The sequence below is a fragment of the Protopterus annectens genome, chromosome 5.part0, assembly GCF_019279795.1.
Source record: "Protopterus annectens isolate FY-2018-M chromosome 5.part0, PAN1.0, whole genome shotgun sequence".
Lineage (NCBI taxonomy): Eukaryota > Metazoa > Chordata > Ceratodontiformes > Protopteridae > Protopterus > Protopterus annectens.
Window position 1 is genome coordinate 239,547,866 of NC_056735.1, and position 144,179 is coordinate 239,692,044.

The window sequence follows — 144,179 nt, forward strand, 5'->3', positions numbered from 1 at the left end:
CAAATCTAGCTGTTTCATCCCAATGTAATACCATACTCTAGTCAATACCCATGATTGTATTTATTAATTACTGCTCATGAAAGAATTTATGGTGCCCATCCACTCATACAGGTTCCTTTTAAATAGTGTCATAGAGGTGTTCTGTTTCACATGAATTGGCAGCCTATTCCAAAGACATGACAGTCACTGGTAGAGAATTCTATCCCTCCAGCATGTCTTATTTAAGTTGCAGACCATATTTATATGTCTGGAATGGGTAGCTCTAGTCCTGTTTGATTTACAGGTGTGCAGCAAATTCATTAGGTTTGGGTCGGAGATTGCTCTGTAAGCCAAGCATAAGTCTCTTCTAAGAAGTCAATCCAGTACTGAGTATATTGACAGGGGCTTTACTCGGTCTGTGTAAGGCATGTGCTGGACTCCCTTGATCTTCTTAGTTAGAAACCTCTGGTGTCTCTCCAATTGCTGCAGGTGCTTTGTACAGTACATGCCGAAAGGGGCGTTATACTCAATTATGGGCCTGATTAGTGACAAGTATAGAGGAGTTATAATCTCCTTTGCTCTGGAGGCTTGTGTCTTTCCGCTTTTCCCGATTAGGGGTCGCCACAGCAGAACTCCGGTCTGCTAATGATTGGCAGTAGATTTTTACGTGCCGAGTTGCCGGCCCTGATGCACAAACTTCAACGAAGGTACGCCCATTCATGCATGTCTCTACACAGATGACGCTCTAGCTGAGAATCGGACAGGACAACGTCATACTGTGAGGCGACAACGCTACCACAGCACCACCATCACATTATGCCTTTGCTATTCAAGTGTGCTATGTAGAAAGCCTTCATTACTACAGTAGACATATGGTTGTCAACGTTAAGGTCGCAGTCTACTTGTGATCCCAGATCTCTTACCACTTTGTGGTACATAGGATGTTGTTGTTAATTTGATAGTGAGAAAGGACATTGTTTTTGCCAAAGCAAATGATGTTGCATTTGTTTACATTCAGCTTGAGACTGTGACTAAGACACTAATTGTTGATCTGCGTAAGACCATACTGACATAATTCGGGGATTCAATAATTGCATCCAGATTGCAGCCATCCGCAAACTTGGTCAGCCACAGCCCCTTAGTTTTGGCCTGAACTTCTGAGGAGTTTATACTAAAGAGTAGAGGGCCCAGCACTGACCCTTGTGGCACCCTGCTGGCAACAGGTCTGCTGGCTGATGTGGAGTCACCCACTTTGATACGTTGTGACCAATATATGAGCCAGTTGGCAACCCATCTTACAACAAAGGGGGAGGTACAAATGTTTGTTTCTGTTCCTTTTCTTATGCGGTGTAAAGGTTATATCAAATACCCAAATAAGCAACTACCATTATGTGTTTTAGATCTATAAAGACTTTTAGCTGCCATTCAGGACTCACATGTATAAGCATTACTAACCACATACATAAGCATAATTTAGCAAAGTAAACTAGCACTTACAAATGGATATGTAATTGCAGCGAATGCACTTTTTACTGATCTTGTGTTCCTGTGAGTATACAGATTTTCCTGAGTATGTGTGCTGAAAAACCCATCATGATAGGCACTACATGCAATTCCATATACTAACCAGAAAATATTTAATGTGTCACAATATGCCATAGATAGTTGGCCAGTACGCTAAACATGCATGCAGTAGTATAGTGAAGGAAAGAAGATAAACTGTTACCACCATTGTCAGCACTTTATTTTAGTGATATAATGAATAAATATTTCAATATTATTTATTGAGCTTAGCTTACTCACTTGGATGGGAGCAAAGTGCTTTGAGGGTACAGGTGAGAATCTACAGGTAACTGATGGGGCTAAGAAGAATATTTTCACATTTTCACTAGGTGAACATAATTCAGTTTTTATCCCCTTCCCTACATGTACAGGACTCATTCCCAATGACTCCACAACCAGTATTAAGTCAGCCCATTAGTTCCAATGGAGAGAGAGGGAACTAAGTATCTTCTGCCGAGGTGATAGACAGCAGCCTATTTGTTCCTGCCCATGAAGACCTTTTGACCCATCTGTTCTCCCAGAATTGCGAGTCAGGAATTAGTGACTAAGTCCTGGGAAGCAGCCTACACTTCCTTCTCTAATACTGCTTACAGACTCATCATTGTTGCCTGGCTAAGGAGAAGAGGAGTACATGTTAGTACACACATACCCTTTCCCCCTAATTTAGAAGGGAGGTCCTTTTGTGACATACTATGAGCCAAGACAGCCTCTGCAGGCACGCAATATACTCAGCCATCCATAGGATCAGTAGTGTAGTTAAGGTGGGACAAAGAGGGCAACTACCCAGTATCCAAAGTGTTAGAATGAGCGATCAGCCAACCATGATTGCTCTTTAGTACATACTTAGCATTTATTAATAAATGTTAGAATTGTATTTTGCATTTGCAGCAAAAACTGAAGTGCTATAATGCTGTTGGATTGCATATATTGTAGAAAGTGAAACACTGTAGCAGCTGCTACAGTTTAAAATATGTAAGGAGTTTATTTATTTATTTATTTATCTATTTATTTATCTGTTTAAGTTGAATTGAGAAAAGTTTTTCTTTTTTTTTTCTTTTACTTTCCAACTCCAAGAAGAGATTTTTTTTTTGGTGGACGGGCAGTAGATTGAAGGATGGCATGGGGTACAAAAACAGCTTAGCAGCCTGTCTCTCCCACTGATAACCCTCAACTTTTTCTTCATATGTGGGGATGGGTTTAGCATAATAGTAAATGTATTTACTTCATAGACAAAATATACAGTTTTTGATTCTGACTTCAGGTTATTGGCCAGGCTTAAAATAGCCCTTCAGGGAGCTAGCTTAGTATTCATCTATAAACCTATATGTCCATGCTGCTAAGGAAACACAGATCACACTAGATTTAGCAGAATTTTCATCCATCTACACCTTGGGGGATGGCATCAATGTGACTCATCGGTATACTCCCTTTAAACATACATTTTTACATGCTCTAGGCACCACTGAATTGCTGCTGTATTAAAACAACTGCAGTTAACATACCACTACAGATTTCATTTGTATTTCTTCATTCATATGTGTCTCTTTAGGCTCATTTTCTAGGTGTGAAGGAAAGATTAGCTATTTGTCATTACAGTTGAAAATAACAGTCAGAATGCATGACAATAGCAATTACTTTGACCCATCCAAATCTAGGTGAATCAGTTTTTCATATCTACCAAACAGACTCTGACTAGTCATAAAAATGTATGAAGCAGTAATGTTTTGTTTCCCACTAAGAATCCTGATTTCATATACTCCAGATGCTATTCATAATATTTGATACATGAAGTAATTCCAGTAAACTCCTAAACCAAGTCTTGCAAGTTCCTTTCAACCCTTCTAAAGTTAAATGCTCTTAGCACCATTCCATAAGTAGTCTTATAGTCTGTAATGCAGCTTTCACTAACAACAAGGGTCTCATGATATGGACTGTCAGGTTTCTCTTGGTATTGAAAGGACTCATTGAGCCATAGGTAAGCCTGTTCCATCTTTTTCTTCTTCTCCTCCAAGGTCCATTGTGATAAAATTCTTATCATATACTAACAAAGAACTAATAATTAAGTCTGCCTGGAGGAAAGTTCCTCTGAAGTATAACCAGAATCTAGTCAGACTTGACAATGACTACCTGACTAAAGTTATGGACTCTAGGAAAAGTTGTTGGCCCTTGGTTAAATCTTTAGAGCAACACAACATTAAAGTCCAAATATTCTATCTAGCCCGAATTAAAATGAATTATAAAATGAAACAAAAATCTTTAACAACATAGAGGAAGCATATTCTTTCATCATATATAACAATATTATTCCCATTCCAGAAGTTATGGAGTGGTCTTCTTCTTCTTCACTGAAAACTGCTTCACAAAAAAAATTCCTGGACTGATTTAGAGAAAAAGAAACAGAAGACAAAGTTTTCTTCTATCAATTCTATTAAATCTGTTAACACTTCCACCTCAAAGTGGCTTATTTATTTAAATAATGTTTGATTTATTGCTTTAATATTTCACACCTGGGGTCATAATTCCTTTCACTAAAAATAATGGGCAGGATTCACGATGGCTTGCATGGAGTCAAAGAGTAGTGTAAGACTCCATGCAGCCATCGCGATCCAGGAACAGCCTGAATGTGCGTGTAAGAGAGCACCTAAAATGGCTCTTACACGGACAGGGCGTGGATATGCTAATTACCTCACTTGCAGCCAAAAGGCATGCAAATGAGGTAATTTTGTGATCCAGGAAGCAGAAACCTGCCCGTGTAAGAGCCTTGTTTTCTGCAGAAATGTACTCAGTTGATAACTGAGTACCATTCTGCAAATAACACAATGGAGCCTTGTCAGCTCCAAATAAAGGTTGCAAATGTCCCAGGCAGCATGCCAATGGCCAAATATGTGGCCACTGGCAATGTACTCCGATGCAAACATAAAATAAAAATGTTTTTTTTTCGGCGATGTTTAAACATAGTGCAGCGCCGCGCAAACGGGCTGCGCTATAAAAAAACAGAAAAATAAAAAAATTAAACCCACAAATGTGGGTTTATGCAAAGCATGAATTTACAATGGAAGGGAATAGCAGGCTAAAACAACATGGCCACCGAGTAGGGGTTGCTAAGGGGGGAAGCGGAGTGTAAGACATGTAACTAAGTATTAGTAGGCAATCCTATGTAAATGAGTGGTAGAATAGTGAATCGTACTGTTACATTGGAAATGAGCACATTCCATGCAGTGTAGGAGTAGGATAAGGGGGAGTAACAGAGTAGGAGATAGGTGACATCACAGGGGGGAATGTATGAAAGGAATGCAGCTCATTGTAGCACAGTGGCATGTGAAAGCTGTCAGTCAGACATCATGGAAAGAGGAGTGTCAACAAGTAGGCATGGGAAAGCCAAGAAATGGAAGGTATACACTATGGATAACACCAATGTTTCTTGCAGGGCGTGCATGCACTCATGTGCGCACTGGTAAGCACAAGTAAGCTAGACTGCGTGCATGTAAGTGTGAGTGGCAGAATATACATGTAGGAGCCTGTTTAAACACCTGTCAGCTTGTTTGCGCTGGTGTGTGCATGTTTTAACCTGAATAAGCAGATTCTAGTCTAAGCATGTGTGCACGCATGTTAGCCACTGTGAGCATGTTTTCGCTGGTATGTGCGTCGCTCCCCCCTGAGGAAACAGAAGGGAAAAAGGAAGCATGGGAAATAGTAGGAAGCTAGCAGAGATTACTGGCAGAGCTAGCAGGTGACAACAATCAGAAGAAGGCAATTACACAGGCAGAACAGTAGCCCAGCCCAGCACTTAAAACTCTGAAAACAACAGTGCAGAATGTTTCTCTCAAGAGACACTGCAACAGAGGAATAAGCTATTAGAAGTGAAAACTGAAAAAGCTTCACTCAGACCAAAAATGCTAGGGGCTGCCATAGCTGTTATAAGGAGACATATGCAACTTGCTGAGGGTGGTGACTATGCAAATGCTGCCGGACAACCCACAGTGAGGAGACGGAGAAGAGTGTACAGGCCCAGGGTCACCTACCAGGGGTTACATGAGCTGGAGATAGTGGAGAACTATAGAGTGGACAGAGACCTCCTGCAGCAAATTGTTGAGCTGTGCAGGCCACGCCTCACACACAGAACCAACAGAGGGGAACCCATCCCAGTGGAAACCAAGGTATGTGTTGGCCTAAGAATACTAGCAACAGGTACCTTCCAGAGACCAACTGGTGATATGATGGGGATAACACAGGCATCAGCATCCAGGGTACTGCACCAGTTCCTGGATGCCATGTCAGCACATGTCGGTGAGCATGTATATTTCCCCAATTCCCGTGAGGTATTAGCCAGCAATATGCGTCTCTTCCAGCAAATAGCAGAATACCATGAGGTAGTGGGTGCAATAGACTGCACGCATATATGCATCAAAGCACCAGCTGGTGAGTGGGGTAGGGCCTACATTAACCGCAAGGGCTTCCCCTCCATCAACTGCCAGGTCATGTGTAATGCCCAGGGCATAATAATGAATGTGTGTGCTGGCTGCCCTGGAAGCTACCATGATTCCCATATCTGGCATCTGACGCAGCTGTACCAGACATTTGCCAATGGGGACATCCCACATGGTCACTTAGTGGGGGATGCTGGCTATGCACTGGAGCCATGGCTGATGACACCCATCAGAAATGCACACACACCTGAACAAGAACGCCATAATGAGGCACACGCACAAACACGAAATGTAATCGAGCGTGTGTTTGGGCTGTTCAAGTCATGGTTCCAGTGCCTGGACACATCTGGTGGAGCCTTGCAGTACTCACCAACTACATGTACCCGAATTGTCAAGGTATGTGCTATGCTACATAATATGATTCTGTGAAAACAGCTGCAGCAGGACCAGCATAGGGCTGGGCCAAACGGCCCCCCACCATTGCCAAGCCAATCACAGGCAGAGCATGACTCGGAGGAGGAACAACCTGAGCCTGCCCCAGTAGGCAGAAGGAGGCGTGCCCATTATGCCTTGGCCTTGGCAAAGTGGCAACGCATAGCACATACACTGGCTCAGTAGGAACCCTGGAAATGATACCTCTCTCTGACTCACACATATAGTAAAAGGGATGCCTAAGTTGACACAACCTGCTATCAAACATGTACAGGGAGTGTAGTATGTGCATCCAATGTAGACAGCCCTGCAGCACCACCTGAGGCATGATTGCCATGTGTTAAGCAATGTAACACCATGTAGTATATGCAAACTTGATGACCCTGACTAACATCCTACCCTCACCAAGCATGATGCCACAATATGAAGATGAGATGATCAATTACAATAATTAGCTTAAGTATTGCTGTTAGTCAAAGGGGATCCAATGCGTGCCAGCCTGGGATGATATGCTGAGCAAGACATGATGCTCCACCTGCTAGGGATGGCATGCACCTATCAGTCCTGGCCTTTTGGATACTAGCAAACGCTGTTGTCACCCCCACCGTGCCTTGAATAGGTAAGGCTCAAAACACAAACCCACCTCCATAGGTATCACAAGGGATAAGAACCTAGATGTAATGCTACCCAATGCCAGAAGTCTAAACTGCAAGATGCATGCAGTCTAAACTCCCCTGAGCATGGAGACTGTTGATATCTGTCCTGTAACAGAAAACTGGGTTAAGGCTCACAAGAGCACCCTAACACTACCAGGTTACACCTCATACCATGCTTTACAGCCCCAAAATATGGAACAAACTACAAAAGGAGGGTGACTAGCAATAATTGTCAAGGATAACCACACCCCCATGTTGGTACCACAACAAGAAGCAGCATGGACTATCCATGGTCAAGTAACAGTGGCTAAAACTGCCTCCCAGTTTGTAGCCTGCTACAGACTACCCTCCTAATGCCAGGAACTGCACTTGGCCTATGTTGGAACACATGGAAATATCAAGCTCTCCAAACAACATTATATTGGGTGACTGAAAACACTCAAACATAGACTGGGAGCATTATTCCAGCTCCAACACCCTAGGCCAAAGGTTCCTAGAATCCATAAACCAAAATGCTCAGGAACAATGTACCACTCCCACAAGAGGGGTAAGCATACTGGATGTGATAATCAGCAACATGGGTACTCTATGGCCAGATAAGAAGTGTATCCCTCACTGGTAAGATCAAACCAGAGTAATCACACTGGATATTCACATCCTGACCACAGTCCCTGGCCAGAAAACCACAGTGAAAAACATGTGTAAAGGAAATGTTGCACTCCTCCAAACTGATGTGGAATCCAATAAAGGCCCTGTGCCTGTGGAAAATATGGGCCACACCTTAGAACCCTTTATAAATGCATTCTATGAACACTGTCAGGAATGCATGGATTATGCAATCCCAAATAAAACCAAGGCCCAATACCATACACGCAGGCATCTAGCATGGTGGACCCCAGCCATTATCAAACCATGCAGGAGAATGAGGAAGCTACTACATGATAGAGCAAACCCAAAAAGAGAAGTAATCTCTGATCAGTATTATGGCAATAAAATATGGCCACTCATAAAATCCATTAAGGCCAGCTACAACAAGTTGTATCTGTGAATCCTGGGCAATGTTACACCTGCCCCATGTACACAGACAACCCCCTCCTCCCCCCAAGAAATACAAATATATGTGAGAGATGCAATCATTTATCCAAACTGGAGGGTGAGCTCTCTCAACTCAGCACTGTCAAAACTAGTCAGGAGGAAAAGGTAACCACACACACCACAAACCCAGTCTCACATAGACCTATCACAACTGCAAACCAAAGACATAAACACACAAAATCATTCCCAGAGGCTCTAATTAAAAACCACCAAATCAACAGAGGCCTCCAAAGCAGACACCCAAGCAACCACTACCTCCAAACATAGCACATGCAACACATAGTACACAAAGTCGGTGTGCCAAACAGTCACAGCCCATAAGGACAAACAACATGCCTGATACACTTGTAATAGGTGACTCCATAGTCAGACACACTGATGTCCCGCTCACCAGACTGAACAAGGAAAAGGGTACAGTAAGCTGCCTGTAGGCTGCTACAATCCACCACATAACACAAGCATGCCGGTCACTCCAAAGCAAGTACAAATATGACTCAGTCATTGTCCATGCTGGTGTGAATGACCTGAGACGTACCTCCCTGGACTACATGAAAAGAGACATAGAGGAGCTCTCCGATTATGTAGGCCAGGCCGGTATGACTCTGACCCTGAGCAGCATCCTACTCTCACCAAGAATGATGCCACAGTACAAACACAGAATGATCAGCTTTAACAATTGGCTCAATTACTGGTGTCCTTCCAAGGGGATCCAATGTCTGTCTGCTTGGGATGTCATGCTTGACAAGCCACACTGCTTTGCCAGGGATGGCTTGCACCTGTCAACCCTGGGCGTCTGGATATTGGCTAAGGCTCTTGCCACCTCCATAGTGCCTTTTGTAGGCAAGGCTGAAAAGACAAACCCACCTCCCTAGAAAACATAAGTGAAAAAAACATAAGGGTAATGCTGCTCAATGCCAGATGTCTAAACCTCAAGATGCATGCTCTCGAGGCCCTCCCCAGCAGGGAGAACATCAATGTCTGTGCAGTGACGGAAACCTGCATCAAGGCTCCTGAGAGCACCCCAGCACTACCAGATTATACCTCATATCATGCTTTTTGGCCCCAAAACCTGGACCAAACCACAAAAGGAGGGGGAGTATCCATATTCAGCAAAGATACCCACACGTCCAGGTTACTGACAATGCACGAAGCATCAGAGACCATCCATGTGCAACTAACCGTAGGAAAAACTGCTGTACAGTTTGTAGCATGCTGCAGACCACCCTCTCAAACCCAGGAATCACACTCAGCCTTCCTGAAGACACTGGAGAGTATGAATGTCTCTCCAAATACCAAACAAGGTACTCACAAATTACTACATAGGTAATCCATTATGTATGGAAGAAGTAATCAGGGACCTAGGGACACAAGTGGACAATAACCTCTCATGTGACACTCACATTGCCAACGTGGCTAGGAAGACCTTCTATATTGGCAACCATATCATGAAAGGATTCACATCTACATCAAGAGAGGTCATGGTGCCCCTATACTCTTCTCTTATTAGGCCCATAATTGAGTACAATGCCCCATTTGGGATGCACCTTACCCGACACCTGCAGCAGTTAGAAAGACCTCAAAAGTACCTCACCAAGAGGATAAAGGGTCTCAAACATTTGTCATATGCTGCCTGGCTGACAACACCCCAGCTGTATGCAGTCACATACTGCATACTCAGAGGCGATGTATGCTCGATGTACAAGGCCATGTCCAATACAGAATTAATGGATATGCTCCACCTCAGAAAATCCAAATCCATCAGAGCCGCAAGAGCAAGAGATGTCAACCTCAACACATAAATAAATAGGATGTGCTGGAGGGACAGATTCATAACCCAGAGGCTCCCTACACTCTGGAACAGAATCCCACTCCATGTTAGGCAGAGCCCCTCACTGACTGACTCTCTTCAACAGGAATCTTGCCAAGTGGATGGGAGATCGTAGATTTACACTGGGGGTCTTCACTGTGTCACATCTAGACAGAGGCACAGTAAAGTAAACCCTAAATGGGCATAATATTCACATAGCAAGGGGTGGCGAAAGCCACACACACTCTGGCTAGGCTTATAAATGCCCTAGGGCAGATAGCCTAGTATGAACCTATGAACCTATGAAGATACAAATTGTACAGGACACTAAGGATAATCACAAGGCTTTCTTAACTGATGGTAGGAACCTTGCTGGGAATTCACAGATATGCTCTGAATTACCAAATATTACAAACAATACACCAAACCCACACACATTGCCAACATCCAACCTGACAGGTTCAGTGCAAACTCCCCCTCCCAAAAAATGCTAAATATCTATCCCAGCAGAGTGCTTCCCCCCTGACATTGCAGATGCTGAGGTAACAGCCAGCATCTTCAAAGCAAAACACACAGCATCAATGGTACGAGATGGTGTCCTGGGCTATGTCCAACATGAACTCCAAGAAGAATGGAACGCCAAATAACACTACTGCTCAATTTCAGCCTTACCACAGGATATGTACCCAAAGAGCAGTGTACAGCAACAGTGGTCCCTCTCCTCAAAGGTGGTGCCTGAATGTTTACTGCAAACTATCACCCCAGAATCCTGACAAGCTTGGTCTGCAAAGTTATGGAAAGGATCATTATGGACCTCAGAAATAAAGATATTGGGGACTTACAGACACTGGACCCTACCCAGCATGGCTTTCTTAAGGGCAGATCCTGCCCCTTAAACATATTTGACTCATTTGAAACAGTCATCAAGGCCATTGATGAGGGGAATGTGGTCCACACAGCCTATCTGGACCTTGCAAAAGCCTTCCATACAATACCCCACGTGTTCATTATAGTTAAGCTCACCAGCTTAAATATAAACCCCTATGTCAGTAGATGGGTTGCAAACCAGCCCAAGGACAGACTTGACATGGTCAGAAATGCTGCAGCCATGTCAGACTACAAACCAGCTACAACTGGCATCCCACAAGGCTCGGTCCTGGGACCTCCCTTGTTTGGTATATATTTCCCATAGGTACAGGCCAACATGGAAGGACTGTGTCTGAACAAGTTTGCAGAGGACTACAAACTGGGCACCATATCTGACCCTCCAGCTGACACAAGCATCCTACAAAAGGGACACATAGAAACAGACAACTGGTGCCAGAGCCATGTCATCAAGCTAATTGCAGAAAAGTGTATAGTCATCCCCTGTGGATAAACAGTAAGTGCCCACCAATTACCACATAGGTGTTAACCCATTAAGTACTTTAGAAGTAATAAGAGACCTGGGGACACACTTTGATAGATATCTTGCATTTGACAACCATCTGGCTGTAGTGGTTACAGAAACATATCATATACCCACCTAATCATGAAGGTAGTCAGATCTAGATCAGGGGAGGTCATCATGCCTCTTCAGTCATCCTTCATCAGCCTCACAATTGAGTACAATGGCCCCTGTGGGATGTACCTCAGCAGACACCTCCAGCAACTGGAAAGACCCCAAAAGTACCTCACCAGGAGGATCAAAGAGTTCGGACAGATGCCATGTGTTGCCTGATGCAGCTCCACACAGTGCCATACTGCCTGCCCAGAGGCAATCTGTGCCTGATGTATAAAGCCATGTCCAAGCTGGAATCAATGAACATGCTGCACCTTGTACAATTTGAATGCCAGTGAGCTATGCACATGAGAGACCTGAACCCCAGCACTGACATACATAGGACATGCTGTAGTGATTGATCCATAACCCAGAAGCTCCCTCCACTCTTGAGTAAACTCCCAGTACAGGTTAGCCAGAGAGTCCCTCATTGACTCTCCTCAAGAGGAATCTTGATGAGTGGATGGGAGATGGTAGGTTTACCCTGGGTATCACTGTAATGTCACGGGTAGACAGAGGCACAGTATACTAACCTTGAAATATGTCATGGCAAAATCCAGTTACAATGTGTGTTGAAGGACAAACACACTCTCTAACTAGCAGTAGAAATGGCCTAGGGCACATCGCTAGTGTTTGTCAATATCCACACAAGTTACGGAATACACTACCAATGTTGGACAAGCCTGGTTTAAGTAGTCCATATCTGAACAAAATGCAACATGGTCATATGTGCACAACTGGCCCTTAACCAGTCTGGTGTGCTCACTATGAATATTTAAAGCAGTGATAGGACTGAAACCCAGGATACTGTCCATCACAGTGAAAGTACTGAACCAGTACACTATACGATATTACAGTGTTTGGTGTCCGTATTTTCATTCATTTTCAATTAGGTTGTGTCTTATTTTTTGTACTTTAATACTAGGGGAGATTTTAATTGTATATTGGATACCTCTGACACTACTAACGAAAGAACATTAAGACTTTCCCCAACTGCAAAAATCTTTACAAAATGGACTGATTCTTTTAACATATATGATACTTTCAACATAAAAGACACAAAATCTTTACTATTTTTCATCAAGATTATAAATATGGCATTCACACTAGAATACATAAAGTTTTGGTTTCTTAAGATCAGAGTTCTAGAATCTCGTGTTTTATTATTACTCCATGTCCTATATCTGACCATGATGCCTTTATCACTAAAGTCTGAGCTGATTTTAAAAGTTTATCCCTTCTAGGTAGAATTTTAGCTTACTTAACTAAAATTAAATATTTTAAACCATGGTTGATTTTTTTAATTAAAATGTTTTCTTGACATAAACTCACTTATGATTTAGTACTCCTTAAAAGCTTATATTTATGGTAAAATTTTAACGTGGTATAAAAATAAAATTAAAGAGTGGGAATTGAAGCTACAAAATATTCAATCTCATTTACTAATAGCCAAATCAAAAATTTCCAAAGATAATATCCAATGCAAGGGACATAGAAGAATTAAACAAGTAATATTGTGACAAATTTGGCAATGGAAAGATTGAAAATGAATTCTTATTCTTTATCACATACACATATGCATAATTTAGCTATGAGAGTTAAATTACATTGCAAGTCTACTACTATAGTTAAATAAGAGATGAGACTTCTAAAGAAAACCTTTCTGATATTGGTGTCATCCTTGATGCTTTTAGATATGCTTTTAGATATCACTATACCCTTCTTAATAAACTAGTAACTTCGGATGGTAACTCTTCAAGTCTATATCTAAAATCTCTCCATATTAAGAACACTCTAGAAGAATTAAAAACTAAATTGCAATCACATATCTCCTACCAAAAAATTACAAACAAAATTAAGAAATCAAAATCCATCAAAGATTCAGGAATGGATGGTATAATAAAAGAGATCTATAAACTTTTTCCTCCTTCTATCATATCACTTTTTCATAAAACATTAAATGAAATTCAATCACAAGCAATAATTCCTCCTTCTTGAAAATACTCATTAATTACTCCTATTCTAAAAGAGAATACAATCAGTCAACTTTGTACTACTTACAGATTTATATCTCTTCTAAACAATGGCTATGAGATTTTTATGTCTGTTATTACTAATAGAATTAAAGAACCTTTAGTTAACATAATTAACTATGATCAAACAGGTTTCATACATATAAAATACTCAAGGTAACATTAGACATATATAAATCCTTAATGACTTCTGAAATAAAGAAAATAAAGAAGCTCTAATAATCAGTTTAGATACTGAAAAGGCTTTTGATTCTTTAAATTTGGATTATTTATTTAAAGTTTTAAATTTATTTGATTTTCCATCCTTATTTATCTATATTTTAATGAAAATTTATATCAACAACTTAGCTTAGGTTAAGTTAGGTCCTTTTACTTCAGAATGTATTCCTCTAATTGGAGGTACTAAACAAGGTTGCCCTTTATCCTCAATCCTTTTTCCTCTTGCTATTGAAATCTTTGCAATTGCAATCCAAAATAATTTTAAAATATTATTGGACTCAATGTGTATAATCCATACTCTTACAAAATTATATTATTTGCAGATGACATTTTACTAACACTGCCTATTTCAAGAGTAACCCTCTCAGATTGGAATCTTCAATATACATATTTTAATCTATATCCAGTCTTCACTTTAAAACAGATAAATTCAAGAGCAACAGGACCCGGAGCCAAAAGTAAAATAAAATAAAATATTTAATTTCAATGCAAAACGAATACACAACACGTAAAACCAAGCGCTTTCGCCCGGCCACTGCCAGGCTTTTTCAAGGAATGAATACTTGTAGAAACCATCCCTTTACCCTTAAATAACAAATTCCCAGGTCACATGAGCACAAATTAATTGTCACCAATCAACTTAAAATCCCCATTAAAATTCATTCAAAAATGTGCATGTTTTTCTCAGTAATAGAAAGCGCTTGGTTTTACGTGTTGTGTATTCATTTTGCATTGAAATTAAATATTTTATTTTATTTTACTTTTGGCTCCGGGTCCTGTTGCTCTTGGATTTATCTGTTTTATCAGTCTTCACTTTAATCAACCAAAATCTAAATTCATAATATTAAATAAAATGAATAAGGTTCAAATTTGTAAAAATCATATAATAGGGGAACAAACTACTTCTCTTGATTACCTTGGCATAGTTTTATATAGTTCTATAGAAGAAACAACAACAGCTATCTATAATAATATTTTAAAGATAATAAAAAAACTCTCACTGATAAATGGAATAAACTTTTTATTTCTTTGAAGATAGGCTTTAGTTAATAAAATTGATTTATCTACCAAAAAGAAAAAAGAAAAATGCACACACACACACACACACACATATATATATATATATATATATATATATATATATATATAGTTCAAACTTTATCTATCTTTCTCTTTCTCAAAGAATCTTATTAAGGATATAAATAAGCTCCTTTTAAAATTTCTCTGGACTATAAATAAAAATAGAATAGCTCTTCCTCATCATATCAGACCATGGGATCTTTGCCAGATAATGACATCTATATTAAAGCTTCAATTTTAAAAATTATTTTGAATTGGGTAAATTCATATCATATTTCTAACTGGACATCTTTACATTTGATGATTTTAAAGAATGATAATAATCTTCCTGAAAACTTTCTCTTAAATAATCATGCGGATAGTCTCTGGCATCTTCTTTGTTATAATACACAATAAAATATTCCTAGACCTACAAACTCCAGCTTTTTGAATTCTATACATAATAACTCTAATGGTGATATTAAAATTGGGTTTGAAACTTTAATTGCTTCCAGTATTACCAAAAAAATTTTTGACAAAATTCATAGCAATATTTTTATTTCTTTGGAATGTAAAAAACTTATTTGTTGAAATCAATATTTAAAGGAACTTTTATTTAAGGAAATACATCAATATATAAAGGAAATTTGATTTAAATTCTCATGATTTGTTACTATTGCAAAGTGTGATAAGTTACTCTCAGTATCTTTCTATAATCCTTAGTGGCTCATTTTTTAAAGGAATTCCCAAACTGTACATTTATCTATATGAAATCACCTATAACAAATTAAATTTGGAAAACCTAATTTCAGAATTATATAAAATCTTTATAAAATATATGGTAAAATTGCAAGATAGATATTTAAACTGCATTACTATGCGTCATATATTTCCAATCTAACTCATAGGTGCAAATGTCTAATTTTATCTTCTGTCAAACTTACATCTTGGACACATTATTGGTGTATATTTATGGGTCTGTATTAGAACATCGAAGTTTCAGAACTTTGAATGTTCTAATATCGACCCCTATTCAGCAAAAGCTGAAAATAGTGAAGCTGCAGAACACCAAATTTCTTCCTAGGGAAGGAATTTGGTTGGCCGTTCCTGTGACTTCACTATTTTCAGCATTGCAGTGAAATGTTATGGGCCGGGCTCAGGTAAGTGTGTGATTGTGTAGACGTGAGGGTTAGGGCAAGTTAGGTGAGTTAGGGTTAGGGCGGGGGTCAGGTAAGTATGCGATTGTGTGGACATGAGGGTGAGGGTGGGGTAGGTGAGTTAGAGTTTGGGTTAGGGTGTGGGTGAGGTGAGTGTGCGATAGTGACGGACCTTAGGCTTAAGGTTTGGGTTAAGGTAAGTGGATAGCTAGTGGTGTATGTACAGTTTAGTGTAGGGTTAGTTGTAGGATTTTGGGTATATGTGTGTGGATTGCTGTTTGTTTGATGCACTTGTGTTGTGTGTATGTGTGTCAGAACAGCAAATTCTTTCCCTGGGAAAAAAATTGCTGTTCTGCATGTTTGATACTGTCAGCATTCACTGAATAGGGGTCGATATTAGAACATTTGACATTTTAAAAAGTCGATGTTCTAATATAGACCCATATATTTACATGGACATTTTTGCACACAGCTTTCCTTAGCCCATCTAAGCTAGATAAAATTGATAAAAACAAAAATATTTGTTGTTGGATATGTTTGCATGAATGTAAAGCTGTTTGTATTCATATTCTTTGCACATGTCCCCGTTAAATCAATTCTGGTGTGATTTAGATGATTTTTAAAAGCTTTGTTTACAGATTCAATTTTATTATCAATACTTTTGATTTTATTTAATGTTTTGAAAATTGAAAATGAAACCCTGAAAACCTTTTGCAACTTTGGGCAAGCAAGCAAAAGCAAGCAAAAGCATTACAAGGAGGGTTCTACTCACTTACTTTTTACTTTTTGAGCTTTGGAAGGAAGCAGCTTAGGAAAATAAAAGAAAAAGAGTAAATCTAGTATCCTAGTATATATAAGTATAAGCCAGAAAAAAAAAAAAATCAGATATTGACACATTTCAGATAATGTCTGACTCCTCTTCTTGAAAAAAAAATGAGAAGTTGTTTATTTTTTTCTTTTTTTCTTTTCTAGAATTATTGACTATATTTATTTTTTTTTTTTGTTTTGTATGTATATAGTATATTTATATTTTATATATTTTAATTTTATTCTCATTATTTATTATTTAATATTATGTATTATTCACTTAAAGAAAAGAACAAACAAGAAAAAAAAAAAAAAATAAAAAAAAGTAAAAAATAATAAAAAGTAATAAAAAATTAAACTCAAAACAATTTAACAGACAACCCATTCTCTAAATGCAATAATGCCCCAAAGATTGGTCATTATTAGGAAATTACTGCTCTTCCAGGGGTGATAAGACTATCTGCCTGTGGTATTGGCCCTTATAACACCCTTGGCCAAGAGTTAATTCCCTGATAGTACCCACATTTTGTGCATTAATGCTTGTATATAGTGGGCATGTGTTGCTTGAGGTAACATAGTGAGAGGTTTGTATTTATTTATTTATTTATTTATTTTATTTCTCTCTATATATATGTATTTATTTCCTGGGATGTATTTTTCAAGAAAGAAAACTGTTTTATTTATTTATTCATTTATTGTTTATTTTCTGACATTTGATTACTGAGAGAGTCCAACAGGGAAGGTGTCCATATTCGGTGGATGCCCAGGAAGAAAAATTTCAAAGTATTACAAAAACATTTTAAGAACAATAATTTTAGAGTCTTCAAAAATAACATAAAAACATCTATAGTTTAAATAATTATAACAATTTAGACATAATGTGAAAACATTGGTATGGAACAGACACATTGTATATGGCAACGATTTAATATGCAAAGAAATATTAGTCAGTTTTGAGTAATTACTGATGAGTTAGTATAATATAAACAGGAAATGGATTATGAAGTGGGAGGAAAAAAAACAGAATTATGACATATTTAGATACAGAATCAAAGGAGGGAAATTGATTGAAGAAAGAAAGTGAGTGAAGAAGGGGCTAAAGAATATACGGTATGAATAGATACTCATTCATATTTAGAAATACAGTTTATTCTGGTGTTGAGCGAGAACAAAGCCATATATTGGCTAGGAAGTCTTTCAGAATGGTTTTAAAGGACTGGAGGGACAGCATTAATCTGATGGATACAGACAAGGAGTTCCAGGTCTTAGCACTATGGTATGACTACAGAACATGCCCAGCAGATATGATAGGCTTGTGAACAGAGAGATGCCTTTGGTCATTGAATCATAATGGCTGATGTAGCACATAGTTGTGTAAAATGGTATTTAGTGTTGAACAAACAGATGGATGCTTGATAATTTTATAGGTGGTAAGAAGCTGTATATTATATATATGGTAGTTGATGAAGTAGTTCTAACCAATTTAGAATTTTTTTTAGTGCTATGCAGTGGTGGGTTCTGAAAGGAGTATTTGCTGGAAATGTAGCCACTTTATTATAACATTGTTCAAGTTTTGTTTTTTGTGATACCTAAAAGTTATCAAGGATGAAAATGCCACAAAATAATGAAGGAGAAGATAAGTAATTAGAAGTTTACTTTTAGCTGATTTAATGAAAATGTTTTTAGCTTTGTAAAGAATTCATAGTGTTTGGTGTGTTTTTTTATGCAAGTTATTATATGCAGGTCAAATTTATGATTATCATCCATTATAATCCCTAATAATCTGCAATCAATGTTTGTTTTATTAGGAGAGGGGATTTTAAATTATGTTTTTCATGGGAGAGGGATTTTCAGAAAAAAAGTAACCCCAAAAACTGCACCAAAGGAAAATCCCCAGAGTCTCTGAAAGAGAACACCGAGAAAAAAAGTAATAGTGTCACAAAAACCACTTATTAAAAATCCATTAAGCTCTTTCATCTAAATCAATATAAGGACTTCTTCAGAACTGAATAGCATAAAATACAGACTGCTTATATATACGTAACAATTTAATCAAACAATTACATTTAAAATGCTGTTTAAAAAATACAATATGCTTGATAGCCAAGACAAATTCTTAAAAACCTAGAACAGTAAATAGTTAAAAAAGATATGTAAAAAAACCTTTTATAACATCAACCATATAAAGCATGCATGTTCCCAACTAATAACTATGCATTTTAGTCCATAATTAGCAATGTGCATGATTTTAAATGGGTCTCTTTACCATTACTTTTGCTAAAGTTGCCTGCATAGGCTGATTGTCTCCTGCTACTGTGATTGTTTATCTCTGCCCCCTTTGCTCCCCTCACTCCCCCTTAGTCACTGCAGATCATTACCTTTATTCCCTCTTAATACTTCTCACAATTTAGTACATATTATCTACCTCCTAAAGACATATACATTAAAAACCCTCTTCCAATTTTTGTCCTCTGTCAATTCCTGCTGCAGCCCATTCCACAGATTTAAAACTTTCTTTACAGACATTCCCAACCCACCTTTTTTCAGACACTCTCCTGCTTAAGATCAGCTTTACCCACCCATTCACACATGCACACATATATGTAAATTGTAATCTGTATAGACATCTATATATAAATATATGCATATATCAACACACACACACACACACACACACACACACACACACACACACACACACACACACACACACACACACACACACATACATACTAATGCCGCAAAAGCACTTTTTTAGATACTCTTGTAACTACTTATAACTACTACTTTGGACTACTATCCTTCTCATCAATACACATGTTTTTGTCTCCTCCCTCATCTATATGCTTCTTCACCTCCTGCTACCAATAAACTCATACCATACAGCTTTCTGTACATAACCAAACCACTCTCTACTACCCCAACTATCTTCCTACTACCCTGCCAAAATATCCCCACCCTTTACCACAATTTCTCATAACATTCCTTTCATTAATATATCACATGATCATCATATTAGCAAACCTATACCTTCCTTTACCCGCCATCTAAACTCACACCATCTCAAGTCACAATGACAGTAAGTCAATTGCTACTTTGTTCACTCAGACTAGCTCAATTCACTAACTGCCATAATATTCCCATGTGATATCCCAACTCCATCACAAACACACATGCATCACAAAACCCTCTTTTTCTTGTTGTCTCTCTCCCCCTCTTTGTACCAGTATGCATGCTCATACCTGTTCTCTTATAGATATATTAAAGTTAAGAACAGCACTTTTTCATCAGTACTGAAAGTCAAATGCACATTCAGATATCTCCGTTCCTCTACTCACCCCACCTCCATCCTGAAACTTAGTGGAGATATTCACTCTAACCCCAGACGCACACATCAACTACCCACCATGGCCAACCCATTACTTTCCAAAGCTTCAAACAAAATTTTCCTATCATGTAATGAATTTAACCTCATTCTTCTCAATATTAACCTCAGAAGTATTTGCAACAAAATTAATGATATCCATGCATGTCTAGATTTTTACTCCCCAGACATTCTAACTGCCATTGAAACCCAGCTAAAACAAGAAATAGCTGATAACAAAATTATACCCTCAGGTTTTAACATACTGTGAATGGACAGAAAACTTAAAAGAACAGGCAGTATTGTTATTATTTATAAAAACAGTTTAGAAATAAGTCCAATCCATCTAAACATCCCAAAATGTTATAATGTTGAACTTCTGATTGCATACCTCAAAATCAACAAAAATAAATATATATGTGTCTCAGCAGTATACATCCCACCAGGCAACAACATTATCACAGCTGAAAATATCCTACACTGGATATCTCACAACATCCCTTGGAAACCTTCATTTTAGGTGACCTAAATATAGACTGGCAATCCATAAACAGCAGCAGCTCCATGGACTCTATTCACCTATTTGGTTTCACCCAGCTCATAAGCTCCATCACCAGAATTAGGAAAAGCACTATCAGGCAGTTCATGCTGACTAGATATTGTCAAATACACCCCATAATAGAAAACCTCTGGTTGCTTACCAGATATTATAAATGACCACCTCCCAACCAAAGTAATCAGAAAACAACATGGTTTACCCAAACAAATAATCTATAAACAAGGATATAATTTAAATACATTTGAGAAAGGTATATTTATTACAGCCCTGTCCCCAGATGAAGCAGTTACTCACTTCAGTTACACATTCCTAAAATACTAAATGATTTAGCACCATTTAGGACAAGACGGGTAGAAATTAACACAGCTGACAAAAGATACCAAATAGCATGCTGCAAAAAGACGAAGCATGGAAAGGACGGGATAAGAATAAAACACAGCATGCCTACCAAAACTGTAGATATCTCAGATACCATACCAAGATCCTTGTAAATCAGACAAAAAAATCATACCACAGTAATCTCCAGCAAAAGCACCAAAACAGCCATAAGATTTTGGTCTTCTGTAATTAAATTATTACACCCTGGCCATACCATTATGCCCTTTCTTTCTACTTCAAACATCAAAGAGTCCATTGACCCTCAGTTTGACACTCATTATATCCAGTCAGTTCTATCAGTAATCCTTGATGACCTCACATCACCCCTCCAACTTCTACCTATTCTCAAAAGCAATACACTGTCCTTTAGATTTAAATCCATCCCATCATCAACCATAAAAAACTACTAGCCCAGATAAAAGCAACAACCTCATCTGCCAAAAAAACCTTTCCACTATGTTCCTCAAAATATGTGCAGAAGCAGTAGCCTTCCCTGTGTCCATTCTGATCAACTGATCAATATCTGAAAACTATGTCCCTTCTATCTGGGAAAAAAAAACATTATTACACCCCTTCACAATTGAGGTACTTCAACAAAGGTAACAGACTATAGACCTATTGCTATCCTATCATTCCTCTCTAAAATCATACAGTACGCCTTCTATTCAACTCTTATCTGCTCTACCCCATCCAAAACAAAATTAGAAGAAATCATTCAAAAATCTTTCACTGTCATTGAAATATGGCTAAAGAATTCTAACTTGCTGCATAATGCCAAAAAATAAACCAAACTTATGTTATTTACTCCAAAACACACCTTAAACAGAAACACACATTTCATATTACTTCAAGTAATAACACAAAAATAGAAACTATAAGCTAAACTAAATTACTGTGATTCACAATAGATGACAACCTCAATTTTGATTACCACATACTTCATTCAATCAATAAAACTCACCAAAAACTTGGATGCCTTTATAGGGCTAAGCACTACCTGACAGATCAAACAAGGATTACCTTAACAGCAACATATCTCCTTCCTTCTCTATTATATGCTTTCTCTGTTCTTACAAACATCAAAACTAAATATAAAAATAAACTTGCCTCCTGCTTCTACAAAATAGCTAAATTTACAACCAACCAACCTTATAAAAGGCACCACAGCTTTGCAATAAAACAATTAAACTGGCTTGAATCCCTCAAACAGTTGACATACTCACACCTAATCATTGCCCACAACCTATTGCAAGATATATTACAAAATATTCTGCTGTACTATAATCCAGTAGAGACCTTCACTCTAGCAATAAACTCTTACTGATACATAGATCATTAAGACATTCATCACTACTGGAGACTCTGTTTATACCCATTATGTGGCAAAACTCTGGAAAGGAATCCACACACAGTCAGAGCAGACAGAAAACTTAAATCGTTTCAAAACTTTGCATAAACAGCACCTATGCCAAAGATGGCTCTGTTCTTCCTGCTCATGTGGCTAGCTTTACTCAGATTTCTTCTCGCCAGCTCTTACAGCCACTCTGCTTCCCAGTCTTTTGTACCTTATCACTCCTCCTCATACAGCACTAATTTCCTAAACATTTGCACTTCCTCCTTCTCTCACACCCCAACACTAACTACAGTTCCTCCTCTGTCCATTTATCTTCCTGTTCATTTCCATAGTTTCTTATTTCATATCTCATGTTTAATCAATTTTTAAGCTACATTACTACCTGTCTGTCTGTAAATTATTACTAACCTCAAAACACCCCGGTTTGATCTTTTCCCTGCAGCCATCATGCTATAAATATATTAACTGTTGTTGTAGTTTTATTTTTCTATTCAATAATAATCCCAATTTATGTTAATTTCTCTCTTCTTTCTGTGTTAAAATGCTATGTTCATATAAGAAATATTTAAAAATAATGTAAATAAGCTCATATACAGATGCTTTTACCCTGTAATTATAAATGTGCATCATGTGTAACTTAAATGTAGAACTTTTCTCCCTGGGCCTGTGCTGAAAATGGACTTTAACCAATCTGACGTTTTCTAGTTAACAAAGACAAAACAAAAAAAAAAAAAGTGTTTTTATTTGTCTATTGTGTGACACTTTACTATTGTTCCTGGACTGAGTTGGGAAAGGTTTGTGTGGATTGATGCTCTACTCTAGTTAACAAAGCCAAATAAGTAAATAAATAAATGATGTGTTGCATTATGGCATAGGTGCAGTTATGCAATTGTTTATAACTTTACAAGGCTTACTACCAAGTTTATTCAAGGAACAACTAATTTTGTTTATATAACACACTCCTGGCATCAACAAGTTTTCAGTGCCTAGAGTGGATAACATATTCACTCCAAGGGTCAAAATATAATACATTGAATCATATAAGTAAGGCACATGTTAAATGTATTTTTAAGTAAATGTTTCTTGCTGGATTATGCAAACTGTGAAATATATTGCAAGGAACTGATATGTGTAACTGTTCACAATACAGCTTTGCAGGTTAAGGTAATTCCTGGGATTTAGAAAGAGCTACTGCAAGCAGCAAATCCTAACATGAGTGTAACACGAGTGTCTAACTACTTGTATGCAGCCTTACTGATTCAGAGCCAGGCCCAAAATGTTATTTCTATATGTTTGGTAGTAACATTAAGGTGGGTCATGTCTATGGTAACACTAAATGCTAATGACATATTCTGAAGGAGTGTGTAATGCTAATTAGCCATGAGCTCTCCCCAGAAATGCCTGTTGGAAGGAAGTTGCACAGCCAAGTGCTTCAGAAAATCACTCTGCTGCATAAATTAGCACAGCTGGCCATGTTGATTAATACAGCCAGCATGCTGAATTATAATCACTGGGGGAGACCATGTCATAGATAAGGTTACATAACCTGAACTAGAGATAAAGTGTTGAACATATCTGACTGTGTGTATGAGTGTGGCAGTGTGTGTGCGTGTGTGTGTGTGTGTGTGTGTGTGTGTGTGTGTGTGTGTGTGTGTGTGTGTGTGTGTGTGTGTGTGTGTGTGTGTGAGTGAATGCCTGTAGGGGTATTGTCTGCCTGGATGGTCGCAGTTGGGGGTGGGGGTGGGTGATGGCATCAATAATATAAGAATGTGTGTGTGTGTGTGTGTGTGTGTGTGTGTGTGTGTGTGTGTGTGTGTGTGTGTGTGTGTGTGTGTGTGTCTGTAAGTGTGTGTGTGTGTATGTGTCCATGACTGCTCTTTAGGGAGGCGGTTCATGTTGTTTGCATGTCTGTGTGTGCATGGCTCTGAATGTGCATATGTGTGTAGGAGAGTGAATGAGAGAGATACCTGTGCAATCCAACACACTGACTTCCAGTGATAATGGCACTTTATCTATCTTTTGTTGACTTGGTTAATCCCACTAGGTTAGGGGCTCTTTACATGGTAGACTAAAGGTGGTATTTATATTAAAATGGAAATTTGGCCAGGGCATCAGGTGGCTTCCTTTCCTATTTTCATTAGCTGCTCTGGGATCCTTTACATCTACCTGAGCTATCACTACCTCAAGTAGATGAGGCCTTGGTTTAAAATCTCACCTGATGAGTGACACACTGTGGACTTCAGCACCCTTATGCTTCATAGCAGTGTCAGCAATACAGTCACTTAGAGTAGCAATAGAACTGCAACCTTTTGGTTTTCCAGCACCAAGGGTAAGTGTGTTACTTGTTTTTTTTCACTGGCACTAGTTACCACCAAAATTTGCTGTAAAGCATTGGTAATAATTGCATAAGATTCAGAGACATGCACATTATCTGATATTGGGGTCTTCCTCATTGTGGCTAAAGCGGTTCATGAATTGCATTTTACATAATTGTGTAAACTGCAACTTTTGGCTGCTGCAGTTTAAGCTTGCATAAAGAGTTATTTATGAATCCAAGGAATGACTTGAAATATCCTATCCACCTTAGGTTTAACTACAATGAAATATACATGCAGAGTATATCCTTCTAAGAAACAAATGCAACAAACCAGTACTGTACAGTCATACTGGAAAAAGGCACAGGTTTTAGCCAGTGAAAACTAACAATTACAGACATTTATAAAGTAAATTAGGAGTTTTTCTCCCCCAGGACTTACTTTCCACAATTAGTCAGTAGTCTTAATCTTACTAGCCCTCTATAATTTCATAGGTGAATAATATGCTAATTACCCTCACAGACCATTTTAAGCCTACCCATTATCTGAAAGACAGAATTAAATCCTGAACTTTATATTTATGAGATGAAGACCTTAGCCATTATGCTATCAACCTGTTTATGGGGAAGGGTGTCCCTATCAGTCCTCAATAGCCCAGGACAGAACTGCACTAGCAAACAAAAACAAAATGTAGAAGAGGAGATTTGCTAAGGAAACAGCAGTTGTAGTATAATATACAAAAGAAAAACACAGAGGTAACATTACCTTTTACCTGCTACTGTTCCTTATTAAATCTTCTGTTTCTGCCAAAAGCCCACACAGTTTGCTTTCCACTTAGATCTGTTGTAAGGCATAACATCTAAAATACACCATCATAAAGTACTTTGGCATGCCTAAGCCGTCTCTGATACATATTTTCAGTGTATTATGGGGATATATTTACATGCCATAACTTGCAACTTAGACCTGTCTGCTTAGTAATTCATATGTAACAGACAGAACAGTACCTGTTGCCAGTTTCCTCACATTCCTGAGTCTGATTTTATACTCCATTAATTTTATTTTGTATTTCTTTACCATACTTTAGAGACAACTCCATAAATACTTATGTATACTTCTTATTTGTTACAACTGGGGGTTTGCAGTTCAAAGTGAGAATTTAGCATTCATAACTAGTGTGCATCCTCAATAAAATTTTCCAAAATATTTTTCTCTGGGAAATTGACACATTAATTGCAATCTGTCTGTTGTCTGTCTGTCTGCCAATGTGCATTGCCCATGGTGTAACAAGTAGCACACTTGACTTTAGTGCTGGAAGGCCAGAAGGCTGATTTTCCTGTTCACACTGTAGTTGACTGGAATACTGACACTACAGTGCAGCATTGTGTGTGTGTGTGGGGGGGGGGGGGTGGCCTTCTCATGAGACATTAAGCTGAAGTCCCATCTGCCTGAGTTGGTGGTAGTTCAGGTGGATGCAAAATATTCCATGACACCCACTGAAAAGAGTAGGGGACATGCCCTGACCAAATTTCCCTTTGCAATAGCAATACCACCTTGAGTCTTCCCCCTGGTAAGAGGCCAGCAGTCTAGTGGGACTAACCTGTTCAGCAAATGAAAATAACAATCTACCTATTTTGTTAATCATTTACACCAAGCTTGCAAGAAACTACTTACTTAGTGACTAATATTTCTGCCTTTTAGCTTTATCATCTGAACATCATCACAAGCCAAGAGTCACTAGCCTTATCAAGTTTTCATTTTCTCTCTATGATTGCAAAGTCTACCCCCAGGATTTACTAATCTTCTGTGTAAGACTAGATTAGTCTTACACGGAAGCACCAGTCTAAGAGTATGACGGCAGCGTGCCATGCATATTAATGAGGGCGTGCTGTCTCAACTCTAAAGCTTACATGGAGTGTGGACGAGTGTAGGGGGAGTGACGGATGGCAGAGCAGTTCAAAAATCCACATCCCTGCAATGAAGAAATGCCACAATGTCAAGTTACATGAGCGAGTCCGCTCACATGTGCACAGTGTAACACTACACTCCCCCATATGTTAAACAACTGACAAAATTAAAAATAGAAAGATTTTAAATTTTTTTTTTATTTCATCCGATATAGCTGCCCGTATTTGTGCGTGTTTGCACGGGTTTGCCCATTGCTTAGCTACAGTTAGCAGTTTAGACACCAGAAGAGGATAATAAGAAAAATATAAGCAAATTAAGTACAATAGCGATAGCGTAGTGGTTAGAGACTTCGCACAAAGAGGAGGTATTCTCGCTTCGAGTCCCACTACTGCTAATTCCATTTTCTGTTGGAAATCTGTATACAAAAATATTTCCTGATATTTTTTATGTATAAGTTTTGTAAAAAGCATTGAAAAGTTAAATGTAGTAGTGAACGAATTATATATATATATATATATATATATATATATATATATATATATATATATATATATATATATAAAGGTGAAATGGTTATGCATTCTGAGGCATGAGTACCCTATTTTAAGCAATATAAAGTACTGCTAAGCACATTTTACCAGTATTGAGCATATTTAAATCCAATTGCTCGTAGCTGCACACCGCATTATCCAGTGCAATGTCTGTGCACGTTGCTGCACACTGTGCTAACAAGCACAATCACAACATATTTGCGCATAGCTGTGCACCGTGCTAACCAGCACAATGTCGAGCAATGTCGAGCAACTTCGAGCAACATTGAGCAAGGTTGGGCAAAGTCGGGCAGTTGAGCAAAGTCGGTTAAACATGGCCACACCTCCTTTACTGTACCTTAACCAGTCAGGTCTGCCCAGTAGGAAAATAAAAAGCAGTGACAGGGCTCGAACTCAGGATACTGAGTACTATAGTGACAGTAACCAATAAGCCATGACAGCATTTCATAAACATGCACTTTCAACAGACACATATCTATCAAAGGAATTTTAAACATTGCCAACATCAGCTAAGCAGGTGTGCCTACAGCTGAGTTATTTCAAAACTGGCCAATCACAAATAAATGTGGGAAATGAGGCATATTTAAGCTCCACAGGTGGGAATACTTGCTATAACTGGTTGTAGCTTCCTTCTGCAGTCAGCATGGCTGGTGTTGGAGAAGGCACTCGATTTAGAGCGCAACACTGGGGCATTGAGGAGTCCAAAGTAATGGTTTGGCTCCTTGTCCACAATCATGAGGAAAGACTCCTGCGAGGCCAGTACCAGGGTACCCAATATAAAACAGAGGCCTGGAACAGTCTTGCTTGTGATCTCACCAGTGCCACTGGTGTTCCTTGGACTGGTGAGCAGGTCAGGCACCATTATTCTGACCTGAAGCAACATAGGGAGGATCAACTGGACCAGTGGATCCAGGAATTCTGTGCGGTGCCTAATGCCCCAGTACTGAGTAAGTAGCCATTGTATTAAGTAGTTAAGAATTGTTATGCTTGTCTGTACTATGGATAGGTATGTCTCAATATCACTGCATTTACTTCACAGCCACAGGTGTCCTGGCTATGAATCAGCAAGCCCATGAAGATAGGCTGCAAAGGCTGCATCATCAGGCAGGTTAGTAATTATTCTGCATGTACTGTTATATAAAATAAATGAGAGAGCCTTCAAAAAGTGTTTTAACCCAATAAATAAAGGTGTAATAATCCTTTAATAAATGTATAATTCCTGGAGTGCGTCTGTGTCATTTTCTTTGATATGTTGTTGCAGTCTACAAATAGTAGTGTTGTATTAAGCAGTGTCAACCCACACTTGGGTAGGCCCATATAACGTGGATGAAGGGAGTGCCAGTAGCTTTTATGCATATTTACAGCCCTCAACTGTTGGTTCATGCCCAGCATGTACAGGTTAATCTGGCACATGAGTAGCTTGGTATAGTGTTCCCCAGAAATGTCAGTGTGCTGCCAGAAATGTAGGGAGCTGTTAACATATAACTGATACTTTCACCTGAACATATCTAGATAATAATTATATGAAAGTAGAGCTGTCATTGTACCATCTTAGCAGTAGTGTGTGTGAACTACTCTCAAAATATGTAGCAGTAACATCTGCATCTTGGACAGTTTGTATGTAAGATACAGCTTGTGTATATAATGATCTAGCAAAATCCAATAACACAATATAAGGACATTGGGTAGTGTAATAATACATGTAAGGGACATATAACTGCAGATAATAGAAACTTAGTGAAAACTAAAAGGATATATAAGTTGTTAATTGAGCTATCTTTTTCCACCCTACTTTATGTGCATATAAAATGCAATTCCACACCTCAAGCGGTATGTCTAATCTCAAAACATTTGTTGGGACATGTGTCCTATTGGTTTAGAACTATTTGCATTTATTTCTATGCATGTGCCCTGTTAAAATACCACAATATTGGTAGCCTGCTGCCATCAATTCAACCTGCATGCTGTTGTAATGTCCACTATTGTTCTATATATGCATGTGTTATTTTTGCTTTTCAACTGTTGAAAATCTGGTGTGTTGGGTTAATGGGAATACTTCTGCATGCTGTTATAACTAATTGGCAATGCTGTTGACTGTTACTAACCCATATCTTTATTAAACTCTCCAAAACATAGTTCATATGTGAAGGCCGGTCCCAGCGGACCCACCTGTCCTACCTCAGCTGGCCATGGCACCTGGCACCAGCAGATCCGGTGCCCAGCCTGGGACCTCCTCCTCCATTGGCCCTGTGCCATTTTCAGGTGGAAGCACTGCAGGGGATGGGGCTCGGCCCCCCATGCAAGCGTGGGTGGAGGAAGGCCACCTATCACCCTTCGAACGGTCCGGGCTGTGCTGCATAGAGAGATTGAATGTTCTGTTGCAGAACCTCTACGCCAGCTTGAGGCTCGAGTGGTGCAATTCCCTGGTCAGCTTGCCCCTCCTACACAGCTCCAGCACAGCCACCCTCTGGGCCGTGAAGATATAGTGGTGAATGTCCATGGGTGGGGACCTCAGGCCCACTGTTTCTATCTGGGGGCTCATGGGCTTGCGATTTCCAAACATCCTTCCCCGGCAAAGGTGTTCACCCACCACATGTGTCATATACAGCTCCTGTATGCGTCTTGTTTGTCTTGTCTGTTTACCTCCCCAACCTCCCTCCCCAAATATACCTACTTCCCCTACCCTACATTGCACTCACACCTGAAAAAAAAGGGCAATCTGCTCCCAAAAAAAAAATTATGCCTCATACATAGCTGCCCATTTTGCACACATGTCCATTGAACACATGAAATATTATTTAATTGGCATTACAACATACTTTGTTGTCCTCACCCCTCTCTCAGGGGTTGAAGGTTTCATATCTACCTTCAAATTTATTGCATATGCACAGTTGTTGCTGTTGAAGAAATGGGCAGCTATGGACCTTCCCTACACCCATCCTTCATATCCCGAGCTATTTTCCATGCTGTCTTTCCCTCTTTGTGCCCCTTTTTCACCACTTTCCTATCTCACAATTTTTCTTTTCTTTCAAAGAAATGAGTGCGGGTGTTAAGTGGTGTAAGCACTATTAAGCAGTAGGTAGCGGCTTTGTGCGGGTTTGTGCTTGTTTGCGCTTGGCTAAGCAATGTGCAGCAATGCGCAAACCCGCTTACAATTGCTTAAAGGTGCCTTAGTCACTCTGTATGTGAGGGCCCTTGTTCTGCTCAGGAGCAAAATAAAACACCTCTGTCAGTCTCGAACCCCGGACCTTGTACACACTACACAACATGAAGTACCACTAAGCCATGGTAGATATACATCAAGTTGGTGTTTAAATAAATATATCATGCATCAGAATGACTGAATGTAAAGGAAAAATAGGAATACCATACCACACAACTTCTTCTGTGGATGTTGACCAACAGTTGTTGTGGGATTACATTACATGACTGTGATAAGAGAAGCAGCCATTCTAGCAGGAAATAATGTTACACCATCACTTTACAACCCCACACAGTATCACAGCAGGACAAACACTGGCATATCTGTTTAGGGCAGAGGCCATTCCTCCCAACTGTCCCTAATTTTCAGGGATGTCCCTGATTTTTAAACACATTTTAGCTCTGTCCCTCTAAATCCCTCTGAAAACTACTGACTTTGGCCAGAAAGGTAGTGAATTACACTTAATGAATAATGACAATAATTAAGAGTTTGACACTTATTTTACTTCAGAAAAGGTGTATTAATTCATATGTTTTGATTCTCTCAATGTCTCATCTTAATGGCACTAATATTTTAAAGGTGTCTCTGACTGTCCCTGACTTTTTTTTCTTTTCCCTGAGTTTGTTCAAATATGTACCTGAGTGGTTGAGAGGTCTGGCAGAGGCAGAAACACAGAGGCATATCAGCCTTTCTGCTGTTACACACGGTGCAAATAGCTTTGGAAGGAGTTTCGGAAGCATACCCTTATGTAGGAATACAACACTGAAATACAAATTGATGTAGCCATGTACTGGTAGCAACCAACTGTAAGAATGCCATTGCTCTATTGCTGAAAAGACCTGTGTGATGCATAGACAAAAAATAACATGCTATTCTCTGGCTGTCATGTGGATAGGTCCACAGTTGGGAGTTACGCAGACAGACTACTTGCCTTGATAAACTAACATGTACACAGCAACCCTGAAAGTCCAGGAAGATAAAATCCACACAATAGTACTTACGCTCTCTGTACTTCTGCAACCCTACCCAAATGTAGACTATACGCGTGTGTGCAGGGTCTACCAAGGATGTAGGTAAGCATACTCACAGTACTGAAATGTGTCCAGTTATTCTGAGCAGCTTGTGCTAATGTCAACACTAAAAAAGCACAAACTGTTTAGAACTGAGTAAATGAATATTCATGGTATAGCAGTTTACAAACAATTATTGTGCCAAAGGAATACATCTCAATAACTAGCTTTGTATGGCAGTTAATTGTAACAGTTGAAAAGAAAGTACATCTTTCCATGTATCTTGGGTAGCATTTTGAGGGGTGAGTACATTTCTACACTGACAAGTGGGTACTGGAAGCAGCATAATTAGGTCTGAGTACAAAATATAAATCTCTGGCTACAACCCTGGCTTCAGATATAAGAACTATACCAACCTTCTGCCTTAAACAATGATGTTCACAGCAAACAAGGATTATCTCCATCTTGGAAAGCTGAAAGGGCCACGCCTACATGAATTAGCAATTTATAGTACTGGGTTGCTATGACAGTGATTACTGCAATTACTACACAGCAGGCTGCATGCAATTAGCAAATGGTGGCCAGTAATTGGTGCAGAGGCCATCACATGCTCATGTGCAAATTCCTACTAAAGCAGGCTGCAATTTCTGCCAACAAACTCAATCACTCTATTGCAGAGACTGACAGAGAGAAAGAGAGACAGAGAAAAGAAAAAAAGAAAAAGAAATATTACCAAATCATACAAAGGTAATGTATCTGACACATATATTTACTGGCATGTAGTAGATGTTATTGAAGAATAGTCTACATAATGTGAACCATTCATATGTGGCAGCCGTTTTTCTTTATGCACAGATGTTCTGCTTAACTACTGCTATGGACAATACTGTGTGTACCTGTGGGCAGTGGGACATACCTGTGAAATATGTAGCTCAGCATTAAATGTCAAAGATCTGATCCATGCTATCTGTCTTCTGTACAGTAGTGTGGCCAATGGCTGTTGGGGGGATTAGCACTGACATTATATAAACATGGGTGTGACAGAACAACACATGCATGATAGTCATATTAAAGTATAGCTTAGCATTGGCAACTGCTGTAGCAGTCTAGTATGCTTATCTAGCATCTGTTGCCATATACACCCCCCTAATGTTAGTGTGTGTTCATATGTGACACCTGTTTGTGTTGCAGCAAGGCTCAACAGTTCAGCTGTGAGGTCCAGGGACTTATAACAGTGTGGACCTTGTGTGTGTATGCCACACACATATGGAGAAATATATATTTGTCATATATATTCACATCTGTATATGTGCATAGAGCAGGGGACATATTGCAACTGTTTGTGAAGGGGAGATATATATGTTGGTGAAGGTTAGTATGCACATATTTGTATGTAGGTTTTAGTGTGTGACAAACAAGACAGCATACAGTGCTGGTATATGACATATGGTGGTTAACACTGTGGGTGGTTTGTTCAGCTTGCAATGTTGAAGCCAGTAAGGCCTGCTAAAGCTACCTGGGCTGTGAACACCTTCAAGGCATTTATCCCAAGACTGTGTGATTTTATTACTTTACTGTACACCTTACATCCTTTGTATAATTGATATTCTCACTATGAAAGGTGAAATGTATATGTGCCTACATATATATGTATATGTAGACCAATGGATGTATATATATATATATATATATATATATATATATATATATATATATATATATATATATATATATATATATATATATATATATATATATATATATATAGTTATACTTGTACACACCTACATCTACTTGTTGCAATAGATTCTCTGTACTGTTGACTGACTGTGATGGTCAGTATGTTTGTGAATATGTCAAAGATATGTATCTGTGGGATAGCTTAGTGGGAAACTGTTTATGCCATGCTATTATGGGTCCTTGCTTTGATCTTAGCAAAAGCTGTATATTTTGTTACTAGACAGAACAAGTGCTATTGCATACAGTGTGATTAAGTCCCTTGGTTTAAACTAGGGTGTCACTGGTGGCTAAAGCACTACATCTATGATTATTGATTGGTACAGATGTTGAATGCAAATCCTGTGTGTACTGTAGTACTACTTGAAGCTCTGGGCCTGTACAGCAAAGTATGGTGTATGTCCACATTGCTTGCATCCACTGTTTTGTGTGGTCCCTGCATTCATCACAGATTGCATTTCTCAAGATTAAGGTTGTGTAAGTACTGACACACAGTATAGTACACACTGAAAGCTTATCTGGGTTGTCATACTGTTGTGTCCTGTAATTATGTCTGATGTGTGTGTGGGTATGTCTGTAACATGTCCTTTGACATATGTGTAGTAAAACATATAACTGCATATCTAGCAAGATTCATAGTGTACTACAGCAGTATGCGACCTATATTCCCAATTGTGCAAATACTTTGGCCATGGGTTTGCCATTAACAAGTTGTATGGTATAATAGTAATGCATTTATTGGACCTTACACTGATTGTGATGGATGATATATTTCTTTACACATCAGCTTGATGTATATCTGCTATGGCTAGGTGGTGCATCATGTTGCATACAATGTGCCAGGTACTCTTGTATAGTCTTATATAGTGATTTTATATTTGTTGCTGTGCAGAACATGGTTCATTAGATAGAGAGTGAGCAAGGCATTTTCAAGCAGTTGTGGGGTGAGCAGTGATAAGTGGCAGTTACAGTGTTTCACTCTCGGTTAGCTTATAGGTTGCTATATATGGCAGTTCAGTGATATCTGTGCTGTATAATGTTAAATGTGCCATATGACTTGCTCAGACATATTTTTGTATTTATGTCTTCCAGGGATCATGGCCCATCACAGGTACCCCAGTTACAGTAGTGCTGAAGATGATATCATTACTAGCAGTATGATTCAGCACTACCGTCTCATGTTCTCACAAACAATCCAGGACCAGCAGGAGCATACTGCAATGTGGCAATATGTTGTCCGCAGGGTAAATGAGGTAGGTCTGCATAACCGGACATATGAGCAGGTATGCCACCACTGCAGTGATCTTCTCAGACATGTCCGTCAGCGTGGTTCTGATGTGCATAGACAACAGCTTGCAGCAGGAGGTGGTGTTAATATCCATCCCCCCTCACCAGAGTGGAGGAGCTGCTCCTGAGCCTGGTGGCACCTGCTCAACAGCAACAGCAGCAGACATACACCATGATGGTGGTTGGAGCCACCCAGAAAGCACACATGGAGCATGCAGGTAACATGGCATATCTGTAGACTACTGTTATCTGTATTGGTCGATCATGCATATGTGAGATGTGGAGTGTGGCACTCAAAGATGTGGAGCCCGTTGTTGTGCAATACTGATCATTTGGAACATAATGTGTAGCCCTGTGAATGTAAACTGTTGTTGTACTGTAAGATTGCAAACACACAGTAGCAATGCCACAGTTGTGGCCACTGACAAACTGTCTCATCTCTATGTAGGTCCTTCTGGGGTGACATCAAGGCAGTGGACAGATTCTGGTGAGTGTGTTCTGCATTTATTATTGTAAATAAAAAGTACATGTCATAGTTAAGGTGTAGGCCATGTACACATGCACCACAACTATCCATAATGCATGCTGTGCATGTTTGGTGTAAGAGCACGCACATCTCACTAATGTGATTAGCTGCCTCAAACACATGCAATACCCAGACCATCTCAAACAAATGGAGCTAGACTGCAGTGACCATTGGCTAGGCATAGTTGATACTCATCATGCACATAACATGCACATCTATGTCATACACAGAGCATTTTAACATGCTACACATAAAGGATTCCCAAACCCTCTGTAAAGACACACTCCAGTACCCAAAATCTCATTCACACATTACACATAATATACATGAGGGGTAGAGGCCTATCATGGGGCATTTAAACACTCTGCAACACACTACACATTCATGTCAGGGAATGCTCCTTATTGACCTCCTTACAAACTCACGTAACAACTGGTTGTGAAATGGTGAATGTAGCCAAGGTAGTACAGTTCCAGCACAGCATGATTAGTGCTGGTTTGGGAAATATTTGTAGCCTTGAATGACCACATGATGCTTCATGATGATGGCCTATGGTACTATACCCCATCCAGTTATTGTAACCACAGTACTACACATAGCTTTCATTGCTATACACCTTAATGTTATGTGTGTGCACACACATGCACCTCTAAACAATATGCATACCAATCAACATTTGCACAACTGACACATATATGTCTTGTGATGCTATTGAGTGGCTAGGTCATATGACACACATTGGGTATGTGTAGTGTTTAAATATGCAGTTGTGTTTTAGCATGCCATGTCATTGATGAGACTAGCATGTCCGCAATATGATCTACACTCACCATAAGTACCGTACATTGGGTATGTGGCCGAATGGTATTCCATCAATTATCCATGCACCACTGATTATGTTGTGTAAATACTCATCATGCATGTGCTAAAAATGTGTCCACAATTATTTGCTAAAGACACAGAGGCTGCAATCAGCATTGGATACCTATCTGACACACAGATACACATCCAACAATGGTATGTACACCTGTGAGTTATGGTGCACAGTACATTACAGGGTTATGAATACCTGCACAGCAATGTTGTGTCCATGTATGCATTGTGCTCCAGGGGGAGACCCATCACCTAATAACAAAACACATGCATCAAAGCCATGTGTACTGTTAGTAACAAGGACTGTCTACACTTGCACTGCATGCTGTTGAGCAACACATGTCCTGCATGCTGACATGTGTGATATGACTGTTTTGCTTGTGATACTGTACCCCACCATCACCTGCTATTGTGTATGTTATGAGATTGCTGGTGTTGTGTGTGTCTGCTTTAGGGAGGAGTGCATTTGTGTGTGTGTGCATGTGCACATGTGTGCAGGTGCGCATGTGTGCATGTGTGCATGTGTGCATGCTTGCATGTGCGCATGTGTGCATGTGGTCTGAAGTCATGTTCAGGTCTTAAAGTGTGTTTCCTGTTTTCCTCTCACAGGTGCCAAGGTGGGGCTGGTACAATACAGTAGGGAACCTGATGTCACTGAGACAGACAGTGATGATGAGGATAGGTGTTTTGAGACACAGGCTGGTCTGTCAGGGTCTGTTGTTGGGCCACCATTTGACAGTACACAAGTCTCCACCCCATCCATGCACACAGTCATACTGCCTGTACATCCATCATCACCATTGCCCTTAGCTGAGGGACAGTGTATGGTTGGCACTGGCCAGGACAGTGTGGTATCTATGGCACATGTATCAGGACACAGCAGCCATAGCCCGATGTCTGGAATGGTACCACATAGGCAGATGCCCAGGGGTTCTCAAAGCACTGCTGGTCATCATGCCCCTGGCTGATGTTCCACACCTTTTTCTACCACACGCATGTTCTAGGCTGTCATGGAGGCACAGGCATGAATTGAGTGGTACACCAGACAGGGACTAAGGGCACAGAGGGCTCATAACACCTCTGTAAATGATAGTATCCGTGACCTAGCAGGTGTCATACGTAACTACACTGAGGTCATTGATAGACGTTGGGGTGAGACATTGGATGTCCTCCACAATGTCATGTCCATGTATCAGGACAGTGCAGGATGGTTGAGACATTGACATGGATGTATGCCAGCAACATCAGCAGCTGGAGGTCGCCGTGCACGCCCCGCAAGTCAAAGCTGCTCCCATAGTGCCAGTACCAGCCCCAGCAATGTTGGGGGGGGGGCTGTCCATAGACCGTCCTAGCAGATCACATGCACATGGCTTTGGCCAGTCCCAGCAGGGACCTGGATCCAGTGTACATATGTCAACCTCTTCGGATAGTACCCAATCTGGATTAGTACCTGATACTGTCTGTAGCACCCCTGCCAGGCACAGGATCCGTATCTGTGGCCAGAGTTGGTGATCTGTAAAGCCTGCCAGGTACAGTCTGTAGCTGTCTCACAAATCCCTGTATATGGCAGCCACATGGTGGAATTGTGTGCATGCAGACACACACACATAAACCAGAAACCTAGGGCAAACACATACCCGCACACATTACATCAACATTGGCCCATAACAGTACTCATGGCCCTCACACACACACACACACACACATGTCGATTGTATGGCTCAGTGTAGGCTTCTAGAAAACCAACAACACACCCTGTGCATATGATGAAACCTGTGTCACCTCCTGTCATCTGTAACATTGATGCAGGAACAGGCTAACATGGTGCTGATGCACAGGGTGACTTTAATAAAGTATAGCAAGGGATGAACATGTAGCATGTTGTCAGCAGTAAAGTGTAATGATATCCTTGAGGGTGTAGCTAAGCAGGCATGATGCATTAAAGCTGTAATTAGCAATGTTGTATTTTTTCACCAGTGTTTATTCCAATCGTGTTTTGTTTGCCCATGTGCCACTTGGCTGATGTATGTAGTTGTGTCAGCATGTGTTATACAGTGGACAGTAAGTGTGGGGTGTGTGCAACACAGGTTTGCAGGTGTCCATTTGTGACCATGGTGGAAGTGCACTGTCTGCATGTACATGCATATTGGACACATGGGCAGGGTGACATGCCCTGTATTGGCCAGTGTTAACACTCCATATTTTCTACTGGTGGCCAGTATGCATTGTACTACACACATTTTGGAACTTGAGTACGCATGTGTGTGTTTGACATGGGTTGACACTGTGCTGTGGATGATGCTGTTGTTGCTATCTGTCATTGGTTTGCATTACTAAGGTTAACACTGTCCCAGCTGCATAATCCTTTAGTAATGTACACTGTTTACTTGCAGGGTTGCATGGACCGTGCTATCACAAACACAAGAAATTCTCACTTATACAGTAAAAGTGCATTATTCTCATGGACCCCTGCCATAAACTAAATATATAATAGAAGGTGTGAAGTTGTACCAAAAAAGAGTTACATACAAAGAAGGGACAACCTCTCTGGTCAGTATCATTGGGAAAATACAATCCCTCAATAACTAATAAAAATGTCCACTTCTGGAGCCAATATACTCCCTCAATAAACATACAAGGCAAGCTTCAAATTACAAAATGGCAAGGATTCCAAAGACAACACTAAAACTTTCTTTAGTGTTGTTTATAATCTACTGGGGAAATCTCAGATCAGGTAACATTTAATGTAAATGGTCACAAAGTACACTTATCTGACTGACATTACCAATTCCTTGTCAGACAGTTTGAATGCGGATTTCACCACTCTGTCGTTACACAAGGGCCACATTTTCAGACTTGAAGAATGTAAAACCTGAAGATTCACAGACACTCTAGTTAAAACATCTCTTTACCAAAGTCCAAACCACAGTGGCAATGGTACAGGACAGTGTCCCTGGCTATGTCATACACAAGCTGACATATGAAGTCACCACTCACCTAAGCACTCTGTCCAGATGCAGCCTCTATACAGGTTACATACTTGTGGAATGATGCACGGTAATGGTGTTCACAGTCCACAAGGGTTGAGCTACAACATCTTCTTCTTCTCCTTTCGGATGCTCCCATTAGGGGTCGCCACAGTAGATCATCTGTTTCCATTTCTTCCTGCCCTCTGCATCTTGCGCTGTCACACCATCCACCTGCATATCCTCTCTCACCACAGCCATAAACCTCATCTTAGGCATTCCTCTTTTCATCCTTAGCATCTATTTCACAATATACTCTGCATCCCTCCTCAGCACATGTACAAACCAACTTAATCCTGGCTATCTGGCTTGGTCTACTAACCTTCAAACCTGGCCTGACCCTCTAATATACTTATTCTTAAACATGTCCACCCTCATCACACCCAGTGCAAATGTTAACATAAATTGATTAAGGGTAGAACTACAACAGTTCCTGGAAACTCTCACCCTATAAGCCAGACAAATGTTATCTGGAAGGCTATGGAGCACAGCATTATGGAACTCATTAACAGAGACATTATGAACCTGCAAACACTGCACCATATCCACTTAGGTTCTCTAAAGGCCAGATCATGGCTCCTACACCTAGTAGACTTCAAGCCAGTTAACAAGGCTATAGGTGAGGGAGGAGAGGTCAACACAGCCAAGCTATAGCTCACCAGCAATTCATACCCATCCCACATTCTGGTATTATACATAACCTCGGCAGACTGACCATAAATGATTGTTAGATGATGGCTTGACAACTGACGCACAGATATAGGACACACAGTAACATTTGCAGCCTCCATGTACTATTCTATGCCAGTAACAAGTGGTATTCACCTGCACTCAGTCCTGGGACCACTCCTGTTTGGCATATAGCTTTCTTAGGTACAAGCAAACACAGTAGGGATATGTCTGCCCACATTTGATGAAAATGCATACTGTGGGTTATACTTTATTCTCCAGATGACACACACATCCTCCAAAAGGGTATCATAAATACAGATACCTGGTGTCAAACTCATGCTGTAAAGCTATAAGCCAAAGAAAGCAGTTATCCACTTTTAGAAAACAAAATATCCCCAGAGTACCACATAGGTAGTAGCCCCCAAAATGTGGAACAGGTACTAATGTATACATAGACCCATGTGTTTAGTCATCTCTCCTTTGATAATCACATTACCAAATGGTTTTGGAAATCCCTCTGTGGAGCACATAAGCAATAAAGGGTTTGCATGCAGATCCACAGAGGTTGTTGCACACCTATAATGATTAGTCATCTTTGCCAGACTTTGCTTGCTTTGGACCAGGTTTAAAATATACCTCAAGAATAAACCCTCACTCACACTCTTCAACAGAAACCGTGATGAGTGGATGTGAAACAGAAGATGTAGCCCAGGGAACACTGCAGTGGCTAAGCTTGTAACAAGCATACAGAAGTGACCTAAGGTCTGGAATGCACCAGCACGCTCTGGCAAAGATAACAGATGTGTTCATGGAGAAAGCAGAGTACCCACCTATGAAATAATTGAGGTCACATGTATGTATATGGATTTGCCCCACAGCTACCTTACATGTGTAATGCACATACAGTTGTCATTGTGATATGTCATACACTAGAAAAATCAAAACCCACTCCACATTAACCAACAGTGTCACACACCTGGAATACACACACAGTCAGCAAGTGCAAGGTTCAAACTCCTTCCTAACTATGTTATGATAATGCAGCAGTATGCATTTATACAACATGCTATACACGACTGGGATTTTATCTTCCACGGGTATATTTGTAGGATGGTGACATCATCAGACTTGACAAAACTGAGTATACCACTTTTAAGGGGTGTGAGTTGTTGTGTCTTTCGGCTTTTCCCGGTTATAGTCTCCAAAAAGGCTGCTCCTCCTCAGGCAGGCACACACATTCAGTTGGCAAATGCAGGATTCAAACCCCTACTTAACTACATTATAATATAACAACAGGATGTATCTACGTGACACGCTATACACATTACTAGGATTTCTCCTTTCCACAGGTATATTTGTAGGATGGTGACATCATCAGACTTGATAAAGATGAGTATACCACTTTTAAGGGAGGTGAGTAGTCTCCAAAAATGTTGCTTTTACCTAGGAAGACACACACCCTCACAGCTGGCAAATACAGGATTCAAATCCCTACCTAGCTATATTATGATACTACAGCAGTGTGCATTTACATGACGCACTATGCACATGATTGGGATTGCTCTTTTCCACAGGTATATTTGTAGGATGGTGACATCATCAGACTTGACAAAGATGAGTATACCACTTTTAAGGGGTGTGAGTAGTCTCCAAAAAGGTTGCTCTCTCCCCAGGGATAGACAGACACACACACACATACACGCACGCACACACACACACACACACACACACACACACACACACACACACACACACACACACACACACACACACACACACACACACACACACACACACATAGTTGGCAAGTGTGGTGTTCTTAATCCAAACTAAGTATGTCTTTACACTTCAGCAAGCAATATGGAGTTACAGGGTGCAATACAGACATTACTTGCTTACAGTTTGCCCAAAGGTTTTTTTCACATTTGCTAACCTCAGCAGGCTTATCATACTAGGTGTATTGTGAGTGTATTGTATGCATAGGCCATGACCATATCATATATGGGTTGATGCACCACATGCTGGCACACACAGGTCAAACCGGTGGCTAAGCTCTGTCAACCCAATAATGGACAATACAGTCAGGAGGAGTAGGGTCATACAACCACAACACCAACTGTTTCACATAGACGTACAATATAAGCAGCAGAAAAACACACACATAAATACACATTACCATACGCAGAGAATACAAATATTAATCTGAAAAAGAGAGAGTGTCCTCCTCAGCAGACAAGCAAGCAACATGCACATGCCAGAAAACACATAATACACCAAAGCAGTGTGCCTCACAACAGGCCCTAAGGCAAAACAACATACCCAACACACTAGTAATAGGTGACTTCATAGTCAGGCAAACAGATGTTCAATCACTTGGCAGGACAAGGGGAAGGTTACTGTCAGTTGTTTGTCAGGTGCTATGATCCGCCACATAACACAAGCACTTCCATCACTCCAGAACAGGTACATATATGATGTTTTCTTTGTACATGTTAGTGTGAATGATCTGAGACATACCTCCCAGGACAACATGACAAGAGATATATATTAGCTCTATGATCATGTAGCCCAGCCAGTTGGCCACCCATCTCATGACATAGGGGTTAATGTTCAAGCTGGTAAGCTTGTCTATGATACCAGAGTGGGGAATGGTGTTGAAGGCCTTAGTGAGGTCCAGGTAGGCTGTGTGAACTACCTTTCCTTCATATATGACCTTGGTAACTGTTTCAATGAAGTCAACTAGGTTTAGGAGGCAGGATCTGCCTTTAACAAAGCCGAATTGGGTAGGGTCCAGTGTCTGGATGTTCCCAATGTCTCTGTTTATGAGTTCTATGATAATTCGCTCCATAGCTAAGCAGACCAGGCTGGTCAGGATTATAGGGTGATAGTTCCCAGGTTCTGTTGTGGCACCATCTTTGTGGAGTGGGATGACTGTTGCTGTACACCATTCTTTGGGTACATAACCTGTGGAAAGGCTGAGTCTGAACAGTGAATTTAGGTGAGGGTTTAGTTCCTTTTGGAGCTCGTGTAAGATGCAGCCTGGGACACCATCCAGTCCCATTGATGCTGTGTTCTTAGCTTTGGAGAGGGCTGTTTTTACCTGCATGTACGTGATGTCTGGGGCTCTGCATTCTTCTGGAATGGACATGGGCCCTTTTGGGGGTGAGGAGGGGTGAAGTTTGCACTGAACTTGTCCGCCAGGATGTTGGCAATGTTAGTTGGTTCAGTGTATTTTTTGCCATTTTGCAGTAGCTCAGAGCATATCTGAGAGTTGCCACCTAAATGTTTTATATAGCTAAAGAAGGCTTTTTGGTTATCTTTAGATTCCTTGGCAATTTTCTTTAGAAACTGGCCTTGGATGATTTTAAGAGCAATCGTAGTTTCTTGTTAATAATGATCAGTGATGCCTTTCCTTTTTGGAATTTTGCTCTAGCATGTAGTAGTTTCCTCCTTCTGTTGTATAGCTTATTTATGGCCAAGGACCACCAGACTGGTTTCCTCTTTTTGGAGGAGTGAGTCTTGGTTTTACTTGGGATGGCTCGACCCATGCATCCCTGTAGATGCTCATAGAATGCACTTGTAAAGGATTCTGTGGATTTGATAGCATTATCCTGTAGCAAGGGGGCTTTGAAACTTTCCACTTCGGTCTTGAGAAGTGTGAAGTTTGCTTTTGAAAAGTTTTTCACAGTGGTTTCCTTGACTGGCTGTGGGTTTGGGATGTGGATGTCCAGTGTGATTACTTTAGGATTTGATCTTACCAGCGAGGGGTTTACCCCTGGTGTGGAACATTGATCCCCCATGTTGGTGATGATCAGGTCCAGTATGTTGTCACCTCTAGTGGGTGTGGTGACCAGCTGTTCCAGGGCATTTGAGTTTATAAACTCTAGGAAGCATTGGACAAAGGAGTTTGTACTTGAGTAATTCTCCCAGTCAGTTTGGGTAGTTGAAATCTCCTAATATCATGGTGTTTGGTAGGACCTTTATATTTTCCAGTGTTCTCAGGAATGCTGACTGAGGGTCCTGAGACAAGGTAGGCGAGCTGTAGCAGGCTATGATCTGATAAGCAGCTTTGCCCACTGTTAGTTGCACTTGGATGGTCTCCGAGGCCTCGTGCTGTGCCACTAACCTGGAGGTGTGGGTATCACTTATGAAAATGGATGCACCCCCTCCTTTTGTATTTCGGTCTGAGTTTTGGGGTTGAAGCTTGGAGGGATTGGGATTTCTTTAAGTGGAGCATGTCCAACAGCTCTGTGTTTGACATAGCTTTGTATGTTAGGCAGAGATTACCTCTGAGTAGGCGATATGCGACAGAGTAAAGTTGGAGTGTTTTGAAACGGTCTGTGTAGGGCATGTATTTGAGGCCACTAATCTGCTTTGTGAGGTATTTCTGCGGGCTTTCCAGTTGTTGTAGATGTCTTGTGAGGGACATACCCAAAGGGGCATTGTACTCTATAATGGAGCTAATGAGTGATGAGTAGAGGGGAACAATGACCTCTTTTTTTTCTGCATGAGAAACCTTTTGTGATGAATTGTGCCACATAGAAGGATTTCCTGACTACTGTGGGGATGTGATTATCAAAGGAGAGACTACTGTCCACCTGTGTCCCAAGGTCTCTTATCACACTTTCAGTGTTAAGTATACTACCGCCTATGTTGTAGTTCATGGGTACAGAGTTTTTATCAAAGGGGATGATAATGCACTTTTTGGTATTGAGCTTGAGGCCTGTCTCAGTGAGGCCCTTTTGTATGATGTCCACATTGTTAGTAGTTTCGATTATGGCTCCTAGTTTGCAGTCATCTGGGAACTTCATTAGCCAAAGACCTTCTGTGTTAGCCTGTACTTCAGGGAAGTAGATACCAAACAGGACAGGACACAGGACTGAACCCTGTGGTACTCCACTTGTCACTGGTCTGAAGTCAGATTTGGAGTCTGCTACTTTCAAAATTTGGGGTCTGTCAGTGAGCCACTTGACAACCCATCTTGTGACATAGGGATTTATACCTAGTTTAGTGAGTTTATCTATAATTACAGAGTGGGGGATGGTGTCGAAAGCCTTGGCAAGATCTAGATAGGCTGTGTGAACCACCTTACCCTTGTCTACGGCTTTGGTGACTGCTTCAAAGAAGTCTATCAGGTTTAGGAGACATGATCTGCCTTTTACAAACCTGAACTGGTTGTGGTCCAGAGTTTGGAGATTACCAATGTCTTTGTTTTATAAGTTCCATGATGATACGTTCCATGGCCGTGATGGCTCACCCCTTGTGTAGTGGGATAGCCATCACTGTGTGCCATTCAGCAGGCATAAAGCCTGAGGTGAGGCTATGATTGAACATGGTACTTAGGTGTGGTGCCAGTTCGTTCTGTAGTTCATGTAGAATGCATCCTGGGATGTTATCTGGTCCCATGGATGCTGTATTCCTGGCTTTGGAGAGTGTTTTTTACCTGTGCAGCCATGATGACAGCGACTTTGCATTCTTCCAGTATAGAGATGGGCTCTTTTATGGCTGAGAGGGGGGAAAAGTTAGCACTGCTCCTATCTGCCAGGATGTTGGCAATATCAGTTGGGTCTGTATATTAGTGTCATTGTGCTGTAACTCAGAGCAGATCTGAGTGTTGACATTGAGATTCTTGACATAGCTATAGAATGCCTTGTGGTTGTCTTTAGAATCAGTGGCGATTTTATTTTCGTAACTAGCTTTGGAAGATTTTATCAGGGATCGCAGCTTCTTACTGAGGCTGACCAGGGAGCTCCTCCACTCATGGGATTTTACCCTCTTTCACAACAGTTTCTTCCTTCTGCTGTGCAGTTTGTTTATGGCAGGGGAACACCAGATTGGCTTCCTTTTCTTGGAGGATAGCATCTTGGTTCTGTTTGGGATAGCACGATCCATGCACTCATGTAAGTGCTTATAAAGTGCAATTGTGTAGGATTCAGTAGTCGTAACTGTATTGTCCATCTGCATGGGTGTCCTGAAGTTTACCACTTCAGTCTTAAGAAGCATGAAGTTGGCTTTGGAGAAATGTTTAACATGGTTTCCTTAATGAGGGGTGGAGGCAGTAGTGGATATGTAGGGTAATTAGCTTATGGTCAGATCGGACCAATGAGGCGTTGACTTCAGATGTGGAACACCGGTCACTCAGGACAAACCAAACCCCATAACCAACACAAATAACCACAAAGTGAGCTAAATGCTACTCATTGCCAGAAGTCTCAGCCTCCAAATGCACACAATCGAAGTACTTCTCAGTATGGAGAATATTGATATCTGTGCAGTAACAGAAACCTAGTTCAAGGCTCCAGAGAGCACACCAGCACTACCAGGATACTACTCATTCCATACTTTCCAGCATCAGAACCTGGATCATAGCACATAGGGTGGGGATGTTTCCATATTCATCAAGGATACCTACACCTCTCTCTACATACTCTCTACAGGATATGTACCCATAGAATGTTGAACAGCAATGTTCTTCCCACTCCACAGGGATGGGGCCAGAAAAGACCCTTGGCATTCATGCTCTATTAGCCTGATGAGTCTGATCTGCAAGGCAATGGAGCCAATCATAATGGAAGTCAACAATAAAGACATTGGGAACCTTCACACAGTTGAGCACACCCAGTTTGGCTTTGTCAAATGCAGATCACGCCTTCTGAACTGGGTGGTTTTCTTTGAGACAGTTACCCAGGCTACAGATTATTGAAATGAGCTCCACACAGCCTACATATACCTCGATAAGGCCTTTGACACCATTCCCCAGTCAGGTATCATAGATGAACTCACCAACCTGGGCATGAATCCATACATCACAAGATGGATTGCAAACTGGCTCACAGATAGATCCCACAAATTAAGAGTTGCTGGCTACATGTCAGACTCTACACCAGTAACAACTGGTGTCCCCCAGGGTTCAGTCGTGTGGTCCCTCCTGTTTGGTATAGACTTCTCAAAAGTACATGCCAACACAGTAGGGTTGTGGTTGACTAAGTTTGCTGGGAACTGTAAAGCGTTTGCCATAACAGATTCCCCAGATGACCCAAATATTCTCCAGAAGGGACTCTATGAGACAGATGTGTGGAGTCAGAATCATGGCCTCAAGCTCAGTATGGAAGAATGCATAGTAATCCCCTTTGGTGAAAACAAAGTACCCACAAACTACCACATAGGTGTTACCCCCTAAAAACTGACAAGGTAATAAGGAATCTGGGGACACAAGTAGATAGTCATCTTTCCTTTGACAACCATGTTGCCAAAATGATTAGGAAATCCTATGTGGCCAATCTAATCAAAAAAGGGTTTGCATCAGGATCAAAACAGATAGTGGTGGCCCTCTACTCTTAAGTCATCAGACCCATCATTGAGTACAATGCACCATTTTGGATGTACTCAACTAAGCATATCCAGCAGCTGTAGAGACCACAGAGGTACCTCACCAAGAGGATTACTGGCATCAAACAGTTGTGGTATGCAACACAACTGATAAAGCTAAATCTGTTCTCCGTTGTGTACTGCCTACTCAGAGGCACACACCGCCTAACATACAGAGCCATGTGCAACACATAACTGTTGAACATGCTCCATCTACGGATAACAAAATTGAGTCACACTACACACTCCAGAGATATGAACCTCATCACAACAATGAATACAACATGCTGGTGGGATAGAGTACCATCCCAGCCACTTGCCTTACTGTGGAACAGAGTCCCAATGTACATCAGACAGAGCCCCTCACTGACACTCTTCAATAGGAACCTTGATGAGTGGATGGAAAACTGACAATTCACACCAAGCATCATATCAGCAGCCCCACTAGAAAGGGGCTTAGGGTACTAACTATTATAAATAGAGCTTAGGAGACTACCCAATGGGGTGGTGAAAGCTGCACAACTTGCCTAAGCTAATATATGCCTTCGTGAAGATAGTCTACTACATACCTATGAACCTATGTGACAGGCACATGTCTACAGATAGTAGATGTGTACTTCATTGTACAGTCATGTTGTACAGCAGGCACATGGACCACATACACTGTAATGCTTACAGATACTGGTGACTGTTATGTACAGTGGGTGAGATGTGCACCTCATGTCTTTTGTGCCATTGGGATGTGTGCTGGGTGGGACAGTCCTGGATGGCTCCCTGTCATGGTCACCCCCTTACACACATCTCTGCCCATCTTTCTTTGGGTTATTATACTGTGTTCCCCCTACATATATATAGGTACATAGGTAGGTATTAGACTATCTGCCTGAAGGCATATATTAGTATGGCCAGAGTGTGCAGCTATCACCACACATGGGGTTAGTTCCCTAGGCCTCTGTGTAGTAGAGCTGATGAAGTGATCCATGGTGTGACAATTCAGTTTCACATACACTCATCAAGGCTCCTCTGGAAGAGTGTCAGTGAGGGACTCAGCTTAATGTAGGTTGGGAGCCTATTCCAAAGCAAGGGAAGTCTGTGAGTTAGTAATGTATCCCTCCAACATGTTCTATTTATTGTTGTAATAATGATATCCCTAGAACATGTGACACAGTGAGCTTGGGTTTACTTCAGATAGCGCATGTACATCAGTTCTGCATTGGATATGGATCTGTCTGTTGGGCAGAGATCGCCTGAGTAGACAGTATGAAACAGAGTACAGACTGAGTTAACTTCAGTCTTGTTGCATGGGGCAACTGTTTGAGGCCAGTAATCCTCTTGTTGAGGTACTTCTGTGGTCTTTCCAGCTGCTGAAGGTGCCTAGTCAGATTCATCGCGTATCTTGATGATACTGATCCGAGATTTATTGATGCCGTGATACTCTCTGATGGGTCTGATGACTGATGAGTAGAGGGAACCTCCTTTGACCTACATGCAAAGACCTTGGCAATTTGTGGGAACACATAGCATGATTTTCTAACCACTTTGTGACTGTGTTTCTGGAAGTAGAGATGACTATCCACATGTCCATAGATCCCTTATTATTACCTCCATATTTAGGGTGTTGGCACCTATGTAGTATTTGTATGGCTGCAGCTCGAGGCCATAATAGACTGAGATCCTTTTTAAGGATGTCTCTGTTGTCCCAAACATCGATTATGACAACCTTTTTGCAGTCATCCACAGACTTTGCTAACCCTAGTCCTCGTGTGTTTGACTGTATTTCTGAAAAGTATACACCAGACAGGAGGGGTCCCAGGACTGAGCCATGGGGACAGCAGCTGTTACCAGCTTACAGTCCAACAGGGAGACTGCAATTCTTACCTTGTAGGATCTATCTGTGCCCCAGTTGGCAATCCATCGGATGACATACATATTTATGCACAGGTTGTTGATTTTGTGGATCCGACATGTGTGTGGGATGTTGGAAAAGGGCTTTCCAAGGTCTATGTAGGTCGTGTGTAGCTCATTTCATTGATGTATGTCCTGGGTGACTGCCTTGAAAACTGTCTAGCAGGTTTGGAATCATAATCTGCCCCTGACCAAACCAAAATGGGTAGGGTTGGGTGTTTGTAGGCTCCCAATAGCTCTGTTTATGAGTTCCATAATGATGGACTCCATGGCCTTGCAGATCAGGCTTATTAGGCTTATAAGACAATAGTTCCCATGGTCTGTTGTGCACCAACACTTGTGGAGTGTGCCAAATGTTGCTGTAACCCATTCAACAGTTTCATATCCTGTACAGAGGGTGAGTCTCAACAGGCTGTTCAGGTGCAGGGTCTGTTTGTTTTGGAGTTCACATATGTCACAGCCAGGGAAACCATGTCATCCCATAGACGCCATTTTTTTAGGTTTGGATAGAGCTGTTTAACCATTGTATATGTGATTTCTGGGTTTTCACAATCTCCAGGTATGGTAATGGGCCCTTTTGTCAGTGACAGAGTGGTAAATATGTATGAACCTGTCTGACAAGATGTTGGCAATGCCAGTCATGTACATGTATTCATTTACACTTTGCACTGACTCAGAACATATATGAGTTTACATTGATATTTATGACACAGCGAAAGAAAGCTTCATGGTTCTCTATGGACTCTTTGGCAATATTTTTGCCAGAACATGGCTTGGATGATGTTAGGAGTGCTCATTGTTTCTTGATTATACTGATCGGAGATTTATTGATCTTCTTTGGATTTTCACTTTCTTTGAACAACTTAAGTACTTGTAGTACATAGTTTGATTATGACAGGGTTCCAATATGTTATATGGGTCTGTTTTCATATCGCTGTGTGTGCAAGTCAGGATTGGTGAATAGTGACAAGTGTCTGGAGTAAGAACTGCAGATATGTGTGGCCCACTGCTGTACTCAGACATGGCCTAAGTGTGTGAGCATGCCCAATATGATCTTTCAGTATGTTGTTGACTGACATTTGCTTTGTTTGTTTAAGTTTGTAAGCATGTCCAGTATGAACTTTACAGTATGTTGCTGACTGAAATTTGCTAAATTTGTTTAAGTGTGTGAGCATGCCCACTATGGGCATATATACTATATGTGTGTGAAAAATCAAGTTGGTTTTTACTTCAGGGCTCACCTTTGTGCTGTACATTGACAGGAAGCACACTGTGCCTGCAGGGCTTCCATGAGTCAATTTGCATAGACTTATCAACATTTCTACATACAAGGGGGGCAGCTATTATTTGTACATTTCTACCCAGGGGGGGCACACCTGATTGTTACTGTGGGTGTATATAGGATGAGGGGTACACCTGACACTTATACACATTTGCTAGGCCTGCACTGCTATGTCAGGTACTCCATTTCAGTCTGTACTGTTGCCTATCGTACTAGCTTGAGGCATAACACTGTACTACAGACCTTAGCTTCCAATTACACTCATATTAGTTTGTGACTTCATAGCCTACCCAACCCACATCACACTGCCTGGCCTGCTGTTATCTGTCTGCATAGGCCTGGGGGGGAGGTTACTCATATGCCTCTTCAGAGGGCATGATACAACATTTGTTTGTGTTTGCGTTTATCTACAATTGTCCTGCTGGCTGTGACTGTTAGGTATGTGACTCCTCCCCAACTGATATGTGTGAGTGACTTAAATTGTGTCTGTGCCAGTGAAATGCTGTCATGGCTTAGTGGTTCAGTACCGGGACTATAGTGCACAGTATCCTGAGTTCGAGCCCTGTCACTGCTTTTTATTTTCCTGCTGGGCAGACCTGACTGGTTGAGGAACAGTAAAGCAGGTGTGAGCATGTTTACCCAACTTTGCTCGACTTTGCTCAACATTGCCCAACTTTGCCCGACGTTGCCAAACATTGCTCAACATTGGCCGACGTTGCCCGACGTTGCGCTGGTTAGCGTGGTGCGCAGCTACGAGCAATTGGATTTTAGTATGCTCAGTACTGGTAAAATGTGCTCAGCAGTGCTTTATATTGCTTAAAATAGGGCACTCATGCCTCAGGTGGTGCTGCAGGGCTGCCTATGTTGGATGCACATAGTACACTCCCTATACATGTTTGAAAACATGTAGTGTCAAGTTAGGTATCCCTTTTACTGTATGTGCGAGTCAGAGAGAGGTGTCAATTCCAGGGTTCCTACTGAGTCAGTGTATGTGCTATGCATTGTCTCTTTGCCAAGGCAAGGGCATACTGGGCATGCCTCCTTCTGCCTACTGAGGCAGGCTCAGGTTGTTCCTCCTGTGAGTCACAATGTGTCTGTGCAGGCCTTGGCAATGGTGGGGGGCTGTTTGGCCCTGCCCATGCTGTTTCTGCTGCAGCTGTTTTCACAGAATCATATTGTGTAGCATGGCACATACCATAACAATTTGGGTACATATAGTTGGTGAGTACTGCAAGGCTCCACCAGATGTGTCCAGGCACCAGAACCGTGACTTGAGCATTCCAAACACACACACAGTTATGTTTCTTGTTTGAGCATGTGCCTCATTATGGAGTTCTTGTTCAGGTGTGTGTGCATTTCTGATGGGTGTCATCAGCCACGGCTCCAGTACATATCCAGCATCCCCCACTAGGTGACCATCAGGGATGTCCTCACTGGCAAATCTCTGGTACAGCTGCATTAGATGCCAGATGTGGGAATCGTGATAGCTTGCACACACATTCAATATTATGCCCTGGGCAACGCACATGACCTGGCAGTTGATGGAGGGGACGCCTTTGCAGTTGATGTAGACCCTACCCCGCTCACCAGGTGGTGCTTTGATGCGTATGTGTGTGCAGTCTATTGCTGGCCAATGCCTCACGGGAATTGAGGAAATATACGTAGTCACTGACATGTGCTGACATGGCATCCAGGAACTGGTAGAGTACCCTAGATGCTGATGCCTGTGAAATCCCCATCATATCACCAGTTGGTCTCTGGAAGGTACCTGTAGCTAGTATTCCTATGCCAACACATACCTTGATATCCACTGGGATGGGATGCTCTCTGTTGGTTCTGTGTGTGAGGCATGGCTGGCACAGCTCAACAATTTGCTGCAGGAGGTTTCTGTCCAGCCTATAGTGCTCCACTATCTCCAGCTCATGTAGTCCCTGGTAGGTTACCCTAGGTCTGTACACTCTTCTCCATCTCATCACTGTGGGTTGCTCAGCAGCATTCACAACATCACCACCCTCCGCACCTTGTACATGTTGGTTTATGATAGCAAGAGCAGCCCCTAACATTTTGTCTGACTTACGCTTTTTAAACTTTCCCTCTTTGTATACTGCAGTATTGCAGAGTTCTTGGGAAAAAAACAGGGGGGGGATGCTGTTTGCAGAGTTTAAAGTGCTGGGATGGGCTGGGCTAGTGCCTGTGTAGTTGGCTGATTCTGATTGATTTCACCTGGCAGCTCTGCTAGTTCTCCTTGGTTAACTTCCTACTACTGCTTTTCCTTCCTTTTCCCTTTCTGTTTCTGCCCGGGGCAGCACCGCGCAAACATGCACACACATGTGCACACGCTTGCACATGAGCACACACGCTGTGTAAATGTTTGCAAGAAATTTTCCAAACTTTTAACAGTGTGCACCTTTGTTTTCAGGTTTTCAAATAGGACAACTGTAGACACGCCTCTTGCAATCCTGAGCAAGTCAGGGCAAACACAAGCCACTGTGCTCAAATTAGCTTACAGCCTTTCTGACATACTCCCTCATGATGTCACCTATATTCTACTCTACTACTCATCTACTACTCACCTCCTCCTACACTTAAACTCTTGGGACATGGCTCACATGCTGGGCAAAATTGGGATTCACTATCCTTATCTTCATCTGCATAGGATTGCCTACTAATGCATGGTTACATCTCTCACACTGAACTTCCCCCCTTAGTAACCCCTACTCAGTGGCCATGTTGTCTTCAGCCTGCCATTCACCTGCATGGCAGGATAAGCTTTTTAGTGAAAATGCCTATTTTTTGTTATTTTTAAATCATTTTCTTGTTTTTTAAAGCACCGCACACTTGCGCAGTGCTGAGCTATGCTTAAACATCGGAGATCTTGGAAAAAAAAAGTTTGATTTTAATAATTTTAAACATTTATAAATGCCAATGGCCTTATATTTGGCCATTGGCATGCTTCCTCAACTCTATGCATCCTTTATATGGAGCTGTCATAGCTCCGTTTAGCTATTTGCAGAACGGTACTCCGTTACCAACGGAGTACATTTCTGCAGATAACACTAATCTTCCACAGACAGATTAGTGTTTCCTGGGTTGTATATTTACCTCATTTGCATAAGTTTCAGCAGCAAATGAGGTAATTTGCATACCATGTCAATGTCCGTGCAAGAGTACCTTTAGCAGCTCTCATGCATGCCCCTGCCGGTTGTACCTGGATCGCACGGCAGACATATTGCCGCTGTGAGCTCCTACACTCTTCTTGCACGCTGTGAAAGCTTTCGTAAATCCAGCCCTACATGTTCTCATTATGTCTGTGTTGTTTTCTTGTAGGCATTCTGGTTTTATTTTATGTCTAGAAAATACTAGTTAATGGTTACAATTTACTGCCATAACAAAATTTTCATTTATTTTTGCCCCAGTGGCCAAAGTTGTGGGTCAGAAGACTCCAAACAAACCAGTTCACATACATGGTTAACTACATTAATTATAAGTGAATTACCAAAACACTCTATCAATGAAAATTGAAAGTGTCTGTGTACCTGAGCTACGTACAATATATATAAAGTAGGACATTAGTTTATATGTGGCTGGTTATGTGATGTGACACAAAGGGATAAAACTATTATTGTCCACTAGGTCACTTGGGTTCAGTTACAAATTCCAAGTGCAGAACTTCTCAGTGGCTTCCATTCTCACCCCTAGCAGTCTCAGGTTTAGACGATTAGCTGAGCCTTCTGGTTTGTGGAAGAAAAGAAAGTTCCGGTAAGTAGACTGATGGCCAGAGCATTACTAGATAAAAAATAAATAAATAAATAAAGTAAGGAAAAATATTAGTTTAGTTGTAGATTGTGAGTTGGATTTAAAAACCCAGCACAGTAGTTCATGAGGCCTAGCCTTCATGCAGACCATTACTGAATTAGAGCATGGTATTCAGAAAAAAAGGTTCAACATCAAACTTTGATAACTACTCTGATATGTACATGAGTGAGACTAAATTAGCAGATATAACAATAAGTCAATAAAACACGTGGTTACATACCCTATACAGCTTGCAGTTAAGGACAATCAGTGTGTGGTTTATCACTTGTTTGCTGAGGCTATATAAGCAAATTACACAGAAAACAACAGCACTGAAATAGTAACAGTATGCTAAACTGATGCATCTAAGGTCTTGTTTTCTCATTCTGTACCAGCAGAAAGTTTGTAACAAAAGTTATTAACTGGAGACGGAAAGGCCTCATTTCTGGTACATCAGGGACATTGAGATTGGATAGTTTAAAGTCACTGACAGTAATAGTGAAGGTATGTAACTGGAACTCATTTGGTTTATCTTATGAGATTATTTCCTTTCTATGGAAACTTCAGACTGTTTCCAATGAATTCACTGCTGCTATATTTAACAGAAGAGTCCTGTAGAGTTATAAATCAGCAAGTCAGTTAACGAAAGAATGAAGAGAACCCTGCCAACCAGTGACTAACATACAGGTAATGCAGATCACTGGCTGTTTTTCTTTAGTTTGTGGCACTGCAGAATAGCTGCAGAAACAACAACAGGGAAAGGAAATGAGTAACCTGTTCCTCATTTCCACTATAGTCATACCCTCTCAGATGTACATTGTATAAAATATAATTCTAAAACAACTAGTCCCCTGACCTCAACATCTGAGATGTTTTAATAGGCAGAGCATGAAATCTTCTAAGTTGTACCATAAGTGGTTAAACAGTCCAGGAGAGACTGACAGTGCCTTTACTGGTATCTGACTTTCTTTACTGACTACATGGTATACTGCTGTTTGAATTATTGTTTTCTCTTCAACTCTATAGCTGGTCAACATCTGCTTAGCCAACAGAATCTGATCAACTAAATAGATGGCTGACAGGTGTACAAGATCACACAATATTAGCTAGGGGAATAGGCCCCTTCCAGGATATTGAACGATCTCAGAGTTAGTATATATAATAATTTTGATTTAATCTTATGTTTTAATTCTTCATGTGTTGGCGTTAACAATGTTAATGTTGTAAATGTTGACATTTGGGTCATTCGATGAAAACCAGTAGAGCCATATGTACATATACATACACACGTGCATACTTAAAATGATGAGCCATTCTGTAAACCTGCTGTATTACAAGAACATATACAGACTATTTAACTCATTATTTCCTTTGATAACAGAGCTGCTTCAGGTAATCATGACACACCTACAGAGACTTCACTGAGCTGCTTTCTGGTAGTATTAAAGTAGGCTGCTATATTATCTTACATCAGTAAGCTGTAACAGACTTCTAAAGCATACGAAATACTCTTGAAAATTGTTAGGAAGTATGGCAAGTAGGATATAATATGGCTCCCACAGATAATATACTTACTCATTTTACATGCTCTTACATATCTGAAGTCAAAAAAAGGTGGTTCAAGATTCTGATCGACTTCTTTGAGTCAGTCACCAAAGCTGTAGATGAGAGTAAGGTGGTTCACACAGTCTATCTTGACCTCCTCAAGGCTTTCGACACCATCCGCTATTCTGGAATTATAGCTAAACTCATTAAACTAGGTATAGATCCCTACATCACAAGATGGGTTGCCAACTGACTCACTGACAGAACCCACACTGTAAAAGTTGCAGACTCCAAATGTGACTTCAAACCAGTGACAAGTGGAGTACCACAAGGTTCAGTCCTGGGACCTCTCCTGTTTGGTATCTACTTCTCTGAAGTACAGGCTAACACATAAGGCCTTTGGCTAACGAAGTTCGCAGATGACTGCAAACTAGGAACCATAGTCAAGTCCCCAAATGATGTGGACATCCTACAGAAGGGCCTCACTGAGACAGATGCCTGGTGTCAGAGCCATAGCCTCAAGCTCAGTGCCAAAAAGTGCATTATCATCCCCCTTGGTAAAAGCTCTGTACCCATGAACTACCACATAGGCAGCAGTCTACTTAACATCGGATGTGTGATAAGAGACCTTGGGACCCAGGTGGAAAGTAGTCTCTCCTTTGATAATGACATCGCCACAGTAGTCATGAAATCCTTCTACGTAGCACACCTCGTCACAAAAGGGTTCTCGTCCAGGAAAAAAGAGGTCATTGTTCCCCTCTACTCGACACTCATTATACCCATTATAGAGTACAACGCCCCTTTTGGAATGTACCTCACAAGACATCTGCAGCAGCTGGAAAGGCCACAGAAGTACCTCACAAAGAGGATTACTGGCCTCAAACAGATGCCCTACACTGACCATCTCAAAAAACTCCAGATTTACTCCATAGCATATTGCCTACACCGAGGTGATCTCTGCCTAGCATATAAAGCTATGTCAAACCCAGAGCTATTGGACATGCTACATCTAAAGAAATCCCAATTCCTCTAAGCTACACGCTCTTGGGACCTAAACCTTGTCACCACAGTAAACAGGACATGCTGGAGGGATAGATTCCTGTCCCAGAGACTTCCTGTACTCTCAAACAAGCTACCCATCCTTGTCAAGCAAAGTACCTCATTAGCACTCTTCAAGAAAAATCTTGATGAGTGGATGGGAGATAGGAAATACACCCCGGGGATCACTTCTGTGGCTCTGCTTGACAGGGGCATAGGAAAATATCTTTCTTGGGTGGCGTAAGCCAGGGAACCTTGTTGGCTAGGCTTACTTAGGCCCTTGGGCTGATAGCCTAGTACCTACCTATGAACCTATGAAGAAGGCCACAGTTTAAGAGGAATCTATGTTCTGCAAGTCAAATGCTTTAGAATTTAATTTACTTGTATCATATTGAGAGAACTTGGCATCCAGTCTTGATGGGAACCATGAAGCACAGTTCACAGAGAATGAACCCAGGGGTGATTAGTGTCAGGGGTTTTATGTTCATAAAGCTGTTTATGAAGCTTTGAAGTCTAATCTAGTGTCTACAAATCTGGCAAAATTGCTGCTGCTACAAATCTGGCAAAATTGCTGCTGTAGGCACAGTATACCTTCTATTTTACAAGCTTTTTTTTTTAAGATTCCATTTCAACTTTATCACATAGTGGTACTTACCTGAATGATAGCACAAGTGATTTTTAAAAAAGAATTGAAAATATAGCCAGAGTAATATGTTTCTCCATGAGTAACAGCTCCCCTAAATACACATATCCATGCACTGGGATGCGTCCCCTCACCCATACTACTTGAATAATCAATTCTGAGGCTGCTGTACTTTAGGGCAAGGAGAGACAAACCCTGGTACTGATCTGTTTGTGGAAGCAATTTTTCAGCTATGTGTCTGAAAACCATATTGTAAACAAATGCCATTCATCTCCATGTTAGAATATCTGATCATCTTATTTCCATAGCCTGATAGGAATCCTTGTGACACTGCAAAATGCGGACATTTGCCCACAGTACCCTGTGTGCGAGTGAGTGGTATGAGTGAACTACCATGGCAGGGCTAGCCACCTGGCAGCATAAATCTTGGCTCATGATGATTGTCACTGCTGAACTGACACCCCGACCCCATGTGCAAAATGGGAAAAGGGGTTGTGGATGGATGGATGGATGGATGGATAGATTCACTATTAATTTAGTCTATGCTCTTCCCCACCTCATATCATCACCTCCAACATGTTTTATGTGACAATTATAGGACCCATCATTCATCAGTACAAAACAGGACACAACTTATGTTTTTATTTTACTAATGATAAAGCATTTACCTGTGGGAATTGTTCAACAATGTCCTTGCAATACAAAATTTAAGTATTCTATAAGCATTTATTATTTCTTAATTCTAGAATTCAACTGGGAAAATTCAGTACTATGACATTTGAAAATAATGTTAACAAATAATATTTAAATACAATGGATCATCATTATCAAACTAGCACAAATCATAAATATCTCAATTGTTTACTGATAACGACATTTACTTTGCAAAAAGATATAGTAACTCCTAAAATCTGTCGGAGAAAGCTTATTGCAAATGTTATATTTTTTAAATAATTTTGCTTATAGCCTTTGGAGCTTGTGATGATGCTGAATTTGATATAGTGCACTTTCCGTGTTATCCTGCTCTTAAGATTTATTGAAATGTTACATTTCTCCTGGGAGAATGGCTGTAGCTACAAGAGTCTTTCTCACCCAACTTGAATATGGGCTTTTCATTACAGCAGCATCCAGAAAGAAAAAGAAAAGTCTTGTCTGCGAATAGCTTTTACTAATTTAGTTATTTTTGTTTGATAACTTTGATAACAGAGAAGGAGGAACGTCCCTTTCAGACACATTTTGGGGTCACACTACACAAAATTACATACGAGTCACATAGCTCATTTCATAGCATAAAATTATAAACAAGTCACATTTTTGTTTCATGGCAAAGACTTTACAATATTACATACAAGTCAAACTGTTTAGTTCTTAACAAACCTCACACAAAAGTTATTTACACTTTCCCTAGTTCATTGTTAAATAGTCCACACACGGTTCTACAGCAGTATATTCATTCTTGAGAAATTTCTAGATTAATGCAAAATATAACCTGGCATAATTCAAGATATAACTCGTTACAGTGAGTTACTATATTATGTGATGGACCATGACTGTGTACTATGTATTCAGACAAAAGTGTAGGGCTTGTAGTTACAGCTAGAGGAACAGACAGCTTAGGATTTAAGGAGATGTATTAATTGCAGGAGATTGCGTATGATGCAAATTAACTGACAGGTGAACTAGTGAAAACGGAACCTAAATGTGGCACGAAGGGCAGTTGTGTATGCATGAGATAGAGCTTTAGAAATTTGAGCCAGCTAGGAAATGGCAGTTATTTAATTGGTATGGGGCAATGCAGTAATCAACCTAGCCTTTGTCAATAAAGCCTGTTCATCTGCATGTTACCTGGTCTATTGTTATCCTCTCCATTTGGTCTATGAGCTTTCTTTGAAATATTTTTAGATCAGTTAAGTTGTCTAATTTCTAGTGAGATCCTATTACAGTTTGCTGGAACAATTTTGCTGAAACTTCTTTCCCCACTTTTAACAGTTAATGAATGTCTGAGTCATGCAAAAGCATTATTATCCTGGTTTCTGAGTGCATAGTAAGAGTGTTCGATTAGCAGTTTAGAACTAAGGACAAGGCAGGAGTGCTCATGGTGGATTTTTAAGGTAAAAATGGAGAGGATAACAATAGATCTGGCTAGAAAATGTGGGTAATTATCTTTATGAAGAGAGACATAGTTGCATTCATAGCAAGAGACTAGGCTGAACAGACTGCATTAACAGTTGCCTGAATTATGCAAGCGTTGTAAGCTGAGTACATTGTAAGTATGACTTCAAAAGCCATTTGCAGATTTGTCATCATTGCTCCACAAAGAAAGCATTACTGCTCTACCTCCTAAAAAGCAAACTCTCTACCACTCGAGCAGAGATATACTATATCAGTGGTACTTCTTACCTGCAAATGAATAAGCATAGATGTCTTATCCTTCTTTGCTAGTAGGCTAAAACAAGAAGTACCCTTCCTTTAACTTTAGATCTCACTCTGCCTCTGTTCTCTCTTAATAGACATCTTAATGTAGCTCCTCTCCACAGACAACAGTTTTTTTTTCTTTTCTGCCCCACATGTGAATCAGTCCCAGCAAATTTCAAATTAATCTCCTCCCTCACCAAATTTAGAAGTTAACTAAAAGACTACTTGTTTAAATAAGACATGTGAATATGTTAGCAATAGCATTTTCTATGATAAAGTACCACTTAACTTCTCTGTTAACAGCAAATCAGCTAAGTACATCCACCCCTTGTTTGCTCCATGTGACTTATGTTTACCTAAAATGTTGTTAATGCACTCTGTAATTCCGCATCATGTCTTTTCCCCCTTTCTGCTCTATCTACAAGTTATATGTTTGTTTATCTACTTTGCAGACATAAGTTGTGTATTTATGCAGCATGTTAAGTGAAGGGGTAGCATTGTCAGTCCTGCTTTTTGTTTTCATTGTGTAGCATATTTTGGAATAGCTGTAGCTGTTAGTCTTGCCTTTCACTCATTTGCATTCCACAGGCTAAACTTGGAAATGGTCCATGTAAGTCAGAGTTCTACTTCAGTTCACAAAAAAAAAAAAAAGAAAGAAAACAAACTAACAAAAATTACAAGAAGCAAAATAACTAACGTACTAACTAGCTAAATAAATAAAATAAACAAATACATAAAAAATATAAAAATCTGTAAAATTCATCATAATCTAAAATGTCATTTTTAATGATTAAATATATTTCAGATTCCATAACTATCAGCTTTCTCCATTTGTTATATTATAATTTATTACAAAATTATAACTTAACTAGATAAAAGCTTAATTTGTTAATGAGAGCTATATTTTCATGAAAACATTTAAGAGTATTACATGTTATTTAATTTCACTGCCTTATAATGGGTGCTTAGCAGATAATTTTGTGAACACTGAGTTCATTTCCATTTTTACAAATAAATAAGTATGTTTATAGGTAAGGCTAGCTGTTCTTGTGGGTCCTTCTGAATTTAGCCAATTTCCCTCAAGGGTGAGAAACGAGCACTGTACATTGTGTCTTTGAGGTAAATCCCTTAACCATTATGCCAACCCCCTGCCTTCTCTCTTCCCTTGTAAGTAAATAACTAACTAAATAAATAAATGCCACCTCTAGAAGTGTTTCTATTAATTAGTGGGCAGGTCAGAGACAAGGAGTCAGAATAGATGATGTTCAAGACTTCAGTAGACAGGGTGAGCATAGGGATCTGTGGTTGGGTAGTGGCTGATACTTGTCCTAGCAGTAGCATTAGGATAAACTAGTGCATCAAGATGTGAAGGAAGTTATTGAGTTAAATAAGGAGGCCTTCCCTGCACTGATACCAGAGAGATTTCCAGAAGTGATTAGTAGATAGTCATAGTCCAAGAGTACAATTAGATGCAGAATTATGTAACCTAAGGTCTAGATGTGGTAAAAGTTTGGTTACAGCATGAGCAAGGACTTTTAAAGTAGCTGCAAAGAGGTTGAAGTAAACAATCCAGGGATATTGTTGGAATTGTTATAATAAACGGTGGAGAAATGCTGACCTCAAATGTGTCATTTTCCAGAGGGTGAAGGCTACTTTGATGAACTCCTGAACCTGCTAGTCATGTCCTCCACTGAGAAGGCAGTGCTGATGAGATTGGGTATATTTCTTTAGATGATGTTGCTCCAGCTCTTAAATGGTTCTAAGCTTAGAACACTGCAAAAGTAGATGAGATCCAGCTGAAAATGTTGAAGGTGCTGTATATTTTTGGGTGCGTCAAAGTTAACATGTTTTTTTCAGTGTTTCATGGGAAATGCACACAGGACCTCTGCATTGTCAAACTTGGGTAATGAAACCCATTTTTCAAAAAAAAAAGGACAGTATGGAGCATCCATTTACAAGTGATAGACTTCTTGCTTTGCCTCTGAAAGTTTATACCATGACGATGGAAAGGAAACTTCCTTTTAAAAGTGAATCTCCAATTTAGGAGGAGCAATGCAGGTTTTTCTTGGACACAGAACAGCATGTCACTTCTTTATCCCTGAAAGAGTAATGTAGGGACCATGGCAATTCACCAATATGGCTTGTACCTGCATGTTGGACTGGTAGAAGACATGTGATCAACTACCCAGGAAAGTCTTTTGGGAAATTTTGCAACAGTGTAAAGCTTCCTGCCTGCTATTGAGTGCCAATTAGCCTCTTTATTTCTTGGATAAGGGTGGTGTCAGCATTCTTGATATTAAGTCAAATGCAAATACGCTTGACACAGGACTTCATTAAGGTATGTCTTGTCACCTACCCTGTTCATACTTGTAATTGTCTGGCTATCTAGGCACTTGCAAGATTTGGACAGTAACAAGGTTGTAGATATGATGGCTGCATCTTTGTTGTTTGGAGACAATCTTGTCCTCTTTGCCTCAAGTGAGACTGATCTCAGGCACTTAATGGAGTGGCTTATGAATGAGCTAGATTAAGTAAGATAAAAACAGCACCTTCAAATTAGATGTTATGGTTCTCTTCTGAATGCATGCAATAGATTTCTTTCTGGGGATTTGAAAAGAACAGCTATTTTACGTATAGAATGGGCAGAAGCATGGGTATTGTAGGTGGCATACTAAGTGATGCTGGCAAATTGGGAAATGAGTCAAAGAACAGGCCAATTAGTTTGCTGATTGTCCTAAGCAACCATTGTCTTCTATGCTCATACATTTAGGGTAGTGAGTATAAGTCTGACATTGTAGATATAAGCATTGAAAATCAGGGTCTTTCATAAAAACTGTTGAGCTCACAACCTATCAAAAATGGAGGGTATTGACAGTTTGGGGGGAGGGGGTTAAAGTAGAGCTACTGCTCTTCTGGGATAAAGGTAGTCAGAAGAGATATTGTGGGTACCTAATGATAACATAGTCATCTCCCATGGGAGATATTTCAGATGTGACCCATGGAGAGAAGCTCCAGAGGAGATCTGTGATATTACGGGAAGTTTATACCTGTCAAGTTTGACTGGTAATGCTTGAGGATTCTATAGGATAAGCTGAAGATTGTTAATAAGATATGGAAATCTGGTGTTTACTCTCCTTTGCTTGCAATCACTATGGCATTTACCAAGACACATCATTTACAAAATAGTTGGGTGTCTAACATACAAATTATATTAAACTTTCAGCTCATCTGGATGATTTAAGATACATTTTGAGGTTTCCATAGATTATATAGTGTTTAAAATTAATTTATATATGTTGCATTTGCAAGTTTTAGTAAAAGTAAATAAAGTAAAATAAAAGTGAAAAGGCATCCTGTTAATAATACCAAAATACATCAGCAAATGAAGAATGATTTTAATGTAAAAGTCAAGCATGAAAACCAAATGAATTTGCAAATTGCGTGGTTAGTCTTGTTTTGTATGCGGCATACCCATTAGGCTTCACTATATGAGAGTACCACAACTCAAAAAGTATAACACCAATGTTAAACAACTTTAGAGGAAAAATAACTATTTGTTCTCATTAGGAATCATGGAATTGTTTTACTCAGAACTTTTACAAAACCCTGAATTATAATATTTCCCTAATATGTGGGATTGGACAGCATTATATATGAGGGTATTGGGTTGTTTTCCCTATGCAATGTATTAGTATTTAGTAGTAAAAGTTTTGTTCAGTTGCAGACTTTCTATGTATTACAATACCTATTCGATCTTTTATAAGATTCATCTAATTGTTTCCTGTATTAAGATGGCAGAGTTAGTTGATGCTGGGCTTTTGCGGTGAAGGATAGCATATCAACTATGAATTTAATGAAATTCATTGAAGTAGCAAACTCATTTATTAGATGTCAATGAAATTCTAACAAAGTTCATGCAGACATCTCATTAAAGGTGGTACAATGTACAATGACTACCTACTTTTAGTGTATCAAAAACGGTGTGATTCTGAATATTCCTGTATATTGGACTGAGAATGCTATCACCGGTGTTTTAATCATACTGATTTCCAGACCTGCTTGCTACTTCAGTGTTGGGCTGACATAAATGATTACTTTTGGGGTTACTTCAGTATCTGGACTTATAATGACTCTGTATCTGTCTGATGATGAATCTGCGGGTATACCACAAGGGTCTGTTCTTGGCTCTCTATGATCATCCTTCGTGTCAATTATCTCCCCATACAACTCCCAAATCCCCAACTAATTATGTATGCAAATGACATTCTTCTCCTTCTGTTTAGCACAAGCCACTCTGATCTGCAAACAAAGTTACACAGTCATGCTTCAGGACTACCAATAACAATTCTAATTAATCCTAAGAAAACAAATGTTATAGTCTTCTCCACAGCAAAAGAAAAAAAATACCCACAATTCCCTTATTTCTTCAACAGACTTTAAGGGGTACATGATACCTAATGTCACTTGAACAGAGATACCTAGGTCTTACACTTGACTTAGTTCTCTCTTTTACCAATTACACAGACATTGTATCACAGAAAGTCCTAGCTTAAATAAATCTCTGTTACAACATCACTCAACTCCTCTCTCCTACTGTTCTCATAAGCATCACCAAACATATTTTAATACCTAAATTACAATATGGCCTACCTTTTCTAGTTGTACATTGAGCCAACAGTACTCATAGAACATAGACTGCTGAGAATAAAATCTGCAGATTCATTCTCTTAGCAGACCATTTTTGTACACAATTGTGTTTTGCTCAAAAATTCAAACTGAACATCAGTCTCTGATAGGGCTACATTTTTCTAAGTACTCTAATTTACAAGGTTACTAAGAAGACTTAAGACTTCACAAAACTATAAAAAACGAGTATTGACTGCTATACACTTGAGAATTTTATTAAATGCACAAAGTTCCAATTGACACACAAGCTAAAAGTAATCCCCTGCACTGTAGGTACTCTTTAAAATGTGTCTAAAATCCAGTTCTGGGTTCTGAATTAATCAAAGTGGCTAAAAATATCCATACACTGTTTTCTTTAGTACAAACCTTACCAGCACTGAAAGGTTATTGCTGGCAGAAAAGGTGATAAACATAGTCCAAGTTTCTAAACCCAATGTGGATAAATGAATTCCGACACCACAAACTGTCAAGATGATCCTGAAAAGACGCAAAAAAGCGTTGCCAGTGTTCAAAAAAAAATAAATAAAACACAACTACTGCCCTCCCCCAAGAGCAAAATTATCATTATAAGGCAACCCTTATCAACTCAGAAGTATACAGGGGGACCATTTCTCCCTTTTATTCCCTCTATCTAAAAATAGTTTTAAGTCTGACAGCCTTCTCTAAATTGGGACCTACAATCTGGGACCATCTTCCTGCTAATATCAAAAAGCAAAACACAAAACAAACAAGAAAAGATAAACAAACAAACAAAAATACATTAAAGGCATTAAAGATGCACTCAAAAAACACCTCTAGGCACAATTTTTTTTTGCAACTACTACACTAATCATGGATAGGTCATCTTACTAATCATTATAATAGATGCTGGGCAATATTTAAGAAGTTTTTCCTTATCATAATGTCATATTTTCTATATGTGTATTTAGCATTGCACTGTATTTAATATAGATATTTAGATAGCTAGCTAGATAGATAGATAGATAGATAGATAGATAGATAGATTGATAGATAGATAGATAGATAGATAGATAGATAGATAGATAGATAGATAGATAGATAGACAGATAGATAGATAGATACAAATATATGCATTGCTTGTACTTTTATTTTTGTATTTTTCTGTCTTATTCTGTATTGAGTGATGCGGTGGTGGTGCTGCGGTAGCGTCGCCCCACAGTAAGACGTTGTCCTGTTCGATTCTCAGCTAGAGTGTCTTTTGTGTGGAGACATGCACGAATGGGAGTACCTTCGTTGAAGGTTGTGCGTCAGGGCCGGCAACTCAGCACATAAAAATCTACTGCCAATCATTAGTGGACCGGAGTTCCGCTATGGCGACCCCTAACCGGGAAAAGCCGAAAGACACAACAACATTCTGTATTGACTGTACCTCTCTATAATAAATAATGACAGCTACTCAGACTGTAGCAGATTTATGTTGTAAACTTTGTTATCGATGATCTTTCTGTTCATTGAGCTTGAGTTGTGGCCAAAGAATCAGTAGTTCAGCCAACCTACCTGTGTAACATTCATATAGGTAAGTAAGTAACATTCATATAGGTAAGTAAGTAAATAAATGAATTAAATACATCTGAACTCAATCAATTCCTTCGAGCTGTGATGAGTTTTGGCTTCTCTCTGCTTACTTTATCTATAACCCACAGATTATGCCATACCATTTACTTGGTGTCTCAACTTAGTGTTTTATCCTCAGACATGGTGGTGGAACTTATATCCTGGTATGACTACAACATCATAAACCCATTTATAGTCTCCTGATCATGAACTGGTGTATGCAGAGTTTTAAGTGCTGTAACTATCGAATAAATTGCTCCTATCTTCCACCGTCTCCTTTCTGTGCTCTGTTCCTCTGTTCCTGATAAGTTGCTTACTGTGGACCTAGTGACTTGCTTGCAGCCAAAAACACAGCTGTAAGGTCATCTCTAAATATCCTTGTCCCAGGTAATGTATGCACTGCCACCTTATTCTACATGAACTTTGGTTTGCTGCAAAGTCCTGTAGTAAGAAAGAAATGGAACAGAGATATATGTAAATGGAGGTAGTCTACTGCATTGATGACAAACTTAGGTTTGAAGATGAATGTGTTTTATTTATTTGTTTATCTGAATTTGTTAACCAGGGTGAACACCTCTTATAAAAAGGCAGCACTCCTATCTGCAGAGATCTTGTCTACATCAAACTGACTGGCTGCACTCTTTTCTTTAGTGGATAAGTTGAGTAACCTTAATTAATTTGGCACCAGTAGGACGTGTTCTTTGGAAGAATGTGGACAAAGTGTTTGATTCTTTGCAGCCATACTATCATGACTTAAAGCAGTATCATTCTGTAAGTTCTTAGGACATTTTTAGCATTTGGACGGAGATTTAACCTTGGGTTTGGTGTCAATTTCAAATACTAGGTTACACTGACCTTCTCTACATTATTTCAAGCATGCAACTTTTCACATACAGCTTCAACCCATGTCCAACAAGATTAGCTGTTGTCTGCTTGGATGTGCAGGGACCTACAAGCCAAGAAATCAACCTATCATCCTTGAACAGTGGTGTCTTTCCATCTCATCTAAAGGAATCATTGGTGGCTCCTATTCCTGCTAATCTGCCATTAATAAAGGTGATTTAGATAGTTGCAACCAATCTTTTACATTTTCCTTCATTAGTAAAATTATCAAGAGAACCGTTACTTATAATTAGAGTCAGTCTTACTGGAATACCAATTTTATATGCCATTTTACTCATTTCTACATAAGACATAGTAATTAGACTAATCTTATTAGTGTTTTGAATGACCTACTCATGGCTAGAGATCAATGTTGATATTCAATCCTGGTCATTCTTGATCTCTCTTCACCATTATGCTATGTGACCACAAATCTTATTACATCTTCTGTTAACATATTGTAAGGCTTCAGGTAGTGTCCTAGATTGATTTGCTATCTATCTGGCTGGGCATACCCAGAAGATCATTTCTGGTATTCATTCTTCATCCATTTGCTTCATCATTTCCATGGTCCCACAAAGTGCGATATTAGGGCCATCATTTTTCCCCAGTCATTCTTCCATTCAGTCTGCTTATTTAACACAAATATCTACATCACCACTGCTATACCAGTCATACACACATTTACCTCCATTTTCCTTAGCATACTTTGTCTCAGATAGATTCTGGGACCAGATGTTTTCTGCTCTGCAGTCATCCCCTTTCCACTTGCAGAACATGGCACACATAAATTATTTATATTCACTTCAGCAACGTAAAGTGATGGTGCACACTTTGGTCTCTTCTCAACTTGAATATTGTTACTCCCTTTAACTAGGACTTTCTGATATAAAACATGATCAGTACACCGTCAACATACCACAGCAGTTCTGTGCAGTCTGCACTGGATTCCCATAAAATCTCAAAGAAGCTTTAAATTCTTGTGCTGAATTATTTAGCCCTATATCACATGGGTACACCCTACCTGAAAAATCACTCATTCCTACACAATCCTTCAGGATTTTTGTTTTCCGCTCTGGTGAGGTTGCTTGAGATTACTGCAGTGAACTTGAAATATTCTAATGTATACATTTTCAGCCGGCAAAGGACATACATCTGAAGTTTCTCCCTGGATGGCGTCAGAGCCTCCCTTGGTATACAATTTTTAAAAGTCCTTGAAGAGATATTTCTATAATCTTGCATTGACAAGATAACATAATATATTTTATCTTGTTTATGTTACTTACAGTTTATACTCCTGGACTGTTGCTAGTCATTTTATTTTCAACTCGTACCTGTCACTATAATTTATAATTGCATTTTTATCATATCACCACTTAGTTTTATTTGCACTCTAATACATTTGAATTTGATATTAAATTTTGTTTAAAACTTCACAATGCAATGCTGTATATTTCTATTTAATTATATAGTGTCTGCCTCTGCATGAGGCTATTTTCAACAGATAAGTATGAAAAAAAGAGAGAGAGAGAGAGAAAGAGATCTGCAGATAGATAGATAGATAGATAGATAGATAGATAGATAGATGGATGGATAGATGGATAGATAGATAGATAGATAGATAGATAGATAGATAGATAGATAGATAGATAGATAGATAGATAGATGGATAGATGGATAGATAGATAGATAGATAGATAGATAGATAGATAGATAGATAGATAGATAGATAGATAGATAGATAGATAGATAGATATAAAGAGGTAGATGCCCACACTCTGTCTTATTATCAAGCAATGGACCCAGATTCCAAAACACGACATTCAGCTCCATTACTGAATTTTCAGTATACTTTGTATTTATTGATATAGAAGTTATTTTAATAAATTTCATAATAATGGGCTATTCACTCATCTTGAGATACTATTTTGAGCAGAATTACTAGCCAAAGTATGCAAAAATGTGATTACTTCCAAACCATTTCATCTAGTAGAGGCACATGGTAAGGCTTTGCCAGGATGCACTCAAATAGCCTTACTATGGGGTAAGGTTATTCTTTTTCGCATGACACATAACTCAACCATTGACTGGGTAAATTACTGGTGCTTAAACTTACTTGCCCAAAGGTTCCTTGACTTCATTAACTACAATGCCCTGGACAAGCTAGTTGACATCCCCACAAAGGGTGCCAACATTCTGGATCTGGAGCTTACCAATATGGGGGACCACTGCAGCACCCCTACTGTGAGGTCTTCCCTGGTGAGATCTGACCACATATCAGTCTCATTTGAAGTAGCTATCACACCTGACCCCCACCCCACCCCCAACAGCAACTAAATTAAAAAACTTCTCCAAAGCAGATTATAACCTGTTACAGAATGGTATAAATAGCTTCACTGCACCTCTCCCCTCAGATGGAATTGGCAACTATGACAAGTTCTACACCAATGCTTTATACAAACACTTGTATAAGTGCATTGAATCGGCCATACCTGATAGGACCAAAACAAGCGCCTCAAGGAAGAGCATGCCTGCCTGGTGGACAACTGCCATTAACAGGCTTTACAGTAAGAGGAAGAAATTGCTGTCTAAGAGTAAGGGTAAGCAAGACCTACACTGGAAACATTCCTTCCTCAGCTTAAACAAGAAGATAAGACTTCTGGTGAAGTTCTCTAAAGCAATCTATGAATCCAAATAGCTTCATCAACTAAGGACAACCATAAGACATTCTTTAGTTACATCTGTAACCTAAAAGCAAAGGCCCAGATTTGTGCCAAACTAGTAATTAATGATACCATATATACTGTGCCTGTGGACATAGCTAACCTGTTGACCAACAGGTTCTTTGAAAACTTCACTCCCCTCCATATCTCTCAACCTGTTAATGCAAGAAATCTGGACAAATCATAAAATAATCAGGGTACAAATGCCCCAAAATGCAAAAATATTTTAAATATTGCTGTTATAAACTTAGAAAGCTGCTAGAATAACAGGATTTGTATTAACATGCATTTTCTGAAGGATATGAAGTCTGAATCTCAAATATATGTCATTATTTGGTCATTTTAGTAACATCAATCCTCTGTGATCTGCCAGAAAACCACTTATTTCCTGAGGAACAGACCAAATATTTGAGGCAAAACTCTGGACATTCTGTGAAAATCTGTATATTTGAGAGGTATGCTCACCTTCCCCTGCCACATGTACCCCATGGACAATCATAAGGCCTTTTTTCAGCTATGTTAGGAACCTGGGTGGAAACTCCCAGATATGCTCAGAATTAGTCCAAAATGATATAAAAATCACTGAACCCACAAACATTGCCAACATACTGGCAGACAGGTTCAGTGCAAACTTCACCCTAAAGGAGAGATAACTATCCCAGTGTAGCCTCCCAGACATCTCAAATAGGTGAAAGCTGCTCTCTAAAGCTAAAAACACAGCATCAATGGGACCGGATGGTGTCCCCGGCTGTGTGCTACATGAGCTAAATGAGGAATTAAACCCGGACATAAGGCAGCTGTTTAATCTCAGCCTTACCACAGGATCTGTGGTCCCACTCCAAAAAGGTGCCTCTCACGGACCCTTGTAATTACACCCATAAGCTTAACAAGTCTAGTCTGCAAAGCTATGGAGAGGATCATAATGGAGCTCATAAACAAAGATATAGGGGACTTGCAGACATTGGACCCGACCCAGTTAAGGGCAGATCATGCCTTTGAACTTCTTCTTCAAACAGTCACCAAGGCCATTGATGAGGAAAGGCAGTCCATACAGCCTACCTTGACCAGCTTAAATGTAAACCCATATGTCACAGGATGGGTTGCAAACTGGCTTAAGGACAGAACCCACTGGGTTAGAGTTGCATGTCAGACTCCAAGCCGGTCACAAGTGGTGTCATCTACTTCTCAGAAGTATAGGCCAACATGTGATGACTTTGGCTGACAAAGTTTGCAGACAACTGCAAACGCCATAGTGGAAAGTGCATCGGACATGGATATCCTTCAGAAGGGACTCCAGATAGCTGGTGCCAGAGCCATGGCCTGAAGTTAAACGCCAAAAGTGTATAGTCATACCCTTTGGGAAAAACAAGGTAACCCCAAGCTACCATATAGGTGGCAATCCACTAAGCACAGAAGAGGTTATCAGGGACCTGGGGACACAGGTTGACAGTGGCCTTTCTTTTGACACTCACGTTGCTAAAGTGGTTAGAAAGACCTTCTACATTGCCCACCTGATCATGAAGGGATTCACATCCAGATCTAGTGAGGTCATTGTTCCCCTGTACTCTTCACTTATCAGACCAATGATCGAGTACAATGCCCCATTCGGGATGTATCTCACCCGACATCTGCAGCAATTGGAGAGACCCCAAAAGTTCCTCACCAAAAGGATAAAGGGACTCCAAAATCTGTCATATGCTGCCAGATTGAAGAAACTCCAGCTCTATTCAGTCGCATACCGTCTGCTCAGAGGTGACATGTGCCTGACATACAAGGCCATGTCCAACCCGAATTAATGGACATGCTCCACCTCAAAAAATCCAAATCCACCAAAACCACTAGAGCAAGCGACTTAAACCTTAGCACGGATATAAATAGGACATGCTGGAGGGATAGATTTATCATTCAGAGACTCCCTATGCTGTGGAATAAAATCCCAGTCCATGTGAGGCAGAGCACCTCGCTGGCTCTGTTCAAGAGAAATCTTGACCTGTGGATGGGAGATCAATCATCTCTGTGTCACTGCTGGACAGAGGCACAACAAACTAATGGGCACAGTATTTTTCATATAACAAAATTTGGGCTAGGCTTATAAATGCCTTAGGGCCGATAGCCTAGTATAATCCTATGAACCTATGAACCTATGACATCCCTACCACTTGTCCCTTACCTTGTATATCTAAAGAGCAGGTCATAAACTCTCTCTCTAAGGCCAAAAACACAGCATTTATTGGACCTGATAACATCCAAGGCTGTGGCCTACATGGGCTCCAACAAGAATTAGCAACACCATTGGGTACTCTTTTCGATCATAGTCTAAGCACCAGCTTCAACCCAGCTGAATGGAAAATGGCCACCATTATTCCCTTGCACAAAGGTGGTGCTTCCATTGACCCTGGAAAGTGTAGACCTATTAGCCTGACTAGCCTTATTTGGAAGACCATGGAGCAAATCATCATGGACCTTATCAACAAAGATACAGGTAATCTCCAAACACTTGACCCTACCCAGTTTGGATTTGTCAAAGGCAGATCATGCCTGTTAAACCTGGTAGACTTCTTAGAGACAGTCACCAAGGCCCTGGATGAGGGGAAATCTGTACATACAGCCTACCTAGTTTAGTCATGGCTTTTGACATTATCCCCCTCTCAAACATTATTGACAAACTCACCCAGCTAGGTATCAAGCCTTATATCATTAGATGGGTCTCTAACTGGGTCACTGATAGAACACATATAGTCAAAATAGGGGACTCCACCTCCAACAGCAGACCTGTAACCAGTGGTGTTCCACAGGGATCTGTTCTGGGACCTTTACTGTTTGGAATCTATTTCTCCAAAGTACAAGCAAAAACTAAAGGTCTCTGGCTGACAAAGTTTGCTGATTATTGCAAACTGGGAGCAGTCATAACATTTCCAAATGATGTCAACATCCTACAAGAGGGTCTTACACAAACAAATGATTGGTGCCAAAGTCACAGCCTTAAACTCAATGCAAAAAATGTATTATCACCCCTTTCAGTTAGAGCTTTGTTCTTGCTAACTGCCACATCAATAGCAACACCCTAAGTACACACTCGGTGGTAAGATACCTGGGCACACATGTTGACAGCAACCTTACCTTTGACCACCATGTCTCCACAATGGTAAGAAGGGCATTCTATATGGCTCCTCTCATAAGTAAGAGCATTGCCTCTAGAAAAAAAGAAATTATAACCTCCTGATACACTTTCCTCATCAGGCCAATAAATGGGTACAACACCCCTTTTGGCATGTACCTTTCCAAGCACCTGCAGCAACTGGAGAAACCACAAAGGTTCCCCACAAAGAAAAATCAATGTCTTCAGCATCTGTGTGGATCATCTGAAATCACTGTCACTTTATTCTGTTTAATACAAGCTACTCAGAGGCAATCTGTTGGAACAGACTCCGACTTCATGTCAAACAGTGCACCTAATTGGCCCTCTTCAAACGCAATCTGGACGATTGGATGGGTAACAGTAAATTCACCCCAGAGGTTCCACGTGTACCTCTTGGACATGGGCATTAGGTGCTGATCATGGAAATAGGGGTAGAACTTGGCTAAGCTTGTAAGGCCCTAGGGCCATTAGGCTAGTAACTTCCTATTATCCTATGAAAGAACAATCACTTGCAATACATTGTCCCTTTACATAATCATACTGAGTCCATGCTCACAAAATAATGAAGAAAGTGGATAGCTTGCTGTTACTGTGTTACACCACTCTTGCAGAAACACAGGACAGGTATAACAATGGAAACATGAGTTTTTGACAAATCATGTTGATCAATTTACAGTGTGTTCCCAAAAATGCACTTTAGCAGAAGCAAGATGATCCATGGCATTTCATGCATGTGTTCTTTTACCATCACTTTTTATTTTAGAATCAGGAATATTAGCATCCAATCATAGACAGTTTCTTAATCATGATGTTGCATTACACTAAGTATTTACATCAAAGTGAATAGAAAACAAATAATCAGAATTTTAAATTCTACCAATTGTGTTGTATATAGTTTGCAGTCTATTAAAATTACACCGGACCTCAGCCTTAATCTATCCAGAGCAGTTTCATTTCTCATGATTGACTTAGGAGTTACTTTGTAAATGATCTTACTGTAATACTGACTAAGAAACCCCACTTAAGTGCCATAGTATATTTTTAAGTGTGTAATGTGTATCATGCACTGAGTTAACTTAATATGGCAACTCCCTACATATTATTACAAAAGCAGATGCAGCAATGGAAGAAATCCAATTTGACTTTCAGGTTACATTTGAAGTTAATAATCTAAAGGGTTTCTCTAATGCTATATTACATTTGTTACATCCCTTTAAGCTAGGACTAAAACCTTTGCTTAACAAACTCTAAAAAGATGATCCAATGAGTCCTATCTGAATGAAGACAACCATGGATTAGTAATAATAAATTCTACCTGTATCAAAGCATTTTAAGCTGTTTGATTCTCCTAAATATCAAAATTATCATCTGTGTGGATTTTTGCACAGATGAGGTGATATTACAGAGCCCAAAGTAAAGTTAGCCTGATTAGCAATGTCTGTGTGCTTCAGATGAATTTAATGTATTTAACCGGGCTTTGAAGTAGCAGCACAGGATATCTGTATCATGGTTTGAAAGTGTTAAGAAGAGATAATAAGAATGGAAGCCAAACTGAACCTCACTGTATAATGGAGGCCAGATTGAACCTCACTGGATTTAGCAATTTCTTGCATTTGTAACTTTTGCGTCATCCTCATTGTGTTAACTGTTTTTTTGTTATCTTGAAAACTTGTGTTGCTTTAATGACTTTTGCATTTCTCTCATTGACTTTACTTTTTATTTTTTGTTTACATAAGTTAAACGAAATATTTTTTTTTTCTTTGAGATTTTCTCCATGGGTCTCCACTGAAAAGGGTCTATCTTATTATGTCCCATTGGACTGTCCTGGTAAATAAATGCTAATAAATATGAAGTAAATGAATTATTTTGAGGAAAGTTGCCTTATTTTCAACTGAAATGCTAAAAGTTAGAGATAAAGGAGGTCTTACTGCCATTGTCATGGAACTTCAGGTCCATCAGATACATAGAGAGATGAAAACATTTTTATATAAGCACAAATTTTAGTAGCTTTTGTCCCCTGCGCCATGTCTTTGGCATGAGATACCCATGATCAGATAATGACAACAGGACTTAGAGTGCAGTTCATGAAGTGAAAATTTATTGGTAAAAGTCCAAACAGAATGGAGGGAGAAATTAGACTGTCCCTAGAGTTTGGAAAAGCAATTAAGTGTTATGCCTGACTTGATCTCCAGAGCTGCATTTACACGTTTAGTGGGTTCATTGTCTTGTAGCATTCATCAGCATGGGATGATCTGGCATTTTATTTACAAGCTGCATTCATACAGCATTAAATTATGACTTTTGCGGAAGGCTGGTGAGTTAAAGAGGCTATTTTTCATGCATACAATAGCAAAACCCAAGGAGAAATTTGGCAAAGTCATATTTACAGACAAATGTTCAATTGATTAATCTGGCACTTACTCCAGAGATGTCTATTACTGAAGCTGAACTGGAGATTTGGCAAGGTATGAAGAGCCACTGCAGTTTTCCTAGCCTGAACCGGGTGGAGGGGTCTGCTGAGGAAAGGATAGAGTCATGTCAGGTGAAATCACTACCCTAGCCAGTGCCAGCTGAGGCTGGAGCAGAGGAACAATGCCTATAGCAGCCAAAATCATCAAAGTAATGCTATTTTAAATTTAGGAATTTACTGAGATGGCATATGGAGTAGTAATTCTACTATGTAGACCACCCTCACCAGGCCATATTCTGAATGGCCATGACAGAGATCAGGTAAAATCACTAACAATTTCAAAATGAGAAACACTTATAGAAATTGGTCCACTTAGAAGACTTCAAGTCCTTGTATCAAGCTCTTACAATCACAGAACGTAAAAGGGCTGCTAATCCTTTAACCCATCACGTGAAACAAATATTTTATTACATTCTGCATATCTGGAAAACAAATAGCACCATAATTTCCTGTTTCAAAGACTTAAACCTTGCCTGTGATATAAATAGGACCTGCTAGAAAGATAGGTATGTATCCCAGAGACTACCCAATTCAAGTGTAACTTGAGCAATTGGATGGGGAACAGGAAATTTACACCTGGTTTGTCACCTATGACTCTAATGGACACAGGCAACCTGTAAATGGTTCATCTCCCAGACCCCTGCTCATAAATGTTTCACCTCAAAGCCTCTGTTTATACTTATCAAGGGTACCAGAACTTGTCAGAGATTTGGGATGCATGACTAGGCTTAAAAAGGTCCATGTTGTCATTAGCCTAGTAAACATCTTTGAACCTATGAACCTATCTTGTTCATTTCTGATAGTTAAAATAAAAATAAATGTTCAAATATGAGCTTGCTTCTAAGGGAAACAACTGCTTAATTAATTATTTCATTCATCGTTTACAGCTAGAAAAGTTCTCTTTCAGATATTCCCTGGTATTAAGAAGGGCTTAGCACAAGGTTTCTGCAACATGCTAAGACATTTGAATTCATGGTCTGCTGGATCAATGAGGTGTTCCTCGCATGGAGGTCTCAGAATGGAGAACAGTCTTATAGGTAAAGCTGCATGCTAAGGTTTTAGTCTAGGGGAGTGATTAGTGCTAATTAGCCATATGCTCTCCCCCAGAAAAATCCATGGCTCCTGATTTGATTAGGGAAGTAAATTTTGGCCTAAGAGGAGAAATTGACTGTTGTAAAAACATGGTGGTCATCCATTAACTCCTATGGAAGTAATTGTGGTTCTGGTTCGTTCAGCAAAGACATATGTTATGTTAGTAGGTGTATGTGTGTATTTATATGTCCTTGTCTGTAAGGACATGAATTAGGTTGCACGTGTGTGTGTGTGTGTGTGTGTGTGTGTGTGTGTGTGTGTGTGTGTGTGTGAGTGAGTGTCAGGTATGTTTTTTCTAATGAGGTGCATGGCCCGTTAGGGAGAATAATAGCATGTCCAGGTCTGATAATTCAGAGACATGGTAATGAGCCCATAATGAGGTCTTACTGAGTGTTACTATAACACCAACAAAGACACTTCCAGGGAAAACCAACTCAAGAAATTCACACGAACCAGAATGTATTCCCCAGAACAAAAGCCACGATCCACGATATAAAAAACTGATTTACTGTAGTAGAATACAAATACTGTTGAGCGCTTTCATCTAACAAACATAGATTTCATCAGAACAAATAACAGCTCAATAACCAAACTTTAAATAGTTAAAAAAACGCCCAAAAATACCACCTGATCAATTAATGTTCAATTAAAATTTAAAAATATATGTACTTTTACAACTTCGTATTCCTAAATAAAATATAAATAGTAAAAAACACTCTGTTGTAATAGTATTTGTAATGTAAAAATGCACCATATAACTTGTTTGACTTATAAATATATACATTCACATGCCTTATTTTATAATATAATTAATATAATGACCTGTTGTCCTTTTAACATTGTAATTGCACATAAAAGTTAACTTGATATACCAAGTAATGCATATTATAATACCTAGTGTCCCTGTAAATGTAAATTTAATATATACAATGAATACATACATAAATTACAATGATGTTCAAAAAAAAACTTTCATATGGCAACTATGTTAAACCATTATGAGGGGTTTGGTGGGGATGTGTTCATTAATACCCGGGTAGCTGGCAGCATTGAGTCTAATCTGCCACTTAATCTCTCTTTCCCCAAGTATAGTTTTATATTACCTCCCCTAGGATTACTTTTGACCACTTCCAATATGGCAAATTTGAATATTTCACAGCTTTGGCTGTCTTCTATATGCCTTGACAATGCATTATTCTTATCTTTTTTCTTAATACAATATAAGTGGTCATAAATCCTATTTCGGAGCCTTCTGTCCGTTTTTCCTACGTAAAAACTGGGACAAGAGGTGCACTTCCCCAGGTATACCACATGCTGCGATTGACAATTTCCTCTTCTAAAAATTATGGAACTTTTTAGGCTATTGTCCAGAATGATCTTTTCTTCTAACAAAATATTCGAACATTGGTTACAATGTCCACATTGTCTTGTCCCTATTTGCCTCTTCTTCCCATAATTATTACAATTGTTAGTTCTTATTGCTATCATTCCTTTAAGATTCATCCCTGTTTTGTAAACAAAAGTTGGTCTATCCCCTATCTTTTCACATATCCCCTCATCGCTCATAAGAATGTTCCAATTAGTGTCCATAATATTTCTAACCTCCCCAACATGTTGTCCATACTCAAGTATGTATGCCTTTTGATACTTCTTATTCGCAGATGCTAAGTCTCTATCACAACGTGAAGTATATTCATTCCTAAGCAAAGGTGGGTATTTATTCCCCCATTCCTTTATTACGTACTCAGTGACATCTCTGACTAAATATTCCGGGTATCCCCTCTGACTAAACAAATTCCCTATAAATTTGATTTCCTCCACCATGTCGTCCCTTCTAGACGTCATTCTAGCTGCCCTTATACACTGACCTTTTAAGATACTTTTTTTCTGTGCATAAGGATGATTACTAGAAAATTCCAAATAGGCATTACAAAAGGTTTCTTTCCTATGTATTTTTGATTGAAAAGTACTTCCATCACTAAAAATAAAGGTGTCAAGGTAATTGATTCCTGTCCTGCTACTGTTGTACGTGAACTCCAAATATGGTGTACTTCCATTGATATATTGTATAAATCTATCCAAGGCTACTTCATCTCCCTTCCATAACACAAACAGATCGTCCAAAAATCTCACATAGCAACCTATATACTCCATCCAAGAAGAGTGTAGTATGTATTGTTCCTCCCAGTCCAACAATACCAAATTGGCATATATGGGGGTACATGCCGCCCCCATAGCCACACCAGAAATCTGTTTGTAATACTCTCCTTCGAAGAAGATATAGTTGTTATCTAAAACAATATTGATAAATTCAGATAGAAGTTCCACCTGTTCTTTGTCCAATTGGCTGTACTTATTCAAACTATTTATAAATCTAGTCACCCCATCAATACGAGGTATACACGTAAATAGCTCTTTTACGTCAATAGTGACAAATGTCAAATTCTCCTCCCATAATTCTTTCTTCAACATGCCAAGAAATTCCCAGGAGTCTTTAACTAAATGTGGTACCCTAGAGTATATATGTTTTGACCAATTATCTATTACCTTACCAAAGGGAAATGTTTTACTTCGACTTCCTGAAATAATAGGTCTGAAGGGAGGATTGTTAACATTCTTATGTACTTTAGGTATCCCAACAATGGTGGCCAAGGTGGGATATTCAACTTTCAAAAATCTATATAAATCAATATTGAGTCGCTCATCCAATAAGAACTCCTCTAAATATAAATCAATCCTTCTGTGCGCTATATTGATTTGATTAATGGAGGATACCTCATATTGTTCAGACATGTGAAGTATTTCAAATATTTTCTGTGTATATACATCCGTGTCATACAACACCACCCCACCCCCTTTATCGGGTGTCATAATTCTAATGTTGTATGTTTCACAAATGGTCCTGAGTACCCTATCATCTGCAAAGCTCCAATTACTATAACATCTGTTTTTCTGTACCTTACCAGATAGTTCATATATTTTCTTACTAACTACTTTTTCAAACGTATTTAAAGTGCTGTGCATAGGTGGAGTAAATGTACTTTTCTTCCTTAATTCCTTATTGTTTATGTCACCCTGACCAATTCCCTGGAAAAATACCCCCAAATTGAACTTCCTCATGTACAATTTCAGCTCAACCAATGTATCCACCACATCAACTTTTCTCTTTGGAATGTATTTCATACCCTTAGAAAACAGGGAAAAATATTCCTTTTCAATGGGATATTGTGTATAATTGTATATTTTGTAGTCCCCTAAACTGTGCATGACTCCCTCAGTAACAATAGACACGCAATTGGCCTCTACTTGTCTCGCTGCTCCCAATAGGAGTGATGTCTCACTCTCTCCCCTTGTCTCCATTCCTGATTCTATTTAGCAATTTCTTGCATTTGTAACTTTTGCGTCATCCTCATTGTGTTAACAGTTTTTTTGCTGTCTTAAAAACTTGTGTTGCTTTAATGACTTTTGCATTTCTCTCATTGACTTTACTTTTTATTTTTTGTTTACATAAGTTAAACAAAATATTTTTTTTTCTTTGAGATTTTCTCCATGGGTATCCACTAAAAAGGGTCTATCTTATTATGTCCCATTGGACTGTCCTGGTAAATAAATGCTAATAAATATGAAGTAAATGAATTATTTTGAGGAAAGTTGCCTTATTTTCAACTGAAATGCTAAAAGTTAGAGATAAAGGAGGTCTTACTGCCATTGTCATGGAACTTCAAGGCCATCAGATATATAGAGAGATGAAAACATTTTTATATAAGCACAAATTTTAGTAACTCTTGTCCCCTGCGCCATGTCTTTGGCATGAGATACCCATGATCAAATAATGACAACAGGACTTAGTGTGCAGTTCATGAAGTGAAAATTTATTGGTAAAAGTCCAAACAGAATGGAGGGAGAAATTAGACTGTCCCTAGAGTTTGGAAAAGCAATTAAGTGTTATGCCTGACGATCTCCAGAGCTGCATTTACACGTTTAGTGGGTTCATTGTCTTGTAGCATTCATCAGCATGGGATGATCTGGCATTTTATTTACAAGCTGCATTCATACAGCATTAAATTATGACTTTTGCGGAAGGCTGGTGAGTTAAAGAGGCTATTTTTCATGCATACAATAGCAAAACCCAAGGAGAAATTTGGCAAAGTCATATTTACAGACAAATGTTCAATTGATTAATCTGGCACTTACTCCAGAGATGTCTATTACCGAAGCTGAACTGGAGATTTGGCAAGGTATGAAGAGCCACTGCAGTTTTCCTAGCCTGAACCGGGTGGAGGGGTCTGCTGAGGAAAGGATAGAGTCATGTCAGTTGAAATCACTACCCTAGCCAATGCCAGCTGAGGCTGGAGCAGAGGAACAATGCCTATAGCAGCCAAAATCATCAAAATAATGCTATTTTAAATTTAGGAATTTACTGAGATGGCATATGGAGTAGTAATTCTACTATGTAGACCACCCTCACCAGGCCATATTCTGAATGGTCATGACAGAGATCAGGTAAAATCACTAACAATTTCAAAATGAGAAACACTTATAGAAATTGGTCCACTTAGAAGACTTCAAGTCCTTGTATCAAGCTCTTACAATCACAGAACGTAAAAGGGCTGCTAATCCTTTAACCCATCACGTGAAACAAATATTTTATTACATTCTGCATATCTGGAAAACAAATAGCACCAGAATTTCCTGTTTCAAATACTTAAACCTTGCCTGTGATATAAATAGGACCTGCTAGCAAGATAGGTATGTATCCCAGAGACTACCCAATTCAAGTGTAACTTGAGCAATTGGATGGGGAACAGGAAATTTACACCTGGTTTGTCATCTATGACTCTAATGGACACAGGCAACCTGTAAATGGTTCATCTCCCAGACCCCTGCTCATAAATGTTTCACCTCAAAGCCTCGCTTTACACTTATCAAGGGTACCAGAACTTGTCAGAGATTTGGGATGCATGACTAGGCTTAAAAAGGTCCATGTTGTCATTAGCCTAGTAAACATCTTTGAACCTATGAACCTATCTTGTTCATTTCTGATAGTTAAAATAAAAATAAATGTTCAAATATGAGCTTGCTTCTAAGGGAAACAACTGCTTAATTAATTATTTCATTCATCGTTTACAGCTAGAAAAGTTCTCTTTCAGATATTCCCTGGTAATAAGAAGGGCTTAGCACAAGGTTTCTGCAACATGCTAAGACATTTGAATTCAGGGTCTGCTGTACCAATGAGGTGTTCCTCTCATGGAGGTCTCAGAATGGAGAACAGTCTTATAGGTAAAGCTGCATGCTAAGGTTTTAGTCTAGAGGAGTGATTAGTGCTAATTAGCCATATGCTCTCCCCCAGAAAAATCCATGGCTCCTGACTTGATTAGGGAAGTAAAATTTTGCCCTAAGAGGAGAAATTGACTGTTGTAAAAACATGGTGGTCATTCATTAACTCCTATGGAAGTAATTGTGGTTCTGGTTCGTTCAGCAAAGACATATGTTATGTTAGTAGATGTATGTGTGTATTTATATGTCCTTGTCTGTAAGGACATGAATTAGATTGCACGTGTGTGTGTGTGTGTGTGTGTGTGTGTGTGTGTGTGTGTGTGTGTGTGTGTGTGTGTGTGTGTGTGTGTGTGTGTGTGTGTGTGTGTGTGTGTTTGAGTGTCAGGTATGTTTTTTCTAATGAGGTGCATGGCCCATTATGGAGAATAATAGCATGTCCAGGTCTGATAATTCAGAGACATGGTAATGAGCCCATAATGAGGTCTTACTGAGTGTTACTATACTTGTCTCTAAATCAAAATTTCTTACCATTGCTCTAAATGACCAACCTGTTGATCAAGTGCATTTACTAGGAAGAAAGATTAGAAAGTGACATTCCATTGGAAAAACGGAATGCAGACTCCGAGATATAGTCTACAAACATCAGTATGCAATATCTAAAGGAAAGACTGATAACACACTAACAAAGCACATACAGTTGTACAAGGACCATAAATATAGATTTATGGCTATAGACCAGGTAGCTTTAGATATTAGAGGAGGACCTTTACCCCATACGTTTAGAAGAATTAGAATTGTTGTGGCAAATTAAATTGAATGCTTATAACTATCCTGGTATAAATGAGGCTTGTTCTATCAGCTGTATTTTGAATTTGAAAAGTTTACAAAGATGAAAATGTATTTTATTATATATATGTAATTTGGAGTGTTTTATTTATGAGTGCTATAATTTCCAAGTAATGAGCACTTTTTTTACCCAGTTGCAGAATGTAACTTTATAAGTTGGTATAGATTCATCTGGTATTTAAAATGGCAACATTTTTAGTTAAATAGTTTATATTAGATTTATTTTTAGAATTTATGTAAGTTAATATTGTCTAGTTGTCCACTACTTCTCACTGATTTTGGAGTAATGAGCAGTAGTTTTAATTGGAGAGTGTTTCTTTAAGGAACATATGTTGCAAAGGTTTGTTGTAATAGGTAAAAAGTATCACCTGTCCTTATTTAAATGCATTTTTCAATGTGTATTTGTAATCTGAAGAAGTTTGCTTTGAAAGTAAATGAAAAGTGCTTCATTGTACAGCATTTATTAAAACAGAATTCAGACTTTTTTCTGTTTGCCATTCCTGTGTTGCATTTTCCAGTTTGTCATGGGCCAGTGTATTTTGTACATTGTAGTTAAGGACACAGACTAACCTTTGGGCAAGTGAGTTTCAGCATGACTAAGCAACACAAATGGTGGTCACTTAATACCACCCTACAACATGGTGTACTGATATATCTTGGTAGACACATGTGCATACAAATACACACGATGGGTGTCTGGATTTATGGAGCTGCTCCTTTAGCCAGCTATTGCTTGATTGTGTGCTCTTCCAATACTGAATGGCACCTGTAGTGTCTCTGGGAAATCACAGTGTTTCACAACATCTGGATGTGTACCTATCCTTAATGAGTATGCATACACCACTTGCATTACCTTGAACACTGTCATTTTGAAGTGTGAAGATGTGGATGGATGTGTAATCTAGTATGGCTGTGATACTGTCCACAGCCTTGAACCAGATATCCTTGACTGCACACATGTCCAGGGTGGGCACACATTTCACAGAGTGGAGTTCAGTGTTGCCTTACCCACCATGTAGCAGCATAACCATGATGTTGTATAAAGATGGTGTTCTCATTGCCAACTTTTCCCTGAAAAGTGCATCTAAGATGCATTGTGGGGGTGTCAGTAGCCTTGGTCAGTACTCCATATCTCAAGGGTAAGAGATGAAGACCATCACCAGTGAAGCATTGATGTGTGTTGAGCAAGCCATCCCAGGCAGACATGAAGTAGATCCCCTGAAAATGACACCACATGCTAAGGCAATTATTGACTTCCATCAGTTTCCATGTGTATAGAGCCATCATCCTAGGTGAGAGTCAACTGCAGCCAAAAGCTATGCATATACCCATGAGAGACACAGACTGGATAAGCACATTCATGTGTCTGAATACAGGTCGGTAACGTATGTCCCTAGTCATACACACTTGCAGGAGCTATGATGTCACCATTATGTGAACTCATATTCCTTGATTTGTGGCAGTGTGTGATAAGGCCTATTGTGTCAACCCACAGGCAGCTATCTGTGATCTTTCCCATATATAGCCACTTGGCACAGACATCAATGTGTTGCACGATGTAATCATCTCTGACTAAAAGGTATGATTTTGTGTTTTGCCTCAGGTGTTAGACCAATGAGAGAGTGGTGCATGCAGTATTATGTGTACTGTGTACTCCAGAGACAGGATTTTTTGAGGTGTCTGTTTGGCAATATGTCTGGTAAGGAGCTGCACACATGCGGGTGTGTGTGATGTGAGTGTAGGTGTGAAGGATGTGAGTTGTGCATGTTGGCATAATGCCCATTGCCATATGTAATGATTGCTGTTGGAGACACCATGGCAGCAAGGTTTGAAATGCAGTCACATCTGTCACATGTTGTGTTTATGTGACATAGGAGTAGAGGGGTGGGGACACTCCCAACATCACAGCAGCAGGTCCTGCAAAGTTAAGGTCATGCTGCCACACCCTTGGGGTTGACAGCCTGTTATACAGTGTTTGTAGCACACCTTGCAGTGAAGATGTGGATGCCTCTGCATGCATAGTGGACTTGTTCAACTTTCGTGACATTATGCTGGCCTTGCAAGTATACAATGCCTGTCAAGCTACTAGACAGCACACTGGTTGTTGTGTGACATGATGTGGGAACACCGAAATATGTTTCAGGCACATAACTGTACAGTATGACATGCTTAGGACATGTGGCAGGTGGACACACATTGGCCAAAGTGGCCAGTCTGCTGCTGTAGCAGACATGTCATGCAGATATCCACCATTAATTGGTTGAAGGGCAGGATGCATGACTAGCTGTGAAATTGTCACCTACGATGGCTCACTGCCAGTGTGATGATTGTTACAGCAATACTTGACATCTATGTCAATGGTTATTGTACATTATATTGTGGCACTATAGCAGTGCTACTCAGTTCCCTCTTGTCAGTTCCCTAGTAACATACCACTAACCCTGGAACAGATGGCATAACACATGCAAAAGCCAACTAAGTGCCCAGGTTGTTAATCAAGGCATCTACCTGGAAAACAGTATGTGAAGTCTACAGAGCTTTTCATTATGTTGGACAGCTATGTGGATGAACAAACAGGCTGTGTCCTGCTTGTCATCAAGGGCTTCATAATAACGTTTTCCATGTGATGACAGGTAATGTATCAGAGCATGGTATAGTATGGGAAAGTGGTGTTGGTGAGACCAGCAGTAGTAGTTGCAGCCACGGGCAATTCTGAGGACTCCCATGCTTAACAAGTTTTCACAAGGTAATTGTGTCCTTCCACTACACACTGCTTGAGTAGTGTCCAACTGCAGAATACCTGTGTAAAACCCTCACCTTACCTTCGCAGGGTATACATATTACACTTCCCTTATGTGTTTCTCTGTGCTATGGATGAATTTCTTTTTGGAACATGTTGGAAGCAAATGCTATACTTAGTTGCACAAAGGACAACAAGCATGTAGTGCCAAGCAGTGTCCCCAGATCTATGAGCCTTGTGACATGAAATGCCATAAAAAGAGTTAGTATGGATATATGCAGTAACACTGTTGCACACCTACTGACATTGGACTACACTGTTTGTTATGCTCAAAGCCAAATCATGGCTTCTGATTGGGTTCAGGTGCCTAGGCAGTGAGACATTTCCCTGTGGTACATTTGGCTGGGGTCACGTGGCTGAAGTGATGTTAAGCTGTAGAGAAGTATGGCTTTTTGCAAACTCCCTGTGGGCAAAGAGAAGCACACACTACCATACCCACAGCTTTAATAACCAAGTGCATTGGAACAGAAGGGGTCTATATTACAATGTCAAATGTGTATAAGTTTGAATGCTGAAATATCGAAGCCAAAGGTCCAAATTCCAAAAATAGCGAAGCCATGGCACATCGATTTTTTTTCCCAAGGAAAAAAATCAGTGGGCTGTTTTTGGGACTTTGCTATTTCCACCACTGTGATGTGATCTCGGAGTTGGTATATTTAAGTAGGGGGGCGTGGAGGCACAGTTTAAGTTTAAGGTTTATTTATTTATTTTTGTCACTGAACAGCAATTTTTTCCCTGGGAAAAAAAAATGCTGTTCTGTGTTTTCGTTATTATTCGGTTTTAGACTTTTGGGTTCAATATTACAATGTTCGAGGTTATGTTAGTTTGATGCTGTGATATAGACCCAAGCAGAAGAAGTAACAAGTGCTGTGTTCACTGTACAGTGCACGGTTATGTAACTAAAACATGTAGAAGTGTGCTACAGCATGGAGAAAATACTGCATGCTACTGTAGTCAGGTTTATGCTCCAGTATGCATTTTATATAATGTTCCCTAGACACTGTGAAGGGGATAGAGGTCCACACACACCATTTATAAAGGTTCTGCCCATTGTACCCTGCATTCTTACTGCCACTGACATGTCCATTGGCCAGCCTGCTGCTGATGCCTGCCATACTGTCTGCTGTCTCGTGTTGCCTTGGGGCCACGGACATTATTTTATTCCTGTGTTTTTGGTTATTGAAGTGGTGGGCATGGTGCTACATTCTTCTCTTTGCCCACAGGAAATTTGCAAACAGCCATATTTCTCTGCAGCTGAATGTCACTTCAGCCATATGTCCCCAACCAAATGTCCCACAGGGAAAAGTCTCGCTGCCTAGGCACCTGAACCGCTTCTGACTCTAACTGGTGGACCCCATTAAATGTTACACTATGCAATGGATGACGGGAATATTACTCACTCTATCTACCATGGCCTAATAAGGTATTTGACAATATTAGGCCAGCAGGCCTTGCAGGAAACTGTATAGGTTACCTTACAGAGTGTTATGTCAGCTGGTGCATAGGCAAGTATCTGACAGTCAAAATCTGGGAAGATAGCATTGGGAGACCTACACTCCAATGATAGCAGTCACTAATGAATTTCCTCACACATCATTAATGGTGTACCCCTTTTAGTCATTCCCTTTTTTGCAGTCACAGCCACTGTCAGTGCCCTCTGACTGACTACATTAGCAGGTGATCGCATATCAGGAGCTGTGACTGAATCCCACACAGAACAAACAGTTTTCCAGGATGTGCTGAGACACACAGTCAGTTGTTGTCTGAGCCACTGATAAATAATAAATGCCAACAACTGCACATTACTATCCTTTGGAAAGTCATTGTGTGCAGTGGCACCCTTGCTATGTCAGTACACAGACATATTTTACAAATGTAGCAGCCACACAAATTCCATGGTACAGCAATACACATTGCAGATAACATGCCCTAAGGAGTCCGTGCCAAGACCGTACATGTGTAGTCTGCCTCATAAATGCTTTAGAGGGGATGCTTATGGCTGCCATATGTGGAGGTGTCAGATCTCACTGTGTACCTCCTGCATATCCATGACAGGTCTAACACATGTCTTACCTTCAATACACCTACACTGTCATTGTGGTATAAATAGTACATGATGTAGAGGCATGTATGTAACACAGACAGTACACCCTATATGTAACTGGCCCCCCATGCATGTGAAGCACACATCTGCTGTGACACACACCGTGTTCTGGTTACACAATGGGATGCAGAACAAGAGAATCATAGCTGTTGTCGGACAAATGTCTGTACTGGACATAGGAAATTTGTAGACGGGTAGATGGGTCATCTCCAGCACCACAACTTGTAGATGTGCTAACTCCCAAAACCCTGGTGACACTTATTGAGGGTATCAGACCTTTTCACAAATAGGGAATCATGAGTATGCTGAATGATGCCATTGTCCTTGTTAGCCTATTATACATATATGGGCCTATGGAGCCATGCACCTATAGTGCTGTATCTTGCTGAAGACATATTTCTTCTGTGTTGACATTCTGTCTTGTGCTGTGATGTCTATGGCTTTATTGATGCTGTGTATCCATAGGTGTCCCCAGCAGAATCCTGAAACAGAAACAGATCCGTGACACCTATCATTGTGTAAGTATACAGCCATTACAACATCATAAAATATAAGGTGCACAAAATTATGTGGCTTACTCATTACACATGTTAGCATGCAATATCTGCTAGTAACCACTACAAGTGGCATGGCAAAACAACAATGCATTACACAAGTACATGTTAATTTATATAGTCACCCTGTGCATCAGACACATAGCTTGATTTCCCTGCATCGATGATGAGGATGAAAGGGATGTGGCGCAGATATCTTCACTTGCACAGGGTGTTGTTAGGGGGTGCTGGAAGCCTAGGCTGTCACAAAAGGTTGACAGCACGTGTATGAGTCAGGAAGGGAAGCAGGCAAGATAAACCATGGAAATGTGCCGTGTGTGTCTATAGATGACCTTCAGTGGTGTGTGAGTGTGTGCATGTACACAGTCAAGATCAGTGCTAGGCTTACATGTGTGTGTGTTGGACAGCTTTGAACTATGCATGGTAGAGCTGACAGTTCACGTCTCCAGCCCCGAACATGGAAACTGGCTCTGCCAGGAGTTGCACTGGCACCTCCATGCCCAAGGTCATAAGCAGTGCTAGTACCTGATGGTGACTGCTGTCTGATTGGACCATGTTCTCCACAGGAATGCCCAGAACAATGAGCCCATGGCCTGCCACTTCTTGGTGTGGACAGCACACTCCCCTCTGTAGCACTTCATGTACTGCCACTAAGGGGGACTGTGATTGTGCATGGCCACAGGAACTCTCAGCAGATGGGGTTTCTGACCTTGGTCCATGAGGCTGACACTCAACTCTAACCACATGTTCCAGCACAGACACTGTGCATTCCAAGACTGACACTGTCTCAGCATCTTCTTTCCACTGCATCATGAATGGATCCAAGGTGTCACCAATGCAGTGGAGGCAGTCACAGATGTCAGACTGTGCTGCATCCATAACCCTGGGCATACATCTGGAGTTCCTGTCAGAATGTGCCTTTGCCTCCATGACTGCCTGAAACATATGCTGAGACAACCATAATGTGACATCTGCAAATGGTGGTGGATTAGCTGGCCTCCTACTAGCAACTTATCAATCTGCCTGTGTGGAACCTTGCCAACACTCTGGCTATGGCTATTGTCTATACTCACTGAAATCATAGTTGCCACACTTTCTTATTCAATGTCCCCACCCTCTGACTGTCCAATATCTGTGGCCTCTGGGGACTAGGTATGTGTAGGCATACTGACTGTGTGTGGTGACAATGAGGGCAGAAGAGTGATGTCAACCTCTTGGACAAATTCAGCCCCTGAATCCTCCACCTTTACCTGAAGAGACACTGACATCAAGTTGAGTAGAGGACAGAGACCAAACCCCCTGTCCAGTCACCTGTGATAAGAAAGTAAAAAGTAGTACATTAATACCTGCAGTATTATGCTCTGCAGTACTATGTTGCAATATATATATATATATACAGCTCTATACACTGTTGGCACTATTACAGACCTGTTGAAACCCCAACTTCATACAGTAGGACAAGAGGACATTACTTTTACCACAAACAGCTGTACTTACTTGTAAACAAAAGCTCTTTACACAGCAATCTCACCGGCAACAATGAGGTACACTGTTGACATTTGTGAAGACTGCACAGTTGACACATATGACAATCTGCAATGTCCTGACAATATTGTCATATCTATCGGTATGTTAACACCAACAAGGCATACATATGATTCCAAGATGTGTACAGTCAGACAGTATGTGTGCAGTTGGCAATCATGCCGACAGTACATCACTCCAGACAGCAGCCCTGGGATGATACTTTAGGGATTACATTGCTGTAAACCTACATCTATAACAAAACAGTGTCATGCTTACCAGGAGCAGGACCATGGCCTTGTCTGATACCTGATGGTCCAGTGAAAAGTTGAGGGAGAGGTAATCTCAGTACCACTGCTTATTGCACCACAGGAAGGTAATATGTCAATATATCTCACATTTACAGTTGCTTTTTGTTATATCAGTCAACATCTGCGCAGGAGAGTCAAACTGCAGTTAAACCCTTCCCCCCACAGAAAACACAGACATGACACCCATGTAAGAGTATGTACAGCCTGATACACTGAATGCCACAGTATTGCAATGGTGATCAAACTATGCTTACCTGCATGCTCCTCTGCCATGGAAACTGTGGCACTCATATCCATGATGTGCAGTGTGATGGATGCCTGGGAGCTGTCATCTGTGCCTGGGTTCACCAGGAATTCCTCAGAGTCTGAGAGTGGTTGTTCCGTTTGTGTCAAAATGTACTGTTTGCAAGGCATTTTTCAGACAGAGCTAATGAGTCACTGTTACAGTAGGTGTATTTGCAAGACATAAATACACACATGCAGACTGTGACATGCTTTTTTACAACCATCATTATATGCATGGCTTTATATGGATGTATTTCTGCACCAGGGTCCCAGCTGAGCATGCATTTTGCCAGTAATGCCTTAGCAGGTGTATTTATAAATGCTTCTAATAAAAGGGGACATTTACCTGCTAGTAGAGATCTCATTTGCATTCATTATTCTGTGTTTGAATTTCTAGTCGTGCGCTCTTACACCAGACTCCACGGTGCACTCCCCATTTTTCAATTAATCTTCGAGTTTGCATAATGTGGCACAATGCGAAGCTGTACCTAAAAACACTTAATGAGTGCAACCTGCTATTACTATGTTTAGCTTAATCACCTGTTTTAATTAACAGCTGTGGGGAGTGACAGGGTAATGCAGGGGTCTACAGATGTGATGGTCTTGTGTTCAAAATAGGGGGCGTGTTTATCTTGTACATGTTTATTGTCATTCACAGCACATATATCAATATAACTCCATTTAGCTGAGCTTAGCCAAGCACTGTCACTCTAAAAATATATAAAGAAAAGAAAATGTGGAGATAGGAAAGTGGTGAAATGTGGTGCAGGCAGGGAGAAAAACATAGGTAAAGGCAGGTAGGTATGTGCACGAGGTGAGAGTGGAATGTTGGAGTAGGGAAATAGTTACATATGGAGAAGGTAAGCTGGGTAAGTGAAGAAGATTTGCAGACAGACAAGACAACAGATTGGGGTGGTGTGTGACACAAGGGAGGGTGAACACCTCAGATGGGGAGGGTGTTGTGGAATTTTGGTCCAATGTGCCTCCACAAGGTAGCAGCATGACTCACATCTCCACCCATGGGACTGTCATCACTGCTTTGTGTTTGCCCCGGGGATGGCAGTGGTAGAGTCTAGGCTCTGAGGTGAGCATGCCACACCAGAGTGGTCAACATGCTCTCCATCTGAAACAGGTGTTGTCAAAACCCACAGTAGATGATCCCACACACCAAACATGGCAGTTTATCATAGGTGAAAACACCCCCTCCACGACTGCTCCCAGAGGGGGGGCCTGTCCCTGTCCCATGGGGCAGTACTACCTGAAGCCGCAGGTAGTGCTGGGGCAGCAGAGGGGGCACCACCAAGCTGAGTTCCAGATATGCTGGGACCCAGTGCCACGGCTGGAGGAAGCTATGTAGGTGGATCACGAGGAACTGGCCGACCTTGACATGCTGTAGTAAAGTAGTTATAAGAATATGTTAAGGTTAGTAATAACCAAACCAATGTTTATTTTAACAGAATGAACATAATATTTATTAATCCAAATATATATTAAGGTATATTATTTGTAACACAACATTAAGTAACATAACAGAAAGTATGTTAACAGCAAGCCAGTATGAATTAAACCATAAGGACAACAAAACAGCTAGTTTAGCAAAATATGTTAATATTAAATCATAATAATAAATGACAATAATAAATTAAAGAAGATAAGGGTTGGGAGAGAGAGATAACAAATACAATTAATTACGTTGCAGGTAATATTACTACACAGAGTACTATTACATACATCTACAGGTGTGCAATGTGAGTTGTGAGTATAGTGACTACAATTCTTCTATAGCTGATGTATTATGAACATACTTCTCAAGCTGTTAGCATGGGACAGTATGGGCTAAGCACTAAGCACTAACAAATGCTGGTACACAACTACACAGAACAGTTTCACATAATGTGGACTTGTATAACTACCAAGGTGTTCTGTAAATGGATTTGAAAATATAATGCATTCCAGGTAATCATTTATCTGGTAATCATGGAACAGATAGATTAGGCAGTTGTAATTAGATTACCAAAAACTGTGACAGTTGGGAGGTATGTTTGTGTACATTAAGTAAACTAGGCAGTCGTCATGCCTTAGTTGGCAGTCATGGGAGGAGAACCCAAAAGCTGTGACTGCGGGGGACATCTGCAAGTAATGCAACAATTGACTGTAGCACCTTAGAACAGACATGCAATGAATGCAGCCCTAATGCAAATATTAATACTGATTTATTTAGGAAAACACAATGCTGCTTAACACTTTATTGTTACTGGTGTTTATTATATGTGTGAAGTCTACACACAATCTTTGCCCATTAAGTGGACTACCTCACCCATATACCTTTTGTTCTGGGAGTGGGTGGAAAAGAGATCATTATGCGACTGAAATTGGCCTGGAGACAGCCTTGAACCATACTATGAGTTGAGCAATACATTTTTAGGTCTTTACTTTTGCATTCTACAGTTATTACCATTTTACACTTGATTGCAGCAAACTTACCATACACATACAATGCATACAGCTCTAGTGCAATTGCATTATGACAATCCTGCTGTACACATTTTTGCTGACTGTTATTGGTATTGCTTAGTGTTTATTGCAATACAGTAGTTAATGTTCATTTATTGCATTACACTTCTAATTGCCCATTTATTGCACTACAGTTTGTATTGTTTATACTTTAGTGAAGTACAGTCATTTTATTCTTTACTGTTTATTGCACTACAGTTAGCATAATATATCTGTACTTACCGCATTCATGGTGTAACCTGGCCAGGCGCCTGGTATGGGACTGGACATTGCAAGCCCTCTCAGCTGCAGCTGTTGGGAGGGAAGCTCACCATTATGCATACCAGTTTTGCACAGATTCAGCTTGCATTTTAGTAAAATACTGGAAGAAATACTTACACACATCTGGGGCATGCCCAGCCCTTGCCTCTTGGACCCAGGTGTCTAAAGTTCCCGTCTTTCTACACTTTAGGTCATCATAGTGGTGATGACACTGCTTACCAGTGCAAGGGATACCAGTAGCACTGGTAAGGTCCCTGGCCAACTGATCCCAGGCCTCAGGCTTACATTCCTAGTAATCACCCTGCAGCAGCCTAGGTTCATAATTTCATATCAGGAGCCCAAAAAAAATCCTGGACTCCTGCACACCCCATCTCTGCACCTGAAAGAGTGTACCCTCTTCAGCACTGCCTGGCATACTGACAGTTAGAAAGACCCCAACAAGTGTTACAGAATTGCCCTTAATATAGGTTGTTTTACTGCCCTTACATGTCTTTCAGCAACATTCAAAAACGTGCCGTGGCGCTTAACATTGAGCAAGCCAATGAAGCAGAGCTGAGCATCATGAAAACATGCACGACTGAAGGTTTAGTGAAGCTCAGCAACACAGAAACAGCAGTAGCTGTTAATCACATATACTACTAAGCTACCATGGTGCGCTGCCCTAATGGACTTAAATAGGCTTAAACATAAGTAGAAATAAATAATTAATTGCATCCGGTTTCTATTTTTAGATGTCTGACAGGTGTCTGCAGTTTATGTGCAAGTGTGGCTTGGCATTGCTGTACTTCATGCCACACCAATCAAACAGACATTAAAAAAAAAACATAGAAAAACAGATATCATAATTAATTACATCCGGTTTCTATTTTTAGATGTCTGGCAGGTGTCTGCTGTTTATGTGTAAGAGCAGCTTGGCATTGCTGCACTGGGTGCCACACTGCACAAACAGACATTACTTCAAAAAGAAAAAAAATCAGCAAAAATTAGACATTTAAAGCACAAACTAATAATTCACAGCACATTTCAACAGCAGCAGGGAATATCACAGGGAGCTTCACCATGTATATAACATCTGACCAGCCTCAACACCTCTGCCTACACAGATTCAGTATCTCTGTTACTATGCTCTCCCTCGGCAGCGCGCCATTATTAATATGCATGCGTACTATCTAGAGGGAGCCATGGCCATGTACATGGGTACATTCTGTGTAGGCTCAGAGCCTACACAAGTTTATTGAATCCTGGGGAGAATCTTTCTCTGAAATCTGAACACTTTTTCAAAACATATTCCTGTGGCTTGCTACCCAATTCAAATACCAAACAACTCTGTAAGATTTTAAAACTTTCTACTGAGGACCCGACTATGTGAAATGAGGCATGTCCTTATTTATTATTCAAAACTATGCAGAAAAGAAAAAAAAGACTGAATTGTTGTCATACTCTATGGAACATGCATTTTGTTAGTAGTTTATTTACTAGTAAAAACAGATTCAAATGTTGTTTTCTTCTGAATTCGTCCAGCAAGAAAGTAATTGCTGTTAAATCAGTATAAATACCAAGGGAAAAAGAAAAGCCATTTTCTAAATTAAAAGTTCCATTCTGGATAATTTAAAGTTGAAAATAGTAACAAGAGAATCATTTTGACCTTTGGTTGCATTCCTCAATATCTCCTGTGCATACTGGACTGGATTCAAACTCTCTAGTAAATGTTATCCTTTTTTGGTTTTCATCAGTTGATTGTCTATAATCTCCAAATTTCCCTTCATCATTGCCTCAGAATAAAAATAAATTACACATATTTAAAAGTAGCATATTTTTTCTTGTTGGATTATCATTTGCATATTTTAAGATTCTTTTTCAACCCTGAATATAGTTCTCATATTCTCAAACTATCCCTCATACTTTGCTTATACAATGCATTTAGTCATACAGATTTCTGCTGATTATTCAGAGGCACCTTTTAATCCACAACCCATTTGGCTCCCTGTATTCTAACTATGTTTACATTACTTAATTTGAAAGAAATGCTGACAAATTCATTTGTGTACATAGGATATTTCCCTCTTAATTTATTATGTTCTTATTAACTGGAAACTATTTTTGTAGACTATTTCAGTTATGGGCAGCATCATATTTTTCAGGGAGATACATCAATTCATGAATATGGCTACCACACATAATACATAATACATAATGCATAATACATAATACTTTCATAAAATTCATTCATGCAGCATGAAGTAACCCAGTCTATAAAGATTTCTTAATTTGGATACAAAATTGCTGGCCAAACAAAAGTCATCAAATAATGATCCACCAGACACACTGATATGTAAATAAGACTCTACCATTATTTAAAAACTTAAGAAGAAGTTATTGGGTATTGTTTGCTTGCCTCGTCCAAGCTGTAGGGTTGGAAACATGGGTGTCTGGCTATGTTATTATTAAAAGATCCTTGTGAAGACTGAAGATTGACAATAGCATCTCCTTTGAGGCAGTGGGGCTTAACGTTGTTACTCTTCTCACATAATCAAGTGACATCTCTATCAACAACTATTGCCTACAGCTCCCAGTATGGAGTATGAGCAGCATTTACAAATATAGTCTTACATTATGAAATATGACAAAACTAAATACCAAGGTAAGTAGCAACTAGAGTCTTTCTGCAAACCAATATGAACAATTAGAAAAACACAGCATGGTAGAACACACTAGCACTGTATAAATAAATATGTTACCAAAAAAACAATATTTTCTATTAATGTATGCTTAATTTATGTACTTTGAATAATTCACAACATTGCTGACTATTAGTTCTTCTGTACTAGAATTAATTTGTGCAGTACTGTCTTTACTTTAAATTTCCAGTATGTGGTTGCATCTGTCTACACACCTGGGAATACCTATTGTATTGTTTTTTTTTCACTAGTTGCTGCACGAATATACTGATTCTACGCTAGTATATTCACCTATCCAAAGAGTTTGTTGGTTACCTGATCAGAGGTAGATCATCACTGTACATCTACTAAGTGTTCTGACTATGGCTGTTTATGTATTAATGTTTAGAGTGAGGTGCACTTAGCACTTTCATTTACTGGATAAACATGCTTCCTACAGCAAATGCCTGTCACAGACCTACACATTACCTGCTAACTAGCAGTTGAAGCTGGGGCATACAACTCACCATACAGTATCAAAAGACCACATACAGCCTACAAAAGTAAACTGCTTGGCTAGCATGCCCACTGCTAACTAAACAATTGTACTAGCTGATGTTATGACAGCAATTCAACAGTCTGCACTCTCATATCTACAAACTTCTACTGGACTCACTCAGTCAAAGAAAGCAATTGCTACATAATCAGACATTTTGTTTATGCGGAATGTGTACATCATGGTAGGGATAAATATATATAAAAGTCATTACTGTAGTTACCAAAAAAGAATAAATGCGTGCCTTTTGCAACATCTGCCGAGCATGCAGGTCTGTCCTGTTGAATGTTCTTGTACATTTAGCATGTTCAAACAGAATTTCTAAGGGCATAATCCTTATATGAATTAGTTATGTAGGCTGTTATACAAGATACTGGATTTCTCAGTAGATTCACTCACTGACAACTGAGATATAATCTATATATAAAAAGGCAAAAATGCTAAGAATAGAGCAACATCATAGATTCATAGGTGCATTGCTGTATAGTAGATCTAAAAGACCACTAAGAGCTATGGGAAAAAGAAAATTTACCCAGCACTACTGCCTATACAGCTGGCAGCTCCTAAATGTTTTATCCCATGCATGGATCCCGTGAAATTATGTATGGTATGATTCCAGTTATTCTCATTATGAGTAATATATAATTATTGACCATGTGTGCCTTCTGTGGAAGGTTGGGGGCTGGGGTGGCAACTCAGTACTGTAAAACTCCACTGGCAATCATGAACAGACAGGTGATCCACTGTGGTGACCCCTAAAGCTGAAAGAAGAAGGAGAAGCATAGGCAAGGCCAACATATGCCAAAATATAATAGGTTATTTTGAGCACAAAAAAGAAAACTGCTTAAAATGGTCTGCAAGGACAGCTAGCCTAGTACTTACCTATGAGCCTATAAGACACTGCAGCTTATTTACTGGCTCTGTCCAGAAAGGACTGTGGAACTAGATTTGTAGTGAATTTATGGTTACCGTTTGCTCAGCTAAGTACAGTATATTTAGAGTAAAGAAGCCAATTTGTTTGACATAGAGTGGCAGCTTATTGCAAATGATATCCTTTGCAAGAAATATCTATCCTTCCAGTGCCTCTTGTTTATTCTATGATGTAGGTTTAGGTCCGTGGCGCAGGTATTTTATTGTTTTTTTTTTCCAGTTTAATGAATATGTAGGCAGTCTAGCAGGACTGAGTCATCTGCACAGATATATATATAACAATGTGGAAGTTTATGACAGATAAAATAGAATAGCAGAGTTTTAGATGCACTCTATAGCTTAGTGAGACAATATTCATGATTTTATAGTGAGAAAAGAATGTGATTTTTCTTCTTAGATAATATACTTGGATAGGCACATATGAGAGGAAGCATTATATTGCAGAAAACACCTAATAAGTGAGGTGTAGAGTGAGATAATATATTCCTTGGACATGGAAGATATGCCTCCAGTAATTGGTTGTTTTAGCAAGAAGGATTTACAAATGACAGCTGATACATGGTCATTGAAAGCAAGATTATTGTCAATTAACATTCCAAGTCCCTAATGACAGTATCTATTTAGAGGTGGGTGTCATTTTTGTGGTAGGTACAGGAGTGTCCTTGTTTAGCAAAGGGTACAAGCCTTCATTTTTTGTGTTAAGATTTAGTTTGTAGTCATGACACTATGAATTTATAATACACAAAAAGAACCAGTGAAGCCCGACAAGTTCCAACCAAAAAGCAATACTCAAATCGCTGGTAAAACAGCGGTATCAGGTCCCACAAAGTCACACTAGAGCTGGGTTAAAAAACACACTCGCTTTAATATTGACTTCAGGTTGAGCGCTTTCATCTACATACAGTAGACTTCATCAGAACACCATATCCAAAGACATTACTGTTTAAATAGCAACAACCTTCCAATCACATTCCAGCATCAATATACATCATTAATATTCAGAAATTCTGGAATCAATTAACTATACACATGAGCATGGTTAATGAAATTTAAAGTTCAAACCTATTTAAAATCACAAAAATGGAATTTCATATCATAGAATATATAAAAAATACAGTAAGACAATATGAAAATATAAGAAATATGTAAAAATATATATAATGCATAAAAAAGTATAAAAATAGGAAACAATAAAATGTACAGCTGTAGTTACCCGACTTGTCATATATGTCTGTATTACAAGAATACAGCTCTATAGCTATATTATATTCATGTTGCATATTTTAAAAATTAACAAAAAATTATTTAATTTTTTTTTTTAAAGAACCTATTCAGGAACATAATAAAGGTTTGGTGGAAATACATTCATTTAATCCTGGGGGGGGCTGCATCCAATAAAATGTGCCATTTTACTTCCCACTCTCCCAGCTTAGCTTTCACATTTCCTCCTCTGGGGTCAATCTTAATACATTCTAGTATGGCAAATTTAAAAGTATCACAAGTATCGCTGACTTCCAAACGTCTATATAAAGCATTATTTGTGTCTCTTTTTCTTATACAATACATGTTGTTGTGTCTTTCGGCTTTTCCCGGTTAGGGGTCGCCACAGCGGAACTCCGGTCCGCTAATGATTGTTAGTTGATTTTTACATGCCGAGTTACCAGCCCTGACGCAAACCTTCAACAAAGGTACGCCCATTCACGCATGTCTCCACGCAGAAGACGCTCTAGCTGAGATTCGAACTGGACAGCGTCTTACTGTGAGGTGACAATGCTACTGCAGCACTACCACCGTGGATACAAATGGTCATAAATACGATTCCTCAGTCGTCTATCTGTTGTTCCTACATAAAAACTGGAAGAATTGGTACAGGTAGCAAGATAAACCACATGTTGGGTCTGGCAATGTCCCTTCTTGAACCTAATCAATGTTTTGTTAATGTTGCCCAGAGTGAGGGTATGATCTTCCCTCACTGCATGGCACTGATTACAACGTCCACATTTGCTTGTACCCTCTATCCTGTTCTTTCCTTTCTCCCTAAGAGTAACACTGGTTTGTATTTTTATTTTCAAATTTGGTCCCGTTTTATGCACAAAGTGGGATATATCCCCTAATTTATTGTGTACCCCATCTTCTCACCTCAAAATATTCCAGTTCCTCTGTATAATATTCTTCACTTCCTTAACAGAAGAATTGAATTGTAATATGCATGCTCTATTGAATTTCATAGTCTTGTCCATAACTGCTGTAGTAGTGCTAGTAGGTCCATTGATAATGTCCTTGCCAGAACCCAACCGGGGCTTAAACTTTTTCCCCAACTCAGTTTTGACATACCCTGTAATATCATTAATAAGGTCTTTGGGATATACCCTCACTTTAAACATATTTCCAATATTCTTAAACTCTGTTACCATCTCAATATAATCTAAAGTCATTCAAGCGGCTCTGATACACTGTCCTTTAATAATGCTTCTCTTTTGACTTCTAGGGTGGTTGCTAGAGAACTCTAAATAAGAGTTACTGAAAGTCTCTTTTCTATATATTTTAGATTTAAACCCATCTGTTGTAGAATAAACATATGTGTCTAGATATGGGATTCCCGTACTATTAAAATTGTATGTGAACTTTAGGTATGTGCTAGACTTGTTAAGATGTTCCACAAAATTAACAATATCATCTATGGTACCAGTCCACAAAATAAATATATCATCCAGAATTCTAACATAACAACTAATGAACTGGTACCACACATTATTTTTAAAAATATATTCCTCCTCCCAATCTAATAGGACAAGGTTTGCATACATGGGGGCACAAGCTGCCCCCATAGCAACCCCCCGAACCTGTTTGTAATATTCTCCTTCATAGTATATGTAGTTGTTGTCCAACACTATACCCATAAATTCCTCTAATAGACTTACTTTGTCCCAGTCAGATTGTGTATACCTCTGTGTACTATAAGTAAATCTATTCAGGCCATCATCCTTAGGTATACTAGAGAACAATTGAACTACATCAATAGTCATAAATATTCGATTTTCTTTCCGTAATTGGGGTTTTATGTGACTAAGGAAGTCCCAAGAGTCTTTCACAATATGTGGGACTTTATCATAGATGGGTTTCAACCATCTGTCAATTACTTTTCCGAAAGGAAATGTTTTACTCTTACTACCTGAAATAATGGGGCGAAATGGGGGATCTTCTAGACTCTTATGTACTTTAGGAATTCCTACAATAGTAGCTAACACCGGGAATTCAAATCTTAATAAATGATAGATATCTGTATCTATTCTGTTATCCAGTAGGTATTCTTCCAGATATAAATCAATTCTCCAGTTTGCTATGTTTATTTGGTTGATGGATGAAATTTCGTAATTCCCTGAGTTATTCAAAATATCATAGATTTTATGAATGTACTCATTTGTATCATATAATACAATTTCCCCATGATACATGATACATATAGTATGGTTACTATAAATTTCAGTAAGAATGTGTTGTTCTTTTTTACTCAGGTTAAACTTAGGCCTAAATTGTTTAGTCTTTTCTTGATACCTATACATTTCATCCATCACAACCTTTTCATATGCTGCAAGGGTATTGTGCATGGTGGGAGTGAAATTACTTTTCTTTTTTAAGTCATTATTCTTTTTGTTATCATCTTCACTCTGAAAAAATAGCTCAAGATTTAATTTCCTCAAAAAATAATTTAAATTCTACTATATTATCAACTATATCTAATTCCCTATTAGGGACATACTTCATACCCCTAGCAAACAATAAGAAATGTTCCTTCTCAAGCTTATATTGAGTATAATTAAATATACTAAAATCCCCCATACTGAATTTTACCCCATTTTGCTGCACTATCTCCTGTTCCATAAATGTCCTTTTTGTTTTGTTGTTGTCCAACCGCATAATATGGGGGATCTCCCCAATTTTGGTTGTCCTGTTTCCTGTAATCCTCCCTGTAATCCCTCTTCCATTCCTGTTGTTTTCCTAAAATAGTTTGGTTGTTGTTATAACCTCCATTATATTGTCTGTTGTGAGTATAGTATTCTCCCTTTGCAGCCTGACCTTGTTCCTCTCTAGTATACCCTTCACCTTTCTCTCTCCCCTTATTCCACCTATATGCTGTACCTAATTTATATTGTTCAATATCCCTATTGAACTTTTTACATTTACTATCAAATATCTCATTACTATTTTTCTCAACATAGTCAAATTATTTACTATATAATGTTTCCCATTGGGAGAAAATAAATCTTTTAAGATTGTTTAATTTAATTCATCAACTTCTTTCAACATCCTACATAATTTACTATCATTACAGGGTATAATAAATTAACCCGCGGTGGTGGTGCTGCGGTAGCGTTGTCGCCTCACAGTAAGACGTTGTCCCGTTCAATTCTCAGCTAGAGCGTCTTCTGTGTGGAGGCATAAGTGAATGGGCGTGCCTTCATTGAAGGTTGTGCATCAGGGCTGGTAACTCCGCACGTAAAATTCCATATAAATAGCTGTTTTTTACTTTGCATGCTCTGGGTTAGGCCTTGGAACATGCACAGTAGTCTGCCAGCATTGTGATGTTGATGTTAATGCTTGAAAGTTTAGTCCAGTTGACTTCAAAGTTTAGTCCAGTTGATTATGTATATGTGTGTGTGTATATATATATATATATATATATATATATATATATATATATATATATACATATATATATATATATATATATATATATATATATATATACACACACACACACATACACACACTCAATATATATTATAATGTCCAACACAATAAGGTGCACAGACTTCTATTGTAGAACACAGAAACCATATAATATGACAAAAATCAGTGTCTTGATAATTAAACTTCTTTTTTTAATGACTCTCAAAAACAAATAGCAGACCATGGTTTCACATGTCAACTTCTTTTTATTTTAAAACAAGAAACATGTTTGCTGAATAATCACATATGACATAGACAATCATACCTTTATATAAATGAAAACAAACCATATTGACATATTGTTTGAGTAGCAAACATTATGCATCAGATATACAGCCTGATTCCATAAAGTTTGCAGAATCCAGTGCATTTCACCAATATTGGTACAAAAGTTGGGGATAAGTCTCTAATATGTAAATACGCCTCAGTCAACTTAGAATATCTTGGAGCTTAACAGTTTCTCAGCAGAAATGGCCATTGTATCGCAGTCTCAGCCACTCTGAAAGTTGTCCAATAAATTGTGATGTACATTAACAAAGTTAGGGAAATACAATCCCGATCTAATCTGTATGACATTTACATATACATATATACAACAATCTCTTCAGCAAACTTGGCGACAATTACAGGATATTTCCGTAAGTCATTTATTAGTAAAATATACTTGCATGTATTTATGGATTCTGATGAAATCCATAAAATTTCTGGCAAAAAGAATGATGATGACAAATGGCAATCACAGCCACACTGCCACAGTTAACAGTAGCTAGTAATGAGTGCAGGACATTTGTGAGGAACACAGGTAATGCACCCACTTAAGGGAATAGGGAGATTGAAGAGCAGAGCTGTGGTATGAGTGTAGAAGATAGATACACAAAAAAGGTATGTTGGAACAGGAAAATCTGAGAGACAGTGAGAGAGACATGGGCAATGTTTTTTTTTCTGGGGGGAGGAATGGGAATAGGTCCTATTTTTTTTTTTTTTTGAGAATACAAGGAAAGGTAAAGACAGGGAAAGAGAAGGAGAGGCCGGCACAGCAGGCATAGACATATAACAAAAATCACAACACATGACAAATAAAAGTCATAAGTAAAGGAAATGTAAGTTACACAGAAGGAACGCTGTACAACAAGGGCAATAGAATGCTGATAAACAGGTTGGAGAGTCATACCAGCCATGGTGAAATGCAGTAATACATATGAACCTAAGAACTATTATGGTATGGCATGTTGCAAATTGTGCAGCAGTCATATCTGGATTCGTATGAATAATAGCAGTTAGGTGTTGTGAGGTAATCATTAAGGACCACAATTCACAATGGATATTTATTACAATAACCAAATAGTCTGTCCACAGTGCAAGTTTAAGCCAAATAACAGCACAGATGAGCAAGTGCAGCCCATGAGAATACTAGCAGAAGACAAAAATGAACCTTTCTGACCATGCATGTGAAAAGTCAATAACCAAACACAGTGACAAACAGCAGTACTATAGCAAAGCAGCAAACTGGCTGTGACCTACACAAGTAGGTGTACACTACTCAAAAAGATGTTTTAATAGAATACATATGTCACAGACATATGCCATGTCAAAGGCAGCACACAGGTGTAGAGGTATATGTATGACCTTCATTGGCCTAACAGGAAAATATTTGAAAGCAATGTCAATGCACATACACACATCAATGATATGTAACAACAGGTCACAAATCTGTGGTTAATGCTATATAACCAATATCAGGTTGTGCACATGGATTTTGACAATGCACACTGGTGAGTATGTAACACACAAGTATAAAAAGTACAAGGATGTGCCACAAGCAGTAGCCAGCAACATGTGCACATATGTCCTGCATCTGTATAATGGTCATAGACTGGGCGCAGTTTGACATTATAAAAAACAGTTACATGAAAATAAATGAAAATTCCAGCAAAGGTGAACATACACCATGTATATGTGCAAAATATATGACATACCTGCAAAGGTAGAAGGGAGGCAGACAACATGGGCCCACATCACAGAAGATATGGTAGTAAAGCTCTGTAGGCAAACAATAAAGCAGGACAACAATATGTAAATGAGCACACACTGTGCATGCATGTGTACACCAAACAGGGTGATGCTGAAGTCAATCCAAACTACAATGAAGTAAATGGCCAATGTATGTCACGTGGGCAGACTGCATTGGTGATATCAGCGAAATGTGTATGTATAAACAACACACTCACAGTATTGTGTAATTATATAACAGCAACAAGTATAGGTAAGCAAGCTAAGAAATGGTTTAACATACATATATACTGCAATGCCAATGTAAAACAACATAGGGAATAAACACCTGCAGTTAGATATCACTGAACATGGGTAATATGGTGGTCTATGCATTCAGTAAAGGAGGGCTACCCATATGTAGCAGACACTTTTGTATCAAATGACATGGCATCATTATTTTAAACACATAGGTTCATAGGTTCATAGGTAGGTACTAGGCTATTGGCCCTAGGGCCTATACAGGCCTAGCCAAAAAGGTACCCTGGCTTTTGCCACCCAAGAAAATTATTTTCCTGTGCCCCTGTCAAGCAGAGCCACAGAAGTGATCCCCGGGGTGAATTTCCTATTACTCATCCAATCATCAAGATTTTTCTTGAAGAGTGCTAATGAGGAGATCTGTTTGACATAGATAGGTAGTCTGTTCCAGAGTATGGGAAGTCTCTGGGACAGGAATCTATCCCTACAGCATGTTCTGTTTATTGTGGTGATAAGGTTTAGGTCCCTAGAGCATGTAGCTCAGAGGGATTGCGATTTCTTTAAGTGGAGCATGTCCAACAGCTCTAGGTTTGACATAGCTTTGTATGTTAGGCAGAGATCGTTTCTAAGTAGGCGATATGCGATGGAGTAAAGCTGGAGTTTTTTGAGATGGTCTGCGTAGGGCATCTGTTTGAGGCCAGTAATCCTCTTTGTGAGGTATTTTTGCGGCCTTTCCAGTTGTTGGAGATGCCTTGTGTGGAACATACCAAAAGGGGCGTTGTACTCTATAATGGGTCTAATGAGTGATGGGTAGAGTGGAATAATGACCTCTATGACATGCCATACACAACACCTGAATGCTAGTGTGACAGCATTACAACTGTCATCCAAAACACATGGGCCAAGATCTGCACTTCTGTTGAACATACTTGACATGACAAACCACAAGTAATATCCATATCACTGGTGTATTTGAAATATGTGCGACATGTTTGCGAGTTGCTGTCAATTCCCCACATGTGTACAGTGGAATCTTTGCAGCAATAGCGGCCTGTTAACCTCTGAATCTCATGGATAGCTGCATGTGTAATGAAAGTCTAATGTGGTAATCTGTGTCATGCACCCATTGCAACATAATGTTAAACATCGCATGACAGCTGCAGTGTACCTCTGGCCGTGTATCACATAAGCATAGCAGCAAAATGCCATGCACGCACAGATGTGCATATATATTCCATTCACTGATATTTATTTATTTATTTATTTATTTATTTATTTATTTATTGGTATTTGTTGACTGGGAAAGTCCACTGGGCAAAAAAGAAACCCATTTTCATTGGAGGCCCAGGGAGAAAAGCTCTACATTTATACAAACAACAAAAGCAAATATTATACAGTATAAAAGTACAGATCTGGGGAGAAGGCTCCACAATTAAGACAAACTAATATTACAGAACAACATAATTGCAAAACATATGTTATACAAAGTACTATAGAAGCACCATATCACAGGTGAACTATATCATAGAGAAAAGAAAATAGTAGTGGACAGATAACAGAGTATTTTAATTCAATGGAGACGACTGAAAATCAGAGGTGTTAGAAAAGCAGGATTATAGTTGAAATAAGTTATGAGATTAAGGGGCTTGCATTGTATTTCACATGTACAGCTAGGATTACGTAAAAAAGTAGGTTATTAGTGCAGCTTTAAAGGACTTCAGTGAGTCTAGTTGGGTAATGGAAGAGGGGAGGGTATTCCAAAGTTTGGCTATGCTGTACGAATACAGGCATTGTCCTACTCTCTTGTTGGGTTTAGCTACACTTAGAAAGCTTTTCTGTGAAGAGAGGAGGGATCAAGTGGGGGTGTATGTATGCAAGAAGGATTGGAGAGCTGGGCATTTATCGGGTTGGAAAAGTAATTTATGTCCAATAGTTAATTCAGTAAACTGGAGATAATGGTGAAATTCTAGCCAGGATAGGTTTGAGAGAGCATTGGAGTGGTGTGAGCGATTTGACAAGTTAGATGCAAATTTTACTATCTTATAGTAGCATTGTTGTAGCTTATTACGGAGTGATGTATGGAGATTGGTGAAAATGAGGCTCCCATATGTAAGGGATGGAATAAGCAGGGTATTAACTAATTTCATCCTAGTTTGTTTATCAAGGAAAGTTTGTGTCGGTATAATTTGCCCAGTTTGAAGTGTGTTTTCTTTACTGTATTGAGAATGTGTTGTTCAAAAGAGGGTTTATTGTCGATAGCAATTGCTAGAAGTTTTGCGGATTGTGCATGTTCTATTTTAATTTTGTTATGTGAGAAAGTTTTGAATTCTGTAGTTGGAGGTTTTGATGAGAATAATAACAGCTTAGGTTTTTGGGGGTTAAGCATTATTTGAGAGTCATTCAGCCAAGTTTCTATAGAGGAGAAGACATATTGGGTGATTTTTTGGAGGTTAGAGAATTTATTAGAAAGTGAGATGATAGCTGAATCATCTGCATATTGAATTGGTATGCTTTGATGGGATGCCTTATTTAGATCATTAATGGATATATTGAAGAGTAGTGGTTCTAAAATGGATCACTGTGGGACACGTGTTGTTTGCTAGGTAATCAGATTGTTGGTTTTGCCATTTAACTGACTGCTGTCTGTTGTTTAGGTAGGAGGAAAACCAGGTTGTTACCCTTTGAGAGCAACCCAGTTTGTCTAGCTGTTACCAAAGCTTAGGATGAGATACTGTGTCAAAAGCTTTTGAGAGGTCTAGCAGGAGTACAGAAGTGGGTAGACCAGCATCAAGAGCTTTATTCACAATATCAGTAAAGAGAGTAAAGCTGATGTTGTATTATGGCCTGGGCAGAAGCCATGTTGTCTGGGAGATAAGAGGTTATTAATGATGAGGTGATTGAGTAGTTGGGTCTGGATACATTTTTCTAGGAGTTTTGATAGTGGGGTGAGAATGGAGATGGGTCGGTAGTTTGAGAGATCATGGGCATTACCTCCTTTGTGAAGTGGGGTAATAATGGATTTTTTCCATAAAATGGGGACATATGATTCAGTGATAGAGCAGTTAATAAGAATGCTGACTGGGTAGGCTATAGCCTTGGCTGCTAGTTGTAAGTATTCTGGTGGTAAGTTATCAGCAGAGAGTGAGCAGGGTTTTAATTTGTTTAGTAAATTTTACATGGGAAATACTATGGTGGCAGGATTACAAAGATGGGTCACACAGACAATTTTTACAGTATTGTGGGCCCGGCCTGATGGTAATGAAAATTACGAATTATCTCCTGGGCTATTTCCCTGAATGAGTCCCTCAGAGCCCATGCCATATCCACCCATGCCCCTCATCTGTGTCCAAAAGACATCAGCCATCACCTCCCAGATCTGTCCCTAATAATCATCTTGTTGGGAAGCTGGGCATCGTCTACTCTGAGGTGTAGAAGGGATGATGCACATGCAGGTCCAGCTTCCTCATTGTTATCCTCATCTCTGTCATGATCATTATCATCATTGAAGTTCTTGAGTAGTGGTCTGGCATGCAGTTGTCACTTACATCTGGGATGAGTGTCCACTGGTCCCATGCTCTGTTAAAGTAAATCACAAGACAAGAAAACAAAGTATGTATGCATACCTGCTACTATATGACTGCATAACATACCCACTGTGACAGACTGCAGAGGCAGAAAACGGTCCGTATGAGACCTTAGATTACTATATGGCCATACTCAAGTGTGATGTATGTCAGTAATCAAAACTATAATGATGAGAAACAGATATCTGTCAGGCTGCACATTTCAGTGACAATCATAGCTGACATTAACCTGAAACTGATGTGCACATCTATAATCTAACAGACATTAACATCTCAAGATGTGATATCTGCGTATGAGAATAAAGGTATATCAGCATAACATTACAGGTGTCATTAAAAGCATATTCTCAAATCAAATGGCCTAAAATGATTATGTAGGACAAGCAAACTAAACATGTTTGCTGTTAGTGGATTGCACTTCATGCAAACAACATATTCCCTATGTCTTATTATCTATACTTATGGATGTTTCAGTACCAGCCCATGTCAGAGCCACTGTATCCATCACAGAATGCAAGGAGATTACTTCAGGCAATGCCATGGCATGCATAACACAGCTTACCTTTGAAAATGCTGACATTACACGAAAATTTGTCATCAGCCATCATTATGCATGATAAGCATGAACAAAGCCCATACACATACATTTCCTGGCATTTGAAGAGAAGCATGCTATAACGCTGTGTCATGCAACACTTATCAGATCTACTTTGCAAAATCACGCTGTGAAAATGACAGCATAACACTAGTAATATGACCTGCACTGCTTAATACTTATGATGTATGCCTCAATACATTGCCAGCAGACTGCCTGAGAGAATATCAATATTTTCATGTTTATTGTCTGGTATGTGTGTCTTGCACATTTATGTTGGTTCATAGGTCTAGACTATTGGCCCTGGAACCTATACAAGCTGAGCCCAAGAAGATTCCCTGGCATTATACCACCTGACTTTAGTTCTCAGTGCCCCTGTCAAGCATGGCCATTGAAGTGATCCCCGGGGTGAACTTCCTATTGCCCAATCACTAGTCAATATTTCTTGTGAAGCAGGCCAGTGAAGTGCTCTGCTTGATGTGAATGGAGAGCTTATTCCAGAGTGTGGGAAGTCTCTGGGTTAGGAAACTTTCCCTCCAGCACATTCTGTTTATTGTGGTAGTGAGGCGTAGGTCACTGGAGCATGTGGCATAGAGGAATTGGGCTTTCTTTAGGTGTAGCATATCCAACAGCTCTCGGTCAGACATGGCTTTATAGGTCAAGCAGAGATCACCTCTTTGTAGGCGATATGAGACAGAGTATAGCTGGAGCTTTTTGAGTCTGTCCATGTATGACATCTGTCTAAGGCCTATGATCATCTTAGGATGTGTGAATGTCAACTATAACCCAGGTGTATGGGCATGTAACAAGTCATATTAACACACTGGTATAATGAAGATATAGTGAAATGACAATCCAGTTGGAAATGTAACAGCCATACACAAAAGAGCTGAGCAAGGCAACAAGGTCACTGGTTGACCTAACATCAAGTTTTGATATGCAACACAACACAGTAGTAATAATGTAAAATCATAAACCCATTGACAGCCTGTGGCACATGAAAGAAATAGTATATGCTATACAACACTATTGTCTGTCTGCAATCACTGTATTATCCTACAAGTGCAAACAGCATGATTCTACTTGCTGATTAGGTAACTGACACTTGGTAATGTTGACAGGAATGTATATCTGCACATGTATCCCTAAACACAGGAAACAAGTGTGCTTTAACAAAACAATCAGAGGTTTTCTAGGCAGATGTGATGCTCATGTTGAGCTGAAGGGCATACCAGACAGTCCACCAACAGCAATGGGAATACTGACACAGTACATATCATTTAGTACGTGAATAGGTAGGCTATGCACAACACATCAGTCACTGAGAACCACATCCCCATATACAAGTGTACCAACACATGCATTACAAACATCAGGCAAAACACTATTAACTTGTATATGAAACATCACATTCAAAAGCACTGTGAGTGTTACACATAAATGACTGTCATCTAGGTTGTAGCCTACAATTCAAAACATTATCTTCCACAAACACGGCTTGCTGCTAACTCATATGTAAACATATTTTTATGTCATTCATACTTGCAATCACAGGAATTGTCTGACTATTGCATTTACCTTACAGACGGATGGTGAATATTCCTGCATTATAAGTACTATACAAGGTAATGGCAAAATAAGATTCTGTGATAATGATCACATCTATTTTAGTTACAAATTCTGACAAAGTAATCAGCATGTCTCTTAACCTGCACTGCTTCTCCAGGATGTGCATCCCTCAATGTACAGGGCCCAATACTGAGCACTTTCTTCATCACCTGCAAAAAGTAAAAAACATGTATATATGATGTAGGTATAAAATAACATTGATATATATGTTGTTCAGCTCATGTTCTCTAACTTTTAAATTGAAGAACATTACAGAATCTTCATACATAGTTTTGAATGTGTCACACAGTCTTTTATATATTAAAAGTGAATTAAAGAAAGATTGAAAGACTGGAGATTCAAACCTGAAACTCTCAGCTATATTCATGCCCTAACATACACATACTTTCCTAGCTAACCCATCTTACCCGAGAGTTCATGGAAGAAATGCAGTTAAACAAATGTTAGGTATGAATGTTCAAGGATGGGTTAGTCATACGGATCAAGGCTTATACTCTAGAAGAGGTACAATGTGCTGTGCATTTACGAAAATAAAATTGCAAGCATGAGTGCATGTCACCACAGAAGTCACAACACAAAAAAATGTAAACTATCATTTCTCAGACTGTGGAACACTGTCATGTAACATACCAGCTGTTAAAAGGCAACTACAAATTCCTGTATATCACATACACAGAAATGTATTTTAAGTGAGAGGACATAACATATATACATATATTTGTTGTTGAATTACAAATTATAACTCAAAATTATACCTGATATCAGAGGATGTCCCTGTTCTACTGCAAAAATGTATATCTGATAATCTCATTCCCTTGAAATATAAGTAAGACAGGGGTGTTAAAATCAAAATAATAAACAATGATACACATATATGAAATTAAATTTGCAAATGTTGTCATATTCTATATTCTTTATGCAGAACTCTCCCAGTATGTTCAAAGATTTACTCATAAAACTGTAGTAAAAGAACTGTTGATGGCAGAGCATTATGAATTATGGAGATATTCATATAAATCTGACAAATAAACACTGTAGTTGTAAGTTCAAGATAATCATTAAGATCAATAAGCAGGTATGTATCGCAGCATTTTCAAAACTTTTACACAGACACAATGATTAAAATATAATGAGAACTACCCACTATGTGGATTTGAACCCACACTTAGCTAAGATACATGTGGGTTGGCCACTTGCTTTACAGGATGAGTTAATGCAAATCACTTTTGCTTTCTTAGCCATTATTGTGCACATGCATCCATATCCCTGTAGATCAAAGATGAATACAGAAACATCTAACACATAAACACCATAGGTCCTCATGCTTCAGCAAACTGTGAGATATCATCAGCTTTTAAAATATAGAAGATATATTTAGATAATCAGATATGCAGCATTCTTGTGTTAAGGATTGTGTTAGGATTTTAGTAATACTGTTCACTTTGAAAAGCAGAACGCACTAATGAATGTCTGTCAGAGTTACTATTCACACATACATAGGTAGACTGGACAATACTGTCGAAGCACTACAGGGAAAGGAGAAATGCATAATCGTCAGTGGCCTAGGCATTATAAAGGTCAGTGATTCATGACCATACTGAATGTGTGAAATGTTGTCATATGTTGGAAGACAGAAATATCTAAAATGTTTATTAGTATGAACATGATAAACAATATTAAACAAATGAACTCCATGAGAATTGAATCCATTATTACAGGAAGAACAGTCAAATTGCCTTCTCAATTATAACAATGAACTAATAAGTTTAAAAGACACATATCTGATATATAGGACATATTTATGTCTCTCATTTCCTTATGAATGTCTTAGTATACATAGCATAGGTTCATAGGTCGGTACTAGGCCTATACAAGCGTAGTCATAACAATTCCCTGGCTATTTCTTCCCACAGTATTTACTTCCCTAGACCACTGTCTACCAGGGCGACTGACGTGATCCCCAGGGTGAATTTCCTTTCTCCCATCCAATCATCAAGGTTCCTTTTGAAGAGGGCCAAAGATACGCTCTGCTTGACATGTATGACACTTACTGTAGGCATCCACCAGCAGTCTCCATACCTCGGTGACCCTCAGATCCTCAGCATCTGTCTGATGCAGGTCATCTTAATGGTGGTGAACCTGTGCTCCAGTCCTGTAGATTCGCATACAATGTCAGTGCTCCCTTGCAATCTGGTTCCATATATCGATCATCACAAAGTTACATGGTTTGGCTCACTTCATTATAGACTGTCAGCATCTAAGCTGTCTCATCCTCAGTCCAGCTGGGTGCCTGGACATGTCAAAGCCTTCTGTAAATAGCCATCTCAATGAGAATGTTAATAAGTTGGATACATCACGATTCAATAAATTGCTTACTGAGGTTCCACTCAGCTTGTAGCTAGCAATGGTGTGATCTGTAAATATTTCAAAATCACAATTTGAAAGTGGTACTTACTGTATGGTATTAGATCACGGGAAGATAATGGGAACATTCTACATATGGTCCTGTTTAACTATACCTATTGGGAATTTGCTCAGAGCACCTTCCTGTTACATCAAGCTATTGGTTAGTGTGCTGAATATTGAGAACTTAGACAGACATGCACAAATGGAATTCCAAAACCATGATAATAAGTAAACTCATTAATTATGTATGGTGCAAATGGGGATTAAAAGTTGTGTGCATATTGCTGGTCTTACTTTCAGGTATACCTGACTCATAGGTAGCTGCAAAGGTAATTTTGACCTGCTAGTGTTGCTGTAGTGGGATATGTTTCTCTCCTTATAGACCTATGTTATCATTACTAATTATAAATGTATGTGTATGTGCTTAAATTGATGCATTTAGGGAAAATTGTGTACAATATACATTGTGTGCGTGTGACTTACTGGAGGAGTGTAAGACTGACTTGTATGCATACTGGTGGAGACATCAGCTTTGCTATCAAGCACTACTTTACCACTTTTAAAACAGCACACATGAACAGTACATAAGGACATACTTATATATTTATGTATATAAATATATATATATATATATATATATATATATATATATATATATATATATATATATATATTGCTGGTGACTCAATACAGTCTGTGGTATATGTATGAAAGCATAAAGATTCTGACATTATCTGTATGCTGTTATGTATTATGTTTTTGTAGTACAATTATGGATATTTATTCATTGTTGTACTGTATATTAAAACGTACTAAAACTGTTGCCTCAATAAAACTAGATCCATGTTTATGTCTGTTTAACATGTACTGTGTTTGGTCTGCTTAAGGTTATAGAGGCTTTACAATCCTTTCAGTAAGATATTTAATTGATAATTTTCAGATACTCTCTGCTAATGTAGATAGCAATTACTGCTGAGTATTGATTATGTTAATATAAGCTCATCATGTATAACAGGTCATGTTAATATGACTGCTTTTTACAGACAGGTTGATTTTTTAGGCTAAAATTGTATTACAGCTACAGGGTGTGTGTGAGAGTCTTGAGCCATTTTTCTTTTACACACATGTTATGTGTAATCTGTTAATGCGAACTGCATGCAAAGTGCATGGATCATGTGGCACAATGCTGTTGTGTTTGAACTTCTTTTACTGCGATATTCACTATAAGGTGTTCAAATCCTACGGACACACTCTACAGATATCACAAATTATGTTGTTGTTCCAAGCCTTATGTATTCATGCATTGTTTTCATATCACATATGGTTTTATATGTTACAGAACTATATGGGACAGGTTCTGTTTCCTAGATTTTGGAACTGCACAGTACTGCAGAGAGGTTAAATTTGCATAAGCTGTCAACATAATCATCTCCTTGTGTGGCTCCCCAATCAATCTTTATGTGTGCATGTCTTCCAGATGATATTTTTTTCCAACAGGAAAACCAAATTATAACTGATTCTTTGCTCCAACATGGATGGAGATTCCTTGGATGGGCAGGAAATACAGTATGGAGGAATGAAGTGAGGACCAACCTCACCAACATGGTTAATGCTGAAGGAGGTCACAATAGATCCTGATGGGCCTGTCACTAATGGTTCAGCCACCAGGGTGCACCTGTATGATAGGTCAAGGGATGCCACTGGTGGTGGTCCATCAGTGAAACACCCTGATGAGATCACAAACTTTCTCACATCACTACATATGGTGAGTGGTGAGTGCCACATGTCCAGGGTGGGGTGGAAGCATTACTTTGTATAAAATTGATGCATGTAGAGTAACTCAGGACATGTTACTGTTGCATGCATATTCACGTATTGTTATTTTTGTGCTGAAGCAGCAGAACTGCATCATCCACATTGGTCCACACAAGGTGATGACGACCAATGTAAATGTAATGACATGTTGCTATATAACTTCAGTACATATATAACACTGTAACCAATATCTGTATTCTTCTCTGCATTCATTTACACATTTCCATCCATGCCTGCACAACAACAATATGCAGTGATCATCTCTATACCCAGCCATGTAATGGAAAGAAAGACATACATGCTCAGCCTGGAGCTCCAGCTTCAGTCCCACCTTAGGGATGCATTGTTCTCCTCTTGCTGCATGTGATGTGGCCAGGAATATTGTGATATCATCATGGAGAGTCAGTGGTGATCCACTACCTGTGCCATCCCTCAGTCTCTCATATCATCAGTCTGTTGGCTGCACAAATAATCCTGACTGAGCATCATCATCTACAGGCATTGAGGGATCAGGAGTGGCCTCTAACTACATTTATATAGCTAGTGAAGTTGGTCCAGATTTTGTGTCTCCACATTGTATCCCACAATGGCCTTGAAGTCTCTGTCCATGTTGCCAGAGAACAACAATTATGATTTCATTATCCTGGAGGGGGAAATTGTCACCCCTAGGATGGTTGGCCATCTGAAAGACAGTGATATGAACATGATAATATTCTTTTCTGAGCATATTTATGCAGTTGAGTCTGTGGGCAGTGTATGCCAACATAAAGATTATGCATTCCTGTGCAATGCAAAGGTCTGTATAACACTGCCTGTGAGAAATACTAATGTGACATATGAAAAGTAATGTCATTGCCTTCATACAAAACATTCTCTAAAATGAGCAAAACTGGGAACATCTTTAGAACTGTGATTAGGATTAGAATGCCTTATACTACATATCTGCTGAATGGAGGTCCAAAGACAACAGTGCCATGCCAGAGGAGTCAGCATACACTTCATATAACAATATTACAGCAAGTAACAATTGAACAACTTATGGAAACATCAGAAATCCTCAATATCCATAGGAGGCCACAATATGGATCCTTAGTGTATTGGGCCAGGAGTGGTAACACTTTTGTTAAGAAGCAACATTGAATAAATATCCATAACAGCAAGAGCACATGTTTTTTAACAGTTTTTTTTTAGGAAATTTGAATTAAGAAATATTCATAATATTAACATAACATAATAGAAATGCATAGTGGCAGAATCTGTAGGTCCCTGCAGTTACACCACAGAGTGCAAGAAATTACCAGTAAGAACTGTTGTTGATCCATAAATCTACCTTCATATACTGTTAACATTTGCAGTGTAAATCTATCTATACAACTGCATATGGGACTGAAAGCAATTATTTAAAATAGCTACACCTGTATGCATAAATTTCAAACATCACTCCAGTAACTTATACCAACTTCTGTTATTCAACATTTTGAGTAAAAAATAACTTAAACAGGTGTCTTTGGAAATGACTGACAAACAGATTTAATAATCACCAAAACAGAAATGTTACCTATTACTAATGTACCTCTCACTCCGAATCACAGAATCAAAGTGCACCTACTGTGCACTACATTTTAAGTATGATTTGTGCCATACATAATTAATAAGGCTCATTAAAATTCAAGTTTTTGGAATCCCTTTGCACACCTCCGTGTAAATTGGAATCTAGCAGTAAAACACCCAGGTGTTCTGCATAAACAACCAACAGCAGTGGATAAATGGTGCCATGTGTGGCACGTACACATTATCTGACAATGATCTGATAACATGGCATCAGCACCACTTTCAACTTTTGATTTTGATACATTTGCAGATCAGACCACTACTAATTGCAAACTGAGTAGTACCTCAGTGAGCATTTATCTGTGTTTGTATTTTTCAGAGTTTTTTCCATTTGCTGATTATGATGGCTACTTTGAGGAGGCTGTGATGTGTTCATGCACCCAACTACACTGACAAGGAGATGACTCAGATGTTGGCAGTGTAAACCAGATTGGAACAGTGAATGAGACCCAGATCCAGAAAGTTTGCCACGATAAATGTATTGAAACAGATCACAAGGCAGTACCAAAGATGGACAGACATCTATTTCACTGGAGTGCAGGTGTACCACCACTATTGTGACCTGCATCAAAGGGATGGGTTGGAGCATTGAAGGAGGATCACTGAGGTGGGGAAGCAGCCATTGATCCCTACAATAAGTGTCATTATTTTACGCATACTGGAGCATTTCTATGAAATTTCAATATACAGATATATATATATATATATATATATATATATATATATATATATATATATATATATTAAATAGGTAGTTTTATATAACCATTTAGTAGCTGCTGTGACAATTATCTCATGGGATAATTAAGTGGACTTGGTAACTGCTGTTCCTATAACTGTGGGTTCAATTCACATGCTATCAGTTTTACTTAATGATTTTTATAATATCCATAATTATGACCTTTGCAAATGTACATATGTTTTACAACATCTAATAACATCATTTCACATAGCCACTTTCCTCATGCATCACTGATGTCTTTAGCACCCACGGATGATTGCATACTTCATTTTCCATTATAATACCACAGTATCGCCAACTGCACCATTATACATCAGAATGAAAACTCATACATACTTTCTTGAATACATTACTCTCAATAGAGTACACAGTCAAGTTTATTTAAGACAAAAAGGAATGCCTGTCTGACTGCTTACTCATATGTTATCATTTATGTATTGATAGCTGTTATGTCTTTACAATAAAATGTCCAATAATTGTTTGCAGTTTCTGCATTCATCTGTTCTCCACAGGAATTTGAGTCAACACCTGCAGTACCTGTTTATTAAAAATGATACCACTGTTGCCTGTTAGCTTGGCCTGTAAGGAGCCCGCCCAACATGCTTACATTTTGGCATGCTGTAGATTCCAATCCACTTTGGGGGAGATGTATATGTGATTGTTATCTTGGTTTACTTCACCCATATTATTTCTTTACAGAAGCTAATTCCACTTATTGATATTAGTGTTTATGCTGTACATGGTTACAAATAACTGTGTTAGTCTTCGAATTGCTCTGAATGTGGCCATAATCCATAATACTCTGCTAACATCAACATTGTAACAACAGGGTTTATATAGCAGTACTGGTTCATTTAATAAGAACATGGGCTGGATGGTAGTTCACCCTGTAAAGAAACAGGCCAGTATTTTGGCATGTTATGGGTTCCAATCCACATAGGGGAAAATATCTCAAACTGGTATCTTGGTTTAATTCACCCATAGCATTTCTTTATAGAAGCATATTCCACATATTGATATTATTGTGTATTTTGAGAATGGTTGCGAATAATTTGGTTATTAATCAAATTCTTGCAAATATATTCGTAATCCAGAATGGTCCGTTAACATCAATTTTTTTCACAGCAGGGTCAACAAAGCTTGCAACAGACTGTTACATGTCTGACCAATGCTTTTGCTAATATTGTATACCTTGTAGAAGTGCTATCAAGTTCTGTGTTATTAAATATAACATGCAATTCAAGAACGCCATCATCCTCATCTTTTGGGGGAGTGGGATGGGCAGACTAACAACTGAAATGCAGAACATGGAAGATTTATGAATTTTTTTAGTGATGTGTACTTTCCCATGGAATAGGATGGTCCTCACACATACCTTACTGTGTCTCTTAGGTACAGCAACTTGTGGTTCTGATCAAACAAGCTCTGTGAGACATGACTCTGTCTTAATGTCTCAGGAATGATTGATTCCCATTACTGTTAATGTTTCTGGGCATTGCTGAAATGAACAAAGTTTGTCAAACCCTCTACCTTTATAACCAGCACAAGTTCATACTTTGAAATCCTAATCCAGGATTCATTTTTGAAGACCATCCCCAACCAGTGTGTAATAAAACCATATCTTTTCACAGCAATCAGAATGTGCATTTCCAGTCAATATGGACTAATTAGGCAGGTAGCTCTAATGATTAGTTTGGATATACAATATCGAAGGTTTGAATCTCATGTTCCCCAATCTGTGTTCAAAGATGTTATATTGAAAAACGTGTATGGTGATTATGTAACTTTCATGAATAAATTGTCAAGAAACTGTTCTTGGCAATATACATCACTGTTATTTGAGAAATACAACATGCAACATTTCTTTCTTCTATTCCCAGGTGAGGAGGATTGGACCAGGAACCTGAGCTCTGTGGCATCAAGCGGATGCTCAGGCTTAAAGAACAGTGTAGGTAGAGAAGCATGTTGATTGTTTTTTTCTGTTTTATAAAATGAAATGCATCTGATCCTGTTTACAGGTCTGCATTTTTCACAATAACATATATATTGATTAGAATGCAGGAATACCCATCATGCATTGTTTCAGCACACAGTTTTTGAATTCCACTCCACAACCTAAGCAACAGTTGTGTTTCATTTGTATGCAAAACTTACTGTATTGTTACTGCTTATAATTTCTGGTGCAGCATATTTTTATGTGTGGTTGTTTTCTACTGGCTGGTCTGTTATGCATAGACTGTTTATTCAGAGGTTGGATGGGTATCTGCTGTGTCAGTGTTTGTGCCTGTTGCTGATTGCGTGGGTATACTTTTCAGTTCAGCATTTGTATTTCATCTACCAACAACGCGGTTCTGGTCAAGGTTTATTGACGCTTGTACAAATAGACATTTCTTTGGAGCAGGTCATAATGAGCACACCCTACAGATCAACATTCGTATTGCATCTGCTTATAACCCCTTGGGTGTTTTTGTTAAAACACAATTCTAGCCTAGGCTTATTGATACCTATGCAGATAGACATGCAGGCTACTGACTGGCAACAATTTAGTTAGATAATGCATACATTTTATACATATAAAATACTGCTAGAACAACATATATTACATTGTCATATGTCACAAGCTGTGGTGATTGAACATATAAAATATTTGGGATTCACTTTATAAGCTCGAAATCCTGAAATCTCAAATTTCAGAATCTCGAGCGCATAAAGTGGAAAATCCAAATACCCGTAACCACAAAATCGCAAAACCCTAAATCCCAAAACTACAAAACCATGAAACCCAAACTCCTGAAACCACAAAAGCTCGAAAACACACAGCACACACTACACAACACAAACACAGACACACACACGCAACACTATCAAAAAGCAATACAACACACATGCACACAACTAAACAAACAAACACACCTACCCTTACTATATGCAGGGGGGAAAGACCCCCTGCACCCCCACACCCTCCTACTTAAATATTCTAACTCCAAGGTTGCACTACATACACACACACACATGAAACACCACCACACAAGCTACATTGCTCATGAACACACACATCACAGTAACAACACACACTAACACACACTACAGCCCCTACCCAACACCCTTAAACATAAACACTTACCTGAATCCATGAACACAGTGCAACACCAGAACTGCTAATTCAAAATCTCTGACAATCGAAATTTTGAATTTTGCGCTTCTGGGTTTGCGATGTTCCGATCTTTCAACTTTATGAGCTCGAGATTCTGAAATTCGAGATTTCAGGATTTCAAGCTTATAAATTATTTCCAAAATATTTGTTACTGTTGTATTCATTATATTGATGTGTGTTCAGCCAGTTATCATGCTGCCTGGCTCAAAGGTTTGCCATATGGCTTGCCTGTTGTCCACAACATTGTCATATCACTTTCTCCTCATTTTAACAATGACACTTGGTGGCTGTTTATATAAATCATAACTTGAAGATGGTACAATAACTAGATTTGATCATTCATACATTTGTACAGCAGTAATGACCTGGGTGTGTGTCTCTAAGCTTATAGAGGTTTTCACAAAATAATACTGACATCTTGTTTGTGAGTTGGGGACATTGAGGGCCAGAGATTTATAATGTAAGTCTATAAGACCCTGTGTAAATTTTCATCATTGCTGTGTTAAGTTCTGCTATGCTCTTCATGGGAATGTTTTGCATGATTCACATTTGCTTTTCTTTTCTTTTCTGCTGTGTCTTGCAATTAATCTTGACAGAGTATGGGACCTGTGGATATTCTCCTTTCAGATGACAGTGATGACCACATGCCATGCCTCTGCTAGAGTCTTCCAATGATGATGGTGATGACAACAACAATAATGCCCAAGCCATCATGCTTGCAGCCCAAAGAAGACTACAACATGACTAGTATTGAGATGATTACTGGGAGGAGATCTGGGAGGCTAAGATCAATATGTTCAAAGCACAGATGAGGGACATAATGGGGACATTCTTTTGGGATATGGCATGGGCTATGGGTGGGTTATTTGGGGAGATAGCTTGTAAAGTCATTCATGAGTCTCATCCCCATCAGCCTGGTCCCTCTGGTTCGAAAGTATTGTCTTTGTGATCCACTTGTTTTATGCTGTCAACATATTGATTGTCATACAATTCATTGGACTGTATATTCACTCTTGTGCATGCTTACCATGTAGCTGTCATGCTTATGTGTTATTGTCATGCCACATTTACATCTGTTTCAATGTGTGCATGACATACATTGCACTTTCCTCCTACATTAAGCTGTCCATGCATTATGGCAGAAAACCTGCAGCTAGTGCTGCAATATTTATCCTGTAAACATATGTTTATTTACTAGGGCAAATGATAGACAACATACATTGTCCATAATCCATCACTACCACTGTGTTATGGCTTAGAATTGTGTCTTGCCATATCATGCATGGGCAACAGAAGGACACATCATTCCCCATGTGGTTTGGATGACAGTTGTTATAATGTCCCAGTGGCATGATGTGGTGTGTGTCATGAGCTGGCAATACTGATGCCATGTGAGATAATATACAGGTATATGCAGTCATGTGACTGCATCAAACAGCACTGTAACAGTATTCTGTACGCAGTGTAATAGATAATTTATTCTATAAAAATACATTACACTATCTTTGCTGTTTCTTAAGTTTCCAGATCCATTACTTATTCACATAATTTCACACCTTCCATAAATACTTGTACACATTAACTGATTATACATATGTGTGCACACAGTGGGATCCATACTGACGCACAATTGCACCATTGACATGTGAGCATTCACTGACTTATTGCTGATGTTCTATGATGATGCTCACAGGAAGGCTTCACCTTCATTTGTTTATTCAACGTTTGCTTGACAGTATATGTGTATGTGCTTGAAATTCTTAGCTTGCTTACCCAGGCATGTTAATGTCACATGATAGCACATGACATGCTTTATACATGGCCAATTCCATGGCCATTAGCAATCATTCTACCCATGTGAAATACATTTTCCATGTAGTTGAATGTGTTTTTTGTTTTATCCTCTACAGCACGCTGTGTGCTGTACACATGCATTTGCAATGCATCAACTTATCTTGTCCTGCTTTTCCCTGATGTGGGTCCAGGTTGTCCACCTCCCTTCCACCTACATATTTCCCTGTTATATTTTGGAGATATGTTTACCTTTGTTGCAATTATTGACCACTGACATGTATTACGTTTGACATGATTAACGTGTGCCATTTTATGATGCAGGATATCTGCTCACAAGTCACTGGATGCTGCTTTCAATACATCCTTGTTTTTGTTATACTTGTGTGTTAACCACTGTACTTTGTTTGCATCCATGTGCACAGCCTGCAATATTTACTAAGCTGTAGTGTTAAAGTCTTGTAACTATTTTTATATGTCATGTGTGTGTATATGTATTTACCTTGATTTAATGTGCATTCCATTTATGCCACTGACAGTCATACAGATACATCTGTGTCAGAACTTCTGTTTGGCACTGTGCTTGGTTGTTTGCCTTTCACGTGCATGGTTTTAGATTTGTTTTTTTCCTTTGCTGAAATTATCTAGCATTGTTAGACCTGAATTTGCTCATCTATGATGTTGCCTGGCTTACACCTGCACTACCAATGGACTACATGGATATGTGTTTAATTATCCAGTTTGTACTGTGACTTTAATTTATTATTCTTCTACGCACATCTATCATTAGTCATACACATCCAGGTATGACTGCCACACAGTTTGGAAAATTCTGTAATGTGATAGTACATAGCTAGATATGTTTTTCTGAATTTCACCATGGCTGGTACACATCTCCACCCTGCTTGGCACCGTTCCATGGCCCATGTTGTGCTGTGTGTGCCACCTGTATAACCTATCTGTACTTGCTGTTTTTCCAACCTTTGTCTGTCTTGTGTTGTGATATTTTTATTGGTATACCTGCTATGTCCTTCTCCTCCTTTCCCCCTATGTTTAACTTTCCTTCTATTTAAAAAAAAATGCCCATGCCCCTCTGACTCTTCATTAGAATTTCCTATTCCAACATCCTTCTTGTATGTCCCTCTTTTTCACCCACACTCCACATCTTCTTTTCTATCCCGTTTTCCTCAAATTTGTAGATTACCTGTGTTCTCTGCATGAGTCCTGAACCTAGTTTTAGCAAATGTTAGCCATGGTGATATGGCTGTGACTGCCATTTGCCTTCATTTTTTTTTTTATTGGAAAATTTCACAAGTAGGCATATTATATTAGATATCCACAGTTGTCTCTAAGGTTACTGCAAAGATTGTTGATGATACATATTACAAATGGCATTGGAGCTTTAAAGCAAGTATTTTTTTTGTTGTTGGTATGAAAGAATTATTGAAATATCCATAGCTGTCTGTAATGTTTCTGGTCAAATTTGTGACAAATGTATTACGGATGTTATGCAGCTCTTATTGGGACAGTTGTCATTCTATTCTTTTTTATTGTATCATAATGGAGTTAAAAGTAAAAGAAAGTTGAGGTAGACTGATAAAACATGACTGGACCAAGAAAATAAAAACTATTAAACAGAAACAAACATCACATACACATGGCCAAAAGGAATTTTTTTAAAAAACGGTAAGCACTTTCACAGCCTAGTTGCTGCTTCTTCAGACCATTAAAAATACAAAGTATAAAACACAGTTAAGCATGTCAGGCACATTAAGTGTTTGTATTTGGCATCAACACTTGACAAGCATGTCTTACTTTATGGTAATACGCATTCTTTTAACTTTATAGTTATTGATAGGTTGGATACCACGATCAGGATGGGAGATCTCAGTAATATTACAGAACAAAGGGAACTCTCATGGATTAGTAAATTACAAGCCTATAATGAGAAGAGTATGAATGAAAATGTCTGCCTTAGACCAGTTCTGAAGTCTAGGCTGTTAAGGAAGTGATTATGTTGTTTTTCCTTTAAACGTAATGTGATGAGTTACTCTGTATCTGAGGTGAGTTTTATTGAGGATCATGTGTTTACTATTTGAAATGTGATTTGTGATTTTGAAATGTATTTAACTGTGTTTTAATACTTTGTATTTTTAATGGTCTAAAGAAGCAGCATCTAGGCTGTGAAAGTGCTTACCGTTTTTAAATAAATTCCTTTTGGCCGTGTGTACGTGACAGTTGTTTCTGTTTAATAGTTCTTATTTTCTTGGTCCAGTCATGTTTTATCAGTCTACCTCGACTTACATTTACTTTTGGTACTTGACTTTGGTTTTTAGTGACTGAACATGGCAGAAGGCATTGACATTGAACTGGGTTTTAACCAAGGATTTCTGAGAGAAGCTAGCGTGTTTCAGAGCATGAATTACAGAGAGGTTAATCCCTTGTTTTACTGACATTGATCATTTTGAAAGTGTGTTAAAGGTGTTAGAGAATGAATTTTGTAAACTTAGATGTTTGCAATGGCAATGCCTACAACTTGAAGCATGCCTGCATTTTAAGATTATACCCAGGGGGCTGCACATTTTAAAAATGCCGACGTATGGTGATGTCTATGCAGACCTTCTGAAGAAATGGCAACACATTAACTTGGATTCTAGCTTTGAATATATTAAATTATTGATTGATTTCTTTAAACCTCTGGAATTAACTTTAATAGAAAGCATCAATAAGCATCACCAGAATATTTTTGCACTTTTCCTCAGTCCCTTATTAAACCAGCTATTTCTGAGGTAAATGGATATATTTTAGCCTTTGATCTCAAGTTACAGGCTTTGAAACAGAAAAACCTGACCAAGATATGTTTGATTTTAAGAATGAACAAGTTTTTTTTCCTGGCCCAAAAGGACATTTTATAAGAGGAGAACAGTTAGCTCTTCAACTACACCCAGAAAGAGGGATAGTAATGTACCTTCAGGTTCTTCAGTTGTCTCCAATGATAAAGGTATTATAATTCCCTCCACTAATGACAATGCTTCAGTGACTAACCATGCATCCACCACAGATGAAAGAAGGATTAAGGATACTGGTAATGAACCTGCTGTTCATAGAAAGGTTTTTAATATTGCTAACTCCTGCTCTCCCCCTGCAGACTCATATGAATGGATCATGCCACCGCAATCATTATTTGAGTTAATGGAGAAAGGAGGAAACATTCATTGGGTCAACACCACAATCAGGACATCAAGAAGATGGGGCAACAGTATCCCAGTCATTAATTTGGAATATCTCTGATAGGCTTTTGATGGGGACTGAGCAAAAGTTATTGGAGAAAGGTCTAACTTTTGTTCAAGCTTCTGAGTCTGATTTTAGTCAAACTGCTATTGACTAATGATTGTTTGCACACAATGTCATTCTGAGAACTATGTTTGAAAGTGATAATGTAATTGATATTTTTTAAAAAAACCTAGTGTATTCACTCCTCCATTATATCCAGCATCGGAGGGTTTTGGTAGTGCCTGTGAAAGAGATCTGGTTGTTATGTCTCAAGGTGAAACAATTGATAATGGTCAAAAATTCAGATTTATAATCTTTCAGGTATGAAGTATAAAATACTACAGACTTTGTAATGTGATAAGACCCTTTCCATTTGGCCTGCTGATAAAGGTGGAGGCAAACTGCTTATGAATAGATCATTTTACAAAGACAGTATTAAGAGACTCCTTAGCAACTCTGAAGTTTTTATTAAATTTGACAATGTAAAAGTAGAAGCTTTGATTAGATTTGTTTATCGTGCTTTGTGTGACTGTCTTCTATGCTATGATATTAGCTACAATTTATATAAGTATTTTTATGCTGAACATCCACTAATCCCTATATTTAATGGGCGCCACAAGTTACATAAGGATTCTGCAGTTCTTCCATTTAGACTGGTATTTGCAGGGCGTGGTTGGGTTATTGATCCCATCTCGATTTATGTGGAGGATAAGTTGAAAGATATTCTGAGGGGTATCAGCACTGTTTTACTTGATACCAAACAATTTCTGGTTGATCTGTACACCTTTGTTGACAGTTGCATTTTTAAAGCTAAAATTTTGTTAGTCACTTTAGATATCTGTCATTATTTACTGTTATCCCCAATGATATGAGGATAGAGTTCATTAGGGAGTTTTTCAGCAGTTATACAAGCAAGACCAATAGAGAGGTGGACACCATTAGTAATTTTATTGCACTGGTGCTGGATCATTATGTTTTTCATTTGATAATGAGTATTATTGGCAACATACTGGCATAGCAATGGGCACATCATGTACCAATAGCTACGCCAATTTAGTCCTGGCATACTGGGAACATAACTATGTATTAGTTGACAACTCCTTTGATGCATATATTTGCTTCTATAAACATTTCATTAACAATGTATTTCTTCTGTGGAGTGGAGTGCAACAACAGTTAGATGATTTTATTCAGTATTTATGTACTACCACCACTTTTCTGAAGTTCACTGTCAAGAGTTCATTTGAACAAATATAATTTTTAGATGTTAAGATCAAGAAAAATGCACAGGAAGATTTTGGTTTGGATCTATACAGAAACGAATGTCATCACAATTCCATCTTGCATTGACAGAGCATGCATCCCCAATATATTTTTAGAAACATAATTAGGGGTCAGAGCATGTGTCTGTCTCAGCTGAATAGTGAACAACCAAGAGTTAAGCGGCACTTAACCCAAATGAAAGATGAACTTTGTAACAGGGGTTAAAATTCAGATGAAGTTAGTCAAGGCTTTTTATGCATGCTTAGAGAGTGTAATAGTTTGGCCAGACCATATTTTTCTGAGATTAGCAATTTTGGAACTGGTTCTAGTAGATCTAGATTTGATAAGAATCATATACCTTTATTGCTGTTTTTTGTCCAATGATTTATATTCCATACAGTATGTCATACAAAGGAATTGGCATATTTTAACTAGCGACAATGAGTTGAGGCATCTGGTAGGAGAAAGACCTAGTTTTAGGTACAAAAATAAAAAGAATTTGAAGACATTATTGTGTTATGACACAAATTCTCAGACACATATCATTGATAGAGTAGGGACATTCCATTGTGGTAATTGTAATTTCTCTGTTTTTATTAACAGTGAAGCTAGTTTTAGGCATCCCATTTTAGGTACTAGATTTGATTTTAAATTAGTTGCAGACTGCAATACTAGGAATATAGTTTATTTAGCACAATGCAGTGTATGTTCATCTTTCTACTTTGGGAAAGCAAACAGGAGCCTTAAGGAAAGAATAAGGGAGCATGTCAGGCACATCAAGGGTTTGGATTTGGCAAATGTGCTTGTCAAGCATGTCTCACTTTATGGTAATACGCATTCTTTTAACTTTATAGTTATTGATAGGTTGGATACCTCAATCAGGATGGAAGATCTCAGTAATATTACAGAACAAAGGGAACTCTCATGGATTAGTAAATTACAAGCCTATAGTGAGAAGAGTATGAATGAAAATGTCTGCCTTAGGCCAGTTCTGAAGTCTAGGCTGTTATGGAAGTGATTATGTTGTTTTTCCTTTAAACGCAATGTGATGAGTTACTTTGTATCTGGGGTAAGTTTTATTAAGAGGATCATGTGTTTACTATTTGATATGTGATTTTGAAATATATTTAACTGTGTTTTATACTTTGTATTTTTAATGGTCTGAAGAAGCAGCATCTAGGCTGTGAAAGTGCTTATTATTTTTAAATAAATTCCTTTTGGCCATGTGTATGTGACACTTGTTTCTCTTTTATAACGGAGTTAGTTATATTCCATAGCTGTCCTTAACCTCACTGGACAGATTCTGTTTTATATATGTCTGTATAGCTATCAGTGTGCTTGAATTGTGATCATCTTTCCATAACTTTGTTAATGTACAACTCGTTTTAACACCCATTTCTCATTACCTACTGTTTACTTGTGCATTTGTTTAATGCCATTGCTATTGTGATACTCCTTTGTGCATTGAGCTACTCTGAGTTTCTTGTGGTACATTTACATATTCCAATGTTATCCACAAGTTTCCTCACTGATATAGGAGAAATGTGCTTGATTCCACAAGTTTTACGGAATCTGACCCATGCGCTTTTTTTTTTTTTTAAATGCAAGGAGATGCATGCTTCACATTATTGGCCTACAAGAGAATGTTTATAAGTACATTTCATACTCTTGGAAAATGCATATAATAAACCCTTGATTTGTCAACACTTTTGTAAGAAATTGAAGCTAGCAATACAGTTTCTATGAAACTTTTATGAAATATTTTCACATTGATCAAAAATATAAAGGAGCTTTTCGTCTGCTAATAGATTGACAATTAATGCATTTTATGGTGTTACCTATGATTATTTCATTTTTCCTCCAATGGAGCATCAAAGCTGAGGTGCCTGGAACAATAAAACAATATATTTTTCTCAGAATTAAATTGACTTTATTATTTTTTCACTTTTTAAAAAATTAGAATATTTTCATAAATGGTTGACCTTTTTTAGTATACATTTTTTTTCAAAAGAGTCTTCTCTTTAATTGTATTTGCTTTTGTGAGTATGTGAAATGCAGGGGCTCTTGTGTGATGTTACCTTATTTTTATTGATTTGATAAATTTTAATTTAGGGCATCCTACAATTTCAGAAGACTAAGGGATATACCTAACACATTACTTTTCTGTCTTTGAGTTTGCACATGATGCTTTCACTTTGTGTGAAGCAACATCCCAAAAAAAAAAAGTAGCAAACTTGCCTTGGGTGCAGAAAGCTGTGGGTTCTTTTCCCAGACCAGATAGATGAATTGCTGACACTGCAATACAATTTAAGGGGAATGTTGGACTCCTAAGTGTGTTGTCTATCAGATGAGACATTAAACAAAGGCCCCATCTGCCTGGGTTGGTAGCTCAGGTGGGTGTAAAAGATCACACAGCACCTATCAAAAAGGGTAGGGGAAGTTCAATGACACCCTGGCCAAATTTTCCAGAGCAGTATAAAGTACCACCTTGGGTCTCCAATAAAAGGAGGCTTCTAGCCTAATGTAACTAACCTGGTCAACAAAGGACAAATAAAATAAAAATAATACACACACACACACACACACACACACACACACACACACACACACACACACACACACACACACACACACACACACACACACACATTCCTCTACATCTCATACAAAGGCACTTCACTGAGATCTTAACTAAAATTATGACAGTTTTACCAGTACTAAATGAAATATCTAAAAATGCTATATTTTTTATTTTACACAGAAAGGTCTAAAATTATCCAAGATGGCAGCATTTCCTCAAATAAAGTTTCATTGTAATGGACAGGTTCTAAACAGCCAAGGCAATCTACTGTATGGAGTGCAGAACTATAAACTGGAAGAAAAAATGTTTTGTGCCTAAGACAGTTGATATCAAAGCTGTTTTTCATACTGATCACTGCTGCAGTAACCTTAGCTATATGGGTTATATCTTGCCAAGGATATAAGAGCCAGACATCTTTTAAAGCTTCATGGCACCTTCCATGCCCCCAAACTGTTAAGCAGCTTGAGATGAGTTCACTAAAAGAGAAGTTTGATTTCAAAGCCCTTAGAGTTTTAGTGCCGCTGAAAAGTGCACTCCTCTTTTGAGGCTCGATAGGTGGCTTGTGCTTTCCTTTGCTAGGCAGATAAGTTCCTTTTGCAGAAAATAAAACGTCCATTTTCTTATGTTTACAGATGTCGCATTACTTTCCTCTTCAGAAAAGTTATTTTAAAGCCTGGAGTGTTGTGTTTTAACTGACTGTCTCAAGACTGTAGTATACTTATAAATGGAGCACACATTGTTTTGTCAGTTTAAAAGTATTGTAAACTAAATGATATATATTTTTTTTTGTGGGAAAATCTTTATTTAACATTTGTTAACAGGGAAAGTCTGACTTGGAACAAGCCAATTTTCAGCAGAGGCCCAGGGAGAAATACTCCAAATGCATGTCTTTATAATGTGGGAGGAAACCAGAGTAAATCCACACAAATGTAGGGAGGACATGCAGACTCAGCAAAGAGGACTCACAGCTGAGAATCGAACCAGAGAACCTCTTGCTGTGAGATGACAATGTTAACTGCTGCACCACTGTGCCATCCAATTGTGTTTAATTTTCCATTATGGGACTGCCATAGTGTTTGAAAGTGCTTTTTACTGTGTTTTTCTTTTCTGTCAAAAAGTAACTTTTGTGGACTGGTGCTTTTACTGGCATTTCCTGCTTGTGTTCCTTGGGAAAGAGGTATAATTTTCAGTTTGACCATGGAACAAATTGTCTGTCCAAAAAGTTGTTCCTTCTTCCATCCACAAAAAGAAAAAGTTAAGCAAACATCCTTTGCCACCACATCAGTCTAGCTATGAATAATTTACTGGGAATGGCTCATGGTTTAATTCAGGCTATTGATCCTTCTTGCAGAGTAGTTTCTAGTAAACGAAAGAGCATGCCTTTTTTCTTGAAAAGATTCAAGACTAACAATTGACACAACACACCAACCACATGTACAAAATGGAAAAAAGGGGGTTATGGATAATGAGGATGATGATAATTCAGGATTCTGAATCTGAACAGGAAGATTCTGGAAGAGGTGCAGTTTTGCCCTCAGATTTCTGATTCAGATTCAGAGGAGAGCTCAGCTTATGATTCTTCCTGTGGGTGTTCTCTTTCTCTGAGTCTATTGCTAGAATATCCTAATGTTTTCAGTGGATCAGAAAGTACTATGAGGGAATGAGGGAATGAGGGACTGGGTCCCTCAGAAAATACTATGAGTTGTTACAGAAGATTTTTCAGAACCATCTCTTCCTCTTGTCCTAACTTCTTTAGAGGATGTGTGCCTTACTTCCTGCAACTTTCCTAACAGTCAGCCAGCTGTCCTTAAAAAGGCAGATGGGATGTATAACATTCCTCAGTCTCTTAATTTTTTATACACTGTTCCCAAACCTGCCCCAATAGCTATAGCTTTAGTTGTTTCCACTGCTGCTAAGCACTTAGTTAATTCCATTCCTATTCCTTCTAATAAAGATGGGAAAATTATTGATAGGCATGGGAAAAAGTGTATACTTCTGCAACTTTTAGTTTCAAATTTTTAAACTGGCAGACTCAAATCTTGTTTTTTTCTGTCATTTTGTGAAAGTATGGGGAATGTTTTATTTACGGTTTCTTTTTGTGAAGAAAAAAAGCTGATTTTTTACCACAGGTCACTACTCATTGTTTGCAGTTTCCTATGACTCTCCTCCCAGATGATGTAAAAACTGAGATTTTAATTTCTGCCTTGGATAGAGATTTGTCCTCTCTGCTGCAGAGGTGATAAAAGAAGTGTGATGAAAGCGGCAATCTGATACAGGCAATATCTAAGATTTTCAGCCCTCTTTTTCCAAATTGTCCAAGGGCTTTTTTTTGCCCTATTCAGTTTTGGCAAACAACAGAATAAACAATCTCAACTGAATTCAGATAAACTTTTTCTTTTAAGAAGATGCAACAAGGTGGTTCCAAAAAGAAGTCTCAAATCTCCCAAAACCAAAGTCATTTCAACAAGTCTGATTAAATGACTATTGAAGAGACATTGTGACTGCCCCACCTGGCCCATTTTCTCTTCCAAAAAGTTTGATTTTCAATTTTTCTCTTTGGCAAGGTATTGTTTCAGGAAAATAGGTTCTGAAAAGCATTCATCAGAGTCACAGATAGCAGTAGGAGGTAATTCCTGCTTTGCAGGGGGTCATTTATCATCCTGCAGATCAGACTCTTTTGTTTCCACCTTTTTTTCATCACATGCTTTCCCAAGGAGTAGTAAAAACAGTTCCTCCTTCCCAGGTGGGGAAAGGGTTTTATTCAAGGATGTTCCTTGTGTCAAAGAAAGAAAATGCTTGCAGACCAGTTCTAAATCTTTCTTCCCTTAACCTGTTTGTGATAGTGCCCAAATTCAAAATTCTGATACTTCACAACGCGTTATCTCTTCTTCCGCTTTCATGTTTGCCTGTAACACTAGACTTAAAAGATGCTTATTTTCACATCCCTATTCATTCCAGACTTCAGGTGTTTCTAAAAGTTTTTGTGTGTCTAGATCACATTATCAGTACTCTGCCTTACCCTTTGGACTATCCACTGCACTAATTATAGCTCATTGTAGGCTACTGGGTATCTACATTTTTCCCTATTTAGACAATTTGCTTATCTTTGCAGAGTCTTTTCCAAAATGTAAGGAATCTCTCTCTTAGCAGGGAGATCTCTTGCATAAGCTTAGATTCCAAGAGAACATTCAAAAGTATTTCTTCACTCCCTCACACAAGATTGTCTTCGTGGGATGTCAACTAGAAACCACAGTCCAAAAAGCTTTTTTTTTTCCACTGGAAAAAATATATGTTTGTTTAGATTTATTTTTAAGGTTCTCCTCTCAGACTTTGTGGACTACAAGGAAATATCCTTTGCATAACTCCACATGAGAAATATACAATGGTATCTGAAATCATGTCGGTCCCAGCATCAACACCCTTTATCTTTTCAGATCCCAGTGCTGGAGTTTGCTAGAAGAGAAATATTTTGGCAAAGACAACAGATATCCATAAATCTAGGTCTCCCCTTCTCCGTCCTTTCTCCAAAGCAGTCATTCACCACAGACCCTTCGGACTTTGCTTGGGGAGCAGTTACAGGAGGGATAAAAGTGCAGGGGGTGCTTGATACCAAGGACAGATGCAAGCACATAAATACCAGGGAGATGCATGCCCTGATCAAGGCAATCGACTTTCTCAACCATCTTTGGTTCCCTGGACCTCTTTATGTGATTACAGACAATACTACAGTCATGTGGTATATCAACAAGCAAGGGTAAGCCAGGTCATACCCCCTTTGCAGAATAGCCATGTTAGCTTGGGATATAGCTTCACTGCACAGTCTCATTCTAGAAGCATCATACATTACATCAGAGCAAAACTGGGGCAGACCCTCACAAATGGAAACTAGATCAGTTGGTCTTCCAAGATTAAATTTATTTGTGGGGAGTTTCTCAAGCAGATCTCCTTGCCTCCTCCCTGAACAATCAACTGGCAAAATTCTGTTCCAGGACTCCATGCCTGGAAGACAGATGGATTTTTCTTCCTTTGGACAGGAATGTTCCTGTAGTCATTTTTCTGTTCCACTAATATCCAGAATACTTCAGAAGATTCAGAAGGAATCACTGAAGATCATTGTGGTGTCTTCTTTCTAGCCCAGGCAACCATAATTTACCCATCTTTTGGAAATGGCCAGGGGAAATTACCACAAGCTTCCATACAGAATGGATCTACTCACACAAGAACAAGGGAGTTTGATTTTCCCAATATCAGTCATCTTGTACTGACTGCCTGAATGATACAGCCTTAAATTCTTTTAGGCACCAGTTTTCTGAGGACTTGCACCAGTTAGTAATGGAGACAGGACAGTCTGCTACTAGATATCATATATTAGCAAATGGGAAAGGTTTTCTAGTTGGTGCCAGCAACATAACCAGCACTCATTCAGGGCTAGGCTTTCTCTGTTTTTACAATATTGGTGTGAGTTACTATCCTATGGCCTTTCTTATTCCTTTATCAAGGTTCATTTATTTTCCATTTCCGCATGTTGGCCAGTGGATCCTCCTCTTTCAAGTCAGTCTCAAATCAAAATATTCTTAGAAGGAGTTTTGTATAGAAGGCCTACAAATAAACCTGTGGCCCCTCCTTGAGATCTTAATTTTGTGTTAGGCAAGCTAAAACATGCTCAATTTGAACCAGCTAGTCTGGATGACTTGAGGTTTTTAACATGGAAAGCAGTTTCACTGATTGCAATGACTATGTCAAAAAGGGTATCTGGGTTGCAAGCTGTTATGGTAAGCTATGCCTACATCATTTTCCATATACACAAGGTTTCTTTGAGAACTAACCCTTCTTTTATGCCGAAAGTTATATCAAAGTTTACTTTAAGCCAGAATATTTATCTCCCTGTTTTCATTACTCAAACTAAAATGAGAGACAAAGGTTATTCCATACCTTTTCTGTCCACAGACAACTCAAATACTATCTTAACAGAACTAAATCTTTAAGATCTTTGGATCAATTTTACATTTCTTGTTAAGTTAAGAAGAAGGGACAACCTGTGCCAAAACAGACTATTTCAAAATAGTTGTCTAAGGTTTTCCCTTTTGTTACATTGACCATGACAAATCTATTCCAGGAAGGGTCAAGGCCCACTCTACCAGGTCCTCAGCTTCATTTATGGATTTTTGAAAGGTTGTATTCTATGAGTTTTAAAGAAGATGATACTTGGTCCTTCATATATACTTTTAGAAAGCACTATAAACTTGATTCCTTCTCTAGGTATAGATCAAGTTTTGCTAGGACCATTCTCCAGGTGCTCCTGGACTCTTGTCCTTCCTCCTCACAAATATAGTTGGCTATGATGCAGCAATGATCAGTATGAAGAACAGATTAAAATTGTATACGTTGAACTTACCATAAGAGTAGATGGTCACTGCTACAGTAGCCACTCTATCCCTCCACTCCCCCCTTTTTTGTGTTTATTTTATTCCAGGGTATAGATAGTTATTTTTTTGTATTCTTAGCATTGTCCTTTCAGGGCTCAGCCTCTCTCTCTCTCTCTCTCTCTCTGCTGGTAGGAAAGATCTGATGGGATTCATGCCCAGACTTGTCTTTTAGTCAGCTCGTCTCAAGCTGCTTGACAGTTTGGGCACATGGAAGGTTTAGAAGCTCTTTGGCTATTATATCCTTGGCAGAGTATAACCCATATAGCTAAGGCTACTGGAGTAGTGATCATTCGAACATCTACATTTATAGAAAGTTCAACTTACCGAACTATATGTTTTAGAAGATTTCTTATTTTTTTCTAAGTATATAAAATGGAATCTAGGCTGCATTCACAAACAAAAGTATAATTTCAGAAAAATATCTGTTATATATTTGATTCTTTCATTGATTACATACTGAGACATATTTTTAATTGACAAACCTCGCATTCCAAGACTCTTGGCACTTTATAGGCATTTTAAGATTGTGATTTTTACATTTATGTTATTTTTCTTAGCATTTATATAATAGATTTATTTACATGCATTGCTCACTCTGCTGATCCAATGAAGAACTGATTATGAATTCTAATTATTGTGACCATCAGATTAGGTTATTGTCTGGTTTCATCAAACTGGTTTTAAATAACAACTACTTATTTTTAAGGAGAATTTTTTAAATAAAAAACAGGCTGTAACAATGGGAGTGGGGTGTGCTCCTGTCCAAGCTAACATGTTATTTATCTGTCTGTCTATCTGTGAGAAGCCATATTTCTATTTTGGTCTAAATGGTTTGTAAATGTAAAGACATATTTATATTTTCTTGATGACACACTTATCCTATAGAAAGGGGATGTAATCAAGGTGGTTAACGTTTGGAAATATCTTAACTCCATAGTGGAGTTTTTAAAATTCATACAGCTTTGTATATATAAGAACATCTGGAAAGAGTGTTTTGAGTTAGTCATTTGTCAGAAACCCACGTTTTCCAATTTGTTCTTAGATTTCCACACTCACTACCTCATACCTCTCAACCTCTTACAGCAAGAAATGTGGACTAAGCCAAAAGTGATGGGGGACAAAGGCCCAAAAATATTGACAGTTTTTAAACATTGCTTTTAGAAAACTTAATAAGTTGATTGAATAACTGGTTTTACAATAACATGCATTTTCCAAAGGGTATGAAGTCTGAAACTCAAATGGCTGTCATTATTTAGCAACATCAGTCATCAATGGCGTGCCAGAAAACTACAAATTGTACGAGGAACTGACCAAAAATCTGAGGCACAAATCTCGACATTCCATGAAAGTCTGGACAGTTAAGAGGTATGCACTAACTCTTAAATTAGAAAAAAGTATTGGTGAAGGGTCAAATGATGAATGTTTCCAGTGTGGCTTCTAGTGACCTAATATTCCAATTACGTCTGGAGAGTACATTTTTTTCAAATATGATTATCCACAAATGCTTACTTTTTAATACCGTTACTAAATTATCATTTGAGACGTAAGCAAATATACATTAATAGAGAAACAACAAACCTTACTAACATTTTTTTCATATACATACAATATGCATAACATATATTTTCTTTTTTTCGAACTATCACCAGTCCAACATTACATAAATTACTCTCTGCCTGCCTTCCCATAAACCTCTCTCGTCCCCCTCCTCCTGAACATTATTTTGCAAGTATAGTTCCTGCAATTTACATCTATTTCTATGTAATTTGCTCCTTCCCTTTCCCAAAGATCTATCTTCCAGTGCATTTATTTCTGTTACAATATTCAGAGCTTCACATACTGTTGGATTAGACATTGATTTCTATTTTCTAGTAACTGCTTTTTTTGCAACCGACAGAATTAAAATTAGCAAGACCATATGTATCTAGGTAATGCAGATCCCGTGTCCCAGTTCAAAAGAATTATTTCCTTAGTTACAGGATTTGTTCACCCAATATTTCTGACGGAGTACGCTGTAGGGAATTTTCCACATCTACCAACTCATTACATGTCCAACATATTTTCCCAGTTATCTCTTTCTTCACCATCACACCTCTGACATTTGATATCTACCTGAGGAAAATTCTTTGAAGTCTGCATATCATATAAAAATACCTATGAACATGCTTCCTGACAAAAATCATAAATCTTCAGGACTTTGTTCATACTTTGGAGTCATACATATGTCCCCCCATTATTCTCTTGTAAATAGAAAAGAAGTTGCTAAAGAAATTGAGGGCAGGTTTAAACCTGTTTTATTTGGACATGAGATTCGGAACGTTACCAACAATAATGAGTACCACCAGGATCTAGCCAATACTCAGTACTGTCATACTGCTCTATATACAATACGGTGTGGGCATTTAAAAAATCTGTAAGAAATGCGGAAAAGCAATAATAGGTACAAGCCCTACTTTGCATCAAAAACTCAGCCTGATATTTATGTTATTTTTTAAAGTGGTAGGAATATCAAAAGCAGAGTGGAAAATACTAGTGTGGGGCATGTGGTCAGTGCTATTTCATTTACGGGGGAACTTAAATACACTAGAAGTATCCCACCTACTATTGCAAAGGTAAGTTTAAATACAGTACAATCAGTCCGGTGTACCTGGCTATTTGTTACTTGTATCAAACTGACAAAACGGAGTTAGCGACACATAAATAGCATTAGAACTTGTGATTCTACAAACGCCATCTAGCATCCCTCTAACACATGCAGTGCTTTTTTTTTTTTTTTAACCAGGAAAAAATACTGCCCTGTCTAAGGGGTGGTAACTGTATCTCATGCCATGAAGCATGGGATGTGCACTGGAAAATATATTTTAATGCTGCATCTCCTATGTGGATTAATCTCTGTGTATCTGTTGATAGTGTCTTAAGACTAAGGACAGCCTGTATGTAATTGTTTGCATTACTTCAACAAACAAACTGTATGACTAGTAATACTCGTTTTTAAGTTTTAACCTAGTTTCATTCGACTTATCAAATGACTATGATCATATTTTGTGTTCTCACTTTATAGGAAGTGTGCTCTGTATTGGTTTATACTCTTTGAAGAAGTCTATTTTCATCATTTAGATGAAAGCATTGAATAATAAACTGGTTGTTTCTTCTACTTTAGATCCTTGTAAGTCTACTAATTTCTCTTGAAAATACGTTATTACTACATAATACACTGACCTAAAAGTATTTAGCTCATATCAGTCCTTTTAGAAATCCTGGAAACAATTTGGAAATCTAGTTTTTGTACCGTCACTTTGTATAAGCTGGGTTTGTCTTCCAGCAAATAAAGCTATTTTCCTGGAACTGAGAAACTTTTGATGGAAGTGAATCCACATTTTCTGCAACCCTGAGTAATTGCTGTTTATGATCTCCGCATAGCCCCTCACTGGAGGTTTTAGACCTTAGTTCAAATAATGTGACAATGTCAAGCCCTACTAATTATACTGAAATTGATCGGCCATAAAATATACCAAGGGTATTAATAATGCACATAGCATTTACAGTAGTTATGTTGGTTCGGAAGTAATAGTCACCCCACATTAAGGAAATACTATTTCTAATATTATCCATAGCAAAAACGTGTACATCCCAAAGGGAAATATTTTACCTTACCTGCCATTTTGATCATGTGTAACATGTCCAAATTTCAATACATTTTTTAACTTATATGTTCATTTAAACCAAAGTTCTGCACTCAATATTAAATGACTTCTGTGATTACAATAATAGATAAAGGGTTCCAGACAAGCTTTTCCCATGGATATCACTTTCATTTAATGCAGGCCATGGTAAAATGTGACACAACCCAGTTTGCTTTCAAGTTATCCACGTTGGTAGCCGAATATATAATTTTCATTAATCTTAGAAACAAATGCAAAAAGCATGCCGTGAGGTCAAAAGCTATTCCCTTTAAGTCTAGGCATATCTTGTAACTTAGTTATCAGAAACAGATCTGGTAGAAATTAAGTAGAGCTTTCTGCATTCTAGTCTGGATTATCAAACTAGATATAATGCAGTATATAAACATACTCAACACTTTAAACAGACGTGTGTCTACCTGTCTATCTCTTTAGTCAGCTCTGTCTGTCGCTGTCAATAACATACACATAACACACTACATAGTATTCCATTTACTATTGCAAAGGTAAATTTAACTACAGTGCAATTAGAACATATAAACTAATAACATGTGGCTCGCTCACATGCGTGTGCACACACACACACATACATACAAACATACATACTCATGCTTACTCAGTACATGCTAATTCCATAACTATTATTTCTGTCCTCTTCTCCCAAACTTGTCCTGCTATGTCAGACATCCAGTTTCAGAGTCCACCTTGCCATCTTCATTTTCAAAGCTGCTGGAGAGAAGCTCTACAGAGGAATTTAAAAATCTCATCTTTGCACCATGCATTTTTCTGTACTTTGCAGCATGCCTTCTGCAAAGAAGACAGAATCACCACTGGCTCATTTACACAACTTACAAGGAAAAGAACTATAATGAGTTATGGCAATCTAAATCTTCTATTTTACACAAATAAGTAATTTCTGGCTTGTTCCTGGATAATTTGCAACAACTAACTACTGCCTTAAATCTGACATGTTAGGGTTGTGGAAATGTATTGTCTAGATCTTCTTTATAGGTTCATAGGTTCATAGGTTTATACTAGGTTATCTGCCCTAAGGCATTTATAAGCCTAGCCCAGAGTTTTTGTGGCTTACGCCACCCCTTATGTTAAAAAATACTGTGCCCATTAGTTTGTGGTGCCTCTGTCCAGCAGTGACACAGAGATGATTCCCGGGGTAAACCTACGATCTCCCATCCACCGGTCAAGATTTCTCTTGAACAGAGCCAGCGAGGTGCTCTGCCTCACATGGACTGGGATTTTATTCCACAACATAGGGATTCTCTGGGTGACAAATCTATCCCTCCAGCATGTCCTATTTATATCCGTGCTAAGGTTAAAAGTTAAGTGCTCTGCCCTAACACACAGAAAATCATTAACTCATATTATGTTAGTCCACAGGAATCCAGAGATAATAAACTAGTATGGCTCCTTCAACTGCAGAACATTTCCTGAGAGATCCTTGATAGCTTCACTACCCTATGTCTCTGCCTGAGTAGAATGTGGCCTGGTCACTCTCTGCAGAATTTCAGCAGTATGGGATGTTCAAGGATTATAGGGTTCAGTATAGGTACTTGAACTGACTATGGGTGATTAAGAATCAAACTGTAAGCTTGCAGGGTCCAAGTGTGATGGCGATGGACCTGGAATGAACTCTGGAGCTTCCTTGGCCTTTAACTGATTGAGTTGGGGAGGGGTGTAGTTGCCAAAAGATAATCATCTTCATCAAAGCTTTCTACTTTCTGGTTAATTTCATTTCTCTTCTTTCAAGTGAAAACTGTGTAATGGGATCCCAATTTGTGTCCCTTAACCTCTTATAAGGTTTTTAATTTGTAAAAGAAGCATCTTATTGGTGCCTTTTAATCTCATACTGATTCCTCATCTATTTCAAAAAGGTTCGCTACCGCAATCATAAACTGTGTCCAACTGTTGAGCATCTTTCTTAGCTACCTTACTTTTCAGTGCCCTCTCAGATGAATTACTATTTTATTTTGACCAAAGGTACCATTCTGCAGACAGTTGTAATGTGGATCAACCCTAGTAATTCAATTACATTTTACTAAATATTTACAGCTCGACTATCCATAATGCATGTGTTCATAAAATACGCCAGGCTGCTCTTTGATGGAGCTGAATCTGTTTCACTTATCTGGAAGATGACCTGATTTAGCCTCACCCTTTCCATCCTTTACTGTCCAGGCATACAGTTAAAATACCAGCATCTGCAGAATTCACTTTTCTTTCTTTTATCCATATAATAACCATATTTCCTTACCATTCTGACTTGTTTTGCATGAAAAAAAAAAAAAAAACATCATGCAAACATACAACTGGAATATGATGCATGTTCATATTCAATACATACTTCAAATTCTATTTCTCCCTTGCATAAAGAAAGATGTTACCTGTTCCACCACTGAAACCCAAACATCAAATTCTTGATGTGCCACAATGATAAAATCTAATGCCAAAAACACGGGTTGAAAAATTCAAATCGTAAGCATTTTTTAAGAAATACAGATCTGTTTACTTTCTCTATCCACTGAGCTTACATATACTAGCTCCATACCACTCAACCTGCAGACATCGAGAATAGCAAAAAAGGCACATGAAAACTATGTACATCCAGATAAGCATCTGGATATCTTATTAGCATAAACTCTGAATAACAAATAGCACATAACTCTTCCTGCTTCCAGTAGGAATCTGAGATATCACTCATAAGCATGTTTGAAAAATGGATAATGTTGAAAATAATTGAAAAATATAAGCACGTTAACAAAAAGACAATGGGAAATCTAGACTTTAATGAACTATTACAACATTGTACTACACAGGGTCATATTTTTGATTCAGAAAAAGGGAGATGTAGGATGTGTGTCCTCATTCCTTAAATTATTGGGACCACTAGAATGTTGGTCATGTAGTCTGGTTTTCTGAGTACTAGACAGCTTCAAAAAGCACATAATGAGGGGGATTCATAAACTTGTGTGAATGGGTAAAGCAAGCCTAAAAATGGAGACATACCTCCAAAAATAGGGAGATCCTGTACAGCGATAAATCAGGCGTAAAAATACAAATCATCTTCATCATCATCAACCCCCTTTTTGCCATTTTCTGCATGAGGTTGGGGTGCCATTTTAACTGTCACCATCTCTCAATTTAGTGCAACACTCCTGCCTTCTTGGATACTCATACATGACTGTTGCAGATCTTCTCTCACACAATTCATCCCCCTCTTTGCTGGACTTTCTAGTTTCCTCTTACCTTCTATCTCTCTCTCCCAAATTTTCTTCATCAGATTGCGTTCTGCTTTTCTGTACATGTGCCCAAACCACCATAATCTGTTCTCATTTATCTTTTTTGCATTTTTAGTCTTCTGTCCTCATTTCTTTGTCTGCCCCACAGTGTCCATCCTACCACCATTCCCAAGCAGTGCATTTCCATCACCTGTAGCTTTCTCATCTGCAATGCCTTTACTGTCCAAGCTTGTGTACCATACAATAGTACTGGTGACAACACTGCTTTGTACACCTTACTTTTCAGCTTGTTTGGCATTCTTCTGTCAGACACTATACCTGACCAGTTGGCATAATGTTTAAGGTCTTTGCCTCCCATGCACAAGGCACAAGGTTTGATCCTGACCTCTGACCAATGCCTATTTGGAGTTTGAATGTTCTCTCTGTGCTTTTGTGGGGTTCCTCCCATGTCAGAAAAACATGCTGAGTATTTCCATCTCAAACACACTAATGAATGGAGCTGTGGGCAGCAGCAGAGACTCTACCTGGTGCCTTACAGGGGGAAGACTTGTACTGACCAACTGCTTTGGGCAACTACTGTGGTGCACAGTATCTTCAAGACAGGAGAACATGAATCACAGACTGTGCGCTGTGGCAGGGCTAGCCACTTGATGGTGTAAAAAATAGCTCTAGGTGATTCAGTCATGTTGACTAATTGTCACCAAAATTGGCATGGGTACTAACTGGTGATAAGTGGGTTGAGAAACCAGCCTACTACGACCTACGACAGGGACCCATTCTAATGGTGGGATGGGTATACGTGTCCCTATTGGCCAGTATGTGCTCACCATAAAGCCCAGAAGCCCTGATAAAATACTGGCCGTCCAGTGTCTAGTTGCCCATTCTGGGTTACTTGTGATAGTTTTATTGAGCAAAAGCTGGACATAAAACCAACCAACATGCCAAACATGAACTGAGAATTGCTATGCTTAATGTAGGTTCACTGACAGGATGCAGCTTGGAAGTGGATGACATGATGATAAGGAGGAGGCTGAACATCCTATGTATACAAGAGACAAGATGGAAGGGTAGTGCAGCAAAGCCACTTGGCTTGGGATCCAGACTCTACTACTCAGGAGGGGGACAAATTAGAAGTGGTGTAGGAATTTTGGTGAAAGAGAGGCTTCAGAAGGCAGTAAGGGATATTATCAGAATTAATTATAGATTCATGGCAATCAGACTCCACTGTAATGATAGGGCAGTATTCATAATCTCAACCTATGCCCCACAACATGTTTGTGATATTGAGGAAAAGAGTGCATTCAGACAGCATTTGCAGGATCTACTAGATAAAGCAGGACAACATGAACTGGTGTTGATAATGGGTGACTTAAATCTACATATCGGGACAGACAGAACAGGATATAAGGACTGTCTTGGTCCGCATAGGTGTGGCAACAGGAATAAAGAAGGAGAAGCCATTCTAGACTTCTGTCTGACAAATGGCTTAATAGTAGCCAACACATGGTTCAGAAAGAGAGACAGTCGCAAAATCACATACAAGAGTAGCTAACATGCAACTCATGTAGATTTCCTTCTAGAAAAAGGAAAAGGCACTGGGGTAGGATCCATCTTGGCCCACAGCATAAACCACTAGTTGCCACACTCAGCTGCAAGCAGTGGTCAGGGAAGGCGCTAATGTCAACAGAGACCAGGCTGAAGACCAGGAAGTTGACTGAAGAGAAAGTACTGCAGTTCAAGAAATTACTCAGGGCTCTAGCACCCCAAGAAGAGGAAGAAATAGGTGGAGTCGGGGTTTTCTTCATCCAGAAGCTGCTGGAAGTACTCCTTCCATCTACCTGTGGACTGGTGAGCAGGTTGTTGCTGGCATCCCTTATGAAGGGTGTCTGCCTATCTTCTTTATACTGGTCCATTTTTTCTATCTCTCATTTTTCCCTACACTCCTTCTTTCTTTTGATGACTTCCTAGGCTTCTGCATTCCACCACAACTTTTCTTATGTACCTTATTTCCATTCCTGGCTCAACCACACATCTGTTCTGTAGTCCGCACATATGCTGTTTTGAGTTGCTGCCATTCTTCTTCAACTCCACTTATTTCCTCCTCTTCTTTGGGTGCTAGAGCCCTGAGTATTTCCTTGAACTGTTATACTTCCTCTCCAGTCAACTTCCAAGTCTTCAGCCTGGTCTCTGTTGACCTTAGAGCCTTCTGTGACCATTGCTTTCAGCTGAATGTGGCAATCAGTGGTTTATGGTGTGGGCCAACTCTTTCATTGGGGATGACTTTGCAATCACTCTTTCTAAGCCAATGCCCTTTCCTTACTAGGAGGAAGCTTACCTGAACTGCATGTTGGCTACCCTTGTATGTGAATTTCTGAACCATGTGTTGGCTACTATCCAGCCATTTGCCAGACTAAAGTCTAAAATGGCCTATTCTTCTTTATTCCTGCTGCCCCATCCATATGGACCAAAGCAGTCTTGATATCCTGTACTTACTCTCCTGATATGTGCATTGAAGTCATCCATTATCAATACCAGTTCATGTTGGCCTGCTTTATCTAGTAGGTCCTGCAACTGCTGTCTGAATGCACTCTTTTCCGCACTATCTCAACTCTGCTGTGGGGCATAGGCTGAGATTATGAATACTGCCTATCACTGGAGTATGATTCCCATGAGTGTTACTAATTCTGATAAAATCCCTCGCTCCCTCTGTCTCAAACCAGATTTCCCACAGATTTTAGCCTGTTCTCCTGAGTAGTAGACTGTGGATCTTGCTGCACTACCCTTCTATCTTGTCTCTTGGATACATAGCATGTCGACCCTCCTACAAACCATTATGTCATCCACTTCCAAGGTATGTCCTGTCAGTGATCATACATTGAATCTAACAATCCTTAGCTCATGTTTAGCGGGTTGATTGGTTTTACGTCCAGCTTTTGCTCATCAGAACTATCCCAGGTAAGCTGGGATGGGCAACTGGACACTGGGTGGCCAGTAGCTTATTGACCCAGAAGGGCTTTATTGCAGGCAGAATAGGGGCACATATACCGCTTCCAACATTAGTATGGGTGCCTGGTGTAGGTCGAGTCCTTGAACCACTTATCACCAGTGAATACCCATGTGCACTTTGGTGAAATTAATCAAAATGACCAAATCATGTAGAGCCATATTTTACACCATTGAGAGGCTAGATCTGCCACAGCAGGCAGAATGTGATCCACTTTCTCCCATGTTGAGGATACCATCACCACTGTAAATGCCTAAAGCAGTTGGTCATTACAACCACTCCCCCTATAGGGTGCCATGTAGGGTCTGCCCACAGCTCCATTCATTTTTGTGTTTGAGATGGAAACAGCATGCTTTTTGGACATGAGAAGAATCCCACAGGGATACAGGGAGAACATGCAAACTCCAAACAGGCATTGCCCAGAGGTCAGGATCAAACCCTGTACCTTGTGCATGGGAGGAGAAGACCTTAACCATTATGCCAACTTATTTCAATTTAAAAATAGGAATGTGCCTCCAAATAGGAGCATTTGAGATGTCTGATGAACTCTGTAGTCATGCAATCACAAAAAAGGGTAAAATCTCCCCAAACAAGGGAATTGTCACTTATGAAGTGGAGGAGTTCAAGGTCATTATCTTGTCAAACTACTCTGTGGATGAAGTGTCTTTAAGAATATTAAG